At 34.5% G+C, this 144,179-nt stretch overlaps 6 protein-coding genes across 10 annotated transcripts in view; 2 read left to right on the top strand and 4 right to left on the bottom strand.

Annotated features, from left to right (window-relative positions):
* LOC138316899 (histidine-rich glycoprotein-like) overlaps positions 1-4,936 on the bottom strand; it is a 6,796-nt gene extending 1,860 nt beyond the window's left edge. The window contains exons 1-4 of one of the 2 annotated variants that reach the window (XM_069258545.1): positions 4,793-4,936; positions 2,360-2,506; positions 962-1,063; positions 166-312 (exon numbers count right to left, since the gene is read on the bottom strand). In XM_069258545.1, the coding sequence (XP_069114646.1) occupies positions 166-312; positions 962-1,063; positions 2,360-2,506; positions 4,793-4,838 (442 nt within the window). In that variant the 5' untranslated portion in view covers positions 4,839-4,936. The remainder of the gene's footprint in view (positions 1-165; positions 313-961; positions 1,064-2,359; positions 2,507-4,792) is intronic. The other variant, XM_069258546.1, reaches the window with a different exon arrangement.
* An 11,114-nt stretch (positions 4,937-16,050) lies between these two features.
* LOC138314617 (solute carrier family 28 member 3-like) lies at positions 16,051-42,106 on the bottom strand. Of its 2 annotated transcripts, none has more exons than XM_069255033.1 (12): positions 41,761-42,106; positions 31,681-31,762; positions 30,181-30,581; positions 26,194-26,338; positions 25,213-25,407; positions 24,490-24,651; positions 24,140-24,265; positions 23,853-23,983; positions 23,564-23,732; positions 22,684-22,947; positions 20,658-20,838; positions 16,051-18,560 (listed from the first exon to the last, which is right to left on the bottom strand). In XM_069255033.1, exons 2-12 carry the CDS (start codon positions 31,759-31,761, stop codon positions 18,538-18,540), a joined length of 1,878 nt encoding a protein of 625 aa, XP_069111134.1. In that variant the 5' UTR covers position 31,762; positions 41,761-42,106; the 3' UTR covers positions 16,051-18,537. The 2 variants fall into 2 exon arrangements, with proteins under 2 accessions (XP_069111134.1, XP_069111132.1); XM_069255031.1 differs by lacking the exon at positions 41,761-42,106 and adding an exon at positions 34,468-34,522.
* Positions 42,107-60,238: 18,132 nt separating this feature from the next.
* LOC138314616 (electroneutral sodium bicarbonate exchanger 1-like) lies at positions 60,239-93,041 on the top strand. 3 transcript variants are annotated; one of them, XM_069255030.1, is made up of 22 exons: positions 67,718-67,732; positions 70,570-70,680; positions 79,128-79,190; positions 82,284-82,358; positions 83,793-83,949; positions 84,051-84,211; positions 84,517-84,678; positions 84,876-85,012; positions 85,504-85,749; positions 85,888-86,034; positions 86,294-86,409; positions 86,771-86,945; positions 87,251-87,384; positions 87,861-88,401; positions 88,546-88,659; positions 88,945-89,109; positions 89,424-89,602; positions 89,878-89,950; positions 90,315-90,383; positions 90,816-90,992; positions 91,283-91,393; positions 91,664-93,041. In XM_069255030.1, exons 3-22 carry the CDS (start codon positions 79,163-79,165, stop codon positions 91,817-91,819), a joined length of 3,123 nt encoding a protein of 1,040 aa, XP_069111131.1. In that variant the 5' UTR covers positions 67,718-67,732; positions 70,570-70,680; positions 79,128-79,162; the 3' UTR covers positions 91,820-93,041. The 3 variants fall into 3 exon arrangements, with proteins under 3 accessions (XP_069111130.1, XP_069111131.1, XP_069111129.1); XM_069255029.1 differs by lacking the exons at positions 67,718-67,732; positions 70,570-70,680 and adding an exon at positions 60,239-60,360; XM_069255028.1 differs by lacking the exons at positions 67,718-67,732; positions 70,570-70,680 and adding an exon at positions 78,366-78,904.
* Positions 93,042-94,409: 1,368 nt separating this feature from the next.
* Positions 94,410-97,470, top strand: LOC138316466 (uncharacterized). Its single transcript, XM_069258160.1, has 2 exons — positions 94,410-94,503; positions 95,650-97,470. The coding sequence occupies exon 2, from the start codon at positions 95,674-95,676 to the stop codon at positions 97,468-97,470; it is 1,797 nt and encodes a 598-aa protein (XP_069114261.1). The 5' UTR covers positions 94,410-94,503; positions 95,650-95,673.
* Positions 97,471-103,433: 5,963 nt separating this feature from the next.
* Positions 103,434-120,661, bottom strand: LOC138314614 (neurogenic differentiation factor 1-like). Its single transcript, XM_069255027.1, has 2 exons — positions 120,509-120,661; positions 103,434-107,402 (listed from the first exon to the last, which is right to left on the bottom strand). The coding sequence occupies exon 2, from the start codon at positions 107,383-107,385 to the stop codon at positions 106,240-106,242; it is 1,146 nt and encodes a 381-aa protein (XP_069111128.1). The 5' UTR covers positions 107,386-107,402; positions 120,509-120,661; the 3' UTR covers positions 103,434-106,239.
* Positions 120,662-139,397: 18,736 nt separating this feature from the next.
* Positions 139,398-143,578, bottom strand: LOC138314613 (fascin-2-like). Its single transcript, XM_069255026.1, has 2 exons — positions 142,565-143,578; positions 139,398-140,303 (listed from the first exon to the last, which is right to left on the bottom strand). The coding sequence occupies exons 1-2, from the start codon at positions 143,447-143,449 to the stop codon at positions 139,689-139,691; spliced, it is 1,500 nt and encodes a 499-aa protein (XP_069111127.1). The 5' UTR covers positions 143,450-143,578; the 3' UTR covers positions 139,398-139,688.
* Between the last annotated feature and the right edge of the window lie 601 nt (positions 143,579-144,179).

The raw sequence follows: 144,179 nt of genomic DNA, 5'->3' as shown, positions 1-144,179 counted from the left end.
TCTTGGCGCTATATCCTGTATCGCCATTTAGAGTTTACCTTTTGATTTATCGTTAGGTGTTTGATTTAAACATCAGCGGAGACATTAAATCTATTACGGTCTTCCCTATTATCTGATGGTTATAAACCCATTAGCTGTTACCATGCTTTAAACGAAAATACTTACTAGAACACTGACATCCGGTATGATGATCACAATGGACAGTCTGTCCGTCCGGGCAGGTACAGTCATCACAAGGATTGGGATTATGATGACCCTCATTAGGATGATGGTGATGGCCCTCATTAACGTGATGTTGTCTCTTTTCTATGGCTGAAACACCAGTATTAATATAGCGTGATACGTCATTCACGAGCTTATGACATTTGTATAATTGTACTGTTACTACGATCTACAATACTGTATTTTGACATGACATTTGTTGTTCATTGGTAAATGTGTCTGATAAAGTATCAATTCATTTCTTACTATTTGTCTAAGGGTCGAATCTTGGTTTGGTCGTTTTCATGGATTCGAAGTAGTTCATGTTGAATTTGTTTCAAGAGAAACTCCATTGATCACCCCATGAAATCGACTAAAACAAGATTCAATTCTTATATGTCAATTCAACTGAAATCATAAAGGCTTACAATAGTACTGTTTGACTACTGATAGATTGACATCAAAGACTTACTGAGAAATTGACAGCCATAAAGGCTTACAGCAGTACTGTGAAACTGCTAATTGGATAACATCAAAGACTAACTGAGAAATTGACAGCCATAAAGGCTTACAGCAGTACTGTGAAACTGCAAATTGGATAACATCAAAGACTAACTGAGACATTGACAGCCATAAAGGCTAACATCAGTACTGTTATACTGCTGATAGATTAACATCAAACACTTACTGTGACAATGACAGCCATAAAAGCTAACATAAGTATTGTTTTACTGCTGATAGATTAACATCAAAGACTTACTGAGACATTGACAGCCGTGGTGGACGTCACAATGAGGTATTGTGCCGTGTGGACAGTGATGACACCCTTCCGTTACACAGTTATGATGCTCCGCCCTTTTACCTGGTCATGGAACAGTTTATCGAAATTTTAAGATCATTTATTTGATTATGCAAAGAACGATATTCAATCAACTCTTGCCTTAAAGAAAGCACATAAATTCTTCGCTCAGAATTTAATTTAAGATAATGACATAAAGATATTACCTCTTGGTTCAGTGTATCAATGGATGCTGTGATGTCCACTAATCGTGATATATTTACAAACGATCATGAATAGTCCTAAAGGCTTATCTAGTACTGTTATACTGCTAAACGATTAACATCAAAGACCTAAAGAGACATTGACAGCCATAAAGGCTTACATCAGTACTGTTAAACTGCTGATAGATTAGTATCAAAGACTTAAAGACACATTGACAGCCACAAAGGCTTACATCAGTACTGTTATACTGCTGATAGATTAGTATCAAAGACTTAAAGACACATTGACAGCCATAGAGGCTTACATCAGTACTGTTATACTGCTGATAGATTAGTATCAAAGACTTTAAGAGACATTGACAGCCACAAAGGCTTACATCAGTACTGTTATACTGCTGATAGATTAACATCAAAGACTTAAAGAGACATTGACAGCCATAAAGGCTTACATCAGTACTGTTATACTGCTGATAGATTAACATCAAAGACTTAAAGAGACATTGACAGCCACAAAGGCTTACATCAGTACTGTTATACTGCTGATAGATTAGTATCAAAGACTTACTGGGACATTGACAGGCACAAAGGCTAACATCAGTACTGTTATACTGCTGATAGATTAATATCAAAGACCTAAAGAGAAATTGACAGCCACAAAAACTGACATCAGTACTGGTATACTGCTGATAGATTAACATCAAAGACCTAAAGAGACATTGACAGCCATAGAGGCTTACATCAGTACTGTTATACTGCTGATAGATTAACATCAAAGACCTAAAGAGACATTGACAGCCACAAAGGCTTACATCAGTACTGTTTTACTGCTGATAGATTAGTATCAAAGACTTAAAGAGACATTGACAGCCATAAAGGCTTACATCAGTACTGTTATACTGCTGATAGATTAACATCAAAGACTTACTGACACATTTACAGCCAAGGTTAGCGTGACGACGACGACGTTGTCCATTGACTATGAATTTAACAATCTTGGCGCTATACCCTGTATCGACATTTAGAGTTTACCTTTTGATTTATCGTTAGGTGTTTAATTTAAACATCAGTGGAGACATTAAATCTATTACGGTCTTCCCTTTTATCTGATGGTCAGAAACCCATTAGCTGTTTTCATGCTTAATACGAAAATACTTACTAGAACACTGACATCCAGTATGATGATCACAATGGACAGTCTGTCCGTCCGGGCAGGTGCAGTCATCACAAGGATTGGGATTCTGATGGCCGTCATTAGGATGATGGTGATGGCCCTCATTAACGTGATGTTGTCTCTTTTCTATGGCTGAAACACCAGTATTAATATAGCGTGATACGGCATTCACGGGCTTATGACATCTGTATAATTGTACTGTTACTACGATCTACAATACTGTATTTTGACATGACATTTATTGTTCATTGGTAAATGTTTCTGATAAAGTATCAATTCATTTCTTACTATTTGTCTAAGGGTCGAATCTTGGTTTGGTCGTTTTCATGGATTCGAAGTAGTTCATGTTGAATTTGTTTCAAGAGAAACTCCATTGATCACCCCATGAAATCGACTAAAACAAGATTCAATTCTTATATGTCAATTCAACTGAAATCATAAAGGCTTACAATAGTACTGTTTGACTACTGATAGATTGACATCAAAGACTTACTGAGAAATTGACAGCCAATAATAGATCTGTATAAGTATACTGTTACCAAAATTAAAAATTAAAAGTTTTGCCAGTCTCTCTGGTGTTTTGCAAGTCTACAATGAGAGGCATCAGCAAAATAATCCACCGATAGACAATAACTATTAAAATAAATAAGGCAAATATCACAATATCATTTATAATTTTTAATTGATATCCATTGACTGTTACATAGTATTTTTATCCTCGCTTCATCGGCTTCATCAATTGCTTTCACGCGGACGTTCTGCTATTGCTTCGACAAACGTCACACATAGACATGACACAGTACCCCAGTGTTGCTCGACTTTAGCGATAAACCTGGGTCAGTAAAAGGATAAACTTCATTGCCTAGCCAAACCTGATGAACCTTATGTATATAATACATGTAGGCCTAATTGTTAGGCTTAAACCCATTCCGAAATCTTTAGTGATATTTACACTTTGTTAATCACACAGATGTAGTCCTATTCAAAGGTTTTGCCTGCTTAAAGTACATGTAGGGCTAAAATATTTTCTTGAGCGAACGCCACTGTTAAGCTATTCAAGTTCATGAGCAAATGAACAAGGATTTATCAAAATTCAAAAATTGAAATATTTAATATTGTACAAAAATCTGACTAACTTCCCTATACGTAATCAATACTTGTTATCATATATGTATGTTTAAGTACGAAATTATGTTTATAGTCGATTTAATGGGATGATGAATTTAGTTGCCTTTGTAGCAAAGTCCGAACGAACTTTTTTATTTTTCAAATACAAATATCTCAGATAATTATTGACATTTTCCCCGTAAAATATACTATATGAAGAATGCTGGAATTTTTCTTACACTGCATTACCATGTAGCAAGAATTGCGATCTGCATGAATGGCTAAGTGCTTGAGATCAATTTTGCCAATTTAATCAAATTCATAGACATGTAATCTTTAGAGTTTTTCATAGCTGCACTTTCAATGGACATTGTACTAGTGTGCATAATAGTGGTTTTAATAGCATAAGGCGACATCACACGCCTGGAATGAATTAACATGCTAATAAGATATTCTATACCTTCTCATGTGTCTAAATAAGCGCGTCGTCTTTTATTATAACTAATGTTTATATTCATTGGATACCATATAATTTGTACGAACACATTTTTTCGAAATAATTCCATTAATATAAGAAAAAAAATTGAATTGCTGTTAAGAGATTAGGATACAATGGTATCGTTATTAAAATATCGTCATCTATGGACTCACAGATATATTCACATGAAATGGTAAATTAGATGATAAATTAGTGCGTCTTTCTAACCCTCAACTTTGATCTAAACAGAACTGTTGCTCTACTGTAGTGGTTTCTGGTTGCCCTAACGGAGTTCTGACAAACCACAGATTTAATTGAAAGTAAATCGGATGGACCTTTTTTTTCATAAGCCTTAACCAGCCTCGTCAATCACACCCACGGGCAAATGAAGTGTTTTTCTGTTAATAGCACATTCTTAATTTGCTTATTGTGACAAATGCTAGCTATCGTGTTTCAACTCAGTGACCAACCACTATTTAGAAAGCAATATCCTAATTGTAATTTGTAATAATCTTCCTCTTAATAAACACAAATGTGTACAATATGTATATCCTAAAATTGTAAATGTCATGTGTTAAATATCATCGGCTTATGAAAGAAATTATGTTTGTTGACTTGTTTGTGAATCCGCGTACATTTTGCAAGCAAACTTTCTTTCATACCCCGATGAAATTATGAAATAGTGACATTAATACATAATTGTTTATTTACATATTAAAAATTGTAAAGGGGCAAAATAATATTAAATTTATAAAAAAAAATCTGTAAATGTGTATATCTTCCTTTTGCGATGCATCTACAAACGAACCTTTGTAAGAATTAGCAAAACTTACCCAGTACAACGCTGGTCATGAGACAGAGAAGTAAAAGTACTTTCATGTTGATATCCTGGATACTTACAATACTGGACTGCTGATGTGCCGATCGGTAGGCATTTTATAGACAGTGGACAGAAAAGTCATGACTGGCTTTAGATAAGATCGTGTTGCACTATTCGAGGGACAAACCCGTATACACGATTCGTTAATATTTACAGAGTGAAATGAGGACAAGGCCAAACACCTATAAATAACAATCTCACTTTTGAATCTTCTAAAATTATGATAAGAACATCGCCTAATATTCTATACTGCGATAAACTCCTTTATCTGGTGTATTAATAATCTTTTTTTTATATTATGCTTCCAGCAAGTACAATGTAGATTCATCAATATTGTCCTGATATATATAAGATGCCCTTATCATAATAAATCATAATGACATGATTGGAATAGTAGTGAGATTGCAAAGCGCGATATTGAAACACGTTTGCTTTCAAATCATAACTTCACTTCATAGCAAATTGTTCGTTCACAAAACGGAGCACCATAATACTTGATATGATATCCATTTCAACTCTATTGCTACAGTATAAGCTTAATTTGTCAATGTTAAACAGACCATCAACTTGATATCGATATGCTTGATTGACTTTAGAGGTTGTCTCATTAGAAAATAGAGAGTAAATACTGAGAAGGCTACTCTCCAATTTTTGTCTCATTGTTGAGCAGGAGACCAAGTTGTATTTCTTGTAATTTTCACCATCACAAACTCTCATAAAACATTCAATGTGTGAATAGGGATGTTTATATATGATTGTTCAGATCCATGAAAGCACCAAAATACTATTGACATAGCGGTAAATGTCGCATGAAATATTACACGTTTTGATAGAACCGCCACAGTCAACGCCATGTTTCAAACTTTCGGGTAATATCGGAAAACAAGTTGTATCACATAATCGACATCGGCGATACCTGTATAGATTGGAACCTCCTGAGCCATATCACGTGGTCAATATCGGCATTACCTTTACAGATCGTAATAGATCGGGCCAGTAAGGATTCTTCCGAGCTATCTTAAAATTGTGCACGTTAAAAATCAATATTTTACTTTAATTGTTTAATAACTTTGCGAATACGAACTTCGAAGTCGGTAAATATCGAAAGTTTAAAACTTACAAAGGCGCAGAAAAATATGTAGAACACTTTAAATACTTTTTTAAGCCAAAAATACAAAAGGTCACAGATCATACAACTTTAATGATATTTAAGTATTGGCCTCAACATTGGACATCACAGTTAATCCTGCCACAATAGAATCTGTAATATTTTCCAGCAACACTTTAACCATCCTGTTATACATTTTCGTTATAATTCCGATTAATAACAACTTTCACTTTGATCCTAAATATGGAATAGGCATTTTTTAAATTATATGATAAAGCATTTAAAAAGAATAAATATTTTGGCTTAATTATTCATAATGCATACTACAGCAATTGCCAAAATACATTATAAATGGAATAAGTCGAATTCATGAACGAAACCTTTCTGGAAAAAAATCCAAAATCTTCTGAAACAAACATTTCTGGAAAAAGCCCGCAAGGTTCTCTCGCCAAATATATTTTTGTCACCAAATAACCATGCTGGCATGCTTTTTTGTGGAAGTCGTGTATCATCCATCGGTTCTCAAATACACATCCGGTGGCTTCCAGATGTGGCATCTTCTGTTCACGTACATCCGCCGTAATGCGTCCGATTTCTTTGTCAATAACACTCTTACACTGGTTTTAATTCTAATGCAGGCTGTCGTTCTAAGCTTCCTCTACTACGTTCTTGATTACGACAGTGTATTTTGCGTTATGATTCTGCTATGTATTGTGATTATGTGTATGGGTATACAATTGTGTTCCATATAACACTAGAGCCTTACAAGCATATGTTTGTTGGATACAAATTACATAAAGTAGTAACCATTGGGTGAAGAAGTAATTCTCGATGTACTTATAGTTTGGTAAGGGCGTTAACTCGCGGGATAATTATGTCTCGGGACAGGATAAATGGAACGAAACTAAGTTACGTTCACATCTGCAATACTGAGCCTGAAACTATTACACACTTGTTATGGGAGTGTGAGGAAGTGCAAGGATTACTTGAAAGTTTTGACACATTATTACAAGCTCTCTTAATTCCTTTTTCTGTTAATAAAAAATCCTTTCTTTTTGGACTCTTGCATGAAAATTATCTCCATATTAATAGAGTGGACAATGAAATTATCATAATTATAAAGCAATACATTTACAGAATGACATGTTTACACAACTCATTAAGCATCATCGTTCTTATCAACACAATTAAAGACCATTATACAATTCAAAAATATATTTCAAATAGTAAAGATGAAAAAGTAGGACTTAAATTTAAAAATTAATGGAGAAAATGTTATAATTGCACTTTGTCACACATTTACTTTATTAAACTTTTTAAATCCATATTTATAATTTATTTATTTTATTTTATCCCCCTCCCCCTTTCCCTGCACAAAGCCGAAATTGCATTTTTTTAAAAAAGATTCTTATACAGTTATAATTGTTCCTCCGTCTCCATTCTACCTAGACTCTTTTAACTTTATTTTTCATTCTCCTTTTTCTTTCTTTATAACTCTATCACTCTTTTCTTTTTCTTCTAATCCTGTCTTTGATTCCTTAATATTCAGTGCAATATAATTTTCCCCTCATCTCCAAACTCAAACTTAATTTGTATCATTTTTTTTCTCCTTATGTACTAGACATTTAAGCTTCGTATTTGTATGTATGTGGATGTATATGCATGTGTCAAATATATGAATGTATGGTTTTTTAAGTAAGTATGTATGTGTTTGAGAGTCTATTGAGTGTATTTGTATATTTAATTGTACTGAATGAAAATCATGAATAAAAGGATAATTATAAAAAAAAGTTAGTTCACATCAAATATTGAAATTGGCTAGTCAATTTGAGAACTACACAATGAACTACATGTCAAGTTCGATAATGAGTTCTAACTTTAATTTCGAGTTATTCCCCTTTGTACATAAGTTGGAACTCGCTTTTGAAATATCGGTTTTAACAAAATATTTTGTTGTCATTGTCATAAAAAATAAGCTTTCATATCTAAATAAAATTTCAAAGGTGTACATGTACCTGATATATATTACACTTCATCGGGGTATGAAAGAAATTTTGTTTGCAAACTGTGTGATTTTAATTTTGTTCGGTATGATAAAATATTGAAGTGTGTCGAGATAAGTCTAAAATTGTCTCACGGGAAGAATTGTTTTCTTTCGGGTTTCGCCCTCGAGAAAAGAAATCTTTACTAGGAGACAGTTCTTGATTTTTGATTTATGATTTTAACAGTGTAGAAAAGTTGAATTTTTTTAAGCAAAATGCCGAACCTTATTAATTGGCTCAACAATTTTTATACCACATGTTTTTTTGTTTCAAATAAAATAAAGTTTAAACTGATCATGGGAGAAATATGTAAAACGCAAGGTAAATATACATTTGTAGGTACTTTCAAGCCTTAATTTGTACTTTTTAGAAAGAGTTATTTGTTTTCATTTGACATATGACACTATAATAAAATAAAACTTGAACTTGATTCTAGATGTATCCCTCCACAGAGGGTCATTATTTCATAATAGCTATTACAGAACCACAGAATAGTATTAGAAATGTATCAGGGACCTAACTTAGTTGTATATCAATTTAGGGCGACATTATAAAGTGATTTAACACAGTTATAAACAACTCCTGTTGGTTTTACACACCATATCATAGGCACAAATATTTCCCTGAATTTGGATCAGCTATTTAAAGGGAGGCTTACCAAATTAAAACACACAATCCCCATAATTTATCATCAGGTATGGGCAGACATTTATCGCTACTAAGTTTGAAAAAATACCTTCTTTTTTCGTTCCGTAAGGTCAATTTCGACTCATCGTAAGAGGCTTTCTCCTGAAAAACAGTAAAAGTGTCCAGAGATATTTACAACTAGCCCTCCTTAGGGTTGCCAGTGAGTGAAATGTGTGTGAAATGTGTGTAGAATAGCTAGGTGCCGACTATAAATTATCAAACAACAACAAAAGCTATCACGTCCCCGCATAGACAGGGTTATAAAACTTGATAAAATGGACCAAGAATCAAAAGATCATTCTTTGCCATTGGTGTATTTCTGGTTCTTGTGTATTTTTCTTTAAAATATTCAGAATTACCGAATGGTATCGTTTCCAATTATGTATTTTAAATTGATTGTTATCTAATTGGGCCTACACGTGCTATAATTATATTAACTAAAGGAGTGGAATGTTTTAAACATGTTAAAACTAAATATATTCGTGTAAATCTCTTAATAAAAGATTTTAATAAAACTGTCTATGTTTATGCCCAGATGGTAGCCCTAAGTAGAGCAAGGCCGTGACAACCTCATGCTCCGCCAAGACAGCAACACAACATTATTAATGAAATAAAAATGGTAGGCCGAGGTCACAACCGATATACGCCGACTGACACTTTCCCATTCCCTTTACTAGATATAGTTTAGTGGAAATCTACTGACCGAACTATGTTATTGGAAAGTTAAATTCCAAGACTGCTTGAATTGAAAATAAATCAATTTCAATCTGGGTATGTAAAAAGTTTTTGAGAAAAGTGTGTTATGAAATATTCGTATATTCTACAATGTATAGTAAGTTAAGTATACATGTATAAAGAGCATACGATTGAGGAGTAATATTACGTTGTGTGAGATAGCATTACAGAAGTCATTTAATGTCACCTGTTTATCTAAATAAGGTGACAATCCTTCATCATTTGTTTGGAGTCTGACAAAAATTACTCGATTTTTGTCGTTTACGGTATTTTGAGACCCTTTATGGTATCTCATTAAAGTTGTCTTTTTCTTGTTGTTTGCTTATACGGTTATCTCTATGTGTGTATTATTATAATTTATAGTCCAGCGGATTCGTGAAAAAATTGTGCACATTTTGATAAAAGCATGAAACTTGGCACAAATATACTTAAGCATATAGGAAACAAAATAAGGACCCGGGCCATCTCAGATTTTTTCTAAATATAGAAATGGCGGCCATTTTTTCAAGATGGCCGCCAATTTATTAGAAAAATCACTCTATCTCCTATATATGACTAATTTTTGTTGGACTCAGACATATTTAGTGGTATTTTTACTGAAGCATTTCAGCAATTTGAAATAGATCATAAAATAATGCTTTTAATCCCAACAAGTTGACTTATGGCAATATCTTTTGTAATTGAGAATATGTGTTGTACCTTGACACATTTGGTATCAATTTTACTAATGGACATACGCATTTATTTAAGTACATGGCAGTCTCTAATTGACATTTTCGACCCACTAGAAGGCCACCAGTTTATAAAAAAAAAATCTGAAACTATTATGTATATATCTATTAAAGGTTAATATCCTTCAAATATATATACTAAAGGTTAATATCCAAAACACTTAGGAAAAAATATTTGCAAAACTTCGGAAGTGAGATTTTCATGAATGATATGAATGATACACTTGTTCAATATATTATTAGATTTGTCATAGATAGTACCAACAAGGAATTTTTTTATCGAGTTTCGAGTAACCTTTTTCGTGTTTCAAACTCTCTGGAACACAATGCCACACACAACAACAGTTTAGTTGTTTTCATTTTGTACTGAAAATGGTACAACAACGAGGCAATGAAGCAAAAAGCAAATTAGTAGTTCGTGAAATGAAATAAATTAGATTTCCACTTGAATATATAATGTTGTTAACAATGATTTGATAAATTTATAATAAAGTAATACAAACAATATTCTGAATATTGTCAGAATTCGATATCATTTAACACGTAAACAAATTAAAATGTGCTCATTTTTTTCAGATCAATACCGTCAGATAACACGCTTTACTTCCGTATCTGTTATATCTACACACAGTATATTGCCACCAAATTTAACATTTGAAATGTTGGCAGTTACAATTTGTAGCGATATTGTTTGGGGATTTATTGGGTTAAAGGGTCAACCCATCCTTTAGTGTATTAGAATATTACTATAAATAGCGCATTGTATAAAACAATATGATAGTTACGGCAGAATGGTCACCAGCGTCCTAAACGGCCTCACCTTTAAAGTGGACATTGAAAGATAACTGCCCAACGCATGGTATTTGGATATTGTATAATACAACAACGCCATGACAGGTCTATTGCATCAATTAATCAGGAATTTGATTAAACTCGTTAATTTCATTAATACTCCATTAACAAAACTTGTGCATTACGTTTGCAAGTATATTCCGAATTGTTGTTATGCTAATTCCTACGAAGAATTTACGAAATTAATTAAATTGTGTATAATTATAGATTTTGTTTTAATGTACATGTATAGCATAATGGATTTTGATGACAATCAGATTGGTCGTAATTTTTTTTTCAATGGATCTACCTCATCTCACTGTCAACAAGATATGAATATATATGTATCTAATCTGATATTATCCCAACACCGAAATTGTGCATAGGCCACTGTGGTTCGAACTCGAATATACTGAGTGTCTAGACAGGCCCATCTTCTACAAATACGAGCGCATTTTTCGTTTATTCGAAACAACCGGTTTGACAGGTTTTTTTTCAGGTAAAAATCCTGATGGACTTGCCTATAATGGTTTTGCCAAGGCTCGTCTGAATACAATATAAAATCACCATATCCGTCTTTAATTCATAAAACGAACAACTAGGTGCAACCAGTCAAATCTTATAATCGAAAACAGGAACTATTTATGGTACGAATGTCAAATAAAATATTTACCATGTACAATTGTACAAAGTAGCTAGAATGCTAGGGCTCTTTCCAGAGAACATTATACAAGGCTAGTTTTAGAGACATACAGGAGGTCTCTGAAATATAGCTTATCATAGCATTAAACTCAATCGAAAACCTTTGAACTTGTATATATTGCAGCTGAGATTGTCTGATTTAAGCGTTGATTTTTAAAGTAGATTTTAATAGAAAATTTTAACAAAAATTACTATTTTGCCATTTTCACTCAAACTAACTTCAAACAAATTATTTTTTCAAATTATGCTGCCAAAGTAAATCAGTAAATTTGTGACCCGAATTTTGGTCCTATTCTTTCTGCAAATATAGCTGAATATCTTTTCATTATGCAAAATGAGAAAATAAGAATAGGACCAAAATGCCGGTCGGATCGCAAATTCACTCAGCAATTTTACTTTGACAGAGATAATTTACTTTGAAATTAAAAAGAAAAAAATGTGTTCTTGAGTCGTTCGCTAATCTTTAAATACTAGTCTGTTCGTTATCTTTTTAAGTTGTATGTGGAATAGGCCTAACATTTCATTCTTCAGTAATCTATTGAAAACCACCAGTTTTGATGCATTAAGCTGTGAAAATCATTTAAATGGACATACGTATGATGATTTATAAACACTAGTTACAATACAGAATTTGTGCACTGTATAATTCATGTTTTTTTACCTTATGTATTTTAGATGGGAACATTGCTTTAGAAATCACTTGCGAAATGAAATCGTAGACCAAAACTTGTCTTCTAATGTCTTACCGTATGTTCTCATTTCAATGCACTGTGTGATTTTCAGCCCTTGTTTGTGCTATTATTATTGGTGGTGAATAAAATATTTAAAGCTGTTCTTGATTCGAGAGTATGAAAATTACGGCAGTATAACTTTAATAACGAGGTACATATAAATTCAAACGAAACAATTTGGTGTCAGTGTTGTCTTTTGAAGTTAAATGAGATTACAATGTCCTTTAAGCCTCCATTGGTTTTCTATTGTAGCATCAAATTATGCGAAAAATTAATGTGAGCTCACGACATGATCACAATTGTAAATTATATGACTTACAATGTATACATATTTAATTCAACACCAAATGACGTAGTTATGTAATTAAATTTAACGTCCTATTAACAATGGTCAATTAAGGATGTATTCTTCTGAGGTTTCAGTACCGTTGAAGTCTCGTTTCGACTAGAAGTTATGAGATTTTCAAATACAATTTATCAATATCTGTAGCAAGTTGCCAGTTGCAAAATTTTGTAAAAAAAATGCAATTTCTATTCTAAGTAGATTTTTTTATACGGGAATTTTAAGAAATGACCCATTTGGCTGCATTTTTGAAATTGTGGTTTTTGTTTTGTTTTTAGTAGAGACACATTTTTACCATTTTTTACTTAAATTGATTTTATTTTACTCATCACCGCGCCAGCATTTTTGGCTGTATCGAGCTAATTTTTGCTGTAAATCATCACTTGTTTCGGGGTAATTAAAATATGTGAAATGATACACTTTTGTCACTTTATTTTTACATTTAATATTAATTTGAGCACTTTTATTTTTTACTCTAAAATATTGAAAAATAACAAATATTCAAATGGAGCAAAAAAGCAATTACACGGACCCCCAATTTGTCTGCCTGATTTAGAAAGAACAAATCTTTCCCTATCGATATGCAAAATATTGACAAAAGTTTAATACCAGAACTTTTTCTGTAAATGGTTAAAGGGACAATTCAGTTAGGCTAATTATTTTACATAAGCAAGAAGCAAAATATGGCATAAATGCATTGTTCTACATTTCTTATGAAACATATAACATAAAATATTGACAAATTCCACGTCATTGTTTAGTATTTTAATTAATATCGTTGAAATATCAAATCGTTGATCAATACGATTAAGCAGGTACAACATACATTGTAGACGCTGTACCTATACCCGAGCCAAAGTCACGCGTGTTAAACAAATAAACTTCATAACCACTGAAAAGGTGATAAAATAATTTTTAGGCAAGACAATTCACCTAATATGGTAAACACACTCCTCTCAGAGCGATTTGAGCAGTTCTAGACAAAAGTTGCCTTACTCTACGAGCAAGGGACAGGGTTCGGCATACAAGAAGTTCGACCACAATGTGTAATGGCGGACAGCGAGCGAGTTTGAACATCTACACACATGTCACAACTATGGGTTTTTCAGGCATATTACAGTAAAACCGACTAACCTAATTTCCATTAGAACTGGATTTTTCCCGATATATATACAAATTTTAATGTTCTCTTAGACTGAATTGTCCCTTTAAAATTGGCAAAATGGCTGAAAAATTGTGCTTTTTGTACCTTATGATTAAGGGGTTTCATATGTTGTTAGTCTGAGGAAAAATGTGAGGCCAAAAAAATCATTTCTGGTAATCTTTAATCTCTCGTGTATATGGTCATAACGGCAAAATTTCCATAAAACCCAACATTTTGTCAACTACATATGTACAAATGTAGGTATCTTTGAGTGACAATAGCTCAAAAACGAGCACACAGACATTATTTAGTTCTATTTTCTTCTATGGTATGAACTCCTATTTCCTATAATCTATATGAGAAAAAAAGTTTAATATGAGAAAATGTTGACTTCTCAGAGGAGTACATTCTTAAGAACAGGTTGCTGTGTGTACAATGTGTTGCCGTGTGTACAATGTGTTGTCGTGTGTACAATGTGTTGTCGTGTGTACAATGTGTTACGGTGTGTACAATGTGTTGTGGTATGTGCAATATGTTGTCGTGTGTACAATGTGTTGTCGTGTGTACAATGTGTTGTGGTATGTGCAATATGTTGTCGTGTGTACAATGTGTTGTCGTGTGTACAATGTGTTACGGTGTATACAATGTGTTGCCATGTGTACAATGTGTTGTCGTGTGTACAATGTGTTACGGTGTATACAATGTGTTGCCATGTGTACAATGTGTTGTGGTATATACAATGTGTTGTGGTATGTACAATATGTTGTCGTGTGTACAATGTGTTGTGGTATGTACAATGTGTTGTGGTATGTACAATGTATTGCGATGTGTACAATGTATTGCCGTGTGTACAATGTGTTGTCGTGTGTACAATGTGTTGTCGTGTGTACAATGTGTTGCCGTGTGTACAATGTGTTGCGGTATGTACAATGTGTTGCGGTATGTACAATGTGTTGCGGTATGTACAATATGTTGTGGTATGTACAATATGTTGTCGTGTGTTCGTGTGTACAATGTGTTGTCGTGTGTACAATGTGTTGTCGTGTGTACAATGTGTTGCCGTGTGTACAATGTGTTGCGGTATGTACAATGTGTTGCGGTATGTACAATGTGTTGCGGTATGTACAATGTGTTGCGGTATGTACAATGTGTTGCGGTATGTACAATATGTTGTGGTATGTACAATATGTTGTCGTGTGTACAATGTGTTGTGGTATGTACAATGTGTTGTGGTATGTACAATGTATTGCGATGTGTACAATGTATTGCCGTGTGTACAATGTGTTGTCGTGTGTACAATGTGTTGTCGTGTGTACAATGTGTTGCCGTGTGTACAATGTGTTGCGGTATGTACAATGTGTTGCGGTATGTACAATGTGTTGCGGTATGTACAATATGTTGTGGTATGTACAATATGTTGTCGTGTGTTCGTGTGTACAATGTGTTGTCGTGTGTACAATGTGTTGCCGTGTGTACAATGTGTTGCCGTGTGTACAATGTGTTGCGGTGTGTACAATGTGTTGCGGTGTGTACAATGTGTTGCGGTATGTACAATGTGTTGCGGTATGTACAATGTGTTGCGGTATGTACAATATGTTGTGGTATGTACAATATGTTGTCGTGTGTTCGTGTGTACAATGTGTTACGGAGTGTGAGTATTTGTATGTTTTGGGATGCTGCGGTATATTCGTGTTGTCTCCTTGCAGTAATGGAACACTAGCCCTTATTGTACTATATCACTTAAGTATATCAACGAAGACACCGAACAACACACCCCACCAGGTCACAGTAAACTGATAACGGGTGAACCAGTCGCCCCACTCCCTTGATTATGGCGCTAAGCGCTAAGCAGGAAAGACAATGTTGTGTCTTGACCAGGAGAAGCCATGACCTTTCTCAAAGTGACGAGCGCTCACATCGAGGGCAAAAGTGTCATCAGAGAACGGTAGGATGATAGTTCAGCAGAATAGATACTATCCTAAATTTAGTCTCCTTAAAGAACAAACAATAGGGACAGAAGTTAAAATTCTAACGTTCTACCTGAACATAGTGACAAGTTAGTTTTCTATCTAAGAACTTAAATTATGTACTCATTTTCCCCAATACAATTGTTCCCTCCCATGTGCATGTATCAAAAGAACGAAAAACATGTCCAAATATAGAAAAGTTTTTAATCGTATAAATTGTATAGAAAAATTATACATAAACCGCAACATACAAGTATACTAACGACGAGTCATAAATATCATTAATCCACTATATATTTATACAATGGACATCGATAGGTAACAAATTATCTAAAATTGCTTGTGATAAGAATTGACTTATAGATATGTTATCAACTCATAACGTAAACAAATACGGCATCGTTTGTAACGCTCTATCTGATTGGTTGAAACAACATTAACGACTCAAGGATTTCATAAAAAGAGTTCCTCAAAGCATTTATTTAATTTCAAGTGATTCGTTTGTATCATAAGGATTAGCTTGAATAGATTTTTTTTATTTATGGGGTTATAATACAGAAATCAAGTGTACTCGCATCATAAACAGCAAAATCAGAGTGTACTTTCATCACAAACTGCAAAATGAAGTGTAGTTTTATCATAAACTGCAAAATCAGAGTGTACTTTCATCATAAACTGCAAAATCAGAGTGTAGTTTTATCATAAACTGCAAAATCAGAGTGTACTTTCATCATAAACTGCAAAATCAGAGTGTAGTTTTATCATAAACTGCAAAATCAGAGTGTACTTTCATCATAAACCGCAAAATCAGAGTGTACTTTCATCATAAACCGCTTCGTGGTTCATCTGAAGTACATTCTGTAAAGCAAACAATCATATGACATCCAAATAATATAAAGCAATAGATTAGATAAAAGGTTATTATAAGTCTAAAATGAGTATCATATTATATATTTACATAAGATATGCAAATTAAGATAGATAAGTTCATAATGTACTAGTAAAATCAACATAAAACTGTAGTGACGCTTTACTTATTACATGTATATAGAGATTGAACAGTGTTTTGATTGCGTTAAAGGTGGTATGAACGCAATGGGATACAGACATATTCAATGTAGCAGCGCTACATGTAGAATATGTCTGTATCCCATTGCGTTCATACCACCTTTAACGCAATCAAAACACTGTTCAATCTATATATTTACATAAACAAATCTACTTTTGCGTAAAATTTAAAACGGTGATGGTTGCTAAGTTGGGTAACTACGGTAGTTTGGTTTGAAATACAACAATGACACTTTTCAATTATTTTCAACATATATTTTTTTCAAATTTGATAATATATCAATAATGTCCATTTCGAATAAAAATTGAGATAGCCAAGGCGGAACGACTACCGGTATGTATCGTTGTCGGGGTAGTGATGCGGTCCGAAGTGGAGCGAGCCGCCATATTTGATTTTCAACCGAGGAAAGTGACTGTGATATAGCCTATTGATGGTATGACCGTTGAGCTGCTGAATGTTTGTCATGTATGTATCGGTCTAGGAACGCGATTTAGACTTAATTCTTCATAGTCATGACTTTTATTTTATTGTACCGAGGATAGACAAGTGTTTGTGTGTGTAGGCCTATTTTGAATGCCAAAACGGGGCCATTTAAGCTGTTGATACTGTTTCGGATAGGCTACCTGTAATGGTTTTTTTCTGGAAACCTGTATATGATCTGTTAAGCTATTGTTCGCTTAGACGCTTCCAGAATTGTTCACCGACAATCAGATGTTCTGTATATTTAGGTGAGATGAGTGACCGTACACACATGTACATCTGACGTAACTATGGGATTCCCCGAACATTCCTGAGGAAAGCCCCCCGGTTGTAGTCCCGACCAGCGATTCATTTTGTAGTTTATTACCGTTACAATGCTTGAACACATGTTTTGTTTTGATGTCAAATACATATTTAATTGGATCTAATAAAAACCCTTTATTGTTATTTTAAAATCAACTTATGACGCAAAATCTTATCGAAGCGTGAACTAGAAGTAGTCCGAACCTGCACTGCGTTTGTATTCATACGTCATTACGTTTACGCTAATTTGAACGCAACTCCCCTCCCATTGACTATATAGGGGCATATGTAAATATATGTACATACTGTAGGTCACTCATTGTGAATAAATATATTGAATATAGTTTTGTTTAATCTATCAATGAAAATTAATATACGATGTTAATCAATAAATGACATTAACTCAATGGTATCAATTATTTTACACGCCATTTAAAAAAATAGATGCAGAACACTTGAAATGTACAAACAGTTCCTTTTTCATTGTAAAACTAATTTCGAAGGGCGATAACTCCAACGCGGCAGTTACTTGAATTGTTGACCTGCGACCTTTGGTCGTATAGCTGTCGGACAAAGGCCGAACCCATTACATTCCTGGTCAGTAGTTCTGTACACCGATTCCATGACCTAAATATCTATTGACCTTTGAGTGGTCAGCGGCTATATTATTTTAGAGCGAGTAAAAAGATTTTGCCCGAAGCATTTAGTCTGGTCAAGGATTTCTTTATGTTGAAATGTTCCAGAAGAGACCTTTTAGTTTAACAGTCGTCACGCACCAGCTGGTCCATTATGGCGTTGATTGGTCACATACACTGCGTCAAATCTTTAATACTCTTTGTACAGGAGTCCTGCAAAACACGTGTGTGGTAAGATCAAGTTAGACCTGTGAAACTATCTCCCCACAAAATTACATTTAGTTTCAACATCTGTGCTTTTTCGATTGTATTCATTTCTTTGTGAGATAGAGATTCGGTTGTTAATAATTACCAAACGGTCCCCCGTTCACAGCTAGAGACATATAATAATTAGCTATTTTTTATATTATTGCAGGGGTGGGTGGATTACGTAGTGAGAAAAAAAATCATCGACCTGCGTTAAGCAGCCATAGGATGTAGTGTTGTTGATAGTATAATACACATGTGTTGCATATGTTGAAATAGGAAGCTAGATATATAAGAAAGCTCATATATATGTTTCTGGTCGAAGCAACTTGACCATGAAAACCTCTAAAACAATGATTTACACATGGTAAAGGCGCGGGTTGATATTAATAGAGCTAAATTTAAATAGGTCACTAAGTTGACGGATCTACATGTGTGTACGTTCAATATTTATAGTAAATTTCACGTCTATATGTAATATACATGTATGTACTGCGTATTCAATTTATGACAATCGTTAACAAATATATTTTTTTCTTTTTTTTTTTTACTTTTTTGATTGGCAAATACCACTCAAGAATATAGACAACATTTTGTCCACGCTGTTTAAAAACATTTCGTTTAGAAAAAGAAAAAGAAATCATACATGCATACAGTACACGTCTATCGCATTACATCAAATACAATTTGTAGCTTTGTAAACCGTATTTAATAAATACCTTATTTCTATGTGTTCAAGATTTGTTAAAGTCTATGTTTTCAACCTTACGACATAGACCCGAGGGTACAGACGGTGTGTACAGTAAAACCCTTAACCGCGTGATATAACACCCACCGGTAATCTCATTATCCGGTAAGATGCGTCAACATTAATTACGTCATTGAATAACATATCTATCTTTAAATCACCACAAATAGTAACACACAAGGCTAATTTACCAATATTTGTTTTTAATGACCTACGACCGCCGATATTAAGTGTCATTGACCAGGGCGCCTATACAGGAGGTGTTAGAATTGTCTGGACGGACAGGGAACATAAGAGAAATCTAGGTCAGACAATAATTTGTACAAGGCATTACATGTACTTATTGAAGTCCAGACATAATAGTAAAGGACAATTAAGGTCATACAATTAAATCACTGAGGTGAAAAGTAAAATTCTAATGATAGAAAAATTTCCCCTTCCAGTTTATAGTACGTGTATAAATTGATGCACACATTTTACGATTACCTTGAAATGGCTCTATGTAGAAAGGATTGGAACGAATCGTATGTAACATGGATACATGTATATGCAACTGTTCATTAATGAATATCATAACTCACTGGCCAGTTCTCAATATTTATTTATCGAGTAGGTATGTTGTTATGCATCCCCTGTTAATGTTTGGAGTCTTTCATTTTTCTAGATTGATATCAAATTAACGTTGCTTCAGTTACACAGCTTAGTTGTATCTCAGATCATGTACAGTGTATCTCAGATCCAATGTATATCATATCCAGTGTATCTCAGATCGTGTACAATGTATCTCAGATCCAATGTATATCATATCCAGTGTATCTCAGATCGTGTACAATGTATCTCAGATCCAATGTATATCATATCCAGTGTATCTCCGATCCAGTGTATCTCAGATCTCTCCGATCCAGTGTATCTCCGATCTCTCCGATCCAGTGTATCTCCGATCCAGTGTATCTCAGATCTCTCCGATCCAGTGTATCTCAGATCCTGTGTATCTCGGATCCAGTGTATCTCAGATCCAGTGTATCTCAGATCCAGTGTTCCACCCCTTGGTGGCTACTACTAGTCCTTATATGACCCTAGCTATTGATTTAATCAACCAATCAATCAACTAATCACTTACAGGGTATTCAACTATAAACATATTTTAACTCAACAATTTACTATTAATGTGTCAATGTCCATTGTAAATTATTCTTTGTGAAAAATATTTTAAAACATGTATAAATAATACGACAAAAATACGCAAGATTTATCCATAATCTACATGTATATAAGATTTTATATTCAATTATTTGTATGTTCAGTTAATTACCTACCGGCGATACAGGCGGTAAGAAAACAGGCAACTGTCCCGGAAATCATGGCGCGAACTACCATCCGAGCAAAGTCCGTTTTGCGTGTAGGCGCCAGCGCCCCCATGGCGCCTAGTAGTATACCAATAGAACCGAAGTTGGAAAAGCCACACAACGCATACGTCGCTATCACTTCCGACTTGTCCTGCAAAATAATAGATACAATCATAAGTGAAAAAGATACAAAACAATATATATATGAAACTGTGTATGATAATCGTATGACGGTAACTTGACGCTAGAATTATACTAAAGTAGACACCGGATATGGATGTGGCGACTGTGATTGGTTGATTGGCTTAACCTCCTATTTAATAACAGGGTCATATAAGAATGGTCACCTATCTTTACAATGAGTTGCTGTGTGTGGATGTCTATGTTTTGGGAGGCTGCGGTATCTTATTTCGTGTCTTATTGTAATAATGGAGCCCTTGTTATAGTGCTAGATTTGTATAGCAATGACGCATGCCGCCGAGGACACCGACAAAGAAATAACCCTCTTAGGTACATTAAGCTAACAGTGGACGAACCAGTCGTCCCACACTCATAAACTATGGTGTTTCTCGCGGTTAGAGGAGAAAACCCAGTGTCTTCCTCACATAGAACGCTCAATTATAGAGGAATCTTACCCTTCCATTCCTTCCGAAATGAAAATCTCCCTTCTATACCTAAAGAGATGTACCCCTCCCTTTCATACATACCGAAATGTACCTCTCCCCTCCATACATACCGAGATATCCCTCTACCTTCCATACCTACCTATATGTCCCTTCCCTATTATACATATCGAGACGTCCTCTCCCTTTCATACCTACCGATATCTCCCCTCCCTATTATACATACCAAGATGTCCCTTTCTCACATAGCTAGCCATGTAAGAGAGAGTTGTCCCATGAAAGACAGCTATGTAAGATAAATGTATCTTACATAGCTGTGACGTCACAATTGCCGAACAATCAGATGACGTCATATCAGCCAAAGTTGACGTCATTTTTCTTCTATTTCGATTGATTTGCCGGATTTATTTACCATTTCATTTGTTTAATTTGCATTTCAAACCGTTTTATCTAAGATGTTTTCTTTATATTTATAATATAAACCAAACTTTGATGAGCTTTTTCGAATTGCGTTCTTATTTTTAAAATCGATCAATTATTTAAGAAGTTAAGATTTTGTCACAAAATGGCTGTCTCACCTTTTGTGCAAGTAACTCGACAAGCAATGTGAGAAAATAACTCTTTCATATGTAAATTATGTAGGATAGAACTATTCCATCCTCGGGTACAGAATTTTGGGTCAGAAACCTCGGCAAGCCTCGGTTCTGACCCAAAATTCTGTACCCTCGGGTGGAATAGTTCTATCCTACATATGTACATATGAAAGAGTCATATACTCCCTCCCATGCATATCGAGATGTCCCACGCTCTCCCATATCTACCGGATACCTATTCCTCCTCATACGTACCAAAATATCTTTCCCACTGTCAAAAATACCGATATTTCCCTCTTCCTATCATACCTACCGATATTTCCTCCTCCCATTCATACCTACCGATATGTATCGTTCCCTTTCATACACATCTACCGACATGTCCTTCTCCCTATCATACATGCCAAGATGTCCCCCTTTCTTTCATACATACCAAGATGTCCCCTCCCTCCAAAACCTACCGAGATGTCACCCTCCCTCCAAAATCTACCGAGATGCCCCCTCCCTTCCATACATACCGAGATGTGCCTCTCCCTCTCATACATACCGAGACGATCATTACTCTCCAATTCCTTCCGAGATACCCCCTTCCTTCCATATCTACCGAGATGTCCCTCCCTATCAAACCTACCGAGATGTCCCTCTCCTTATCAAACCTACCGAGATGTCCCTCTCCCTCTTATACATACAGAGGTAATCCCCTCCTTCTCATACATACCCCTATGTCCCTCTCCCTCCAATACCTACTGAGATGTTCCTTTTACTCCCATAGATACCTACCGAAATAACCCCTCCTGTTAACTCCTGTCCGGTCATGTTGAGAATGACGTTACCGTTGTCCCAGTACCAATGCGCCGTGTCGTTGTAGAAAGTGGTGTAATTAGCCAGAGCGTTGCCGTTACTTATGATTCCAGCCAGTTTCTGATAGGCGATGAACTCATTGGTAAACGTCTTAATGCCGATCAGTTCCGCAATCTTACGACAGTCCGGGACATCTGTCCCCATGAAGAAGGCGATCGGGAAAAAAACGTAGGAGCAAATAAACTACAAAAGATTTAAGATGATTTTGATGTTGAGTTTATATGGAAAAACACGTATATAATACATGTGTTAGTATGTTCTCTTTACATTGCACCAAAATAAACATAGATTCCAAATAAAGCTATACTGAGCACTTTTTTTAGATATGATAGCTTATCTTCCTAACTGACTTTCTTCTTCCTAAATTATACCTTGAAATGGCCACACGCCTGCAGTTGACCGCTCGCCCCAGTGGGGAAGGCGTCGGGTTCTGTTCCCTGGTCGCGATACAACATAGTCTATAAAAGTGTCAGTTTCTGCTCCTGCTTGGAGTTTAGCATTAAGGAATTGGGACGACTGGTTCGCCCAGTGTCGGTATAATGTGACCGGATGGAATGTGTTGCTTGATGTCTTCTGCAGCATGCGTTATTGATTTAGCACTATAAAAAGGCAATAGTTCCACTATACAAGAAGATACAACACGAATACCTTCTACTTCAAACTCACGGCACCACATACATGGAAGGCCGTTCATATATGACCCTGGTTGGTAATTTGACATTAATTCAATCAAACAAACCCAACGTTGATAAAGACTTTGTAAATCCCTCCAGATCTGTTCTATGATCAAACATACTACCTCTAGTGTAAATCCATCCACGCCTGCTCTTTGCCCACACCACACAAGAGTAGCGTTGACGAAGTTGAGGAGGGATAGGAAGGCGATGATGTTGACAGCGATGGCCGCTACAAGTTTTGTTGAGGCTGTGGCACCAGCTGTTGCAGCTTCAATTATGTTCCTTTCCTTCCTGAAATAAAGTCGCTCAGTATCGATCATAATAGGTTGTTTTTCGTGCTACCTACGAATTTCATTACCACCGACACCAATTTCAGATTATATATACATGTATATTTCTGCTTTTACTCACGGCTTTTCCATCTTGCTAAAGTCTCTGCTAGTTGATTTGCTCACTTCCGTCTCGGGATAGGCCAATTTCGAGATGGCGAGGGCAGCGGGAGCCGACATAACTGAAGCTGATATCAGATGGTTAGCAGGGACCTGCACGATTAAATTTATAAGTGAAAGGTTTGAAATTATAACGAAGTTTCTGACTATTTTTGTTTCCGTTTTTGTGTGCTTGTTTGTTTTTTGTTGCTGTTTAAATCAATCTTTTTTTCTCTGCTGATTCATTGAGATTTAATGAAATCAACCTACACCGAAGCTGACATAGGCACCAAGTACACTTCCCGCTATAGTGGCAAACCCTCCTGTCATGACGGCGTGAAGTTCCGACGACGTCATGTCCTTCAGGAAAGGGCTGATCATCAGAGGTGCTTCTGTCTACAGCAACAAATATAAATATACATCTGAGAGCAGCAATGTAGAGATGCTTCCTGAGGATGAACACTAATTTGTATATCTGATGAGTGGACGAATACAAAACATTTTACATCAGTGTCGATACATCACAGTTACTCACAATTACAGATGCAAAAATGTACATATCGTTCAAAAGAAAGGTAGAGAGGTACAGACGTATTGACTAGATTGAGCATTAAACTTACCATGCCAACAAATATGTTGCCCGCGGCGTTGAGAGATTCGGCAGGAGTAGTCCCCATACTAAACGCCAGCATACGACCTAATACTCGTACAATAAACTGCATAACGCCCAGGTAATAGAGGATACTGATTATGGTGTAGAAGAATATGACGATGGGTAGCACCTGTGTAGGGACGGTAAGTGGATGTAGAGGGTTATCGCTATGGGCAGCATACATGTATGATAACTAATATGTTGTAAAAAGGGATTATGTAGAAGGCTATCGTGATATCGATTGAGAGAAAAACATCGACAGCTGATAGTATAATAAAAGTGATTGTTTAATTAGTATAATCAAGGAAATATATCAACGAGATTCGCTATTTTCGTGGTTACAATGAAGTCATGCAAATAAAAAAAAACAATAACATCGTTTCAATCATCATCAAAACTATCTCCCATAGGCAAGCTGCGCATAGTTTACCTAAGACATTGTTCGTAAGCTCATTACTAAAAAACAATATGTTCATATAGTTATTGGTTATATTAACGTACACGTACGTAATACCGATATAGAGCGGTAATACATTTTGTATATACTAATTGCCAGTTTTGAACAGAAATTATACCATAGGCTAGTTTCCCTTTACAACTACCTATACATAAATAATAGCATAGAAATACAAATTAAACTTAAATAAAAGATATTAGCTTAATATTGTTAGTTTATGCTACAAGTACCTACCGTAAAAGCGAATATATTTGCGGCAATTAATGGGTCGGAGAACATGAAGATTGCTCCGGCGTCCGAGTGTTGGAGGAACTCTCCGACCCGGTCTCCTATATACTTGAAGATCTGGAATCCCCACTCCTGGCGGAGGATGATCAGGGCCAGTATATACTGGAGAGCAAATCCCCAGAATACGGTGTGCCATTTAACCTGTATCGTACAATAACACCAATATATTAGTATTTAAGTCGACGTCCTGTTTGAAAATTAAGACTTCGTTTCCATGTGATATCCGTCTTTATTTTATGAAGCAATATACATATAGTGTGTGTAATCAATTCTCTGGAAGAAACATCAATTATTATATCATTTTTTAGCTTAAGAAGATAGTAAGATAAGAAAGCATTCGCAAGTAGACAATACTTACCACACTTGATTCAATTTAAACCTAAGGAAACAGGACCAAAGTATTTCCCCCCAGTTGTTCTTTGCGGGATCTTTATTTTCATTATAAGTGTACTCGTATATTAGTGTTGTATATCCATAATATAAATAACATCTTCAAATTAATCCTTATAATCAAATTTACTATGGATAATCTCTTCAAAATTCAAAAATTATTTTGGGACTATTTTTTTCTATGTAGTAATTAGCCGTTACATCAGTCAATCAGAATTAATGTTCATTTTTTTCCTTTAATTGCTGATAACTAAAAGTTATCTTTAACAAAAATGATTACATACATGATAATGCTAAAAATGAATCAGTAAATGCTCATTATATATACAATGTAATACCACTAAGTAAAGGAAAACACACATAATGTTCGCCAGATTATAGATTTGATTTTAACATATTTTATTGTAATATTTTATATACAATGGGATCGGCTATCTTTTTACCTTTTCCCACCTCCTGGATTCATAGAGAGACAATAGATAATATGATAAGATGATGGCTTTCGATAATTCATTATTATCAAATACTTAATCTTACCTTTCCTGGACTTATGGAGAAAATAAAGAAGATGATAATGTAGATGGCTTGTCCTGCGACGGCGATGAGATTCTGTGGATGGTCGATAGCAACATCAACGATGATATAAACAGCAATTATAGCAAAGACAGCGATCTTTAGCAATCTGGTAAAACAATATTACAGATTATAAATAAAAACACTACATTTCCATTAATGTATATAGTTTTTTTTTTCTTCAAAATAAATGTTTATTTATAATAAGCATAACAACAAAATACACATCTGTCCTCTCACAGGAAGAGACTTATTCGTCGTTCGCACTTTCAATCACGCACATACCTTACGTTCATAAATGGTATTATGTAACCTTAAAGGCCCACTATCTTTCCGAAACGGCTTTTAATTTTTTAAATGGGAATGTAAAACAAGATCGATATTTTTGTAGAGACTTAAAAACTATTAACTTACCGTTAATACTACATTTATCATCAGCTTCTGAACGATTTGATTAAAATAAATAAAATGTTTATTTTCATAACGCGGGTCGTATGATGTTTCCCGCCTTCGTCCTAAATACCGCGCGGTAGTTGACTATCACTGCGCCAGACGGCAAAACAGCGAATTGACTCTCCACTGTTTTCATATATTTCGCAGGAAATCTTGCATATGTTTGGTGTCGTAACCTTATTTTAGGTCATCGGAATATATTTTCTGATGTTATTAATGTTTTTAAGAAACCTTTATATTTTGCTCCGGAAAGGTAATGGGCCTTTAAATGTAAGGGAGATAATAGACTAACCGGAAGTTCATAGTTTCACGTGGGCGTACATCTCCCACACGTGGCCGATAATACACGTGGAAATATTATCAGTGTTTGGATGGTCACACGTGTTTAGTCTCTTTACAATACTGCTATTTTTGGTAAGTACACATTTTTTTACATTTTTAATTGCTGTTGCTGAATCCATACTATCACAGGGACCTGGGAAGTACGTTTGCATTGCCGTGTAAACTTTTACAATGTAATGTGTAAACAACGACTCATTTCAGTTCCAGTGTCGGTCTCAAGCCTAACAAAAATCGGCCTAAAATATACTTAACCGACACTATAATAGGATCATAACATATAACGGATGCAACAGACTTCCAGGTCTCTTTGTATACAGTATACGTATGAATTCAAGTTATTTCAGCTTTTAAACAATTTTCATCTGATTATGTCATTGATAAAGCAATGATAGTTGCACATTATATGTCAGATCTTAGATAACAAAAATTAATGCAAACTACGTAAATAATTAGATAAATAATATAATTATTTTTCTAAATAATCAATGAGATGTATATGTCAAATATTAATTGAGTACGTTTTTGTGTACTTCTGTTTATACCTGTGTATATATATTAAGTAGCATGCACCAATATTATGTACATGTACCTGGTACCTTACAATTGTTGTGTACTAGGCCTATACCAAAAAAATAATATATTTTGTATATTTTGTATGCTGATTTGTTGTTATTATTACTTTTCAGTGTCCTAAGAGGAATATTATACATTGTGGATTTTATTAAAAGTGATTGTTTGAAATTTTCCATGGACCCGAAGAAATAATAGTAAAAAGAAGAGAAAAAACAAAAACAAAGCTGCTGAACACTTCAGAAGATAAATTTCTCTAGAGGACATGAACATTCTTTTTTTTTAATTGTGTGTCATTTTTTTTACATAATTAGTAATTAACTAATATGTTTATTTATCTTATTTTTTATTTTTTTTACACTTATTGTTGAAGGTGTTTGAGAAATTTAGTATAAAAGGTTAGATCTGCCATAAACATATTATAAATATCTAGACTCTTTTGTCTTTTTTCACTGACATAAAAATATTTATATATTGTGTACCCTGCTAATGCTAGCATAAAGTTAAATTGTTTCCGGTTTGTATCCAATAACCAAATATTTTAATTTTCTAATATTTATAATTATTCCTAATTTATGCATATTGATTGTTAGGGTATTCCAAAATGTTTCTACATGGGCGCACTCGATGAAAAAATGTAAGTTATCATCAATCTTATTACAATATGGACACAAGTCTGAATTTTCTATCCTCCATCTCTTCAGATTTTTTCTAGTTGTAATAATATTATGAATTAATTTCCATTTGAAGATTTTCAATGCATTATCATGCAAGTTTTTGAAGATGAATTTAAAATTTTCATGGAAATCTTTATTCCCAGCATGGAATTGATTTCTCCACTTTTCTATCAGACTTGGGTTTTCTATTTTAGATTTAATTAAGGTGTTATATATAAATTTATTAGTATACCCATTTAACATTTCAATTTCATTTTTATTTAATTCCACTGTTTCTAGTTCCAATTTCTCAACCCATGATTTTGGTATACAATCCAATTAGCTTTACTTATTAATTTTGAATAAATGGTGGCATCATTTAGTTTTCCAGCTTCATCACATAAATCTTTTATTGTTATTATACCACTGTCTATCCAATGTTTAAATATAACAAATTTACCCCCCCCCATGTGATGTTGGCATTACCCCATATTATTTCATTTTGAATGCTTGTAGGTACTTGTATATTATTTGTATTTATATTCTTAAATTTTACCCACGAGTCAAGAATATTTTTGTAAAAGGATGGAATTTCTTCTGTGTTTTGTATCATTCTTAGAGATTGTATTCGCATTCTGAAGATTAATAATTTCTTTCCAAATTTGTCAAAATGAAATTTTGGTATAACTGTCCAGTTTGAAGATTGACTTGTTGTATCCAAAAACCTGTTTATCCATGTTATTCTTAACATATCAATGTGTGTTTCAATAACTCTTATTTTCAAACCTCCTTCATCTAATTCATTTATCTTTACTTTTCTTTTTATTTTATCTGGTTTATCATCCCATAGATATCCATATAAAATTTTTTCTAAAGCCTTAACCTGTTCAGTCGTTATATGCTGCACTGTTGCTAGGAATGTTATTTTCGGTATTATCAATGCGTTTATTATAGTTGTTTTTCCAATTAATGTGAGTTTTCTTTTTTTCCAATTTTTTTATCAGGTAATTTATAGAGTTAATGGGTTTTTTTTCCAGTTAATCTGTTCCACTTCTCTTTTTTTAATACCAAATATCACGCCAAGAGACTTTATATTATGTCGTGTCATCTTTATCCCATAGACATCTTTTTATTTTTGTTTTTGCCTAACCAAAGACCTTCATATGTTTCTTTATTCAACTCAAGTCCAGAATGCATACCAAAGTATTCAATTTCTTTAATTGCATTGTTTATATCATTTGATTTTAAAAACAGTGTTGTATCATCTGCCAACTGTGAAATTTTCATTGCTTTTCCTTTTATTGTAACTCCTTTAATGTTGTTGTTATTTCTTATTTTAATTGCCATTATTTCAACTGATATTACAAAAATCAAACAACTTAATGGACAACCTTGTCTTATTCCTCGAGATATTTTGTATGAATCTGATATGAAGTTGTTGTTTGAAATACACCCATATATATCGTAATACAGTGTGCGAACCCAGGATATGAAAGATTCTCCAAAACTAAAATATTTTAGCGCATTAAGCATAAAATCCCATTCGATGGTATCGAAAGCTTTTTTAAAATCCAAAAATATGAATGTATGTAGTATAGTATATGGCTTACTATAAAAAGTCTGAATGCGTTACTCCATATCTGATAGACAGGATATGGCAAATGATGACAAACCGAATAAAATTGAAATAATATATGATAATATCTATAAACCTGTTCACCTGGTATCTGATTTCTTGGATAATGACATACATCACAATTAAACAAAGTGTTAACATAGGCATAACTAATGATATTGACTCACTATTTATCTTAGAAATGCAATCATGAATTCTTAAGGCGAACATTTTATTTATATATATATATTTTTAATATTTTGTCCACACTATTGGAGTTACTTCTTTTCCCTAGTGAACCCTAATATTACTTACAGCGAAAGTATCCTAATAACACGTTTTCCCTTTTTCGATGTAAGACATGGTTTCAACCTTTTCCACAGGTTTCGTCTTGGCTTCTTTGTCCATCCTAGGACCAACAGAGAGAAGGCCAGTAGAACCCCGAACACTGTACACACTAGAAGTCGTATGGAGCCCTCGTCACCGAACCGGTAGTACATACAGTATCCGAAGTAGGCGAAGTACAGACAGAGAATGAGGAGGAGTGCGGTCTTTTTGATCCAGTGTGCGTGTGTCGACAGACACCCAACTATCCTCTTTTGTATGTTATAGACACAGAGAGAACATCGATCTGTCGGGGGCTCATCATCAAAGTTTGGAGCATCATCCATTTCTCCTGGGTGGCCATTTTGTACCCTGACCGATACATCACTGATCTGGAGCAAAATCATACTTTGATGTATTTTACAATATCCATGTTTCAAAAGACTCATAGACACGTAGAACAATCGACGTTTCCTTTAGAGAGTGTTTGTGACAATTGTTAACATTTATCAAGTAAGAACTGTTTGCATTGATCATGTTGATAGTCAACAATACTTTTTTCGATTTAGCATAAATGTTTTACTAGAAACATGAAATAGAATAATAATGCAAGTATGAAATATACCGTTCAGGTGGCTATATTTGCGAGGATGATGTTATTGAGATTTCACGAAACATTAATATGGTCGTGGAAATTTGATCCGCGAAATATTGAGAATAGGCTGAAATATGTATACCCTTAAAGAAAGATCGCAAAAAGTGTAAACCACTTAATACTCATTGGCATGGGGGTGGGGGTCATCACACCATAGAGTATAATATAACATACTACATCGGGAATACGATAGTATTTCATGGACACATTTTTACATTGGTAAAATCACTACTTCGTGATGCCAAGATACCAATATTAAAAATGTGTACATATGTTTATAGAAAGGAACAAACTCCCACCTCATAACATACAGAGGAGCCCTTTCATTTATACTGGATTAGTAAATTTAGGATCTTATCTTTTCTCTTCTTCATAACTGACGTTATTCTTCCTAACGTCTTCCATGACACTGCCTCACTTGTGGCCTTTTGTTGAGCGTTCGTCCCTTTGAGGAAGGCTCTGAGTTCTGTCCCCTGGTCGAGACACACCAAAGTCCATAAAAGTGGTAGTCTTTGCTCCTGCTTAGCGCTCAGCATACCGGGAGTGGAACGACTGGTTTACCCGTTGTCTGTATAATGTGACCGGGTTGGTTGTGTTTCTTGGTGTCTTTGGCGTCATGCTTCAGTGATATAGCGCTATTGAAAGCGCAAGCGTCCACTATAAAAGACGACACGAATATACCGCAGTCTCCCAAAACACACACCTGAACATCATGCACGCAACATTCCGCATACATGGGATGTCGTCCTTACATGACCCAGACTGTTTATGCAAACAAACAAATGTACACAGTGGATTAGACACCCTACCTGGATTTTAAGATGTTGTGTACTCACCTCAGCCTGTTCCTCAGGGATATACCCCTTGTTTGTATGGTCGAGCTGACCCACATGGTAGGCTTTAAGTTCAACAGGCATACTGTACAACAGAAAACACAAGAATATAAAAAAATCCAAATGCTACACAATTTGTACAATATATACTCATATAATTAATAAAATACGAAAATTAGTACAACATATCTAGCTATATTTAGACATGATAATCTATGAACAACGTAGGTAATATGGTGAGCAAAATGGCAAATACTCTACTGTTAGGTTACACTTTGCAATCACCTTCTTTCAAAGCATGGTAGACTGTAGTATTATAAATACATTATATACATTAATTACGTAATAAGAAGTTTGACAGTAGTTAGGAAAAGCCCCATCGAATAGTCGTACTTCCACCATCATTGGTTAACACAACCAGTTAGAATCAAATAAGAATTGCTGCTTTTCTATTGTGTATCAAGATGCAGGACAGCAACACATACAACACATAATTAATAATTATGTCACGTGAATACGAAATAAAATATCATGTTTTAGAGACTTATTTTAGTAAAACTAATATAACTTAAACACTTATCACTGTCTTATCGATAAAAGACACATTATTTAATGTTTTTACATATGGACAAGAGACAAAGTATTTAGTGAGTAGTTTACTTGGAGATTATCGACAGGAGAAAAAGTATTTGGTTAAGCTTATATTATCGACAAAGAAGACACTTTTATGAAGGAAATAGTGCGTAACCATGAGTCAAAATGTTTGTGAACACTAGATTTCTGAAGACGCAATAAAATTGTATATCGAACTATTGTTTTAACATGTTACATGTATTTAAAAAAAGGGTACTATCAATTCAAAACTTATCGTATTCAGAGCGTATCAAGAAACTCGGGCTACCAAGTTTAGAATATAGAAGAAACAGGGCAGATGTGATTCAAGTCTACAAGATTTAAAACAAAATAGACATTCTGGATTAAACAACTATGTTCAGAGAACTAACTGGTATAGCAACTAGAGGACACTCGAAAAAACCTCTTCAAAAACCATTTAGGCTAAACTCAACCGAAAATTTCTTTAGTAATCGAGTAATTAGGACATGGAACTCGCTCTCAGAGGAAGTGGTTACATCACCAACGCTTAATTGCTTTAAATCCAGACTGAACAAACTGTGGGCCAACCACCCAACCAAATTTCGACCATCGTTCTACTAGTGAGTTAGTCAACTGAACTGTGTAGTGGTAGTATGAACTGTTAAACAACCACTAACATTTTAAATGGAGAGTTTTTTTAACACCCAATAGAGTCACCATGATGTACCGTATATGTACAAAATCAACATAACAGGAATTAACGAACGATTACCAAGTGTCAAATATAGACACTTTTTAACGCAACCGGAAGTTTTAAACAAATAGTACGCGCATGTATAGTAATATACCGGTTGAAGAAAGTATAAACGTACATCAAGCCCAGAAGCTTATCAACGATGTCATTTCAGCGATTCAGCGAAATCCAAATGTTAAACAAACGAATGATATCACTTTTGTTCCTGAATACTGACTAAGTACACTTTAACTGGCATTGTATTTTTGATAGATGGTGTTGACATCCCATCAAAATACCCAAGGTACACTGTGACTGTGTACGTGGGAAAGCCAAGAATACAATGAAAGTGTCATTGGCACAACCGCACATTTAACATACAGAGTAAATGTCTGTCCTGCAATCTTTCTTATAAAGTATTATAACTTACTTCTTTTTCTAATCGGTACAATGTATGTAAAAAGCTGCTTATTATTCTCAAAGAATGCTCCACCTGGATATCGATTTCCCCCATACTTAACAGGGTAACCCCGCGGTTACTAGGGAAAAGATAATTCTGTATTTTACCGGGATAGAGAAAAGACAGCTCACACGCGCTAGACAGCAACGTCATTAATATATGCGGCGACCATTTTAACGCACACCATTTCTCGTTAAAGGATTGGAGCATAAGAATCTTAAATGGGCTTGTCAGGGGGACAGGGATATCTCAACCCTCGTGAAAAATTTTGACTATCAACCCTCGGCAAGCCTCGGGTTGACCAACCTAAATCTTTCACTCGGGTTGAGATATCCCTGTCCACCTGACATAACTTGGCAAACATTTTGATTTGATATATTTTCTAAGGTAATACAGTTATTGAAAAGCATAAGGTTTGATAAATAAAACTAGGAAAGTAATTCCAATGGACAGACAAACATGGATGATGCCTTATAAACATGAGTAACAACACAAAATTTATACAGTGTTAAATTCTTGTTTCTGTGTCTTTTTATCTAAACATAGCAGCAAAAATGACAATATTACTATTACAATGTAAAAATGTGGAATGAAATATTAATTGTATACCACACCCTGACTTTGTCGTCTGACCATATATTCTCATGTCACTTCAATATAGATTTAATACTGCTGGAATTCATTTTCAACTCTTATTTCTATTCGTAAAATTAAAACCTATGCATTGAAAGTACTTTAATTCCCCCAAAATGCTGGTACCTTTAGTGATTAATAACATGAAAATCTCATCTTGATTCGTGGGTATGAAAAATACGGCACATATAACTTCATGGTAAGTCAAAATCAACTGTTACCATCCATTCTATTAAGACGATCAATGGTAATTTCTGCATTTTTAACATATATGTGGGAACTAATTAAAATCAGTGAATTAGTTAATACAATTTCAAAGTTAAAATATTTAGTTTTATATACTTAATTTTGTTACGTTCTTTCAACCTACCTTAGTTTATTGTTAAATCCACTCACTGTGGTCATCAAGAATAAAATGAAAAATAGTTATGAAGACAAAAAACAAATGTGAGTCGCACTACTTTAACAATAAATGCTTTTGCGAAATTATAAAATTATGCGTCATGCGTAATTTGTTTACTATCATTTTCAAATTTACGACAATTTTTTTAGGTGAATATGGTTAATGTATTGTCAGCTTAAGTACATAAAAATTATCACGTAGTCACGATCGCAAGTACATAATGCTATCGTGGCTTCTTGTTAAAATACATGCACTTAAGTTGACAATACATTAACCATCTATAAAATAGTCACAAACAAACGTCTATGTAAGCTCGGGAAAGGAAGCCTGTTACGTCACGTTGTTCCATAAATGTCACACTTCAGTGGACATATAGAACGCATTTTATCATCAACAAATCAAGGGCATGTTGACACCCTTTTATCATTCTATTTACAATCAAACAATATGAAGCACTATACTGCAAAGGTTGAGTTGTTTACTCAGAAAACCTCTTATGGTCCCATTACTGTTTTCATCACGTAAATATGAACATATATTATAACAAAATCGTATTAGTACTCGACCCTGTATATACTAACCAGGGGTAGTGTTATTTGTATGCCTATATATCACTTCTTTGGTGTACATGAGCGTAAGTAAGGTTGTAAAAAGCATGTATACGTAACATGTAAGATTAGGTTTTACTGTAGACTCGTAAATTATTGTGTAACTTGTAATTGTTTGGCAAAATTTACGACAAAAATATTCACGGAGTATAATTCACCACCGCCATTTCCATGTCAAGGTCAAAATGGTCTCGATGTGATAGCTTTTGTTAAGTCGAGTCAGACAAACGCTTCTTGTACTTGATGGAAACTCTGCCAAACATAATGATATGTAACAGAAATATACGAATGTATACATTTAGTCTTGTTTTAAAGTGAGACTAGGTTAAAAATGGGGAAGAGAATGAAAGAAAATCAAAAACGGTCAAACAAGTATACAACTAATTGTTGATAATGGAGAAATCTGCCTTAAAAGACATTATTGTCGACTTTGTGAGTAAGCTTAGTAACTAGGTTAATTCGGGATGCAATCAGCCTATGTTTTTAATTAAATTATAATTTTAGGAATCCTATATAGCCGATTTATGTATTAATTAATTATTTCTCAAACTCCCATGGGATTTGTTATATTATAGCTTTACTATAGTACCGAACTTGTTTTTTTCTGAAATGTACAATTGTTCACATATTTTATGAAAATACATACCTAGTGTTACCCGCAATGCATACACATTTTTATCGTATGTTCAAGTACACCTATAAATTGATACGTAGGCATACAAAATATCGCTAGTTTAAACACGGACTCATAAATTAAACTTGCAAAGGATAGCGCAACAAAACACACCTGAATGGTCTTTTCACAGCCAGGAATAAACTTGGTGGTACTTTATTAACGTTATGAGTTTTGGCCTGACGCTTACCACATAGAGCACAATGTATTTTTTCAATATAAAATACAGTTCATTACAGTATAACAACACAGGCCACTCACACTATACCGCACACCAGAACGTCAGACATGACCTTATCTTATAGATAGTCAAAGTAATGATACCGAAACCAAAACCTTAAAGATCAAATCAATTATATAATAACATCGATATTTCAAATTTAATTTATCGGTGTTATTGAAAACGGTAGTTTTTTTATGACATACAATGCATTTTAGATGAGTTTAAATATGCTTTTAATTCAAACATAGCATATACAAAATAAAATATACAAATGAAGAAACTTCGTCCATATTTCATTTTCCTTAATCTTTGATGGGTCTATTTTTTCTATGTTATTGATTTTGAATAGCCATTGTCATTTGAGAGCGTGGTACGTTTTGAAGTCCTGTATTCTTGATAACAATGACCGACTCACTGTCTCTACTTGGAAACTCGAATATGCAACTAGCTTCAGAATCCCAGCCATATGTTAAAATTTATGTTAGGTTTATATAATATTTCTAAATGACAACTTTATAGCAAGCTAAGGAGCAGAAGGAATCTATACCCATTGCTGTTCAGAATGTAACTCTGTCTAATATTTTTACCTTTTAAGTTGAGCCTTTTGTTAAATGATAATAATTCTGGCAGATGGAGTATAGTATACAACAAGGTCACTTCATACTTACTCTTGTAATTTAATAAAACTTATCGACTAAATAAATAATAAATATCATCAAATATATAGTTATAGTAACGTGTATTTCACGTACTGGTTAATTTCGGAATGTCCAAACAAAACGGTGCAGTATCTATTTCGTCATTATAGACATTATTATGCAAGATGCTCTTCTGTAGTTTAGTTAAATAGAGAAAGATTTAGGAAGTAAAGTTGAGTACATTTAGCTGCCCTGAATTCATGAAAGAATAAAAGCATTGCACGGGTTTACAGATCTCTGCTTGTTTTGTCATCCCAGAACAAACTATCCAAAGGTCAACGCGAGATGAACAGAAACTTGTGGAATATGACGGTGAGTTAATATAACTCATGTTGACCACACACGTTCACACTCCGTTTCCGATAACTACACACAGTACATGCCCTTAAAATTAATTGCATAGTCATGCACAGATTTTTGTGATGATGAAATTGTAAATGGTTTAAATTGAATACATTTACTTATAATGTAACTTGTAGTGAACTCTACAATAAAAGGGACAATTCAGTGAGGCTAATTCTGTTACATTACCAAGAAGCAAAATATGACTTAAATGTATTGTTCTACATTCCTTATGAAACATATAACAAGATATACTGACGAAATTCACGACTTTATTAATTATTTTGATTGATACCGTTGAAATTCTAAATCGTTGATCAATACGATGAAGCAGGTGTAACATTACGCTGTACCCATACCCGAGCCAGAGTCACGCATGTTAAACAAATGCAATACATAACCACTGATGAGTTTGTGAAATATTTTTTCAAGACAAGCACATGCATCTAATAAGGTAAACACACTACTGTAACAGCGATTTCAATAGTTCTAGACAAAAAACATCTTTCAACAATGACAAGGGCTAGGGTTCGGCATACAAGACACCCGACCACTCTGTGTAATGGTGGACAGTAAGCGAGTTTGAACATTTCACATTCATTTCACTAACTCGGATGTGACATTAGGGCATCCATTTTTAAACTAAGGAACTATTTACATAACAACTGGTTTCCACATTTGCTTTTTCTGACATATTACAATAAGACCAACTAATTTAATTTCTATTAGAACTGGTTTGTTTCCGAAATATGTGTAAATTTTAATATACTCTTAGACTGAATTGTCCCTTTAATTAATGATGCAATCAATCTATTTTTGTATGATGTCACCATGTCAATACTTGTAAACATTACTGAATTATTTTTGCTAATTAAACCTTTGTGATGTTTTTTCTCGTACAACTTTTTTGCAAAATACCATCTCAGAATTTGAAGATACATTTTTACAATGTACTTGTATCTCCATTATATCCACAACATCTAACAGACAAAAAGACTGGCGAACTGGTATATTGGATAACAAGATCTGTAGCACGTCTGTGTATATGTCAGTACATGTATGCCTTCAGTTATTGCATTATTTAATGTCTATGATATTGGGTCGTGTAAGTACCTTTTATCTTCGTTTAAGCTATGCATTATATCCTTGATTTCCTGAACTACATTATACTTTACCTGTCATCAAGCTGCAAATACACTAACTAAATAGAAATAAACAAACTACTGTCGAGTAATCTCGGGAAAGATGCGTGACGTCACACTTTTTATCGAAATGTCACACCTCAGTGGGCTCAAAGTTTGCACTTTATAATTAAGAATATGTTGACAGGATAGAGACCAGAGTTTGCACTTTAATCAGTGCATGACGTTTAGTAGAAAATAAAAAACACCTTTCGTCGAGATAACAAAAAATAGGTTTCTCATCGGGTTGAAATATGTGAAACTTATTTTTAGTATTTTGTTTGCAGACAAGAGATAAGCTATACTGCAGCTGTTTATAGTCATTGACTCGGTGCAAAGACGTTCTGGTCCAAAAGGTAAATGTCCCACTGTGGTCTTTACACACATATAAAAATGTATTATGGCGAAATGAGAGACGAATCGTGATAAGCCTGCAAAGTGACGTGTATAAAAACATTAACAACACTTCGTCTAAACAACGAAATCGACAATGTCAACAGCGATAAGTCTAAACAGCAATACTGACAAACGTCAACAACAATAAGTCTAAACAACGATACCGGAAAACGTCAACAGTGATAAGTCTAAACAACGACAACGGAAAACGTCAACAGTGATAAGTCTAATCAACGATACCGGAAAACGTCAACAGTAATAAGTCTAAACAACGACACCGGAAAACGTCAACAGTGATAAGTCTAAACAACGACAACGGAAAACGTCAACAGTGATAAGTCTAAACAACGACACCGGAAAACGTCAACAGTGATAAGTCTAAACAACGACACCGGAAAACGTCAACAGTGATAAGTCTAAACAACGACAACGGAAAACGCCAACAGTAATAAGTCTAATCAACGATACCGGAAAACGCCAACAGTAATAAGTCTAAACAACGACACCGGAAAACGCCAACAGTAATAAGTCTAAACAACGACACCGGAAAACGCCAACAGTAATAAGTCTAATCAACGATACCGGAAAACGCCAACAGTAATAAGTCTAAACAACGACAACGGAAAACGTCAACAGTAATAAGTCTAAACAACGACACCGGAAAACGTCAACAGTAATAAGTCTAAACAACGACACCGGAAAACGTCAACAGTAATAAGTCTAAACAACGACAACGGAAAACGTCAACAGTGATAAGTCTAATCAACGATACCGGAAAACGTCAACAGTGATAAGTCTAATCAACGATACCGGAAAACGTCAACAGTAATAAGTCTAAACAACGACACCGGAAAACGCCAACAGTGATAAGTCTAAACAACGACACCGGAAAAACGAAAAGTTTAAACAGCGATACCGAAAGTTAAACAATCAAAAGTCGAGTTAATAAAATTGAAATCTAAAAGTAAATTGGATCGGTGTTATTAAAATCGGTAATTTCTTATGACAAGTTTTTATAGGCTGCATAGCGATGAGTTTAAATATGCTTTTAATTCAAAAATGACTGAGCATATACACATGTACAAAAAGAAATTTACAAATGAACGAACTTCATCCATATTGCAATTTCCTTGATTATTACAGGAATATTTTTTTAAATTTTGGATAGGTCTTGTTTCTATTTTTGTTTATTTTATATAGTCATCGTGATGTAAGAGTGTGATATGTGTTGAAGTGGATTAAAAGTCGTATATCCTTGATAAAAACTACCGACGACTCACTGTCTCTATTTGGCAACTCAAACCTGTAACTCAGAGGTTGACCATATATATTACAATCCCATCCCTGTGCTCTAAATTACGTTAGATTTATATAATATTTCTAAATAGTAACCATGTTGCAAACTATATTTTCAGAAGGAACTAAAACTGTAGCTGATCAGCGTGTAACTGAGTTTGATAATGTCTAATCACTTTGTATTTTAACTTGAGCCGTTTGTTAAAACTGGATATCATTGTAACATATTGAGTATAGTGTACAACAATGCTACTTCATACTTACTCCTATAATACTTATCGACTTAATAAATAGTTAATATCTCCAAATCAATAGTTATATTGATTAGTATTCCATGTGCTGGTACTAATGTTTCGCCATATCGAAAAAAACCCAGAAACTTGTGGAATATGACTTTGAGTTAATATAACTCATATTGACCACTGACCTCCACATCCGTTTTCTATAAACACAGTACATGCACTTAAAATTGCAGAGTCATGCACAGCTTTTCGTGATGATGAAATTGTGAATCATTTGAATTGAATACATCTACATGAAGTATAAATGTACCGTGTAGTGAATTTAAGACATTTAGTTAATGATGCAATCAATATATGTATTGTTAGATGTCACCAGGTAAATATTTATGATTATGACTGAGTTATATTTGCTATTTAAACTTTTCTTTTGATTTTTCTTATCGAACGTTTTTGCAAAATACCATTACAGAATTTGTCGATATACTTTTACAATGTACTTTTATCTCCGTTTTTTCAACAATATTTCACAGAAAAAATAACAATGTGGCTGGCAAACTCGTAGATCAGTGATGTTATATTAGATAATAATATTTAAGATATGGCCCTGCTGAATAGCTCTCACCCACGCTGCGCCGTCCGTGCATTTATCAGCTGAGTTTGATCTTTGACATGTTCAGTAAAGAAACTCCTGAATAAAGGTTGTATGCACATTCACATAAAAATAAATATTTGCTTGAACTACTATACCTTAACACAAATCACAAAAGTATATTACAGCGCATTATGATGAATCTCATTGATTCGTTATAACAGAATTTCGCAAAATAGTTTCTTAAAGTGTTTCTGTGACAGATTACACATTATCGACAATTAATTGTGTACGTGTTTGATCGTATTTAATTTTCAATCATCCGACTTTCCTTTTGGCCCACCCCCCCATCATCATAACTTTGACAATGGTAATCAAAGTTTATTTACTGAGTAATATAACTTTTTCAAAAGGTACAGACGAAAACTACCGATAGCATCCAAGAACACTGACAAATTGCTGGTACATAGAACAAGTGACAAATGATCGTCTGCTTGTCTAGTGTTGACATACTTTAAGCCACGTACTTGTGTTGCACAAATGTAAATAGCACAAGGTTTAGAGAGAACCGGTTTAGATGGATGACATGTCAGTAATCGAAGGCGAAGTGTAAGATCCACAGTAGTGAATGGAAGAAAAATCTGTATAGGTCATCAAGTGTTTCTATCACAACGTTAGACTGGGCATTGGAGAAATACTTTATAATTATAACAATGTTAAAGATCGGCCATCACTCGTTAATGTTTCATTCTAAATAACGTATAACAAACTTGTCTCCTCAAATCTCACAATGATAACATCACTAGTTCGGAACACAGTATACGCCGATATCAACGACTCAATCCAATAGGAAAACAGGTCCGATTGGATTTAGCCGCCAGCAGTATAACTCGGCAGTAGTAATGTGTACACCTAGGTGTTCATACATCCATATACTGTATATATTGAAGATAAAGCGAGAATAATGATACTGCCGTAGGAGCTTTCATCGGATATATACACATATACATACCTGTAATGAAAGTTTGGATGTCTTCACGGCGATAAGTGTCCTTGTTCCTCGACACGGTCTGTCGATACTGCTGTATCTAACAAACGGTAGTTTGCACTAGATGTAGGAATGCGATTTACAATAACATTGACGGCACTTAGAGGTGTTCCAGGAATGAAGAGGAAGCTTTCTCTCTCACCTGTTTATTAAAGTGACGAAGTCCACTGTCAGGCCAAACCCATAACGTTAATAACGCGCCACTAAGTACATTCCTGGCCGTTAAACTTCATGCTTAATCTGTATACTTCATCAAGGTAGAGTCAACAATATGTATGCCGGATTCATGTTATGACTGAATGTATGCCGCGGGAAAGTTATGAACGATTATTCCTTCAAACTCTCTGTCGTTTATGTAATAAGACAGATAACTCTAAGTGAGTTTGTAGTGAAAGTTGAATGTTTGTCAAAACAAAGAGAGAATATAATAGATAAGCACCATCTATATATTACCTGGTGGTGGCAGTAGTGGTTACTAGACTCTCCTGACCAGTGCTCGAACAAACAACACGGATTTTGGCTTTTAAATGAAAAATACTAAAAAATAACTGAAGTTTGTATTATTCTATCTTAGGACAGACATATGGCGAATATTTTCAACAAGATTAGAATGAAGTTCACGTTTTTGTTTGTTTACGGCAGCGAGTCAAAGACCACTGTCAAAAGGGTGGAAATTGCGTAAGAAGGGACCAGTCCTCGAACTTCCCTAATCAAAAATAAAACTTTGTATTTCTGAAACGTTTTCTTCCTATTCTGATCTATTAAGACAACTGTTTCTCAAAGCATCAACAAAAATCATTTTCTAAATCCATAACCTATTCATATTTGACAAAAATTGAAGCTAATACACCGGAACTCATTGAATAACACGCATTTAAACGGGGCGGGAAGTGAACCAAAAGTAACAAAATCTTATTTTTTCGTTATTCATACCAAAAACATGTTGCAAGTGTGATTTTTCTTTAAGAAGGGAAATCTTGCTATCATTTTAACACATTTGAATATTTTACAATATTTCTAACTTTTCATGCGATGATGTTTATTTTGGCGATCGTCAATTTTGTGATTTGCCGCCAGACATCGTCTTCTCATAATGAAATTACGGAACTGGTAGGCAAACTTTCCTAATTGGCGGACGAAAAGTGCCAACATACACCATAATTATACGATGGCCGAAAACGGACTGACAAAATTGTGTTACTAGTAACACGTTTTCGTCAGCAAAATATGTACGACAAATTTTGTGTCGAAAACCTATTGTTATAATAGCAGTAGATTTGTTGTTGACGAAAACGTATTACTATAGCATGCTTATAATAATAGGTTTTTGACAAAAAATTGTACGCACATATTTTGCTGACAAAAATGTGTTACAAGTAACACAATTCTGTCAGTCCGTTTTCGGCTATCGTATAAATATCATGCACCATGATCAAAAGAATCGACTGATTTTAGGAATGAGAAGTGAAAAATAAAATAGGTGTTCGAGCACTTTCCTGTTCGAGCACTGGTCAGGTGAGTCTAGTTTAATGATAATAATATTTTAGCGTTTTTACATGACGCATTTCCCATAGAATTATGATTGTAGTGATCCATTTTCTTTATGTTGTAAGTATAGCATTTATGCTCGTATTCGACAATGTGTTAACATGTTCAATATAGTGCCGCTGTTGTCATCACGAGTGAAAAGAATATTGCTAATTATAGACGACAAAAACATTTTAAAAAATCAATTAAAGACGACTGTAATTTTGGAAAAGATATTTAAAATAAGACACAATACTACTGTATTTTGTTTTTCGTTTTTTCAACAGTTTCAAAAGGACATTAAAATAACAATAATTAGGATTAACCTGAAACAGTTTATTTAGAGGAGAAAAAATCAGAACTTAAATTTAATCTTTATTATTCTATATACATTGTACTTCCAAAATTCATTTTAGAATTGGTTTTCTATGAAATCATTGCTCCGTTATATAAGCCATTCAAAATAAACATTGACAATGGCGAAGCATTTTGTTTCCTTTATTGGATAATAAAGTACACTTTAAGCCAAAGAAAATGATCGTTATAAGCAAAAATAAATTATTACAATATAATGCGATCGTTTAAAAAAATTGCAAATTTGATCATTAACAAGCTACTTTGATAATGAGGTTACTAGTCGAATAATGTGCTAATATTTAATTCAAATGTATGCAAATGATACAAGTACTAGATTCCATAGGATTTAAACTGATCGTAAAACCGCCAATCAGTGTTTCTTCATTGCGGTATATAATCTATGTACCGGTTATACCAAAATTATTATTTTGCCACCTCATTAGAAAATCATAATCTTAAGACAAAGGTAAAAACTTACTTACTCTCGTTGCATAGAGGGAAACAATGCTGTCAGATTATCGATACGTTTTCGACTGATGGGAGAGATGGACAATTAAATCATCCAAAAGGATAGTTTGGTAAAAGTGATGCTTCTTCATTTTTTCTGATTGAGTACATATCCGTTATAATTTGTGTTTAAGAATAAGAAACATTTCTAAGGACTGGTACACTAATGCTCGTTAGTCTTTACGCTTAACGCAGTTCTCCATTGTTGTGCGTGTTTGTCGTGCTTGATACTCTGAATAGTTGTGTGGTAATATATTAGTATAGGAGGTCACAAAGATCGTTCTATTAGGTAACATGTTTTAGATATTGAAGTACAAAACCAATAGAACCAAGATAAAGGTGCAATGTATCAGAAATAATTTGAAGATATAATTTACTATATTCCATATCAGCGATATCAAATATAGCCATTCACTACATGTCTAAGTTGATCTGTCATTGTGTATTTTCGTTATATTACCGGAGGCACAGCAGTCAACTGAAAACCATGATTCAACCGAACCTCTGATACATTTAACTACGTTCTCTCTCAGGGTAACTGATCCCTAAACATGTATTTGTAATAATACGAGTGTATATCAGTGAACGGTATTTGTTAATTTATCTAATTATTCATATGATATAATAACATTCAATCAATGGTGTTTTTTTTCCACAATATCTCTTATATACCTGTACGTAGAGTACCTGGTGTTTTATTTTTTTTTTCGTAGTCGTCGTGTGTGTTATTTCGCTTTCTCTTCACGATGTTCCATAAATACATTACTTTAACTTTTTTGTAGAATACTACATGATAGGATCTACATTAAACACATTATTTTTCAAAGTAAATTATCCTGTCAAAGCAAAATTGCTGAGTTAATTTAGGACCCACATTTTAGTCCTTTTCCTAATGTGTTCTCATTTTGTATAATGAGAAGATATTCAGCAAAATTTGCAGCAAGGATATGACCAAATTTCGGGTCGGAAATTCATTCAGCAATCTTACTTTGACAGGATAATTTACTTAAGAAAAAAATGTGTTATAATATTTAAAAATCTGAGCAATAAACAACATTACACAGAAACGTTTTTAATTAGTCCGCTAAACCTGCCTATATCATTAGGCTTTTTTTATTTATTTTTTTTGCCTAATATAGAAATATACCGCTGACGTAGCGTATATATTTCACATTTCTAAGAGGTACCGCGAGCTGACTATATATTAGGCAAAAAAAAAAAATTAAAGTAAAAAGCCTAATAATATAGGCAGGTTTAGCGGACTAGTTTTTAATGTGAATGGTTATTCGCAGAAAAAAAGTAATTTTTTTAAACAATTTTAGTAATACAGAAATTTGTTAGCAAGCCGATGTATAATAGCTATTTATATATGTAAGCCAACAGAACGATATAAAACATTATGTAAATAATATTATGTTATGTAAATGTAGCTTGTTAAATCTGTATATCCCGCAGGAAATCCTGACACAGATACAACACAGTGTGACACTCTACTGTACTGTACCGCACATTATTACAGATGTCCATACTACACTTACATACCTAGGACGGGTGATCAACGCGTGAAAGGCGATGGGTATACATTAGAGTGCATCATTTTTTTAAAGTTTATAATAGGATTTAAATATTGAGACTATAATTAGATGCCTTACGGATTACCAAATGTAAGGGTGTGACTAAAAAACCTACCATGAAATGGATGTTTCAGTGACATAAACTATCTTCACTATAACACATTAATGTACATGCTTTGAATCTCAGCAACAGAAATAAACCTTAATTGCCAATCAGATGTATAATAAGATATTTAGCATATCTTTCATGAAGGGAAGCCGTGTCAAAGGTACGGGTCTGAATATTTCAAGTTAGAAACAAAAGCCAAACTAGAGAATGAAATAGTTATTCTCCTTGCCATGCATGTACACATTCCTTACTCGGAAAATTATGAACAGACCATATACAAATTTAAAAAAAGGGAAATGTCAAAAAAGAATTCCGGCTATAATATTTTGAATGTATTACGATTGTGCTGTCTGCAGTATATACAATAATTAAGCATAAATTAATGCTCCATTTTATATTAGGTATTCCATATGCTCTACTTACGCAATCTGAGCCGTTTTCACCCATTAACTGTGCGTTACTATCCATTTCTTACATAAGGCCATTTCTTCTTTTACGGTTATTCATAAATATTCATAAATTGAAAAAAAAATTATAAGAGAAAATTTAATCGTTCAAAATCGCAAAATGATTTATAGGACGTTAAAGCAAAAGTAAATTTTTACTATCCACATTTTGAGCACGAAAAAATAACTATTTCTGAACTTCTAAATGCTAAATGCATCTTTTCTGAAGAAGAAAAGTCCTATAAACGCAAACACTGTTGATTCGTATGTAAATATGCCTATGACAATCGCATGCTATCCATCAACTGGTAAAAAGACATCTGAATCAGAAACGTCAATGTTGTGGACGCCTTCAGCCTCAACAAACTGTACGTCGAATTTGTTTCAGTGGCATTATTAAACAGGAACCAATCAAGTCTGATAGTGAGGTTCACAGTGTTGTACGAGTTAACGGCATTTTTAGTTTATCATTTAGTGATGAAACAATAAAACTTTGACTCTGTTAAATATCAAATAGCCAAATACTATTAAACATAGCCATAGCACCACATACTGATTTTATCTTCTTCCGCTTTGGGGTGAAGCACAAAAACCAGAGGGGTATGATTCTTAAGTTTTGGAACGCGGGGCTTGTCGCTTACAATCTTATATTTTCCAATATAAGTGGTATTAATTCTCTGCACTTACTCAGCCAGAAATCGGTCATCAACTCCAGTGACGTTTTTCAGATCGGAGATTTTTTTGTGATTTCACTAAAACACCCTCCAAAGCTTGCTTTATGATTTGTGTAAATATTTTTATTTTTTATTTTTTTTTTGTAAAGTTACCAGCTATCCATTTTTGTAGTTGCATCTCCGCAGTTAAACGACGGGATTGTTTTATTGCGTATACGACATTGCAATAGCTAATGAACATTCGTAATTAACATGATGTCCAGCAGGATTTTCCGGTGACGTGCTAGTATATAGATACCATCATACAGCCGCAGGGTAAGGGGACGTAACCCGTACAGCTTTCTCAGTACATACCATGATTCACTATATAAACACGTAGATGTTCTGAAACTTATAGAATCCTTCTATTATTTGATATTTAATATGGTCTGACGACATTTTATCTTTATCAATTGTGTTCGTAAACGGAAGATTCTATTAATTGTTTTACTTATACCGTGTAACCTTGAATAGTTACATTGATATATTGATACTACTTTTACGCATAACACGCGACTTCGCGTCAATGAAAACGAATGTTCGACTATATTTTGTGTATGACTTTTCATTCTCAAAACATACTGATAATAATTTTTATATTTCAATTTGTATAACTCAGTGATATACTGATTAGGCCTTAATTTACTTGCTTTTGCTTATTTATTTTTTTTACAAATTCAGATGTAGTGAGTTGACTACATTTAATCCGTAACAATTAACCAAAATTCTACAAAATTTTACAAATTCAGATGTAGTGAGTTGACTACATTTAATCCGTAACAATTAACCCGTACAGCTTTCTCAGTACATACCATGATTCACTATATAAACACGTAGATGTTCTGAAACTTATAGAATCCTTTTATTATTTAATATTTAATATGCTCTGACGACATTCTATCTTTATCAATTTTTTGGTAAAGGGAAGATTCTATGAATTGTTTTACTTATACCGTGCAACCTTGAACAGTTACATTGAGATATTGATACTACTTTTACGCATAAGACGCGACTTCGCGTCATTGAAAACGAATGTCCGACTATATTTTGTGTATGACTTTTCATTCTCAGAACATATTGATAATAATTTTTATATTTCAATTTGTATAACTCAGTGATATACTGATTAGGCCTTAATTTACTTGCTTTTGCTTATTTATTTTTTTACAAATTCAGATGTAGTGAGTTGACTATATTTAATCACATAGTAGAGTTTGGTCAATGACTGTGCACGTTTTAAAAATTCCTCCGAAAACGTTCCTTGTGTAGGATGCACAAATGTTTCAGACTATGCTAACATAAGTTCAAACTTCTGATCATTAAGATACAAATGTATGAGTGACACATATGAAATTAAATTATATCCTTATAAACTCTAGGGGGAAGATCTATAGAGGCTATACTGGTGCCCAATAGTTTTAAGTTGTTGTTTTTATTTTCTTATTTCTAAATTTTCGTTGTGATGTCTAAGACAACCAACTAGTTTGAAATCGGTCGTGCAATGGTCAACTAATCACAAGTGTTATATTTAATTGGTCGGTCATTTCACGACTGATTTTATATATCAAAACATATGTGACAATAAATGATTTTTTTTTTATTAAATCATTGAATGTGTACTACTTTTGCTGCGATCCGAGGATATTCAATGCAAATTTACGGGTACTAGTTTAGATTTAAAATCGATCGTGCAAGGGCCAACTAATCACAAACATTCTACTGGTGAATTAAAATGGTCGGCCATGTCTCGATTGATGTATGTAACACCGTGTGAATAGTCTGTCTGATAGCACCCTATCACCAAACAACAGCCGGTAGGTATTTGTACTGCCTATCGCATGAAGTCTAAGCTTTGTGTATCTATACATTACAAATTATTTTGATTTAGGAACAGAAACCATTCAATGAACAGTTAAAGTGTATTAGATAATCCAGATTTCCCTTTAATCTACCGGGATAATATTGATAGAGTGTATCTATTCTCTGTTATTCTAAACCTTATCGATCGGAGTTACCTGTGTCTCTCATTGTTCGGCTGCCGATTATATCTCGGACCATGTCCAGGAACCGTAACTGACACCTTAAGCTGCTGGAAGTAGAAAAAATGAAAGAAAATTTTTAAATTGTATAATTTCATGACGAACCCTTTCTGAGTACAAAAAAAAATTATCAAAAAGTTACTTTTCATTCATGTAGGAAGTCAGGTTTCGAAAAGAAATATGTCTAATTCCTTATAAAACAAGCTCGACAATAGGATTTCTTTATTTTATATTCAACGGACTAACAAACTAATACAAATCGCAAGCATCCCTTTTCCATTTCTGCATTTAAGTATATCAATATTTCTTTACCATATACGATAACACATTGCTTCAGTACAAAAGTATATGAAGTGATAGCGAATATTATGATTAAAATGACATTATAATACTGTTGGCGCATGCTTTCTCTCGAATCAGTTATCTTACCTACTATAGGTTTATAATACATGTAACTTGTAGTGCGTTTTTATATGGCCAGTAATCACAAAGCATAGTTTGTCTGAACAGAAATAGTTTACTGATTTCAAAGATTATGCGTTAGAAGAGAACAAGTTACTAGTAATCAGTATTTTGTCCTGGAACATTTTTCAACAATTTATAGGGGTTTCATGTTCAGCGAGTCCCCACCTTTTTAAAGGGTTTAATGTTCAAACATATTACTATAATGTAAATTACTTAGAATGTAATTATTCGATTGTGGTTGTAACGAGCATTTTCATTGGCATAACAGTTTACTTCATCAATCCATACAAGAGAAAAGGGCGTCGCCATTTTTAATGCTGCTTCTGATTGGCTTTGACAACTGCGTAGTGATTTCATTGAAGAAATTGTCACAAAATGAATTTGGAATCATCTGTAGTAAATTGAGGTTCAAGGATCTATTTGAATAGGTTTTTTTATGTTATAGAGATATAACACAAAAATGTGCAATCTCAACATATGCCATGTAGCGGTTTATTTAAAGTACACTCAGATTTTTGTGTTATATCTCCATAACATGATTTTTTCCCAAATTAATTCTTAAATACAGAGAGAAATACGATAAAAAAACTTCAAAATATCATTGAAGTAATCAAAAATTTTCAAAAGTGAAAAAAGCAATCAATTAAATGTATTAAAATCAATTAAATGTCTCGCCACTGAGACTTGTGACCTGACATTTCTGTGTCGTATAAGTACATATTTACCGTCATAGTTGCTTAAATGCGCCATCCGTATTCATCTATGAGACCGATCCGGTCTCAGAGATATATAAATATTATAATGAATGTTTCCCATTAATGTATGTACCATCATTGGCTAACGCAATGAAGTATGATATTGTAAAATTTTACAATTATGACCAGGAAAAACCAAATTACTAATAGCATGCACAATCGAATATTCTTCCCATTGAATATACTGACACCTGGATGCTGCATAGTTCTCTTCTACATAAAACAAAATTGAAAAACGAAATTTCCATTTATCCAAGAAACGTATGTCTTTCTCATGACATTGAAAGTTATAGAAGAACACATGATATTGATATAATCAAAGAAGTTTTTGGACAGTTCCACAAGGAGAGTTCCTCGCAGTTAATTGTGCCTTTCTAAGGCAGAGCTGAAATAATGGAGGAAAGAGACGATGAACTAGCGTCTATCCATCCAGTGATTATAAGAATCAGACGGGCGAGTGACGGTAAGTATCATATATATTGTATTCTATATTTTTAATGACCAACTTTTGTCCCATGTTTATCACCAAAGTCGATTTGATATACACTAAGGAGATATATCCATGTCTACGTTCTTATATACTATGCTTGGTGCTGAAAATACCAATAGATCCAGGAAAGACATGAAGGTAGAAAATGTACATGTGTTCGGTCGTTGGATTTTTTTACTTAATAAATTATTCAACTACTGAGCCAAATGAATCTTAAAATATATAAATTGATATATAAATATAAAAAAACTTCTGAAGATATGTCTTCATATTCAAAAATATGATTTACATATCAAATTTATATTAATTTAAAAGTGTTACATAGTAAAAGGGACGCTATGGATATATACTTTACTAAACTCTGAATTTTCGTGTTATTTCTTCTTTAATTTAGTATAAATGAAGAAAAAATGACTTTAATTTTCACTAAGTGATTGACATTATTAATGTATTCTCATCTCCAATGTAATATCGCTAGGGTGGATAATGTTCACTTAGCAAATGAATGATAATATAATCAAAATCTAAAAGATGAAAGAAGATACATATGTAGATGATTAACATCTGCTTGAAGTCAATGAACTTTAACACTTTAATAATATTTTGAAATGATACAATGTAAAAAGCAAATTGATTTCAAGAATGGAAATTTACGCTTAAAGAAATGTGAATATTATGGTTATTAAGTGTATTTTCCTATGGGGCAACTATTGTTCTAGTTTTGGTTCAAAGTCTTTTCTGATTTTAGATATTACCTTGATATATGAATAAAGATATTTATAATTCATGAATATTTATATTCAATGATTATTCAGTATCTACAAGTATTCCCGTTTACGGCTTTATCCTCCCAAAGTATACCTTCTAATGGCTGAAAAAGAATACATATACATGTATTTTACTTCAGGACATGCTCACCGTCCGTCGTATTTGATTAATTTTCCCAGATCAAGATACAAATGATAGGTTGCTATTTGCTATTTACTAAATGGTGTATATATTTTATTGAATCGGTAATAGGCATGTTAAATTAGATTATTATTTTGATGATATTGATGCCAAATCAATTAATATGCTTTTTGGAATAAAAGTTATTGAAATAATATCTGTACAGTATACTGTAAATTTTAAACTATTATTATATAATTGTCAAGCATGCAGTCCCAGTTATCTAAATTTAAATAGGCTCATGAATTTTAAGATATACTTCGACCGGGAATACACAAAGAGACAGCTTCTAAACACTGTACATCAGACATTTGCATAAACCGGAGAAATTACCATCTACTTAGTCGTATTACCAAAGTTTATCGGTATGTAATATTGAAATAGATAGAAGAATTGCTAATTTTGACTATAAAGCTTATAAATTGAAGTATAGTCACTATCTAACCTCCTCCAGCGATACGCCAGGGACACACGAATCATCTTTCCTGACAATTTCAAATATAGTATATTTTTTATTATAGTAGTATAGTAGTGACTTTAATACAGTAGTGACTTTAGTCCCAAAACTGTAAGGTTTTAGGATATTAAAACTGTGCGAAACTGTTTAGTCGTTTGAATGAATCATTGTATTAATCTACCACCAGCTCATGAATGATGTCGTCTGAACCTTGATCAAGGTTCGATTGCGAAACAAGTCATACAACTTAAACAAATCACTTTCGATGGCCCAGATGAAAGCGTTTGAGGGGTCTTAGAGTTGGAGGAAACCGGAGTGCCCAGAGAAAACTCATACGATCGGGTAGGTGACCTTTCCATGTCAGTGCCGGGGATCAAACCCCGGCCGACTAGGTGAAAGGCGAGTGGCTTAATCACTATACCACCCGATCAAGGTTGATAACTTTATAATTATTCAACACTTGTCATTATTCCTTAACGCAATTAAAATGTTATGAAATGTGTGATTAAAAATGATTCTTTTAAGTCCAACACCTTTCGCTTGTCTGTAATATATCTTCTGTACATGCGTTGTGTGTGTTCAAATATGCCCTAAATAGTCAACGAAAGGGGAGTTCAAATCAGCGTGATCGCAATGTCTGTTCACCACAATACACTATATTTCAAAGGCAATAATAGTCACTTGGGTAATCTTGCTTGACGTTCTTCTACAGCTGATGGCATCATTTGAAAACAAATAATAATGAATATATATTTTAATAATTATATTCAAAAATCAAATTATATGAAAGTTACTACTACTTAACGACAAATTATGATTCATTAAAAGTATCAGATTTGTTATTTTGTTGTCCATAATAGTAGCTCTGTCAGGATGGTAACCGCCATCATACATCAGACATCTCGATGACGTCAGATATCAGCCGAGGTGTTCCTATTAGCCTTAGGGTATGACAGATTGCGCGCGCTTTGCTTTTGGCATGAGGTCGCGAGGAACCTTGAATCATGCTGCGGTGATGACGCTTCTTCCGAAGCTAATATTTCCCAATGATAGGAAGAGTAGTAGCAGAGGTGTAAGAGAAATATAAGGCTATTGAACAAGATAGCATCTGATCCCCTCAACTACAACCAGTAACGTTGAAGAGTAACGATTCATTGTTAGCAATTGTGGTTCAGCTTATCAAAAGCAGTTGACATTCAGAACCTGTAAGATTGGAGAAAACGTTAATCCTAACCATGGATTAAATCAAAGGGTCATGTGTATCATGTGTCAGAACATTCAGATTTTATGTTAACGCTCGATTTGTCAGACTCAATGGTTGTTATCAATGAAGCAATCGTCAAAGCTACAAAATCTACAAACGTCATATTTGGTGAAAATTGACGTCACAGTTTAAATTGTCCGATTGAATACCCCATTATAATACAGGAAGCTGGCCTCGAGCCAAGAGATGTATGTCTGGGTCGAGGATATTGACAAGGACACTGCTCTGTGTAGGATTTTAGACTGATAAGGTCATCGTTTATATATGATGACCCTAGCAACAATCCAGTCCAACAAATAAAGACAATTCCACACATCTCTCAAGGTTTTGAAAACAACAGAGCGAATACGCATCAGATGAAGCTCAATTCGAACTAAGCATTGTCTTAAGAGGGGACGATGAAGCTTTATCAGATGACCAGATAATATCCACACTACTTCTTACTAATGAAATTAGTATACAACGTATGATTCCAGATAGACCAGTGTGTAAAACTGCTAGGAAGGGAGTGACCACAGAGGTCCGTATGTGTACGAGTTTGAAATAATCCTATCGAAAAGCCGGTTACTTTCGCAGAGTGAATATTTTCTGCGGCTTCGTGGGACATTGCTATAGACGCGAAAGTTTGATCCCCAAACATAATGACATTGATGAATTATAAACCAATCTCGAAATTTAAGATCTCTTATCTGATCTCGTGTTTAGTCCAATCGCAATAAAAATGTATTCCGCGCAAATAGTCTGTTATACGGTAATTGGTAGATAAGGCAATAATAAAGGTATCTACTGTCCATATCAAATGAATTGAAGAAGCAGTTTAGAATGATCTTCATTTCTTCAAAGGTAGGTTTCTCCCAATGAAATACAAAGACTACAAAATGAAATTTATCCCATACATAGATATAATCTTCAGATCATTTTCAATGCATACAGCTAACAAAGTGAGTGGTTAGTTGCCTAGCTTGACCAGGAAAGTACTCCTCTAAAAATAGAGCGAAATCAAGCTTTACATCGAACATGACGTATTTTTCCAAAACGAGGCCGCATCAACAAAGAGATGAGTGCAACAAAATGTCAGATAAAATAAACCCAAACAACAATAAATCGAAGTGAGATTGATGACATACGCTCCCTAGCTTAGTAAAACAAACATATACACATGTATGTAGTTAGTCTGCCACTGCATGTCCACTGGCATGTGTTGAAAAACTCAAAACGTGCAACATGAGTCCAAACAGTATCCGGGCAAGTTCCTCTTGAGATGTGGCTTCTGTTTCTTCTATTGCTACAGGCTATCTCTGAATTCCATTCTCTCTAGAGATATACTAGGGTCCTACCGATTCAAGTATAATTTCCTCCTCTGTGTTGCCGATTCAGATACATTTTTTTTCACACGCATCCGTTTAGCCATTTTATTTACTTTTAGGATGCACAAGCGCATGCGCGAAACTTCGACAACACAATCCATCGCAGCTTCATTTACATACTATCCTGTAGTCTGACATCGTAATATATCAAGGACATCCTCCAATTCTGTATTCAAGACAAATTTGTTCAGTCTTATACGCATAAAGAAATTAAATTGAGGTATATTTATTATGGGTTTTTTTTTCATCTTTTCTTCGTTTGTCGGAATTTACAAAAAAATATTTATTTGGTTGGGCGAAACCTGCCTTTGATATTGACTTAAAAATCTAACATCAGATTGAAGTGACAGTAGTTTTCAAAGTTGCAAAAAATATTTTTAAATAATGGGATATTTCAATAAATTAAATGACATGATTTGTCACAATCGTGTGATGCCATCATCTTTGTTTTAAAATCGTATTTTTAACTGTAAAGAATCCTCTGTTTACAGGTGATTTCTACATGATTAACAAGTCACTATAGCTTTATATACAAACTGTCCCTGATTTGCCGGAGGTACCTACATATCACCACAGTTTACATTGACATTACCCAGGACACGCATGTTTAGGCTTCATTAACTCCGCGACACGTTCAGTTCGAATTTAGAAATTGATTATTTTCGCATTAAAAGTACTGTAAAATGAGGTAATATAAAGTTAAAAGTTAAGTGGGCATCGATCATATGCTGCTTTACAAGCAGTAAATCGTTTCAGGTTCCAACAGTTATGAATGTTAAATGACTTTAATCGTCAATATGTTTGCCATTAAGATTATAAGAATGATGTATATGTTAAGAGTATAGAGGGCGTGGAAAGGCAAATAACTTTTTGGACCTCCGCCAGTCACCTAGACAATGACTAATACTACACATAATATACATACCCATGGTTGGCTTTTCACTCGTCCTCACAGAGGGGGGTGTGTGTATCCTTTTATATACTTCGATGTGATGCTACCCAGTACGGGTACAAAGCGGCAAGCATCAAATTTGCAAAAAACATTAACGATACCCATCACTTAAACAACACCTAATGTTTAATCTGAAATCAATATTTCATTCCCTATAGAACATAGTGCCGTGTATTTCTATCAGGATGCAATTAATATTTTTAATATTTTATCTTGAAATAAAATAAGAAACTCAAATTTTTCAATGGTGTTAATGGTGTAAAGTCAGTAACTTTTGTAACTGAAAAAGAATAATAATTCGTCTGCTGCTGTTTTTGATAGAGAAACATACTATTCGTCAGCGATGGAGCATCGTTAATAGAATGGTCTATTTACATTACAGTCCTTATAGTGAACGTTTTTCCTGAAATCTATAAAGGCGTATTAGTACATGTAAATATTTGAAGGTCATTCTATGAACCACGCGTCAGTGTTGACTTACAAACATCCAGCCACCAAAAATACAACCTTTAAAAAAGATAGAGATGTATGAAATGATTTCAGTGCATTATCATTTCTCAATCGGGGAAGGAAAGTGCTCAGGGTTGTCTGACAGCGAATGGTGTAAGCGGCTGCCTGAGTTGTGCATTGCTACCATTGAAGTATAGCAACATGTATTTTATAAACCACAGAACACCCAAAAATCAAGGTAAAACATTTTCATATGAAATGATTAAGTTGTATTATGTCATTTTTGTGTATAATAGAAACTGATTAATGGATGCTATAAAACATTAAAATAGTGTACTTTACTTAATGTAGTACTCTCAACATTTTCCACCAAGTGATAAGTACAAATGATGAACACTGATGTAAAACAACGTTAATTCGGATAAACTTTTATGTATCAAACATCTTCTATTGAATTTCTGTTCAATGAAAGTTCTATTGACTGTTTGCCTTTGTACTTAGCCGTCTGACATATGTTTCAGTAAAGGAGTACCATTATAAACACTGTCTTGGAGATTCATTACAGACGATTTGTTGATATGTTTTTACTTTGCTTTCTATTATTAACATTACCACTGCATAAGTTATTCGTGACATAAATGAGGGAAAATTTTGACATGCTATTGTTCTTCAGTAATCTATTACATATTCCGGTTTGATAATTTAAGTTAAGAAAATCTTTTAAATGGACAGAGAGACATGTGTGATGCCTTCTAACCATTACTTTAACATGGTGAAATTCTTCATTTCTATGCCCTGCGTATGTATAGATGGAAACACACCTACAGAAATCACATTACAATTACTCATAATGCTAAAACAATATGATGTAAAATAGTAGACCAAAGCTTGGAGTAATGGTCTCATATCTCTACACTATAGATATAATATCATGATTTCGGTAGTACCAAAATCATTTTCAGCTTTTACTTGTAAAATTAAAACATATGCATTGTGATTGGTGTAACTCTCCAAATGTTAGTAACTCATGGGGCGAATGAAATATTTTCTTGATTCGAGAGTGAGAATACTACGGCACATATAACTTTTAAGATAATCTACCGCTGATAAATAGGTTTTTTTTAATAAAAAAAAACCAAGAGTAGACGAATTAGTATAGAAGCAGTTACAAAAGCTACTTAATTTACACCATTACCACCATTGAAAAGCTTGAGCTTCAAATTTTAAAAATATTTGAAATAATTAATTGCATTCCGCAGCACTATGTCCTATACGAAAAGAAGTACTGATTGCGGATGCACAAAAGATAAAATAAATCATTTTATATTATTTCTTTTGTGTTGATTAGACATATATACATGATTAAGTACCAATTATTGTTCAAATGATGAGTATCATTTATACTCTGTCGGCGGTGGAGCATCTTATGGACGTATCAGTTATTCAGTATCTATTTTAAGTATTATTTCATGGTTTTAGTACATGCAACATTACATCTCACATTGTGCAGCAATAATTGTAACACGCAAATAGTTATACTGCTGATTTACACACTGACTTGTTTGATTCATTAACGTCCTATTAACAGCCAGGGTCACCATCTAAGAACGGCCTCCCATGCATGCATTGTGTACTGTGTATGTAGTTTGCAGTGCGTGTTTGGGAGACTGCGGTATGTTCGTGTTGTGTATTCTTGTATAGTGGAATTGTTGCCCTTTTTATAGTGATATATCACTGAAAACATTGTGAAACATTGTATACAAATGTATCTTATTCGAAGTAACATAAAGTTAACATCTGTATGTATTCCATTAGTAAAATAATATCACTTAAACGCGTCAATGCATGCCTTGTTGGCTTCTATAAAAAATCCCAATAGTGTGCCAACATAGCACTTATGGACAGCATATTAACATTTTACCTAAAAATCAAGAATAAGCAGACCTACTTGAGAGGCCAATTGGTAGTTGGTATGCATTTGTTCCTAGTTATTGATTGATATCTTCCATGTACGTAATATGGATGGTATGTTTGCTTATCTATTCGTAACACTACTCTCTTCTATAGATTTGGTCCCAGTTACTGATTAATATATTCCATTTACGTAGTATGCTGTCATCAGTCTTAATGCACCTGTGAACGGGCTTCTGTTAAGGACTTAAGTTAATAACCAATACACTTCCAAACGACTGGCTTAGCTACACTATAAGGAGGTATTCAGAGTGTCCTAGGGAACAGCTGATGATTTGAAAGTAATATGTTTATATTTACATTACCACTGCACAATACCAATATGATATTTCTTGTTGATATCTTAAGTAGGATTTCATCTTAAAATGAATCACTGTCCTTACAGTCCATATCGAAAGGATACAGCTATGGTTAAGTAACTCACTTGTTGTGTCAGCGACATTACAATAATATAAATAGTGCACACTTCTGCTGCCTTATCGAGTACAGGTAAATGGGTTTCAATTATTTGCATGTGGTACGCCCTTGCTGTAAATTGTAAGACATCCTTCGTTAAATTTCTTGGATAGTTACGATTTGCTTACGTTGTAATATGTATTTTCCCGGTTTTTATTTTAATTTTGACTGCTTGATTTGCTTCTATTCTGCGATTTTTATTCTTGTCGTGGCATTCCTGTACTCAGATTTCGCACTTTGGTCTAATTTTGTTTTCATTGTTTTACTTTGTAGTTTTGGAGATTTCGCTTTTTAAGTTGTCGCATACCATTTTGTTTATGCTTTCACTTTGTTGTTAAAGTTATATGTGCCGTATTTTTCATACTCACGAATCAAGATAAGCTTTAATAGGTTATTCACCACCAAAATTTACCAACATTTTAAGAATTACAATACTTATATTGCATAGGTTTTAATTTTACAAGTACAAAAACGAGCTGAAAAGTTATCAACATTTTAATAATTACAATACTTACATTGCATAGGTTTTATTTTTACAAGTACGAAAATGAACTGAAATGTAAAATTACGTGTAAAGTGTAGTGACATGGACACATATTGTCAGGCCAAGCGTTGTCTACGATTGTATTACACATTTTTACAGTGTTATTACTATTTGTAAAGGGTAGTCTACAGATCTGTTTCCATATAAACAGAAAAAGCAAGAATTTTACAGTGCATGAATTTTGTGTTGTAACTTACGTTTAAATGACATTCTGCATGCTTATCGGTCAATTAAAATGATTTTCCTAGTATAATTCATCAAATTTTATGGTTTTAATATATTACTGAAGCAAAAATAACATAAATTTTTCGCCCAGCTATGGCACATATAACATTTATTTTGTTAGATTTAATATAAATAGAATTAAGTATTCTTTAAAATTTTCTTGAATCTAATTTTTAATGTTTTGATATTCTTTGTTTGCGCTTGAACAAAACATATTTACATGTTCTATGGTAAGCTTTTACGTTTCGGTGACGCGCCGATATCTTTGTATTTGGATGATGTATATATTTATGCGCGACACATTTCCTCACTAGATCATAATGCGTTTCATTTACCTTTACTAATAATTTACTAAATAAAACAAATTCAATACAAACCCCAATGACAGTAATGAAGGGAACTCAGAGCAATGACTATCCCTACAGCTGTAAAATATCGAAACGAAACCAGAACGATTATTTCTGAATAGTAACACCATGAATAGTCAAAACAATTTTGGACAAAATAAGCAATCCCTACGATTGGGTTGGCTATTTATCAATCACATGTTGAAAAACAAATGTGAATGCAATTGCACATTGTAGATAAACGGCAAACGTTGTCCACTGGTTCACCTGAACCTATGTAAGAGCATGTCCCCAAAGCAATATCCTCATGAATATCCTGATGATAGTGATACCTGTGTTCCGTTTATACATTCACCCCGAGGAACTGAAATTATGATGATTGGAGCAGAAGTTCATATCTACAATGATATGTTACTAGAGGGGTGTCTATATAAGGATGGCTGTTGCAATAGACCCACTCTTTTACGTCCAGACGCCGAGTTGGGCTCTACGGAAACTCGCTGATCGTCCTTTGATGCTTGGAGCTGGGTTCAAATCCCACACGACACTTAAGTCTGGAAATCTCACTGAACAATAGGATTCTGAAAGTGCCCCGTGTACGGTAAGAGTCAAGTACTAATTGTAGTCTGGTGCTTTTTTAAGCTATCTGCTAAATACAGATTTAATATGCTAATGCCAACACAACAAAAATATTTTTACATTAATCTCGAATATTATATTTGTGACTGGTTGAACAGTATGTCTTATCAAAAAATGATACAAAATATGTACATTAATGTCTTATAAAAAACAAATGATAAAAATAGAACATTATATAGAACAAATAACGACAAATAAATAAAATTTCATTCAAACTTTGCTTAAATGTTATCTACCAGAAGTATTATTGGCAAACATAAATATGAAAAAGTTAAAGATATATTAAATGAAGAATGAAATACGATACCCAAAATAAATAAAAAGTGGAAAGGTAAATTAATGATGATTTTTTTTAAATATATTAAACCGATTTCAGACTTCTGAACTATTCACAACATATTTTTCAATCCCTCAATTTTTCAATTGTACACTTAGTTATGGGACGAGATTAAGTACAATATATTTATTTTATTATTTTTTTATTTTTATTTTTTATTTATACTACACATAAAAAATTTTCATAAAGTTATAACAGTGATTAACAGTGATATATCCTTGTCTTACCTAAATCTAAAACGTTTAGTGTAATGCCGACATTGAATAAATTTAGACACCATGTTGTATGGATTGAGATCACGCAAGTGCATAATGTGAAGGATTTTTTTACGTGTATCTAATGACCTTGAAATGTTAAAAAGGAATGCAAATTGCACACCGCAATGTTTAAAATTCAGTGATGGCTGTCACAAATGCTACCGGTAAAAGGCGTGATACAGGTGTTAAACTTACACTATCTGAGGTATGGTTACGATTTAACACTAACAAACGATGGTGTATGTGGTAGACTATTAGAGGTCTCGCCGCCAGACGAATAAATACAGAAATTCAGTTATTAATCGTTGATTAGTGGACGCTATTGAATTTTATCAGATAAAACGTTTTGTTTGTGTTTAAGCCACTTGTGTAGCATAAGTTATTTATATTCACAAGCTGAAATAAAATCACTGAATATAAATAAAAAATAAATGGAATGGTATGTACCAATACAAAATTTGAAGGGAAAAAATCTTACAATTGAAACCAGTGTCTAGGTACGTGATTTTGATAAGAAAACATAATAAATATTTGCATAAATGTAGTAAACCCTGAAAGTTGTGTCAAACAAAATGTTTTTATATGTTATATGTGCCAGAAATGTTGCGAAATTTTTCGTCTGTGTTCTATCGAAAAGCGCATTGTTTGATGAATAAATTTGTGCAAATCTCCAAAGGCACCGACAGAAGTGACTTAAAGATTACTTATAATACTATCAACTTGTTACAAGAAATTGTAGATCACAACTTGGCCTCGTTGTCTGATCATATGTACTCATTTCACTGCACAGTAGACGTAAGTATTAGTATTTTTTTTTTTTGGCAATACTGTCAAAATTCATTTTGCGCTCTTATTTGTGTAAATAAAAACATATGCATTGTTAGAATTGTTATTGTCATAATGATAATAATCTTTGGGGGAAATGATTATGAAAAGCTCTTCTTGGTGCTAGTTTTAATCATTTTTAGATTTTAAGCCTGATATCCACTGTTGAGTATGCCTTTATTATGTTAATATACGTGAATTTTGGTGCACTTACGTTATGGTGTAATGTCGATTTGAGCAAGTTAGAAATCCTCTTTGCGTGATCAAAATAACGGCAATACTTACAAAATACTAAAATGTATTAAACGAAATTTTATTAACAAATGCTATGATTTAAGATTGTACATTATATATCTATATCTATAAAGGTAAGTAATAGGCTAATCCAAATATAAGAATGGGGTTTTGACCACACCACACCATAACTACCTTTCTACAATCTTTTTTCCCACACAAAAATGATATAAAACATCTCAATAAGACAATAAATCATCCCCACTAAAGAAGTTTGACCAATGCCCATTGTCTTTTAATCGAACTTATTGACCATCCAAGTTCAGATACCCTGAGCATCGTACTACCATAGGTTACGAGCTTGCTTGATTCTTTTCATTCACGTTTACGTTTTATGTGTAAACGTAAAGCATTATGTAAAACTGAATGTGTTTAAAACGGAGAAAACATAAATAGCTCACAGTAGTTTGATACAACATATAAGCCGAAATATCGTTTCAGAAGAAAAGTATTTCTGTTGTGCATATCAATTACAGATTTATTAATTTGATATGGTATGTAATATTGTATTTGAGGCAAAGTAAATGTTCTCAAATATCTGCTAACATATTACATATGTTCCTTTGTTAAAGTTTACTTAAGATGGTGTTGAAACATTTGTTTCAGACTGCATTTTAGCAAATATGTTAATATGATTTGGGGCATTATGTGGGGCCGTAGGTTTATTGGTTTACAAAGCCATCAATGGATTTAAACAAGATTAAGTAGAATATACAAGGGATTACAACAATAGGATGCCTAGGTGTTCTGGGGATTGACACAGGGGTGTAGATTCGTATCTAAAGCCATATTGGTTGCTAGAGGCTAATGTTTCACCAGATTTGTACGACACGCTACAGTAGGACAGGACCCTCAAGCCGTTATAGACAGGGTAAGCAAATATGTCCAGGACACAGCGACCAATCACAAGCCAATCACATGAAAATAAGTACATAGAAACTCTTAACTTGTCTTAAAAGACAATTGACAGGACCCAAATCTACTTTATACATAGGTCATAAGCTTATGATGAAACAAGCCATTACTAAGAGGGTTGCAACTAATAGATAAGTCGACATAACCTTATTTATCTTGTTATTCAATAATATTGATAAATTTATTTACTCAATACTGTTTAGAATTAATAATTTTGTCGAATAACCTTCGCTATTAGTTTTCATTTAATGAGATTTGGCGTTGATCATAGATTCACATAACTAGTGTTTTCGGTGGAAACTACGGTCACCCCTATGGATCGCCTGGGATTGTTCGTTAGAGTTTGTTTTTTCTAATGGTTCCATACATGACTTATTTTTGTTTATATTTTGATGGTTATCCTGTGATACCATTGTAATTAAGCTTTCTTTGTTAACTTACTAATTTGCTTTTCAAACCATTTGATGAATGAATTATTACTCGGGAAGGGGAGACAGTATTGTAAGTTAGCTGTGAAGTTGAAAGCAGTGCAATAATATCAGAAGTAATTAACGTTTGGTGCGGACGTGTCGCGGTCGTGGATGATGGCGCTATCTCTGTCTTATCTGAATAATAAACCATAACGCACGCTCGATTAACGCCTTAATTGACGGTAAAGCACGTGATATCATAACGTGTGCAAAGTATCTCATACCTCAAAGCCAATCTCTATTACCTGGGTCAAAGCGACTTCTATCGACATATTGTCTATCACCTTCAGGGACCATTTTTATCAGTTCTGGTACGTTATTCCTAAGGCAATAAAGTATTTGTTGTGAATTCTTAAGTGACGTTTTTACATACGTAATAATAAAATGTTTACCAAGTTAAATCCATGTAAACACAGTATTCGTTTTCAGTTAGTCTTTGGTAACCCTGTTACTTTCGTTTTTATTATTGAATTAACATATTTCACAAATGTTACGACCGTTTATTAAAATTACTGCGAGACCTCCGAAGCTGGAGATTATATCCTCCATCTACATGTTCATATTACGAATTAAAAAGTCATGCAGGCCATTTGCCTGGTACGTTTCGAAAATCGTTGCTTTATTATTCTTTCTCTGTTTTGTCAAATCGCTACAGACCAGCACATTCTTAAATAACTGTTCAGTGGGTATAAGCAAATATAAATCACAATATATAAATAAATACAGACAGTACATATAATTAAAACCCACCAAAAGAATATCCGGAGTTTACAATGTATTGTTTGTGTATTATGGTATTCGTATTAGTTGATAACTTCTGGTTTACAGGAAATAGAAAGTTGGGAAGAAAAGCTGTTCTGATTCATCACTTTCCCAATGCAGTACTTCATTGACTCGTGTGTTCTGTGATACAGTTAAATACAACGTTCTTAATCATTATTTTTTTATATTTATTTCAAACAAACTGAAGGCCACAATTTTAAGGGATATACTGCACTATAATATTTCAGTGTGGCAATATTTTTCGCAATCGGCACAAGGTTATTTTGTATATTGACTAACAAAAAATATTCCAATATGCCATGTGAATTCTTCTGAATGTTCAACATTCTTTATAGATGTTTTACCATATCAATGAACTAAGCATACATGTAAATGAGGTTCCTGGGACAATGAACTTTACAGATAGTAAATAGTTACACTATCGTAAAACGGAATTATATATCCGAACCCAGACAAAACCCTAATGTAAAATCTTTGCTCTATCAAACCACCCTAATAAACTAAACAAAAGATATGTACGCGATGGCCTTCGATCCAGACCATGATACTACGCTCATTAAACTGCCTCTCGACCTTTTTATGTAGGACAGTGGGCCAAGTCGCGAATACATAATTAGAGGTCTGACCTGTACTCCCTATTTGTCTCCCCCGGGGTCCGGAGTCACGGTGTGTGAATGGACATTGGTGACCGGGCTGGTTTAACAATGATCAGTTTGGTGGAAGAGTCCTAAGGCAACACAACGTATCATATCAAATATCTATGGTATAAAGCATCGTGTATATATTTAGTAAATACCTCGGTAGAAGCAAATAATCAGTATTTTTAATCAAAATTTTCTCCTGAAAAGTTCATTTGATAACCCAAATATAGTTTTGGTACCATAAATAGTTTTCTGGTAAGAGATTTATGGCTTCGATAAATTGAAGACTAGCATTGGCCCACTTACCAAACTCCTTAAGCGCTATTCCTCGTTATAAAGAATTATTTATCTGTATAGGGCACGTGATCTTAGAGAAATTTCTATCTTTAAATGCATATGGTGTGCAACATTCAAATATGCTTATAAAATGATTTGTATGTGGTCATGAAAAATTGATAAAACACACGTGTAAAATGCTCAGAACAACACCGCGAAGTCAAAGCATTAGCGCCCCAAGCTCCGACATGTGTCTGTTAAATTGTCACCTACTAGATCCCATCTACACTGGAAATAGTAAAATTGATCAAATTATTGTAAAGTTTAGCTCCATTGCTTAAAGCATTCATCTATTGTGGTCCCCATTATCAAGGATTAGGTTTGCCTGTCCTTTCGTAGATAAGAATATACCATGTACCTCGTACAAATTAACGACACACAATGATATTGGTGTGTTACGTTAGAGTCGACATCACTGAACTGGTGTATGGTCTCCTTATGAAAAAAAGATCCACAAAACCCTTTTGTACGTTAACATGATGTTTAGTGGTCGGAAGAATAAGCTTGGTTACTAACTATTTACTTATCAATGTTTATTTTGATGTTGACATGGATTCTGTACGTTCGTGTTATGAACGTTTGCAATGCCCTTGGAACTGAATAAATCTTGCAAAGGACAGCATATGCAATAAGAATTAATCAAAAGAATACAACAAATTAAACGTTTTTATTTTAGAATAAGATACCAAATGATACGATGTTGTATATGCTAAATTATAAATACAAACGTACATTGTAGTATCATATTCGCCCTATCAAAAACGAACAAAAACGAACTTCAACCCTATGGTGAAAATTTTCTGCAGATTTAAACGCTAGATAACAAAGATGTTTATGCTAATGGATATATAATGCATGAAAGTAATCACTGTCGAAAAAGCACTTGAAAGTAAATATATATCATAAAAACTTCAAAGTCAATCACATCAATGCAGTCTATAGACGCCACTGGTGATGATGCACGGACTGTCGCCAAGATGTGTTGAGAAAATCTGCGTAATAGGTGTCGTTAAGGTGCTCGCCTAGTGCCCTAGAAATGTTTTAAAAAGTTTAATTTAGAGGACAAAAAGGAAGGCGATGGGGTTTTAATGTAGGTAAAAAGATTACTGATGCAGCAGCAGTATATAAGTAACCATAACGGGAATAGTTATTCCTATCTTTGCGTCATCAGTTTTATCACATTTCCCTGACTCAAGCGTTTTCGGGCTTTTTTTTATTTAAACGATCATTAAAATGCAAATATACTGATGTTAAAGTGCATTGCACACATCAGAAACATTCAGAGTGTATTTAACATAGAGAAAGTCACGGCAATGCTAGATACAGACCACCTGAATCTAGAAGAATATGGAGCAGAATATTGTTTGTTTTCAATTCACTTTTTGATTAAAGACCAAAGATTTCACGAATTAACATGTGACACGCTTTCTCGAGTTAGTGACTTATTTGTTTAACTTCTTGAATTATATACGCCTTTGTCAAACCAAAAATCAATATGCCATGCTTCTCGTCTTGCAGCGCTCAATGGGTTTTGCACACACTGCAATCATGACGGAGTTTGTCTTCCACCTTAGATATATGTTAAATGAGGTGGAAACTCACTTAAACGTCGCACTGCTCAATGGTCTCTTTTTTAAATCACCAATCAAGAAAACCTACACAGACAATATTTCTTCGCGTGAATTTCACGTAAAAATTTTCATATGAATTTCACGTGAAATTCACATGATTTTGTTTCGCGTGAATTCACATGAAGAAATGTTTTCTGTGTAGATGTTGTTTGTATATGAGAGTAACCAATTCTCTGAAGTTTATGGCGCCAACTAAATTAACTCAAAGCGTATGTTATAAGTAAAATTTTATAGAGAAGTTACACAGTCACTTCAAATTATTTTACACCGAAGATTTTATGAGTATATAATCAACTAATAATCGTGAAATTCGGCACAACAAACTATATGCAATAAACATGTTATTAAATGATAAGCATAATATCTACCTTAAGACACATTACAAAACTACTCAATTTGGATATGTCCATTTTTATCAATGAAACAAAAAAATATAAAACAATCGTCATTAGTCTTTCAGGAAATATACTGAACGTCTGAACGCAATAATGTAACCCCACCTTAGCCAAAAACAACATAGTTTAAGAGAGGTTACATCAGTTCAGATATTTTAATTCTGTACAACGACGAAAATTATGTTGAATCGAAGTAAAATGACAGTTTCATTAAACAGGACGCGCTGATTATACAGCAGCAGGGCGCCTGTGTATTTGTAGACCAGGATTTAGGTGTCATCTAACGATGGGTATCCTGGTTGAAGCCCGGGTAAGATTCCCGGATATTGTTATGTTCTATATCTCATACAGAACGTCAACTATGAAAAGAGTGACAAAAGAATCTTAAAGACACATTAGGCGGATATAAGACTGCTGTCCGGGATCTAGGCAACTCATCCTAACTCGTTTGTATGTATTTACTTTATGTTGATGCGGATTTCTAGTAAAATTAAGAATTTAACCAACATATTAGACAAGTTCAGTTCTCGTCTCGAAATATTTCGAAAGACTATTTATATCGATAAATTGGTTAATGCTACAGATGAAACATTCTTCAACAGAAGTTTCTTATCTATAAGGGTTTCAAGGTACAATCGTTTCTTAGATTTGGAGAAACGATTGTACACACATTGTACATGTATTTGAAATCCATTGCGACAATAAAATTTTCATTTCTAAAATATTAAGTATATAATCAGAGATTATTTATCATAAATGTAAGATTAGATTTGTCTCTGGTGGATATTGGCAACTTACATTCCCTCAATACCTCCCACAGACGAGCGATAGCCTATAAGTTTGAGATTCCGAGTTCGATTATTATAGAAATATTCATACATGTACTTGTTTGTTGATCAAAAGACGGATGTTTCTGAATGGATCTAAAACTACAAAGGCTTACATTCGAAGGTATAATTTTTTTTTTTTTTTTTTTTTTGAATTCGAATAGGTATTTTTTTAATATTTCTCTGGTGAATTTTCATTTTATTTCCAATATAGTTTCAATCCACATGGTACAAGTAAATAAGATACCTGTGTCCTAATTTTGAAGTACAATACTCTTTGTATAATGCGATTACCGGTTGCTTAATCTATTAACTTTAAGGTTTCACTAAAGAAACCGACGACCATCATGAATTATATAATAACCAGATATATTGTACATGTTCTAGGTAGGTGTCTTTTAATTGGCTATTACCCTCAACCATTCATCCGTGCTCGGATTTATCGCGCCTGATCAAATGATCTAACACATGTAATTCACAAATCAACGTGTAAACAATTTGTATAGCTTTGTATATGTCCTAATAGGGTATAAATAGTGTCTGGGTCGGGCCGCCAACAATTCGTCACGTACACACTACCGATGTTAATGAGAGATGTCTGGAGATAGGGGAACTGCCATGCAGAACCACGGGACTATAACATAAGGACATGACACTGTCTATAATAAAGATAGCGAGCATTGGTATAGCAAAAGCGTGAATACCCTTTACTTATCATTGAGGAATCGTTTGAAGCATTGTGCCAACCATGAATAAAGATGCTTCATCGCCAACAATTCATAAAAAAAACATTTATCAATTGGGCAAAATTGAAGTTTAATTGTGTACATATATGTCTAATTAACATAAAATACATGAAAAAAAATCTTTGTTTTGTTCTCTGCGCAATCAGTAATTCATTCCTATAGGACATAGTGCCATGGATTTTTTTTAAGGGGGGGGGGTAATTATTTAAGATATTTTTATTGTGAATAATAATATATACGAGTTTCAAACTTTTCAGTGATGATAATAGTGTGGATTAGAGAACTATTTTAAATTAAGAAAAATATAAGTTGGCCTTCTTCCGTTGCTAACACGTAAAAACTGCAATTCGTCGGCGGTGTAGAATCTTAAACTGAAGTTGGCGAAGTTTGTTTTTGTTTTAAATTTTACAAGTTATTTCGGAAGTGTGTAATGCTTTTATTTTTCCTTTTCAAGGTTAGAGATTAAACGGTTATATGGAATTATTATTTTTTTCATTTACTTCTTAAAAACGTATTTCACTTCTTTTGGATAATTGTTTTCTTGTGATTTACTTAGAATGCCATTTTTCATTAAGAACAGCGAATATTAATTTCTCAAATTACATTAAAGTATCTATAAAGAAAGTGGTCGAACGGCGACTGTATGATCGAGTTCCGGAAAAAGCGAGGATTAACTTTCATGCACTTCTATTTGAGGTAACTTTTAATGAGTATAAAGACAAAGAATTCTACGTCCTTGTAAAGACATTCAGAATTGTAATATTAGTCTAAACAGATTAAACGTCTTTTTTTGTTTTGCAAACGGTATAGTATTATAAATATCAATATCCTTTTTTAAACTCATGTAATCGGCCACTAATCACCGACACTTTCATTCGAGTTTATTAAATGTATGCAATTTTGAAAATAAATTTGATGAATTAACAACATACATTAGAGTTTCTATAAACTATACAGTACCACATCCGCGAGAATGCTGTTTTAAATTACGGTTAACATTACTAATAGATTACTAAAATTACCTTTGACCTGTTTGTAATCGAGAGATAGTTCTACATAAGGACAATGCATATTTTTTTGTTTACTATTAAATAATGGAGAAATAATTAGCGAGATAGCCAACTTCTACACATGCTACCCGCGATGATTCCATCTATTTTCAGGTGGTAATATGTATTATTGCTGGAATATTTTCTGTTTGTACATGATAGGAGAATTACTTTGAATAACACGTATTTCAAATAAATGCTAGTTTTTCGTGTTTTCTTCATGTCTTTGAAGAGAATACCATAAGGTCTGGACAGTATAAGTGTTGCCTATTTTGACCCTGTAATTAGACGGACCGATATTCAATAGTTCTTTGGTACATACCTCTATGTAGTCCGGTAGAAATGGGAGCCAAGTACCTTCACGAGCGACATTAACAAGTACATTAAAGTCGCATCATGTGATAGGGGAGGTAACTCCTCTACTCGGTAATATAATTATCACGATTATTGACAGCACCGTCCGACCGTGACCTGTTTGACCAGCTCAACCGTATGTCGTTACGTCACTGGACGGTCCTTATCGAATAGATGAGAGGCGCCCACCCCCTTACGGCCGACCAACCTATCCAAGGTTGCCTGCCCTTGGCGATTTAGACATTTCAATGTGTTAATTCAAACATTACACAATTCTTGTTACTTAAATTACCTTGTTAAATCTAATTTAGTCAGTCTGGCCACGAGACGGACGAGACAACTCTTCTAAGTAGCCAACTCTAGTAGATAGTGTACTGTCGGCAGTGCGGCGTGGATATGATACAGGGATACACATTACAAATGTAAGTAATTATTTAAAATTTATAAGTTTATCATTTTTTGGCAAACTTTTTTTTTAAATTCTAAAGGACGCTGAAGAATTGTAAACTTCGTTTTAAACAGGTTAAAATATACTTGAACTTATTCAACATACTCCGTTTGAATTATGAAAAATCATTTTTCCCTATTTCATTACAACATTTTTATTTTACCACTGATATTTAAATTGATTTTAACTTGCCGTTAAGGTGCGCTACCTCTCATTGAGCGCACTTTAACTTATAAAATTAACGCAATACGTATTTCCTGCATTACGGCGATTTTTTTAACCTTTTAAGGAAACAGTCTCATCCGTCATCATATATACACATTCATTTTCAGAGAATACCGACCCTAAACTCTATTTTACGATGGTTTTTACCATTACTACGTCATCCTCGTGCATTGTTAATGAAAGGCTACGTATATATATGGACAAATATCAATTACTAGTTCGCTCTTATCAATTAAACGACATGCTTTTTAAGGAGTGGATAATAGATAGTAGAGTACCGAATGTCTTACAAACTTATTGTATTGGGACACATGTTTAACTTACAACCAGGAGTATTATGTATGTAATAATTGTGTTTATGCATTTGATGATAAATATGAATGTTATATAAGATATTGAACAAAAACAGTATTACAAAATGTATTTTAAAGAACGCAAAGCGGTTTCTGAAATTCATAACATTTGCACCTGCCCAAGTTAATCCGTATGCAAAGTAATCCAAACCTATTCATTGTTATTCTAAATGATATCGCTGCGCCATTGTATCGGCCAATCAGAGGCGATATTACAAGCGCTGACGTCATTATATGAATTCTGAAACAGTTTGAAATACTCGTTACAAACAAATGATGGAGCATCAGTAATCCTGACTTATATACGAACTTAAATGATTAGTATCAACATAAATGACACCTTAAAAGTTTCAGACATATTTATACATGATAAACTATGAACTGCAAACAAGTATAAGGAACTATAACAGTGAAATATTCCAACAAGCAAAATAAAGGATACAGTTAAAACCGTAAGACTGTTCGACCGACACATGATTATTGATAATTTTTATTTTTTATTCATTAATTCGTCGCTTTTTGAATTATACAAATTGTGTAATACAAGACGCGTGTGTCTAAAGTTAAAAACGAAATCCAAAATTTAGCGTGAATACACACTTACATCAAACCATAATTATCACGGGGTTTTAAACTTTTATCGATTTGAACAAATGTATTTATCGTCCAATAGTTGGAATAATCCAACTTTGTACAAAAAGATTATTTCACGAGATAATTTTTTTCATTTGAAAAATGGCGTTAAGGTTCGTGTGCATGTCGTATGCATTCATTGTTTTTATGTCCAGTAATCTGTTATCAGGCGATGTATCAACTGTGTTCTCTAGAAACAACTGTCATCTGGATTGTAAAATGTGTGAAATGTGTTGTCAAGGCTTTGAGCGAAGTGGCAGACGATTGTTTGGTTTGGTGAAAGTTTCCCTTGAAGACAAAACTAACTGATCGTAGACTGATAGCATTCTGTTACGGCATGACCATTGTGTATATACAATATGTAGTCTATGTTGAATTGTGAATTAACCGAATCCATTCACCCATTAAGGCATTGACATTTCACGTACTGTAGCCTTTACAATCTATGTATCATACATTTATAATTATGAATAACGCCACAACCATAGACAAAATCTAAACAAGTGTTACGCAGACTGTAAAAACATGGATAATAATACCAAGTCATTTAATTTGTTAAACAATAAGAATATAGATAAGAAAATATAAAAAACTAAATCAATTATTTAGCTGTAAACGCAGAAAAATACAATGTAGTAAAACATTAGAAAGCACCTTTATTCAATGTTTGTACATAACAAGAATACATATCTCCTTTCTCATTTATAATTAAATTCCATGTCGTTAGCATACAGTTTTAGAGTAACTCGACAGGTTAGCTATGAATACGTAACAAAAATAATGGCATATACTGAAGATGATTGTATTGTAAAAAATAAATAGAAAAAAATAGCGATAGTATACTTAACAGAACATAATGGAATTATTGAAAAAATATTCCATATTTGTCCTTTTTGTTATAATTACTGGTAAAACAATCTATGCACTGAAGATATGGTAAATATGCCTAAAAAACTCTAAATATCCATTGTATTTGTTTAATAAAGTTATTAAATAAAAATCAAAGTACGTAAATCGAAATTCTTTCTTTTGATAAAAAGGTTCACTATGCATACAAAGATAGCCGTTTAAACAATAAATCTCTCTCTATATAGCCTTAATGAGATATTTGATGAGAAAAAAAACCGGTGATACTTCCGAAGAGCGACCCTTCAATGATAAGATACTTCGATATCGCACCTTTAACGATAAATTGTAACATGATGATACCTCCCGATATCTCCCCCTTTTATTAAAAATTATAACCCGTTGATACCTTCCGAGATCACCCCTTTAATAATAAATTATAACCTGCATGATACCTCCCGAGATCGCCCCTTTAATAAGTTAATTGTTACCCGTTGTACCTTCCGAGATCACCCCTTTAATGATAAATTGTAACCTGATGATACCTTCCGAGATCGCCCCTTTAATGATTTAACTATAACTCGTGGGGATTCCTTCCGAAATCGGCCTTTGATAATAAACTGTTGCCTGACGATACGTCCCGAGATCGACCATTTAATTATAAACTGTAACCTGACGATACGTCCCGAGATCGCCCTCTTTAATTACAAATAATAACCCATTGATACCTTCCGCGATTGGCTTTTGAATGATTAATTGTAATCTGACAATACCTCCCGGAAAAAACCATTTCAATAATTTAGATGTAATCCGTTGATACTTACCGAGATCGCCCCTTTGATAATTTAACTATAACCCGTTGATAAACTGTAACCTTAGTAAACGTCCCGAGATTGCCCCTTTAATAATAAATTGTAATATGATGATACTTTTCAAGGTCTTCCCTGTAATCGTAAAAATTTTCTTCAGAAAAATCGCCCCTTTAACAAGTAGCCGACGTGGCGATATGCTACACCGCTATTTGATATGTTACCGGCGGTAATTTATTCAAATGCACATGTAATGTTTATGTATATATGTAATGACTAGCTATGGTTACGTAAAAATCGTCTGTTATTGGTCTATGTGCGTCATTAGATTAATTATATCTATATCTTGGATGGCATTATTTAGAATAATCAATGGCGTATCACTCAAGGAGGCTACATATCCTGCGAAAATGTCATAACATTAATGGTATGTACATGTAAAATATGAAATGCTCTTTATCCCCATGGTATTTTCTCTATACATCACCAATACTTATAAAAAATGCGTGACTCTTTCGACCTTAATATATAAAATTAATATAACATTAATATAAATGCAAAAATAAAACGAAAAAAAGTTATATGCCTATACATAATGATACAGCGTCCCCACGCTGGCCTTGACCCAGCTATTAACGAGAGTCGTGTGGTAACATTTAATACCTTCTGTGTAGATGATTTAGGTGCAGTTAGTACCTTGTACTAAATATCTACTTACACTATTCTGTAATGATGATGATTTCCTTATCACGTAAAATTCTGAACTCTACAAAAACTATAAATAGGCCAGCAGACAATGTTTTATTCCATTCTACCCCAACGTTGAATTTTTATTTCATTGAAGGACACATTTCGCATAATAAACCAACACCTCACCTACACTTGTCGTTAATGTCATAGTGTCTTCCCCATAAACTAACCGATAGGGGTCACTTACAACTATGTGTGGCTAGAATAGTATATTTCTCAATTTGAACTATATAGAATATCATCATGTTTTGACTTGGACTTCTACATATTTATTTCGATAATGTAAAGTGACCATGTTTTCCATACCATTGATCCCATCACCATAGTTCTCTTACTCCACCACCAAAGTTACCTGTATATATATAGTTCTCTCATCCCACCACCAATGTTACCTGTATAGATATAGTTCTCTCATCCCACCACCAATGTTACCTGTATAGATATAGTTCTCTCATCCCACCACCAATGTTACCTGTATAGATATAGTTCTCTCATCCCACCACCAATGTTACCTGTATAGATATAGTTCTCTCATCCCACCACCAATGTTACCTGTATAGATATAGTTGTCTCATCCCACCACCAATGTTACCTGTATAGATATAGTTGTCTCATCCCACCACCAATGTTACCTGTATAGATATAGTTCTCTCATCCCACCACCAATGTTACCTGTATAGATATAGTTCTCTCACCTCACCAAAATTTTACCTGTATAGATACAGTTCTCTCACCCCACCACCAATGTTACCTGTATAGATATAGTTATCTCATCCCACTACAAATGTTACCTGTATATATATAGTTCTCTCATCCCACCACCAATTTTACCTGTATAGATATAGAGTTCTCTCACCTCACCACCAATGTTACCTGTATAGATATAGTTCTCTCACCTCACCACCAATGTTACCTGTATAGATATAGTTCTCTCACCTCACCACCAATGTTACCTGTATAGATATAGATCTCTCACCTCACCACCAATTTTACCTGTATGGATATAGTTCTCTCATCCCACCATCAATGTTACCTGTATAGATATACTTCTCTCACCTCATCACCAATTTTACCTGTATGGATATAGTTCTCTCACCTCACCACCAATTTTACCTGTATAGATATAGTTCTCTCACCCCACCACCAATGTTACCTGTATAGATATAGTTCTCTCATCCCACCACCAATTTTACCTGTATGGATATAGTTCTCTCATCCCACCACCAATGTTACCTGTATAGATATAGTTCTCTCATCCCACCACCAATGTTACCTGTATAGATATAGTTCTCTCATCCCACCACCAATGTTACCTGTATAGATATAGTTCTCTCATCCCACCACCAATGTTACCTGTATAGATATAGTTCTCTCACCCCACCACCAATGTTACCTGTATAGATATAGTTCTCTCACCCCACCACCAATGTTACCTGTATAGATATAGTTCTCTCACCCCACCACCAATGTTACCTGTATAGATATAGTTCTCTCATCCCACCACCAATGTTACCTGTATAGATATAGTTCTCTCACCCCACCACCAATGTTACCTGTATAGATATAGTTCTCTCCCCCACCACCAATGTTACCTGTATAGATATAGTTCTCTCACCCCACCATCAATGTTACCTGTATAGATATAGTTCTCTCACCCCACCACCAATGTTACCTGTATGATATAGTTCTCTCACCCCACCATCAATGTTACCTGTATAGATATAGTTCTCTCACCCCACCACCAATGTTACCTGTATAGATATAGTTCTCTCACCCCACCACCAATGTTACCTGTATAGATATAGTTCTCTCACCCCACCACCAATGTTACCTGTATAGATATAGTTCTCTCACCCCACCACCAATGTTACCTGTATAGATATAGTTCTCTCATCCCACCACCAATGTTACCTGTATAGATATAGTTCTCTCACCCCACCACCAATGTTACCTGTATAGATATAGTTCTCTCATCCCACCACCAATGTTACCTATATGGATATAGTTCTCTCAGTGCAATCCGTTATATCACGTTGGCATGTAAATCAGATGGCGACTGGAGCACGCGCAGTCTATGTAAATACATTCTATTTTATTCGAATGTCTTTCCTCCCATGCATTAATCAATCTAACAGATAATAAATAGATGCATGCATAGAACAGAAACTAGAACGGCCCCAAGGATGTTCGTGAGAGAGGTAGATATGACATGTGATCGACAGTACTTGTGACAGTACAATGTTCTTTATTAACATTTCATAGATCGCAATCAAAAACATGTACATAAGTGTTATAAAACAAGTGGATGCTTGTTTTATTTTTTATTGACCTTATGTTTCGTTTCATACAAATAAATCTTTTACATAGTGGTTTAAATATGAGTGTACTGCTGTATGGAAAAAGTTGTAGAAATAATCACATTAGTTTTTTTTTTCAAAATAAATTATCGTGTCATTATACATAATGAGAAGATATTCAGTACAATTTGCAGCAAGAATAGAATCAAAATGTAGGTCGCACATTCACTCAGCAATTTTAATTTCACATGCCAATTTACTTTGAAAATAATGCGTTGAAAATAAATAAATAAATAAATAAAATGGATATGTTGGCTTATAAATATTATTTAAGTACATAGATATTTGAAGTAGAAGCGGGCAGTCAAAATTTAGATAACTTTTTCCTAATAAATTGGGCTGCCTAATATCATATCATGTTACGTCCTAAAACGGAATCTTTTTGTCTGTGATGAATGGACACCAGTTTCAACTGTTTTTCAATTAATTTTAATCTATTTTATTGTCCATAACGTTGATTGGTCGCACTATCAATGTAAAGGTTGTATTTACCAATAGGAACCATCTTGCTGTTAAAGGTGGCGTTTGGGGTCAGTGGACATACATTCCAGGATACAGATTTGGATCTTTTTATACACACATCTACCTTTTATATCTATCCTCTTAAAAGTTATTGTCTGTAAACAGCATTTTACAACTTTGACAGTTGTAGCAATCACTTGCAGACTACACGCAATGATCATGTGACCGTGACACCCCGACCTGCCTTTGGTTTATGTCGATGTTAGAAAGGTAATTAGCGGGGCTTGTTCCGTGCAGGCACATATATCATCCATGCAAGGGCAACGCATGGTTCACCGCAGTCGGGTTGTTTGAAGTTAGACAGGTATTAATTCTAAAACAAATAATTCGTTTCAGAAGTAAGTACATTATGACAATTAAGCAAATATTAATGATGTGTCAATATTTATTGTCGCATGCTCCTTATACAGCCAGCTACTGATGTTGTCACCGGTACTGACTAGTGCTACGTTTTTCTTATTTTCGTAGATGAGCAATTTCAACATTTCAAATCACTCACGTGCATGTAATGCATATGTATGATAAAGGCGACATCCTAATATGAGGCCGCTACGAAACGGCCATCAGCAAACGTAATGATTGGCTTACATAACGCTACAATCCACATCAATCAATGTCCATGTTTACAAAAAATACAAATTCAATAAGGACATGATGTAATCGTATTCTGTCTTATATAAAACAACAAAATTTACATAGACCTAAAGAAAGTGTGAACTACTGCCAGGTAATCCTATATAGCGCTGGGTCAGATATGGTGTGATCAAATCAATATCATCTGTGGGAGAGAGGAAGAAATCAATCTTACATGTTCTCGTTAAATCCCCTTTCAAATGTCTGCGTTATCAAAAGCGAATTATCTTAGCAAGTTCAGAAAGTTTGGAAATCCGCAAGTTTTTATCATGCAAAGTAACTGCAATACGTGAATGTAGAATCGGTTGTCATTAAGGTGTAGTCATGTAGATGTTTATACCTCACTGGCTCCCTCCTTTACAAGGTGTTGGTGACGTAATAACCATATTAGAACACTTCGTGTCCACAGTAACACTACTGGAGACACGCAACCAATGATGTCGCATCCTGTTTTTATATTTGCTCACTTGAAACAAAAAGAAAAAAATGCCGTCCATCATTTTGACTTTATTCTTATCGCATTTAAACCTAGTTATGATACTACAGTGAAGAAATAGTTAGGATTTCCTATCGTAGAATGAACTGCTTACCTTTAGTATTGAGTTGCCATTTGTTATTACGTCAATGGCGCCTCCATAAATTATTATTCAGGTCATAATATCGTTAAAAGATTCACGCATCTGGCACAACCACTACAATAAGATGTTATTTAATCGGAGCCAGAGGAATCAGGTTGACCGATGGGTTTGTCCTCAAAAGGTCAACTTTATGTGGGTGTTTCCAATACACCACGGGTGCATATACCTGTAAACATGCGCACATGATATGTGTACATACCTTGGCGTATATCAGGACATAGTGGTCAAAAGTTACTGATCGTTGGTGATTCAAATGATGATCAATCAGCGCGTGGACAACCTGTCAACACAGTATTCAGAGGATAGTCGGGTGGCCGTTTGATGCCTTGGTAGATTCCTAGTGACCAGCGCATCGTGGAAATTTTAACATTGAAATCATTTTTGGATTAAACCACTTTATAATTTGTTTTAAGTCATTAACAAAAATGCCGCGTAAGTATGAGAGATTTTAGTCGCAAATTCTGTTTTCATTAGCTAAGTAAATTGTTAATTATCAAAATGTTTTCTACATAGTAACTAAAATTTGATAATAATAGAGATATTTGATATTGTTTCGTTAGCTAAGTAAATTGCTAATTATCAAAATATTTTCTACATAGGTACTAAAGTTTGATAATAAGAGAGATATTTGATATTGTTTCGTTTTTGTTTTCAGATAGAACAGCTGCTCAGAAAATTGCACAGAAAACCATGGAGAACGGAAGCGGTTATGATCGAGGTACGTTAGTCTCACAAATACATCAGCTGTCTTACAGTCTTAAAACTATTTTATAGCTTATTCACAACAAATAAAACCTAATTACTGTTCATACAACATAACAAGAAAATGTCAACTGTGATGAAGAAAACCCGCACCTATTTGTATTTTTTTCAATGTGTTAATAGCTTCTATGTCTGTCACACAACTGTGGCGTATGCCTGGATCACGACAATGAATAAACTTCGGCTAATCTGCTATAAACTGTGATTACTAGATCAATACTTGGAATGTAACCTTCAGTTTTATTCTTTTTTGTTTAAAAATGACATATAAAATATATTATACATTATGGATTTGATACGTGGGTTTTTAAGCACGTGTGTCTCTTATGGAAATAACCAATATACATGTAGATACCTGAATGGTTGAAAAGTTCTCTTGTTTCATTTAAGAGCAACACTTGTATTAGAGAAAGAACATAACCATGATAACAGTATTAATATTTGCTATCCTTTAAAACTTGTTTGATAGGTTTGTTTGATAGGTTTAAATAAGATAAGTGTGAACGAGTCAACGTTACCACAAAATTGAGTAAATGATGAATTAGTAATTGGTAGTTTTTCATTTTTTTCTTTAGGGAAACCAGGTAATAATGTTAACAGTTAGCAAATTATTTGGAAACTATTATCTGCAACATTAACCAATCTGCCACGAATTTCACATATTCAATTTTATTTTTTGCTTTAAAGCTTTCGCTATTTATCCTAAATGTACATCGCCACACTTTATTATGCTTACCTGCTGATATCGGTTTTAAGATATTTACTTATTCCGAGTTTGATATATTATTCATGATATTTCTCACGAACAACGTCTACATTGATCACAAGTAATTGTCAGTAGCTTTTATATTATGCATTTTAGCTTTTTTTCGTGTTAGATTGTGCATTTTACTTCATGGATGGCATAACGGCCATTCTATCAACAGTATAATTTTTTAACTAACGATAATATTTTGGAAAAAATATTGTGAATTAAAGTGTTGATTAATTAGATTTGAATAAAACTAAAGTTGCGAAAACTATTTCATAAAACATGCCATAACTGTATCAAGGATAGTAAAAATTTTCAAAATAATAATAATAACAATTTCGTAAAGCATATTATGAAAGGCGTAAAGGACTGCTTGTACAATTTTATAATTCTAACTTAGTCAACAGACTTACATTACAGCATGTATACTGCCAATTGTTTTCTTTTTTATTGTCTCTAGTGTACAACTTACAATGTACCACATGTAACCTTTGATATCTCGCATGATGCATATCTGTCCCTCTGTGTGCAACTGTCAACACCGACAACAAAAACTATCAAATAATGATAAACAATACCGTCGCGGTCCATAAACCTATTATACAGCATTCAAACTAGTGTATAACAAGAGTCTTGGTAATTCTACATTATCTGTAAAATTTGGCTCAGTGGAAATTTATTAAAACTGTGTTGCAAAAGTGTTGCTGTATACGTAAACTATTTGGAGGTCTTGCGATTTAGAATTTCAACTTTTTGTCGTAACGAAAATGACATTGTTAATTTATAATTTGAATTTGTGGCTCTGAAAACTGCCCTTATACATTTTATATCTCCTATTCATATAACGAGATATTAAAGTGTCTTTTTATATTGAGATAATAACAAGACTAATTTTCTATTTGTATTATAAATTATTGACGGAAATGAAAATTGAATGATATTCTTTGAAAACATATTCAACCAAGAATGTATTATAGGTCCTGGTAGTCCTTTGTATAGACATTTACAGGATGAAATAGGGATTTAACCACAGTAAACCAACTATCTTTGGGATTAACGTTCGCAAATTAGCAGTCAAACTAAACTTTGCGAAATCTTGCCTCCGCCAATTAGTATCTGCATCAGTTTTATTGAAACGTATTTATAATTCAGTCACCTTATCCGCGAACGGTTATCTCCGCGAATCGAAATTTAAATGGAAATCACGAAATCTAGAAGCCGCGAATAAAGTTGGTTTACAGTAATCCCGAAACAACAGTGTGTTTCTTTTGTTGTACTGTGGGGGTAAAATTTACATAGAACCAGGATCCAATAAATAATGTGTGTAGATATCAGTGGCCGTAATTTGATTTTAAATAATCGTATGTCAAAATGAAAGATCCATCTTGACATTCCAGACCATTGTGTAACATCATTTACAACACACTGCTTTACTGCAAATAACAGGAACACGTACGCTTTAACAGTTAGCATATAGCAAATACCTAACCGCTTGAATATCATATCCTATCATCATAGTTTTGATGTACAAATTACATAACATGTGCTGTAGATATATCAATAGAGGTATCTCCACTAACTCATTATGGCGCTAATTTTGAGTGTCTCAAAAATACCAATATAACAATGTTACATATGAATCAATATAGGACGTCTGTCCTGCCCCGTGTCTTATTCAGAACATTTATTCTGTAATATTTAAATATGCCCGTGCACTGATGAGGTACATGTATTATAATGTACCTCTATATATACAGGTATGTTATTTTTTTGTTCAAGATGCATCAATATATTATGCATGTAAAAAGGAAACATTGACATAATCTATTACTGATACTGTATATTACAAATGTCAAAGTGAAGATATATAGAGATTGAACAGTGTTTTGATTGCGTTAAAGGTGGTATGAACGGAATGGGATACAGACATATTCAATGTAGCGCGTTAGCGCTACATGTAGAATATGTGGATAGAATATATGATAATGTGGATGTTGATATACGACCTGACTTCAATAATGTAAAGTGTAAGCCACGTGTGGGGGACTTAAAATGATGCAAATTTAAAGAAATGCTTGATTTTATCATATAACAAACCATCAACATCAATAAATAGATATAAACCAGTGATAGTGCATCATTGTCAGTAGGTTTTAGCACATCAACAGACCGTGAACATGTCAGCATTAAATATAATGAATTGTAATACATGAAGTAAAAAGTAGGTCACAATATTCTATGCTTTTTGCATAATTATAGATAACGTGTATAATTTACAGTTATCATTTTTTTCTATAGGACGCAGAGGTAGTACTTACATTCAAGTGCGCATGCCTAATCGCCCAGACAGGCCACATATAGACACGGAGGAAGGTGAGTACATGGGGTGATATGCAGAATGATAAATGTACAGGAGTTGCATTGTTACGATGACAACACTGATTGTGTATGTTTTCTCTCTCCTAAATCTAGGACTCGTACTCTGGTAATTGTTTATTTTCAGTCGTAGATTTCAGATATGCAAATAACGAAATGTTAAATTCCAAACATAAATTTCCTCTTTGCAATTTTACGGGCAAACTTTGATTTAGCTGTCTACGATGCCGTCAATAAGCTGCCATTTCCATGTGCTACTTTCACGCAAATATTTTTAACACTTCAAATCGTTACATGATTTATTTGATGCATTCTGAAAACCTGTTGAAAACGGGAATGTCTCTTGTCTAGAAACAAAGACAGTGCTATTTCTGATATGTTTTGTCTGTTAATACGGTAGAAGGTCATTATTGTGCTAACTATTTTTTTAATAATTATTTCTGAAATGTCATCATTATTTTGCTTGTCGATGATAATGGATTAGCGGGCTCAAACGATTTACCAAATAACAATTAACGATATTTCGATATTAACATATTTCCTACTTCTTAAGCACCAAATGTATTTCATCAATCACTTTTCACTTTCAATCCCTTTACTGTTTCTAATCTTTAAGTGGGTTTTTTTCCTGATCACTTAGCTATACCTTCTCGGGAACAAGATACTTCAGAGATTATAAGTCTAGAAGCTACTTTGTACAAAGCGGCAAAGGACCTTTGTTCTTCGCCCATATCTATATCAAAAGGCGAGGGCTTTTGTTTTAGACTTAATTGGACGCTTTCTATACTTATGAGATCATTTGATGACATGGCTAGATAGATGTGATAAAGAGGAGGGCTGTCACCATAAACTAAACTTAATGATACATTTGAAGTGTTGACACGTCCTACGGTAGCCGTGGTGTTGATAAACCTGACCCACCTGGTGACAGACTCACCGCGTGGTACTTAACATCAAAGTCAGTACACTTGTACGTACCTCTTGGAATCTCCACCCGGTTCAATAATCTTACACCTGTAAATTGAAAACATCCAATAGAACATGGTAAAACTTTCACTGATGAAATGTATGCAATGCGCATTATTCTGCAAGCTTGATCTATGATTTACTCAAAGTACAAACGGTTGTCCAATTTTATTTCAATCAAAAACTCTTATATTGATGATAACTGTTCTATTACTTGAACAATATTTCGACTAAGCATTATCGCTAGGTATTCTGAAAAGCGAAGAATAAACTATTCAAATGTAATATACAGCTACCTAATCATCCATACATATGCTTACAAAATATCTCTAAAAGTATATGTGGAACGACATTTTTGTTTGTTTGCTTCTTGAGATAAATCAATAGTTTGTAATAACAGATATTTTCCCCTTAACACCCTCATGAATCGTTATACCAGTCCTAAACAGCGTCTTGGCTTTACAGCGTCAGACAACTCCAAAGAGGACTACGATCCTTCTGATCGGATCCAGAACCTGCTGAACAACGTGAAGGATGAGGCCCACCGGACCCACAGCATCTTCAGTGAATTGGATATTCTCCGGAAGTACAATGACAGTTACGAATGGAGAGAAGCAGCAAGGTAACTAAGCAACCAGCTGCATTACTGAATATCATTTTTTCCTGGATTTTATCTTATTTTTCCATGAACAGTTTGTATTGAAACTTCGTTCTATATTTCAGATGGGTGAAGTACGAAGAGAATGTTGAGGAGGGAGGTAAACGATGGTCAAAGCCCCACGTGGCATCACTATCAATGAAGTCTCTATTTGAGCTGAGAGGGGCTATTGCGGAGGGAGCTGTTATACTGGATTTAGATTCCTACAGTATATCAGAAATCGTCGGTAAGTGAAGAAGATTCATACATATATAAAAAATATTGTAGAAATTTTAAACCAGCAAGAACACCGAGCACATCGAGCACAAATCTGAGATTCACACCACGTAAGGAGTCAGGTAGGAGTTCCTTCTGTACCAGCTTGAAGGCAGCATCAATACACATGGGTACATTAGATATAATAAAACATATGAAATTTTCACGTTGATACATATATTTAAAGATATAAATAAGAAGAACTACAGTTCAGTAATGTTTTTTTTTATCAATTGAGGATCATAAAATAATTAATTATGTTTTAATTTTCTGTAGATAACGTCCTTGACTGTTGGATAAATGCCGGACACTTGGACGCGAAAATGCGCGTGCATTTGAGGAATGTTTCTCTGAAGGAACACAAACATCGCCATACACGACGACCCAAGAATAGCCGCTCCGTGTCCAAAAACCTTGGAGAGATTGGCGACGATCCTGGTTTGTATCTTCATAAATGGGTTAAATACAGATTAATCATGATCTGGATAGGTTTTAGTTAAAAGTATGAAAGTAAATAAGAAACATATTTTAATTGCAAGATAAATCTCATTTAGTCGAATGAAATTGATTAACATAATAAAAATAATGCAAGGCAGTAAAAATGTAATGCGAATTTTAAAATAATGCTATTTCAGAGTATGGAGGCAGTTCTGCCTATCTGAACAGCGGAGCAAGCTTCGCCAGTATAGACAGTGTCAGTGGAATCCCGACCTCTAACAGTGCTAACGATATCCAGAACGAGGCTGATAACCCCTCCTCATCAAACTACAAGGTATTCTAGCATTTATAAACGAAAATGTATTATTCGAGATACTGGGATATATCGAAATTCCACTTTTTATTGAAGACAACTTAATTTCGCTTTTTCATATCTGAGAAAGATTTAACGATGTTTTGATTTCATGTGTTTATCTGGAATCAAAGTCTCGACAAATAGTTTTCCCAATTTCTATTAGAACGCGAATTGCGCGTTCGTGCATTTACACGTATATATTGCTTCTTGTTATTCATTCAAACCATTGTTATTCAAATGTAATATTCATAACCGAATATAACAAGGTGTGGTTTGTATTGAGAACATATCACTCTAATGTATCATTCAATAAAAATGTAAAAGGTGGTATTTTCACACTATTGATTGATATAAATAATCAATACCGGATATTTGTATTTTTTATGCTTCAATAAGACGGGTACGCGTATGGCGGCTATGTACTTATATAAATGTATTTTAATTTTAAATTCGTTTTGTTTTTGTTCCAGCCAAACATCAACTTCATGCGTAAGATTCCAAAAGATGCAGAGGTTGCAAGCGTGATGGTTGGAGAAGTCGATGACCTGGAGGAGCGTATTGTCGCTTTTGTGCGACTCAAGGAACCAAGGAATCTTGGCGACCTTGTCGAGGTCGCCAAACCTGTTCGCTTCCTCTTCTTCTGTTTCGGACCCAAGGGCAGCGAAACGGAATGTATGGAGATCGGGCGATGTATCTCCACCATGCTTGTCGATGACGTAAGTTGTATCTATGACGTCATTACAATTATAGTAAACCAGTTATAAATTATAGATACTTGTTTGCATAGGTAAGATATTTTTAGTTAAGCTATAATCGTAGACCTTTGCATTGACATTGTAATGTCTTTCTTGTAGATTTTCCGCGAGGTTGCGTATAAAAGCCGGGACGATGAAGACTTTAAGGCGGGAATTGATGAGTTTATGAACCAAGTAACTGTACTACCACCTGGCGAGTGGGATCCGAAGATCAGGATCGAACCGCCAAGTAAAGTTCCTTCGCAGGTCAGTGACATTTATATATGCAAATTTGTAACACCATTTTTACTTTAGTATCTGGCTTTTACATACAAACATATAAATTTGCAAATAACGGGTGCTACAATACGTTGATTTTGCGAGGGGTTGTATCCTTAAAGAGTTAACAATTGCATCGAATTGACATTCAATATTATAGGTACTGAACATTTTAACCCATAACTGTAGGTATTTATCAGTATCATTACATTCTCGTATTTAAGTTATGCATGCTTTAACTTAACAGGAGTTCCGACGTGCGTCCGTCCACAATGTAGCAAGTGGTGGTCTGGATCAGAAAAGTGAGTCATCAGAGGATGACCACGGTGGACATGATGATCCAGCTCTGGAACTCTCCAAAATGTAAGTTTCTACAGATGCAAATACATAATCTCATTTAGTATTTTCTGTATTTCATATGGTGTACTAAGTTTTCATGGACCTATACAGAGTTTTGCTATGAATTTGTTTACATATTGTTCTGTTTAATAAACAGTATCTTGTAAACTTTTGATTATAGATCGCATTTTAATAAGCAAGACATGCAATATATATTTTACTTGTACTCGTGTTAATCTAGTTAAGCGTACAATAAAATAGAAGTGTCGAGGTACATTCTCAATGTCACTTTTACTTCATAAGCAGCATAACTGTAATATCCATGCTATATAACATGGGTCTCTGCTATTATACATCCCTGATATTTGCTGGATTTGTACTTCAGACCTTTTAAGGGTTTGGTGGACGATATAAAGAGGAAGATTCCATGGTACTGGAGCGATTACAAGGACGCAATACACATACAGTGTTTGGCTTCATTTGTCTATGTGTTTCTGGGGACACTCACACCAAACGTTACATTCGGAGGTCTTTTGGGAGAAGCCACGGACCAGTATATGGTAGGTTACAGATGCCTGTTTGTTTAAGGAGTAAAACATATCACGAAAAGTAAACTAGAAAACTGGGATCAATCAACGTCTTGATTCTCTCTTGTACAGGATAAACGACTTGGCATTCGATCTTAACAACACAAAAAGTTAGTTTAATCTGTGGGATAAGTTAAATCGGGCTATAAATGTCATGCTGCCGGTTCATTGGTTAAATATGTTATTGAATTCAAATTATACTGGTAGTCTCTGACTAAATGTCCTGGTGATCAGGGTATACTTATAAATGTTAAAGTCATTACTTTGTACTCCGATAGGGCGTGATGGAGTGTATATTTGCTGCTGCTGTGACGGGAATCTTGTTTGCTCTTTTCGGAGGCCAACCCCTAAACATTCTCGGAAGTACGGGGCCCATGTTGGTTCTGGAGTCCATCATATATAACCTATGCAAGTACGTAACCTGTCTCTTACATCTCTACCAACATCGTATCTAATAGCTATGCTTTTCATATGTGAAGTTGCCTTTAACAAACCAAATATCTGAATAATTAATCGTAGGTGTCTGTTAAACATTAATATTAATGAATAATATGAATACAAGTCTTTATGATCAAATATACCTTGGAAAAACCAGTACATATCATTGTATTTCGTTATGGTGATTTATTATGAAATCCTAACTCTAAATTATTGCATTCCAACAAATGGTGGTACCGTTTACTTTCAATATTGTCTGATCTTAAGTCGTGTAATAAAGATTTTTCATGAAGAAGTTATCACAGTTTGAAGTCGGGATATGTTTTTGGAAACACCCTGCATAAGGACAAGGCTTTAAATATGATATTGAATGATACAAAATTTCTGTTCTTGTCTCATGTTTAATATTGAAGTTGTTGATCATTGTAGCATATTGTTTCTGGGTTACAGGGACAACGACTGGGAATTCATGCCGGTTCGATTCTGGGTGGGAATGTGGACTGTGTTTATTATTATGGTAATTGTGACCTTTAACCTCAGTGCTTGGGTAAAGTACATAACTCGATTCACTGAAGACAGTTTCGCTACACTTATTGCGATCATCTTCATAGTAGAGGCGTTCAAAAAAGTGGGGGACATTGGCAAGGAGAACCCGGTTAACCTGAATCCCCATGCCCCCCTCCCAACCGATTGTACATGTATACCACGTAACTGTACAGGGTTCTTGGACGCAAATACTACAGCAACAAACATTACGACAACAACTTTGGGGTACACTTGTGATGACGTAGCAAATTTTACCGACTCGATGTGGGGAACCATGTCCGTTGCTGCATGTGAGTCCTATGGAGGAACCCCCGTGGGAGCCGGATGTAACCCACCTCACTATGTAGCTGACGTGTTCTTCTTCTCTATTCTTCTGTTCATCGGCACCTTCAGCACTGCAGTCGCACTTGTGGAGTTCAAGAGTAGTACGCTGTTCCCTTCAGTGGTAAGATCCGATTTAATAATTCCTGTAACCGCATGCATAATCACCCAACTTTCTCCAGTCACATTGTATAACTGCATATTCCATGATATTAAAACACATCAATGAAGAAAAAGAAAGAAATGTACATAATTGGGTGTGTTACAGGTCCGACAGAGAATCAGCGACTTCGCCGTACTCATCGCTATCATTATAATGGTACTGCTCGACTACTTCATCGGTCTGGATACACCTAAACTAACCGTCCCCGACGAGTTCAAGGTAATTTCATTTCACAAATGTTCAAAAAATGCAATTGAATTCCCTACTTATAGACTAAATGAGGGTTGTGAGCGTATTGCTCCCGACTGTATTAGTTTAACATTTCAACAGCATACTTTTCGTTTTGAAATTATTCAGTAAATCTGACTATTTCTGCTTTGATGAGATTCAAAGTCAGAAATCATGATGAGAAAATATTATGACCATAACGTTTCAAATGTTTTGAATTATTAGTCGTCACTATTTCACTGCATGTGAGTTAATATGTCAATATTTCTTTTAAAGCCGACTAAACCCGGACGAGGCTGGGTGGTGAACCCATTCAGTGAGAGAAACCCGTGGTGGCTGTATATTGCTACCGTCGTCCCTGCTATCCTCTCCACCATCCTCATCTTCCTCGATCAACAGATCACCGCCGTAATTGTAAACCGAAAGGAAAACAAACTGAAGGTATAGCATATAATTAATAATACGCCTAACGTTAGAGATGAGTATATACCAAAACAGGCTTGTTTTAAATCAAGGTCAATTTTTGAAATACCTTGATATTTGGCGTTCAAAACATCATTACACAACCTAAGAAACATAAAGTAACATTGCACATTTACAATTGAATATTATGAATAAACTTAATCTTATAAATATATTTTAATTCAAAATGTTTTATTATTTCATTCCTTATTCTTTATGCATGATATACCAAATGAAAATCACATGTTATACTTGATAAAAGCATGACAACATAAATTATTTCCACTCAACAGAAAGGCGTTGGTTACCATCTGGACATGTTCATCGTCGCCATTGTTGTTGGTATCCATTCCGTGCTCGGACTGCCCTGGTATGTCGCTGCCACAGTCTCTGCTCTCGCTCACATCAACAGTCTTAAGAAGGAATCCGAATGTACCGCCCCAGGAGAAAAACCTACTTTCCTCGGTATCAGGTAAACGATGGCAAAGTACTCAGTGTATGATATCATTATTTCCTGTGCATAGTATTGATTGACGTCATCATTTTCGGCATATAATTGGCGTGATACCTTCCGGTGTATCTAAGACTAACTTAACTATGATCTACTTTTATAATTATACATTTATTGTTATCACCAGATTAAAATCGTCATTCCTCGTGTCAGTTTAAGTGCTGGTACCTAAGAGCTATCGTAAAGTCGGTTTACTCCATATCATTTACCTATAAAAATTATTCTGTGTGCTACAGGGAACAGAGAGTGACCGCCCTGTTTATCGGTATCCTCAGTGGCCTGGCTGTACTCATCACACCCGTCCTCAAGGTAATATAAGAGTTACTTCGCTTTATACATCTGATATTCAGCGTGGCATAAGAAATCATGTAAAGAAGGATAATGCTAATTTGTGCATAAATTTATTTATTTTTGTTGTATAATACTAAATGGTTTTTTTTATAACTTTTTAATCATTTTTCTATCATTTCTATATTATCTGTAAATAATGCTTCAATTATATGTATGGTTACATAATATCATATTTTTTTTTTCATTCTATGTGGCTTATGCTTAATATTCGTGCATAATTTACTGCCATTTTGTGCAAGGTATTTATTTTGTATATATACTGTTACATTCTAATTATTATGATGGTATAATATCTGTATGAATTATATACTTTTATCCACAGATGATCCCTATGCCTGTGCTGTACGGTGTTTTCTTGTACATGGGTTTCTCTGCTCTCAGAGGAATGCAGGTAATCCATTAGTCCGATAAGGATTATATAACATGCAGTAAGTCATGTGAAACCAGAGACATATGTATGCCTACCAGAGTGAAACAATTCTTGAAAGATTTAATTGATAACACTGGGTATTGGTTTCGATTGTAAAGTATGGAATCTCATATTGTGTTAACGAAAGCGAAAAAAATGTTGACCGATTTATGTATATTTTGTAATGAAGCATTTTATATACTGATGAAGTCTTTTACTTTCCACTAATGACTTTCTTGGTTTTCAAATAATCAATTATAAACATTTCAGAAACCGTGTGTGTGTGTGTGTTCCGCTTGAAAACTATGAACATTTCATTCTTTCGGCTATTTTCCGTATTAAATATGAATGTCTCGTTACCTTTATTTCAAATCTTGAATCTTTCAAAGTAACACGAGCGTTTCTTTGTTTCAGTTCGTCGACCGACTGTTCCTGTTCTTCCAGCCCGTGAAGTACCAGCCAGACCTACCCTACATCCGTCACGTACCACTCTGGAGGATCCATATGTTTACTATCATCCAAATTCTGTGTCTTGTTGTTCTCTGGATTGTCAAGACCATCAAAGCTATCTCAATTGGTTTCCCTCTCTTGGTAAGTCATTAATCTATCTTAAATCACACACATTTGTACTAAGTATTTAAACGTCAAACTCTAAAAGGAACATTATAAAATGCTCGATCTTTGTAGATAGAAGCATTGAACATACGTATACCACAAAACCATGAAATCTACATTATAAGCAATATGCTTTTTATTTTGGATGAAAACAATATTTACGCTATCTGACGTATTCAATATGCTGTGTTTCGAGTGAAAAGTATTATATGTCAAATGACAACCAAGTATGAAAATATAGTTTATCAATGCATGTTTTCGTATAGGTGTTGGCGACTGGAGTTGTCCGTAAGCTGATGGAATGCGTCTACACACAAAATGAACTGCGTTACATTGACGATCTTCTCCCCGGCGCCAAAGACAAGGGCAAGGACAAGGTAATGGCATTGTCTTCTTTATTCAAAATCAAATTATCAGAACATATACCGCATTGTTTATACACCACCACTGATGTCAAATTCATTTAAAAAAATCATTTTTGATTCCATAATCAAACAGGAGATCAGATCCGAACCCGTAATTAAATTTTCCAGGGGATTTTGATGATTGTTGTAATTAGTCATTAATTTAATATATACGTATTTTCATTCAATTAGTGTTTGTATTCATACACATTGATTTTAATCTAGAATTCTTTTTATTTTCAGGAAAAACACTCTGTGCCTTACAAATCATTCGATGCTAACTCAGGGAAAAACGGTGTGAAAAATGGCGATTCCTTATCCAAGCCTTCCTTCTTCCTATCAGAGGAGTGTGAACTTAACAAACGACCCGAGAGCAATTCCAAGAACACCAAACTTTAATTCGCGTCCAGATATCCATCATATTAAAGATATTTCAGTGACGTTATGTCGAGTGACATTATAGCACCTTTGTGTTAATATAGCCAATCAGGTACCACCCGTTAGACACGTGATTTATTTCTTCAGTTAGTGCCAGTAGCATTTATTTGTCTATATACGGTTACACAAAACCCCGCGACGAATCCTATTTGTGAACATCCCATCAGAACACATATTTCGTTTGCATGATAGAGCTACGTGAAGTATAACTACAATGCATCAGTTTATGGTGCTGGGAAGTGGAATCCCAATTACAGACTAGACGCATTAATTTTATAATATATTAAAATATAAATAAAAACAATAGTGGTGGACATTACCCCGCTATTGTCTGCAATTGTCAAACTTTATAAATATGTGTTTATTGATTTAAAGATTCATCCACTAGATAAATATAGTCCAATTAACCTCCATGTGAATTCAGTACTTTTTGTAGCGACATGACCTGTGATAGCTTGATTTTGTATAGGGGAGGCTTTTTAAATGTAATCTCATTTAGTGTTCTTTTCGTTTTGTATGACATTCTATACGAAATCCAACCCAAATCTTGCCGTTCTATGCGTGAATAGTATAAATATCCCTTAATATTTTCTCAGCTTCAAGTAATTTGGTTACTTACTGCTGATTTTATTACGTATCTTATTCTATTTTTTTATTTTTAAACTTATGCTAACTGTATTTTCGTCTTGAGGAAGCACTAATCTGTATTTTTTATAGAGTTTAAGATAATTCTTAGATGCTTATTGGGTAACGAATCGATACAAAATGTAATAGATAAACATAATTCGATTAATTTCGAAAGTGTTTTAAAAGTGCTTAAAATGAATGTGCTTTAATAAGAAATTATCGAAACTTTAATTTTTTCTCTTTGAATATTGGTTTTGACAAAAAATGGCAATTTCGTAGAGTTCTAGATTTAAGCGAACAACGGAACGAAACCATACCATGGTTTTGTTCAAAAGAAACAAAATGTATATACTGTACATTTTTTTTTTATCTTTTTAATGTGATTTTTCTGCCGAACATCTATATGTTCTATTCTTCTTTAGTGCATATAATACTTTTATATTATGAATTCTTTTATACATATCACTGCTATACAGTGAAATATTAAATTGCATTCAAATATTATGTATGTACCAATACAAGAAAAACAATAAATGAGAAATTATTGAAATATTAATATTTTGTTTGTGATTTATTTGCAGGTCAACTTTCGTTAACACGTTTGGTTCTAATCCTGCCATACTTTTGATTTCAATTAGAAATTGTTTTTAGATAAAATATTAATTTGTCTTTATGTGTGTCGGGTAGGATTATTTTTTTTCATAAATAAACGTATTTATCGGAATATGATGATTACACAACTGTACATTTCCGAACTCAAACTCCTCAATTCACTTATGATGGAAATCTGGCACCTATTGATATATTTGTTTATATCTTTTTGGAAAAAAAAACAGGATCTGGGAACAACGAAATGTAGATATAGATTAGATAACGGTTTTTTCAAATTTAAAGATATTTTTTTAAAATTTCTATTTCTAGTTATAATATATATGATATTCAGTCTTAGCTTTATTTACATATTTACAAAAGTCGAATGATACTAGTGCAGACTCTACCCACAAGCTAATTCAAGTTTTAGCACAAAGTTTAGATTGATTATTTTAATGAACAATGAACAAATTCAAAATTCAGTAGACGAAACTTTAATGTTAATTAAAAAATACTAATATGACAGGAGATTTAATTGTTTCGTCAAAGTTTTTATTGAGTTCAAAACATTGAATATTTTTTATGACAATTAAGTATTAGCTTGAATATTTATTTAACGTCATGGAGACACGACAAAATATTCGACACCAAATAAATCTCGAAACTGTCAATGACGAGACGACTCTTAAAATTCAGTGTTATAACTCGATCAAGAACATACAATTCTACTAATTAAAATTTAATCCTTCTAATTCAATATACTCATAATAAAATCAGTCAGTCTGAGAAACGACGAAACACTGGTTACAATCCAGATTTGATTTCTGGTAATAACATATATCCTCTCAATAACCTTACTTAACAAACCGCCTTCTTGATATTGAACATGAGGTTATGTGTGGGGCCACTTGTATCTTATAATTTGATCATTTGACTTACAAAGGTAAACTATAGTCTGTAAACATATCGGCTATAGCCGAACTATTACTTAACATTTACTACATATCAAATAGAGGACAAATATTAATCTATCAACATCAATAACTATTCTTATCCCCATTGCTGCTCTGTGTATGTGTGTGGATTCGATTAGACACAAAGCATAAGGGAGATAACCTATACAGACTGTTACACAAGGACTCGTTTTAATAAAAAAAACACAAAATTTTGAAGTGGAGGATCTTAGTTCCAAGATTAATCCCGATACATAATTTAATATCGACTTATTTTGGTAGATTGAGTTCTTTTTTGGTAGCATATGGGTTATATTAAGGATTTATTTGATTAAAATGTACTTTATGAGAGGCGTGATTGGGGAATCCCCAGACTGGAATTTCCTATAACCGACAGTTTGTTTATAAATGGTGTACAAACTCTATGTAAAGTGTCAGATATAAGCACTCAATGTGTCGCCTTCTCTAGATTAAGTGAGTATAATGTTTGGCTTTGGTTGATCGATGTAAACATTGCAAATGATCAGGTCAATGATGTATCCCTATATTTGGTTATTTTATCATTTTTGAATGATGCAACCTCGATATTCAATTGAATGAATTTTTAAAATTCACGAGTCTGAATTTTAGTATCAAGTCACATGTCACTGTGTTACTGTGTTTAGACAGTTGTTAGTTATATAACGTGCATGTAGGTCGTTGGTTTTCTTTTTATACTCTGGCATTACAATACCCTAAATTAAAACATCTTTTCTATACATGTTTATACAAATACAATTATATCTGTTAATACACAATGGTATCTGATCATATCTATTAATAGCAATATACTTAAAAGCCAAACTATAGAGGATTGGATATTGAGATACTAGTAATTATTTTTTGTATCAGTACTGTTTTGGTTGTGGTTATTAAGATATATGTTATTCCCTTTTACATCATCAACACGGGGGTTATCAGTAAACTTGATCTATTTTAGCCGTAATATTTAGTCTGAAGTCTTGTCGGCTGTCTAGGGTTATTAATAGTCTATACCTAGACACCCGGCATCTAAAATTAAGTCTCTTAAAAAATTAACAACAGTTTTATACAAACATTGATCCATATAAATATGGTCACTTATACTTACTCTTTTGTATTCTGAAATATTGAAATTGAAAATTAACAAAAATTAAATGGAGGATTAAATGGAGGGGGATGTAAGCACACGGACCACGGAAATCTCTCATAACTAAACATTAAGGGGTGGGGGTAGCATAAGTTGCTATTCTGAGAAAAAGTAGGAATATTGTTAAACATCTTTTTAAAGAAGACAACAGTACAATAACGTCCGTAAACATAACTTACCAAAACAACCCATCAAGAATTTTTTTTTCGTCGTGCATATGGCCAAAACGGCAAAATGCCCGTAAAATCCTATCGTATGTTTGGTACAAGGAAAATGTGACTTCTTATCAGAGGTGTACTTCCTATTAAATAATTTTCATTCCTTGTAAAATATTGTAGAGGAAGCAGCCATTAGTTTAGACAGGCCACATATCTAAATAAAACAGTGTTTTACATTTCATAGTAAACACATATTATGCCTGTTTTCCATCTATGTTTTTTTTTCCTTTACAGGTAATCAGTGATCTGAAATCAGAAATGGCTATCACAAAAAAGAAATGCTTTGATATCGTTTTACGAATCCTTTTGTCAACGCCACTCCATTGGATGAATGTGTTCTTTTTTATGAGTGATAACAATTTCATAAGGAATAATGATTTATTCACTTGCATGATCTTCATCAGTATTTTGACAATATTTCAAGAAAACATAACGGAATATACGACTCGAGTGTGTAACTTTTGTAAGAAACATGGTATAAAGAGAGTATTGGTACTGATAATTGCTATGATAGTGATATCTGTTGGTCTACTGTGGCTGGTCAGTACATGTATGGCGGGATTTGCTCATGGTTTAGATAGATTTCGAACTCTATACGATGATCCATTTAAAGGAACGTTCTCTATCAACAGACCAAAATATATCCAAGACATGCCGCATAAAGGATTGTGTTCAGAAACACATTTCACATATTATGATCTGAACCACTCAATACTGGAAAAGGAATGTATGCAAACAGACAGTATCACTTCTTATGTGACAAGAAAAACGTATAAAGTTATGAAATTCGAAGACATCAAACTTCCATGTGACCTTCCATTGTTTACGGTTGACAATGATTTATTTGTGTGGACGTTTGGAAATAATTTGAACCGCTCAGTCTACAAAACATATTCATGGATGTCAGATTCATCTTTACATTTAGGCAATGGATTTAAGTACGGTACGTACACATGCTGGCTGCAGACAATAACTCCTTATACAGATTATCTCAGTGTGGTCAGACAGGAACTTACAAGTATCACCCTGGAGCCGTTTCCTGTACTGTTATCAACAGTTTATGCACCAATTGGGTCTTTGATCGAACTAAGTTACCCACGAATTCACATGGATGTGGATATACACAATGCACATTTATCGTTCAATCATGACTTTCATAACAGTGGTAACCCATCCATAGATTCAAATAGTCTTTCTTTATTAGGGTGTACTCCCTCCACGTATATAGTAAGTGTTTTAATTTATGGCAGTAAGTTTGAAAGTGGTCACCCTTGTTATAGAGGTCCATACAGGTGGACACGCCAAACAAGTTACACTGGATATACAGCCGCGCTTGTGTCTAGTATAGCCCCAAATAGTTATGGACTGAGATCACTACAAATCACCAGACACGAATACAACGTAGATAAAGGCGAAACCGAATCCGTTTTGTACGAGACTGGTATGTTCTTTCTCATCAAACCAACTTCACTGTTTAATGCTTTATTCCTGGGAGGTTGGTACGACATTAACAGAGAATCCAGTACTATAGAGGTCAATGATAATGACATCAGAACGGTGAAACTGATGACATCTGACGACGTGTATGATCGTGTGACAGAATCGGCTATATTAGTGTCGATATTACGCACTCTTTTTGAGCTATATGTCTGCATACAACTGTTGAAATGCTGGTATCTACGATGTGTAGCGCATTTCTTAACAAAATATTTGTTACTACCTTTTAAAAGACTAATTTTAAAAGAAAAGCCATGTTTTGAACAAATTCGCAGGAAAAAGCATGATGTTATGATATTATGTTCGGATGGAGCTTTGGACATTTCTACTGCAGAGTGTGTCGCGAACGTCCTTGAAGCCTCGGAACTTAAAACCTGTCTGGTACACAGAGACTTGAATCATCTAGGAAATAAATATAAAACCACTGTGTACCATGATGCAATGAAGGATGATGCAATGAAGGAGAGCTCTAACATTGTTATCATTTTCTCTGAATCTATGCTTCAGGACCAGTTTCTACTTAACTTCGCTGTCCACGAATTCGTTCGCAGTTTGTGAGTAAAAAGACGCTGTGTATGAGAGACATCGTGGTACTGGAAATTGATTGTGACTCGCGAAAGGAAATTGAGATCGCTATTCCAAACGTTCAGGTTATCGAGGGGTCATTCCAAAGCAACAAACATAAAACCAAGCTAAGGTATGAAATAATGTACTGGACATTTCATTCTTGCAGACTTCCGTTATGCCCAAGATTGAAATTGGCCTTAAAACTATTTTATTCATATTTAAAAATAATACTTATGGATTTGTTTTTATAATCCGTACGTCCTTTTGTTCTGCAACTATTCGGTTTCCTATAACTTGATCTAACCGACGTACGCTGGTTTCACAGCGCCACAATATCAGATAGCTATACTTGTATAAAGCTCTAGCTTGAGTATAACACCAAGTAGATAACACATAAAATGCATACCACATAAAGAGAACTTTTACGTTTTATTGTGCGTTTTACTGCAATTGGGAATACCCATACTTCGATGAATGCACAAAAAAAACATGTTCACGATGTCTTATTTCTATCATAGAACGACTTGTTTCCATCGCAGTTAAATCGAAACGAGAAAAATGCTCAATTGTACAGATAAATATATGAAGAAACGAAGATAACAAAACAATCTTTTTTTATATGGCGGCCTAAAGAATGACAAATGGGCAAAAGAAGACCAATCCTAAATTATTTGGATCTGTCGTTCCTTAAACCGTCCATGCGATGGCTTTAGTTATATCATAAATACTTTGACGATCTGAGTCGGATTAGATGATGGCAAAAATCGTGCCAATTTCGGGAACGATTAGTGCCAGCATAAAGCATGGTCTTTGTCTAGATGTGGTTGTATGTATTTGTCTTTATTTACTTGTATCTATTGTTGTTTACCTTTATAAAATTATATCACTGAACAATTTGAATTATCCCCCTTTGCTCATGAGAATTGTATGTTAGTTGTATTGAGGCGTTCTTGATCTTAGTTCTGAATGTTATTTATTTTCTTTTTTTAGGTTCCATAAGACATAATTGTGGATATTTAAAAATGCTTTGAAATATTCCTCATTTTAATCTTGTAATCTTTTAATTGCATTAATTGGATTTTGGTGGGTAAAATAAGACCTACCGAGATAACACCATTTTGTAACTTTTACTCTCCCTATAACATTTTTCTTATAAGTGAGGTATCAAGTTAAATGTCTTTTAAAAAAGACCTACATGGAGTATCCCTTCTGAATTTAGTCACAAACGTTGTGTTAGAAGAAACAGAACTGCTTTCAGTCCACTTTGATATCAATTTTTTATCGTTTTGCAAAGGCACGTTATTATATAATATTTACAATTGCCACTGCCGTCATGTTTAACCGTGTACAACAGCCATTCAACTGACAGCTTCATCCGCCCTTTTTTCTATGACATCACAAAAATAATTCTTATATTTCAGTTATTTTATTCATGTCAAATAGTAATAACATATCCAAAAAATTAAATCTGTTTAATTGTATGTCTCCGATTGTCTCGTATATGTGTTATTTGTAAACATTGACACGTGATTTTGTGGAATGTAAAAGGAAGTCCGTCAATGTTTACATGTATTTATACGCATCGAATCGGAACACGTTCTGCACTCAAGTTATTGGGAAATAAACAGATCTGCCCCAACATAAATTATATGTATGTAGTTTATCGATACAGAAACAGTGCCGTGGTAATATATGTTTTGCTTAATTAACATGATAACATAATGGCACCATATCAAAAATCTGCAACAAGAGAATACTACTTATTTTTAATTGTTTGTTGCATGGTATCTATCTTTGTATTCATAGTAATATAGAGTTGTTCCTACTCTTACCATATATATGTTTGTTTAAAGATGCTTCACCGCTGACAAATGGTATTTTATCACTATCAAAAACAGGAGGAGAGGATTTAGTATTTTTCTTCAGTTAAAAAATTTACTTACTTTACACCATTACCACCGTTAAAAAGTTTGAGCTTCTAATTTTGATTCAAGTTAAAAATATGAAAAATAATTAATTGCATCCCGAAAAAATTCTGTGGCACTATATCCTATATGGAATGAAGTACTGATTGCGCATGCACCAAATGCGAAATAAATTATTTTATATTATTTTTTGTTTTAATTAGGCATATATATACACGATTAAACACCAATTATTGTTCAAATGAAGAATATCATTTATGCTCTGTCGGCGGTGGAACATCTTTAACCTTTGAATGACAGTAACGAGCATTCCATGTGATACAGTACCAATTTAAGGTCACGTGCCATTCATATTCTTCCCTATTATTATGGCATATAGCATCAAAATTCATTACACTTAATATACCACTACATGTTTTCATCAAATAAAGTTGAACGTATTGACTTTAAACTTAAAAATAAACTTGAACTGTTTACCTGAAACACGATTTGTCAGTCTAGTTAATAAACAGGCAATACGTATTATAATCAAGTATCTATAGTACCGGTTTAATTTATACGAAACAATATAACTGTTGTCCAAGGTGTACGCTGTTTGTTATTCCAAGATGAATTGCGACCAATCAGAATATGCTTTAATCTTCATTTCGTTAACTACGTCATAATCATTGGAAAAGTACTTTATATAAGCTTTAATTTTGGTTTCTTATTCCAAGTATTCTTTGGGTTTTTTTTCATTAATTAACGTCTTATTAACAGCCAGGGTGATGTAAGGACGGCCTCCGATTTATGCGTGTATGTGTGTAGCGTGTGTGAAGTGTGAGGTGCGTTTTTTGGAGACTGCGGTATGCTCGTGTTGTGTCTTCTTGTATAGTGGAACTGTTGCCCTTTCATAGTGCTATGTCACTGAAGCATGCTGCCGAAGACACCTAGCAACACACCCCATCCGGTCACATTATACTGGCAACGGACGAACCAGTCGTCCTACTCCCTGTATGCTGAGCGCTTAAAGCAGGAGCAGAAATTACCACTTTTATAGACGTTGATGTGTCTCGGCTAGGGAACAGCATCCAGAGCCTACCTCACAAGGGAGAGCGCTCAACCAAAGGCCAAAAGTGAGGCAATGTCAAGGGAGACTTTAGGAAGAATAAAGTCAGTTAGGAATATGTGAAAAGATAAGATCCTAAATTTAGTCGCCTTTTACGATCATGCAAGCAGGTACAATTCTAACGCCCTATGCTACATGTAATGTTTTATATGTACATATATCGATGTATAAACAAATTCTGTTTAAAGTAGCATTAGACAGACTTCCATATAATGCACATAAAAATATATATTTTTATATGTATGATTTTTTAACTATGTTAACTTTTTAAAAGATGTTTGCAATCATTTTATTTCAGGAACTATTGCTGTTCTTACATAATGATATGAGACCATTTTATATGTGGATATGAATGATAGTGACATTTTACCCGAAGGTTATAACATGTTGTAAAACCCGAGACGTTTTATGATCCTGAGGGTAGAATGTACCTATCCATAATATGCATATATGGAAGAGTTTTTTTCTCTTATGCTTCAACGTTTTGAACTAGAAAACCTACAACAGGTATTTCAGTCTAGAAGTCACAAAGTCAAGGTAGTCACATGGTGTTCTCGGCAACAACATTGCAGTGTCAACTTACTTCGCTTCGTTTAAAAAGTGGGACCCATTTTGGTTATGTTCAATATATATTAGTTTTTTATCAAAAGTTTACGATTCGGTACCGTCCATCTTCATTTCTATATAGTCTTATTTATTATGATTTAAAACTTTTCTAAGCCACGATAAAAATCCGGCAAATATGAACTTTGATATATTCAGACATTTAAAAAAAATTCTGGAGAAAAACGTTCTAAAATATCGTGTCTGCAGGTTGATTCCATATACGATAACATAGAACGATATCTTAAGGCAAATCCCACTGTTTCCTTGTAAACAGTAAAACCGGTCTAGTTTTAAAGTGATGTACAAATTTTACCGAAAAACCCCCCAGTAATTTTGTTGACACTTCGACGTCATAGGTTATATTGCATGAGTAGTCATGTAACACAGTCTCAAACGAACCATTTAAACCAGTGCTACACCCGTAAATATGAGTGTAAAGAATATGTAACAGAGTTGCGTGTCTGTAACAATACGTGCGGTCCCATCTACACGTTCAAGTAAAGAAATGTAAACCAGTTACGAAGCAAATGTTAAAATTCCATTTACTGTTTTAAGATTTTTATAAAGGTTACAGGTTGATAAGATAAAAATAATAATGTTTTGTGAAAGTTAAGTAGTATTTGTATTGCATAACTTCATGAAAGATTTTTTTCTGTGTGGTATTCGTGTTTTCTGGTTAAAACAACATTCTGTACACTTATTATGTATTGGATAATGAATTGTAGACACCATTACACAAGAATGGTTTTATGTTTCGAGATTTTCTCAGATGTTGATATAGCAAAAAACGTTGGGGGTCTCAAGTAAGGTCACATAAGACAGGGAGTCGCTACATACAGGGGGTCGCTCAGACAGTCTCGACTGTATAGAATATGTTTATGTCTGATCTACCATACAAGGTTGTTTGATAAAATATACACATTGTATATCACAAGTGATAACATATTTGCTTTGATCCGGTTTTGTGTGAGTGTCCCTGTTTTAACAGATTTAGTAACTCGGGTAATACAGAATGAAGGACACGGTATGTATATAATAGAAATACTACCTACATTAGAGGGTGACAGTGCCTAGTGTCACCACGAGGATATTGCAGTCATTCGAGTTACGACGTCTTGGTAGATGTAGTATTGTTTTGCAGTTTACCTCTCACCGAGTTGATGATCTTACTAGTATTAAAAATTATTTTTGTTGTATTAAGTTAGTACACTGTATAAAGATTCTGTAATAAAATCGTGAGTGAACTGGTGTGTCTCTTGTCATTATTATTTCATTGTTGGGAATGCTAGGAACATTCATGATGTGTTGCACTTATTTCACCTTGACCGATGGACCATTCATCATCATGCGCAGTTTGCAGGTTTGTTTTAAAGTACAGGATAAAATGGACAAACTATTGAAGGAAATAGAGGTCTAATTAATGTAGGAAATGAGAAGAACTTTACAAGTCAGAATAAACAATTATAATAGGTTAATAGTAAATAACACTGCATAAACTGTTTATTGAATGTCCCAATAACATCAGCGTATAACTAAGAGAAAAACACCCGATTCATGAAATAAATGTCAGATAAAATAATATTTAGGTTCATTCAAAAATAAGTGTCCAGCTTTGTTTATAATTCACATACAAATTCGTCATACTTTAAGAAGATGAGGAGAAAGATATCTTTTGTTAAAAAAAACCACAATTTTTAGTTAAGGGTAGTATAAAATATAGCAAGATCAGTAAAACATTTCCCTTTGGGTTTGAATAAAGTTAGCTACTTTGCATATTTGCTGGTCGACCTTGATAAATCATACCCATATCTATTTTTCTCTCTTTTTAATGACATTTTAACCTACCATGTCGGTGCACTAATTCAATATGTTAACATGACGACCTGAGTCAGAGTTTGATCCAAAGGACGCTTTTTCTTATTTCGTGCTGCATGGGAGTGTAGACTTACAAATAATGTTGGCTAAAACCACTGTGTACTCCAGTCTCTACTGGCAGGTTACCAATTCTAACCATCGCATTTTGATTAAAGGCGAATGTTCGTGAATATAACACATCTTTTCATAGTAGCCGCTACTAGACATGTTTCCGCAAAAAAATGGCTTGAAAACTCGCCTGTAATTTACCAATACACTTGCGATGGCGAGAATTGGTCGCTGGTCAGTTAATTTGTATTTGCTTATGTAGGTATAAAATTGACGGATTATTAATTCCCAGCATTGGATATTGTGAAGTGATGTTTATTCAATGTACTATAATATAACCATGTGTATTGATAATCATAACGAAATATTAGTAAACAAAACATCAAAACATATGTTTATGCGACAGTTAGTTTATTCAAAACATTTATAACATTCTATATATGTACATAATATAATTGCATTTCGACAATTGCCATATCAAAATTATTTGACTAGAATAACTTGTAAAAGTACAAGAATAAGTGGTGCTTGGTTAACACCTTTCGTATAGGCACATGTGATTGTAATCATTTAGACACTTTACCTAGTGATTCTATTGTTTTTCTCTCTATCAACCATCGGGCATTTCAATGCTTGATCTATGTAAAACCAACGTCTAGGCCTCTTGATATGTTTCTATTCTGAAACAACAGTTTACCAATTAATTGTCCGTATGAATCTTAAATAATGATTTACGAAACCAGCATATGTGCAATTTATATCTTAGTACAAGGATATGGTGAGGATTAAAAAAAAACACCTCCGTAGACTTTACATGTAGTTATATTCATAACTTATAATTTCTGCAGTACTGGTTTGCACTTAATTGGTCTTTGACCTGTAGTCCAAGGCCACAACACCTTATTCATGTTTGATAGAAAATTATGATGTTTGAAATTAGTATGTGATGCTTTCTGTAAAGGGAAAATGTATTGTTTTCTACATGGAATATTGAATAAAATATTTTCTGAAAAAAGGGTCACAAAACCTACTTCGCAGGTGGGACATAGACGAAAGTAATCAGTAATTATCAGACTGTGTTTATTGGTTTGTAAGTGTTATATTGAATAGAATGCATAGATATTAGTATTGTTTGTTTGATTAATTAAGGTCCTGTTAACAGCCAGGGTCATGTAAGGACGGCCTAAGTGTCTTGTGTGTGCGAGGTAAGGCCAAAACCAATTTTCATTAAAGTCTGAGATAGTTGTTCTGGAGATATGCGGAAAAACTGATAGCACCGTTGAAGTACCATCGATATAGTTATGGCATAACATAAAACTTTTGTCTTGTTTAGCACGATTCATTTGTACAAGTCGGTGAATAAAATACCAAGAAACAATTCCTAATACTAATATAGCCTGTTAAGTGGTCGACATTGAATTTTTAGTACGAGTCTTTATTACCTGTTTTGCTGCACGATTAAAAATAATGCCAAGTGAAAAATAAAGAGTAAGCCGTTTGGGTGTGAGCTAGATGAGTCGAGAATAAAATTATTGCATAACACTTGTGACATACAATACTATGATATAATCTTACAATGGTGACATTTATTATTTCAACGTAAACTGATAACGGCGGTAATTATCTTCCCTAACAAGATGCTGTCCTAATTTCTTTGATAGCACAAATGGTTCATAACAAACACCTTCTTTAAATGCCATGATATTTGAAGTTACAAATATAAATTTACATTCATTCATGATCAGCGTAGTAATAGTAACCGGTATTTTGGTTTGATAATGACGTGGAAAATACACAATAGATGATCAGCAGTGTTATCTACCATGAATAATTCAGAAAACTATTTCAGAGTCTGTCTAAGTGGGCCAATTCACGTCGTTACTGAAATATAATCTTAAAAGGGGATTTAGGGATGTACAATAGTTATTCAGTACTTACTTCCTTGTTGAATCCATAGTGCACATTTAATGTAATACACATCCTTAAATCAATATCACCGGACACGATAAATGATATGTCCTACTAACACTAACTATTTCTGATAAAAGTATTAGACTAAATCTTCAGTGGGATTACCCATCAGTACCACCCAACCGTGTCCAAAAGAGGATGACTAATTGATGATTAGTATTGTGAAATTTAATGATATTAATGTAGAAACAAATGTTTCCCAGACAATATTTCATGTTTAACATAGTTTTAAAAGATTCATAAGGCAGGGCATTATAAACATACAATAAACTTCTAGTAATTTATTAATTAGCTTACTGCTACAGTGTGTCTACACACAGGTACACTTAACATACATCAAATATACGTTTATATTATATTGCTACATGTAAAATCATTATTCAAATATAAATATTTTTTTATATTAAAACATTAATTAATAGAAAGAGGCACATGGTTCATTAAAAGACAGTCAGCTACCAGGGCAATCATTTATGGATGGATTTTGATATGAAATGCTCATTTTGTAAAATATAAACTATTCACACAAATGATTTGATATTCAATACGATGAAATAGATTAAAAATACATATTGCATATGGATACATATTTCATAAAGCACTTATGTTCGTAATTAAATTCTGCTATGTCAATGTATAATTAATTCTATAAACAATCCAACTAATTAAGAATATTGAAGAGAATCAATTGTTTATGACATGAAAATTGTCTGTGAGAATGACTAGAACTATCACGTGACAGAAGGCACGTGCGAAACACTTGTCTCGAGAACTGGAAGTCAGCAGTAAACATGGTGATTCATGTTTCACTATCAATATTTAAATACGCACGCGCTCATTAGCGAGATGATCGGGAAGGTGACCAGAACATGGGAATATATCTGAGCCAATATTTTGTCCAATCAAAACTTCTCCCGTGTCGTGTAATTACATCCGGGTATCACCAGCTCACGAGACGAACTCGTTCCAGCTGTATGCTGAACAATAAACACGTCAAAGTTAACACGCAAATCTAAGAATCATGAATCATTTCCTTTTATGTTAGATCATTGTTACTATATACATTGGTGTATTTATTTCCTCTGATAAAGGATTGCCAATTTTACCCACAATGATTTCTAAGACAACGAATCGAATGTTGATTTTAAACCTATGCATGCTAACGTTATATGTATGACATCAACTGTATTGAGAAAATGTAAATGAACTTTGCGTAATGACGACACATCATCCGGTCACGTCAAATAAATTCGCTGTTGTGTTTATCATGGAGAGATCTGTATCTACATGGGAGTCGGATTGGAACTCGACTAGGTCGTCCAATAACGTGTATGAACTACAGTCCGGAACACTGGGCAAGGGTCCAGCCATGGTATTAGTACTCCCCCCGTACATCCCTGGTGCCAAACCATTACACTGATAATCAACAGAATTGTCACAACGAAGAAAATTGGACGACGTCATAGCTTCAATCTGGAGGGAAGAATTAGCTGTTTGGGCCTGTAAAGGGCTGTTGTTCCGTGGTGCCATGTAGGAGAGAGGCTGGGCGGAAGCATGGATAGGCGACATATTGTTTTGACAGGAAGTGATGGGTTGTCGAGATATGGGGACAGAATGACCCGGCATGGGTGTGCTGTTGACAGGCTGGCTGTAATTGTTCGTTATCTGCTGCATTTGGTAAGGCGTCGAATAAGGCACAGAGGAACTCCCTGTTGAGCAGAGGTCGTACGAATTATTAAAGTAAAACTGATAAGGTTTGGAGAAGGAGGACTCGGGCAGCAGTGTTCGTGGATTAAGGTGAAGACCTCCAGCGACCAGATTCATAGTATTCTGCGACAATCCTTTAGATAGAGCTTTAGCAAACGACACACTGTCTGGTTTCATTCCAGATTTCAAAATTTCGGCCAATGCATATATATAATTACGAGCAAGTCGTAAGGTCTCTATCTTTGACAGTTTTTGTGTTTTGGAGTAACAAGGCACGTGTTCGCGAAGTTCATCCAGCGCGTCATTAAGACCATGCATGCGATTTCTCTCACGTGTATTCGCCTTCACTCGGCGAATTCGAAGTTTCACTACGCGAGCTTTTGTCATTTGCTTCTTTTTAGGCCCACGTTTCTTTGGAACCTTCGGTTCTTGCTCCGCTTTATCTTTTCCTGATTTTTGGTCCTTTGTTGACGACATGCTATCGTCTGAACCTTTTTGCTCCGAGTCACATTCGTCGCTCATTTCATCGAATTCAGATATCTCTTCTTCACCCAGTTCACTTCCGGTCCCATCTAACCTCATGACGTCAGTTCCTGTGCTACTAGCAGTTGCGAAATCGTCCAGGCTCAGGTCACTGTGTTCCTCGTCAGTTAGTCTGATCGGCATCTTATCGTTGATGTGATCTGTAATAGTAAATATATATATAAATTGCTATTGATAACAAATTTATTGGTGTTATTTTGTGCTTTCTTTCGGATTTATACGCATAAATCGTCTTATCGTTAAAACAAATCTGAAAAGAACTTTGAAAAAAAATCGCAGTTCAGTTGTTATCATTTCTTTATAAGTTTTTATTTATTTATTTTTATATCTGTATTCTTGACATTCTGAGTAAATCTATCTTAGGATTGTAACAGATAATATATCACCATATTTGAGTGGTTTTATTTTCAAAATTCACCACAAAAAATGTAATCATGTAATTGTAACCGCTCTAATAGGGTTTTTATAGTTAAATGATGCTAAAAACATGTTTCATCATTAACATACCGTTATTGCCTCAATCTAAACATGGTTTTACGTTGTGCGGTACTTAGCCATTGTTTACAATAACCCTCCCTTTATGTACAATGCTTTTTATCGCTATTAATCAATAATCACTTTCCTCTCACGATTTACAGATTAGCCTAGTGTTTTGTCAGCTTTATCAGCTAATCTTGACAAACACAAATGCCTGCATTTAGGCTATTGTGCTCACATAATGAGTTCATCATGTTCACATAATGATATATATTGGTATAGTGATGTAATTGTGATATTGAACGTGTCGATATTTGCACGTTCTTATTTTCTCTGTTTTTAAAATTTTGATTTATTTATAATGGTATGCTAACTAGCCATAGTTTGCGGGACCGTTCTACACTGTAACACTTCTAAGTAGGTCGGTGGATTTTTCCATAACTCTCTGGTATCTATACAAATCCGAGTGTTCGATGACGTGCCGTACAAATGGCCAGCGATTGATATATGAAAAGTTTTAGGTTGTCTTATATTGATTTTAACCCGCCTAATGGCATTACGACAGTTTCCGATTCGGAAGCACTAAGTCTCATTTACACAAAGTGATAAAAAGCATCAATAAAATGCATGATAATAGAGCTGATAGCGAGCTCGCCACGCCGATAGCAGGTCTAATTGATTAAACTTAAATCCGCAAAACTAATATTCAGTTTATCTAACAGAGTAGGAGTTAGTTATATCGAGGCACGGCAATGTAAGGTGTATGTCGCTCACAGTTTCTCCAACACCGGGAGACGAATTGTAATACATGTACCTTCTCCGTATATAACAACAGGTAAATGGCTGCCCCTTATAACCATTAACAACGCTAAGCTGTTGAGATACTACTAGGCTACAGTAATATGTTCTTTATTACAACATCAGCTACAAAATGTTGATTATCCATGAAATATTAACAAGCTTCTGATACACAAGTTTATGATACAAATGTAATTAATCTCATTATTATTAAATCAAATACATTTCTAATTTCAAACGTGGACTGTTTATATCAGTCCTCGACTATCATTTCTCCATAGCAACATTAACAATATGCTTTTATGTTCCTCTCATCCTTCAAAACGATATAAATACAATAAATCATCTGCCGAGTTAGCTAATTATTAACTATTTTCAATAAAATCGTGGTTACATTATAGTTTCGTTACCTATGTGATTTTCAGAATAACACTACATGTGTATAATGCATTCTATCACCCAAAGCAATGAACTCTATAGCTTGAACGAATGTCAGCCCTCGGGTACTATTGCTTGGAGTTAGTATTTTTTTTATATCTAACCAGACTCTCATACACTTATTGACCGAAAAATCATTAATTACGTTGTTCCGTTACAGATTTTATATAAAAATGCACCAGCTCCACACATTAATCACATTTATTTTTTTCTGAGTGATTTCCCTCTAGTCATCATATCTCAATTGTCTCGGTGCCGTCAGCGTAAGAAGGTAGTACCCAATGAAATCAAACGTCCATTTATTACGGCTCCATAAGGTGTAAGATAGCGGGCTAGATTTACAGCGTTCTCCTTTGTAGTCGCGACTCAGCCATCTGGCCATATTTGTGAACAAATGTGCTGTCGGAACATGCGCAGTCAGTGTTGGAATCACCGTCATCCTGTCCCGGTTATTTTACGTTTCGCTCCATTGAACACGGAGAAGACCATCGTGTTGGGTGTATCAATGCCACAACAGCTCAAGTTTACAAGCGTAGTTTTTGTCTGATAAAATCCGTCACAAAAAGCAATTTTTATTTCTTAGCAATATTCATCCAGATATGTATATTTCTGACACAATATGACCATGTACAATGTTGTGTTCAGTTAAAATTACTAACATGTACAGAAAATTGTTAAATTTAGTAATTTACCAAAAGCAAGTTAACGTATTGTTTGTTGTTTTTTATCATTTGTCGAATTATGTCTTTACACTAACTTAAAATTTAACAATATTGCTATTTTAATAGAAAGGGATATTAACATGTATGGTTAAATTATTACAAGATATTTATAAGTTATATCAATGGGAGGAGTGAATGATTATTTAATTATCATTTGATGACAAAGACGGGGAATTCATAAATGTATTCAAAAGTACTCTTAATCCTATGCATTAAAAACAAGAGATAGACAAAGCTACGCAGCGTTTCAACTGCAGTGTACATTTAGGTGATCCGTTTCTACTACAATACTATAAAATATTATTTCATTGTGAACTTAATCGTTTTGTGTCATTTCCTGGTGGCTGTTACTGAAAAAAAACCAACATCCAAACAACGTTATTTTTTGTCAATCATGGCAATAGGTCCAAAAAGTTATGAACTTATGTTGGACATCAAAAAAATTATAAATCCATAATTTATAAGCTTTTGATAATGACACATCGTTGTTGTATATAGCTTAAACGCATTTTTGTTCATTACTTTCAATTCAATACAATCGGTAAATGTAGCAAAATAATAAATACCATAGAATCAATTGTTGATTATTTAATGTTTATTACCTTCTATTCAATGCAATCGATGAGTGTTGTAAAATGATGAATACCACAGAATCAATCGTAGATTATTTGATTAAAGATCTAACTCAGACGATCGAAGCAGTCTGTAAAACTTGGTCGATCAAAATATACACTGAGCAAAGTGAATATTTAATTCCTGACCAAAGTCCATGACTGTTTGTTTGTGTACACGTAAAATTGTAGAATTAGATGCTAACGCGTTTACATGCTTATTATTAATCAGTTCTTATTATATTTTGTGTCCCTGTATATAAATATTTTGACGATGAATATCTCCTGAACCGCTGGTAATGTGTAAAATGTTGTGTACTCAAGCAAATATAAATAAAAATATGAAAATACTTCGAATGAGTTATAAGATATAGGGCCCTATTTGTAAAGTAAACTGCAGTTGACGTTTGTAGACATAAGTTCAATAGGAATTCAACCAATTTCTTCCGGTTTCCCGTCCTTATCTAATTGATAGACATTTATTGAATACATCCGACGTTCCTGGTAAAATAAAACTCGGATTTGTGTGTTTGGTGTCGGATACTTCCGGAACCGCTGACAAAAGGACTTTTAGGTTTGTGTATTTGGTGCTGAGATTTGCTTCCCGTGTTTTGATAACAAAGTCATTTAAGCATCTTCCAATAATTACCGGCTAATAGAAAATAACACCCCAAAATACACTTCCCTTTCCCGCCTTGATCGCCAACTAAATTAGATTACATATTTGCTTCAATTTATACTCAAGGCACGCGACAGGCACGCGACAACCTTCCCTGTGGTGTCACGTGCCATTTGACAAGGGGGATGTATCCGCAACACATTTCACGCTTCGGCGCAGTTTGATCGACATGTTTAACTTTAAGACCAGAAACGAAATGGCACAGTGTAAAAGATTGGCGAATTAGCTCTATAGTAGGTGAGTGATGCTAGATGTTGATGAAAAAAAAAGACGGAAGGGAAAAAGGTATATTTTCCACCAGCACCTCTATGCATACAAAATAAAATGTTAATTGTAACAAGCTTTTCCATTGTCTTATTATATCATATGTCATCAGCCCATAATGTAAACATTGGTCGCCGTTTATAACGTCGCACTTCATTGTTTGCACAGCAACACAAAACTTTCTAAGAGAAAAGAGTCCACCAATAAAGTTATAATAAAAAAGATTAAATAATAAGGATTCACTTGAATAAATATTCATGTTATCCGGAGACATATTTTTGTGTTTTATCTAACATAAAATATATATACATGTCCATTCAAGTTAATTATAACATTATCAAAATAACTATTCTAAGTGGTCTAAATTGATTCCGACTCTAAAGAACCCGTACAGCTCTTCTAATGTCATTTTCTTTCCCACAAATTTTAATTTCAAACCTCATGCTTAAAAATAATTTCCCAAAAGTTGGACGATTTTTTTCTTTTTCTCTCTCTCTTCTATTTCAAATACATGAATTGTATATAAATAATGTCTTTTTTATGGTCTAAGTTCAAAAAATGAATGAATGACTAACACAATACCACAGTCCATATTTTACTGTATGCCGTTTAACGGTTCTTGGGCTTTTAAAGATACCCGACACCGCGGAATTCGACGCTGGGACAATTGTATACGTCCAGAAATTGGTTTTATTACATTTCCAAGCAAATGACATTTTTTTGTGTTATCCTAAACGATTGGTCACGTGATGAATTTATCGCTCTGTTAATCATTAACTTTGCTGTGGGCCGTCATATCAATTCTACGCATACATTATTAAATAGATTTAGAGAATTAATACAATTACTTATCATGATGAATGGGAAATAGTTTCTCTGCAAATTAGCATTTTCATTCCAAAGTATACATGTAGCTGCACATAATTTACGCATTGGTTATTTGATGAGAATATTTTTTCCAAAAGGAAAACTTATGCAAATTGAATTTCGTCTTGAGCTTTAAGATCGTTAAACATTGTATTTCGCTGTGGTATAACTGTATTTTAACCACTATATATAAGAACGCTTTGTCTTTTGTTTTTTTTAGAAAATGTACTTTCAGAATATAGACTATAAAAATTGTTGTCATGAGCACATGGTACATAATGACTAGGGGTTAACATCATCCCTATCAGTCCCTTCCATAATATTTTTGTTTCGTTTTTTTATCTAAAATCTCTCCATGGGGTTGTATTATTAAGTCACATTGTACCGCAGCTGAAATACAACTTAGTCCATCGAAAAGTATGCTGCTTAAAAGCACACGGATAAAGTTATTATATCCAATATGTCCAGTCACACGTAATCTCAGAAAGTGTATATCTACCAAATCCAGGGGAGTGTGGACGGTTTTATTTTTGTCTGTGACTGTGTACTCCTGATACACTGTTTATTCAATATCCAAAAAAAGGATATCCTCTTCTCCAAAGGGAGATATTTTCCCCGACGCTCGGGGCTGTCTATTCCCACGGTGCTGCCGTTCAATCGCTCGTGCTAGTGACAAGTTCCATCAACTAATAATGCACGCGCACATCAGCTCGCGCAACACATAAAACAACTAGCTGCATATAGCATTTAATTTCAGACGGGTGTATTTTTAAATGCTAATTAGAAAACTCTGATAGTCCAAATTTGCCTACGGCCTCAGTGGAACAATAACACAAATGGCAAGACAATCTTATATCAATTGATATGATTAAATTAGTTTGTTCTCATTCCCCTTACACAAGCTACAGTCGATGACAATCTAATTCTACTCGTGCCGGCTTCGGTGCCCGTCTTCGTTTTCTAAATTAAACGTGACTCCCACCGCGCGTGAAATTACGTCACATGATTTGCTGTAAACGAGGCTCCAGACTTTTGAGCCATCTGTTCATTTTTTCTCCGGCTAAATATAACGGTACCCAGGAGTGAGAGCCAATCTATCAATGTAGCATTTACCACCCAGACAGACATCGACGTAACACACGCCATTTCAGATCAATAAAGTTATTAATCCATTGTCTATGATATCTACCATTGAAAAAATAATGAAGCAACTTGTCCCGACGTCCGGTACTACAGAGTACCACATCAATGTCACCACTCTGCATCCGATCACAGGTATCTCTGCTAATTAATTCGTCAACCTTACTCCTGATATCCCCACACTGGTGTACAGATATGTACAGGTGAATCAGCTTCAGTATCGCCTCTTCAATCAGCTATATACTTTGATTAAACTTATAAAATATTTACAAATGATCTTCGAACAGCGACCTGCCATGTTTGTGTCCCTGTGACTGGGTATGAAACAGGCGATTTTGTGATACAGACACAGTAACTAATTATTAGGGAGACAATTATAGCCCCACATCAAACTTTAACCATGATCACAGGTCCATAATGCCTGTGCCCGATTCCCATGAGGACGCGGGTCGAAGTCTAGGCTGTTCTCAGGGGGCCTGTACTTTAATGGGGGCCGGACATGGGTCACATAACACCCTATACCATGTCATCATCTTTATTTCGTGGGGAAATCGATGTACAGTTAATAATTTACAAGTAGGCAGGTAAGGTACACTTGTTTATGGCGGACTGACTTTAAGATGGTATGGATGACAGTTGTCTATTATGTCTTCGTTATGTTAAAAACACAAAATATTAGTTTCTCTTCCAATCAAGCTTCTACACAGTGCAGTATAGGAACATACGAACACGTTGTTTTCAGTCGATAATACTGTAAAATGATTAGTGATTTTAAACCCTAGTTTCTTTCAAATTGACCCATCATTTTATTTTAGTTATGCGCGATACAAAAAAAACCAGGAATTTGAAAATACACTAATACATGTTTTACAGTGATAATCTACTCACAATTAAAAGTGGTGCTCAAAAGGTTTTCTATAAGTGTTTTTTTCTCTTGCTTGACGCTCAGAATACAGGGAGCTGGACGACTGGTTTGCACGTTGTCAGTATAATGTGACCGGATGGTGTTTTCGGCGGCTTGGTGTTTTCGGCGGCATGCCTCAGCGATTTAGTACTATATAAAGGACAAGAGTTCTACTATACAAGAAGACGCAACACGAATATACCGCAGTCTCCCAAAACACGCACCGCACACTATATACATGCTACACACCGCACATACATTGGAGGCCGCCCTACATAATTTAATCAAACAAACACACAAACTCAAACAAAACTTACACGATTTGAATTGTTCTCATATTGTCAAGACAGAACACAACACAATGCGTGGTTGTAAAAGGCGACTGAATACAGGATCTTCTTCCTAAATGATGCAGTACATGCATGCTAACGTTTCTCTTGACACCGCCGCAGTTTTGACCTTCATGATCAGTTAATCAACAGCATTCGCCATGATCTTGTATGAGGAATACCACAGCCTCTCAAAACATGAAGCATGTGTATGTATACATGCAAATTGCATATCAGGGGAGGCCTTCATTATAATAATCAATAATTGAACTTTGATCTCTGTTTGGTTAAAATTGCGATTTTTTCCATTATTCGGCAAAAAAATACATGCAGATATTTATGTATATATATATTTTTTTCATTTCCCCGTGCAAAGCCATTTCGACACTCTTATCTTCAGACGGAGAAATATCCCTGACGACATTGGGATCCTTTATACTTGGTGTATTGTATTAACATCTTAACCTCCTATTAACTAGAGGGATATAAGAATACATTTATGTACACACTGTGTATGGATGTCTGTGTTTTGGGAGGCTGTGGTGTATGGATGTCTGTGTTTTGGGAGGCTGTGGTGTATGGATGTCTGTGTTTTGGGAGGCTGTGGTGTATGGATGTCTGTGTTTTGGGAGGCTGTGGTGTATGGATGTCTGTGTTTTGGGAGGCTGCAGTATTTTCGTGGTGTGTCTCCTTTTCACAGTTTGGTGCGGTTTGGTTTATTAAATTAGCGTCCTATTAACAGCCAGTGTCATGTAAGGACGGCCTCCCATGTATTTGTTGTGTACCGTATATGTAGTGTGTGGTGCGTGATTCGGGAGACTGCAGTATATTCCTTTTATGGCCTCTTGTATAGTAGAACTGTTCCGCCTTTATCATAGTTCTACATCAATGAAGCATGCCACCGAAGGCACCATGCAAAACACCTCACACGGTCACATTATACTGACAACGGACTAACCAATCATCCCACTTCGGTATGCTGAGCGCTAAGCAGAATCAGAAATTACCTCTTTTAAAGACTTTGGTGTGGAACTCTTACCTTTTTATGGTGCTATTAAAATGTACCTCTCATAAAAGTGTCGCCGAAGACACCGAATAAGCACACGTCCCCCAGACATATGAACAAACCAGTCGTCACAGTCCCTTTATGCTGAACACTAAACAAGAGCAGAAACTAGCACATTTATAGACTATGGGGTGTCTCGAAGGGGTCAGAATCGAACCAATAGGTAGCAGACCAGAGAAGAACAGCCTGGCCCCGGTCTATATTTTCATTAAGTGGGGAGCCCCCGGTTTGAGCCATGCATAAAACATTATTAAAAATCAAATATATTCTGAAATCGGTACATCCAATATGGAGGGTTTGATTTCAGTTTCAATTTTTTCAAAAATGCGTTAAAGATTACAATTCTGGGCTCCTCCGGAAGTGCGTCTTGACCGGAAATGCTAACTTTACTTGAAGGAAAATCCATGGCGCGGGTTTAGGAAAAATAATGAAAAATCCACACAATCGACCTATGAAATAAATTAGCTTATTTTGCCATTGTGATAGAAGTGCTCAATTTAAAGCAGGTCTGAAGAAAAAAATTGAGTACAATTTTCTGCAATTTTAGGCCAAAAATCTTGATATTTTGCAATTTTTCAGGTATTTTTTTGTTGTTACTATGGTATTCACATTATATATATACTTTTGTACAGGTATTTTTTACAGTTAAATGACTATATCTATATTTCTAAGGTATGTGCCTTATTTTCATAGATTTTCCAAATCTACTGTTTTCTGCACCATAGACTATCTCACAGGAACGAGCACTCAACCGAAGGCCAAAAGTGAGGCGGTGTCAAAGCAGAGGTTAGGAAAAAGAAAGTCATTAAGGAAGAAGAGAAAAGAAAATGAGTCGCCTTTTACGATCAGCAGGTACAATTCTAACGCCCGTTGTCAGTATAATTTGACCGGATGGGGTGTGTTCCTTTGTGTCTTGCTTCAGTGATATACATTGTAGAACTATAGAAAGGGCAACAGTTCTACTATACAAGAAGATACAACGCGAATACACCACAGTCTCCGAAAACACTTTTCATAAACTACATGCACGCAACACGCCGCATACTTGGGAGGCCGTCTAATGAAATAAACAAACTCTCGTTACGCTGAGTGCTACACAGAAACTACCACTTTTATAGACTTTGGTGTGTCTCGGCCATGGGACAAAACAGAAACCCAAACGTGGGGACGTGTAAAGGGAGACGTTAGGAAGAAAAAAGGTTAGTTGGGGAGAAGAGAAAAGATAATATCCTAAATTTAGTCGCCTTTTACGATCATGCAATAGGGGCAGCAGGTACGATTCTAACGCTGAACCTGTAGGGTAGACGCACAACCTGATTTATACATGTAGATATGTATAAAATATTCTTATGGAGAACTTTACTTATCAGTCATCTAAGGACCTTAAATTATCAATATCATCTTCGGTGATGTGATGCCGTTATCAATGATTTTTACGCAATGACCCATTAAAAACCATTTTATCTATTGGAGACATTGAGGTACAATGTAATAGAACTTTACAGTTATTCAATTATAGAAATTATGTGGAAAATGCCCTATACATGTGTACATGTATGGTGTCACCAAATAACACGAATGCGTTAGGCCTACTTTGCTGACTTCTAGCACGTGAACGGCACGTGCCTTTTAAGTTTCACACGACTGGACATCTGGTGCATGTCCGCAGTAACATGGTCAAGTGGCCGACTATGTGTAATTCTCGATCTGTCCATGATAGAGCATCAAGACAACTTTTATACCTTCCGGAATGGGAACTATATGGATGCGACATACATTGAACATGACAGATCTTAATGATTTAGAGAGAAGATATTTAAAATTGCAATTTCAGAAAGAAATGCAGTATATAGAGTATGCTCAGTACATGCAACCCGTGAGTACTGAAGAATATCAACTACATTGTATATAGCATTTTGCCCAGTACCAAACAACACCAAATTAAAAGCATTTACTTTAAGTCAATTTGCACTACATAAAAACGCGTGTTCAAACCATGAGAGGGGTTGTCTTTTTGTCTTAATTGGACATGTTTATTTGTCCTAAGATCACTGGCAAATCGCATTAATATTTGTCATGGTTCTTTTTCAAAAGTATGAAAGTCGTCACTGTTGGTCGAAAAAAACTAATGAAGCGACACTTCAAACGTAGCTGGACACTTGAGCGTCATTATCGTCCAGATAACAAGGAACCACAGGACTGCCTCGCACTTGATCGTCAGACCGAATTCCGGATACTTGATTTTACGCCTCTGATTTCAATATTAGTCTTGACCACAGGGAGACTATAAAGGCCGGACCGGACACTGGTACGCATGGCCAAGCGTATGATTAGGGATCGCACCTGCCGCTAATATCGACACTTGATCAAGTGGTCATTGTGAACTTGAATGACCATCAACTGGACACCGCTAAGACAGTGACGGGAAGAATCCCCTTTATTGTCTGTTTGTTCTGGAAACTCTATAATTTAGCTATGTTTATTCCGGATTTTTATTGAAACTTGACAGATAAATGTCCCCGTAAATCATAATAATACACCGGCTCAGCACGCACAATTAACACGGCCTCAGCCTCACGCGTGCCCTGTACTGATCACCGTGATACGGGTCCAGTAAGGCCAGACAGAGCTGTAACGTATCGAGTAGCTTATCGCCTCATATCTACTATAATCCATCTGTACACAAATTACACACAGTTTACATCAATTTCCGATTTGTGTATAAATAAACTCAACCGATAAAAGATAAAAATGACACCCTTTAGTGACAGTGATGACGTCACGAAACAAGCAAAGTCACAAAATACTATTTCTATCATATTTTAGGCAGCATTTTAAAAAGAAACAAACAAAAAAGAAAAAAACCATATATATGATAAACTTGGGAAATAAAATTAACACTTTAAAGTTTATGGGGGTACGTTGTTTGACAATTTGCTTGTTGCAAATTTCTGACAATACGATATGGCAACGTTTCGTTGTCGCGAAAAGTCGTTTATATTGACAGTTTTATTCTTAAAAATAGCCATACTTGATGGATTTCTTAACAAATGAAAACAGTCTAGAAGTGTTTTTTTTCTTTTTTAATTTAAACATACCTTGTGTGCTTCTACAAAGATTGATGTTTTCGTGTTCAAAATTTTGAAAATAAAAATGTACACATTATCGTAAATTTATTTTTGATGTACAAGTGTATAGTTAATTATTTTAAAGAAATACATAATTTACCTCAAATAGCACAGATGCACGTTAGAATATGTTGGTCCTGCTTTTCTCGCGATATGACAACTTTAAACATGAACTGTTTTATATCGGCACACATCCCGTAATGGTGTCTTTTAGATATTCGCCGACCTAGATTGAGTTTTATGATTTATATGTACAGGAAACTTGCGCTTTAATTTTTTCATTTATACTCATTTGTATTTTCTATCCATATGTGTAATACAGGTACGATCGCTAAGCCGAGTACACTTGATGTTGTCACCATGTTTACACAATCTTTTTATTATAACTATTATATTTTCGCGGGCGCACAAAGCTAAAGCGAATGTGGAAAGCGTCGATTTATATACATCGCCAGTTTATGAAGCGATGAACAATTTTAAAATTAAGAGTACACGAGGCTTACAATTAAGAAATCGCTGTTTGCCTCTGAATTGCGCATGTTGAAATGTGAGCTGGAAGTGCGTCATTATATGATTTTCCTACATTTGTCTACGTTGTAGCGTACTATTATTGTCCATGTCATTATTTTAGAATGACAACCAACACACTATATATATTGTACTTTTAAACAATAAACTATTTAGATTGTGTTTTATGTATTGCCGATATTGATGACATAGTTTTTCGCACAAACATTATGCTAGAATTCACTTTCTATAGAAACTGTTGTTCTCGTTTTGGAATCTTTAAAACTGGTATATTAGGCTATGAGGTTAAGATAAGAAAACAGTTTTATATCAACAATCTTAGATGGTGCAGCAAATAAAAGATGCCTTTTTACCACGATGCAGTTTGTCACTAATATTCCTGACTAACAAGATTACAAGCGCAATAGTCTATATGGTAAGACTCTAACTATTTTCCTCATGAGTTTATATCAAGTCGTCACATGAGAAATAAAATTTTTTTTTTTTTTTTATTTCAATAATTTAATATCAACTTCTATTACGTCACATTTAATGAGAAAACACATAGCTGACAATTTTTTTTTATAAGGACAGTATTTAGTTTTTATGTATGCAAATATTAAAATATGATATTGTAGAATAAAAAAAAAATGACCGCGTATTAAATAGATATACAAAACACAGCTATTTAATTGTTGCGGTAAAATATAATTAAACAAAGTGAATTCGTACATACGTTAAACCGTTCCGTGGTACAACTTCTGAAGTTACACACTACCATCTTAATACGTGAAATGTGGAAGGAATCTTTATTTTAGTATTCATAATTAAATTCAGCGCGAAAGCTCATGAAAGAATTTAACCTTAGCATTTCAATGTACTTAAAATAGTGTTGCACAATTACTTCAAACAATATAACATTTATACAAGAAAGAAAATTGTATAGAGTTCATACTATTCAATATTTAATGAAATATAGGAAGACATCGTGAGGTTTCACTTTTTAGTGTACATTTTTGCATTTCACTTCTAGAACACTATGGTCGACACGAGTATTCATTAAAACAGATTTATAAAACAGTTTTCTAAAAAAAAAAGATTTCAGCTGAAAATATTGGGAAAAATCAACAAACACATCAAAAAATGTAATGTTAATATTAAAATGGGGGGTAACACTTCATGTATAATTAGTGAACCGACACAAATTTCGAAAAAGTATTTTCGACAAGCAGTAAAACCTTTTTTTTTTTCAAAATTATAAAAATTGAAAGAAGTAGAAATTACAAAAGAAAAGTAAATAAATATTAATACATTACCTCCGTTGGCCTCTGTCAGACAATACCTCCGTGTATGGCGATGTCCGCCCCAGACTCCCGTACTTGAGTCACCGAGTCTATTTTTTCCATGCAAAATAATTTCTCCCTGGAGAATTTGACGTTCGGAAGATTTTTACACTCTCTTTGACTCACACGCAGAAGAGTTCCAACTTCCGTTTGATCCCATATGTCACTTTTAGCACGTTTATATCACTCCGCGGACGGGACTAATTATTATGCAAATATACATATCACTTGGTGAATGGGATTCTGGGGCCGGAGTTGGGCTACCACATCTGTCGTGGTACTGTTCGTGGTGACGTACCCGCCCCGTAGTCCTGATTGGATGGCTACTCTAGCGAGCAGAATGGTCATGATTTGCTAAATAATCGTTAATTATGCTATAGTCTTGGGTCGCCGCGGATCGTTTCATGCTTTTGTTTGACGAGTAACCCCTAGGATCATGAAGGATCAGAAACCCCTCACCCTTAAAGGTGTACCGTTATAGGGCCACATGGCCTGCTATTTGTTTAACGGGTTCTGGATAATGTGCATAATTAAAACCGTTGGCCATTTGTTAGTTATAAAGATACTACAAAGAAATAATGTGGTAACTAGACAAAAGGTCAGGTTGTAGTATTCTTGTAACCTGAACTGGACTGCTTTGATTAGACGGCCACTGAAAATCACAAAAGTTCATAAATTTATAATAAAGTGGGACAAATACATAATGTAGTACTAATGTAACCGTACTAAGGAAAAATATAATAAAGAAGTGACACTGTTACAACTGTTTCTCTCTTCACATTGTATATTTTTATAATCACATTGATGACTTGTTTATAATTTATTATTTAGATTTTAATTAAAGCACTTAGAGAAGCAATGTTGTGTTAGTAGTGTTTAGCAGTATAAAAAAAACTTATAGTCGGTTATCTTCAGTAATACTCAATAAGCAAATATTATGATATTCAAATTTATTATATTTTGGTGTTATGTTCTAGACACCAGATCGCCTGTTAGAAAGGTATAAATTTCACACTGACATATTTTTGCGTTAAATAATTGTGACAAATCGATTATACGATATAAAACTTGTGCGCAATTTAATTGATATACAGGTGTAACATTTAAAGGACTGGTGTATTTTGGTTATTGCATTGTACTACACTGTACATATATGTAGTTCCCTGGGTTGACCAATTAGACAAAGAGGATTTTGTTAGTTTTTATTTACTATATTGCAATGTTTTTACGGTACCATGGTAAGTACATAAACAGAAGTATTAATTAACACTGAAAACTTAGTATTCATAGAGATTCTCAGAAAAGCTTAATGAGATATCAAAGTAAAATAATAATAACAGAAAACTAAATATTGCGAATCTGTCGGAAATCTATTTTTAAACACAGATGTATCTCGTAAACAAAATCTCGTTTGAAGTTAATTTTGCAAATGGTCACTCAATTCAAATTGTAGAGAGTCTTTCTGATTACGAAATATCTGTTAACTAGATTACGTATGTAGATCACTTCTTTATTCACGTGCTTCAAATTGGCAATAAATACTTAAATAAACATAAACTCAATCTCTGATCACGGACAAAAAGTGCGTCAAAAGCTGCGATGTTAGTTACCAAGCTATTTATGATATTATCAATAAGGGAACAAAAGCAAACACTTGTTTTCCAGCCCTTGTCAATTTCGGTATCACCTAAAGTGGCACGTGCCGAAGTGTTGTTTCCTTGGTAACAGCCACGCCATTGCGCAGTTACGACTAATATTAAAGTGCCTCTGATAGACGGGCATGGCGCTTCCGTATCAAGTGCAGCCTAGTTCACCTATCAAACGATATGAAGATATCAGAATCCTATCGCATATTACATACATGTATCAATATCTGACAGAGTAGAACAAAATGAATGTCCTGACTGATCTAAAGCTTATTGTCCGAATACGCGTGTCGGTGGACTCCGGGAGTTGGACCGGGCGGTGTCCGGCCGAGGTTCTCGTGGGAAGCGAGTCGTAATTACACCATAAATATATTTTGCGGGGGAATGGGAGCAACAAACACGAACGAGATTAGCCAGAAAATAAATTAATATAAAACTGACACAATGCCTGAACGACCTTTCCATTCGGGAACCGGCATAAGTTGCACGTTGTAAGTTTATATTTACTGAAATATCGATTTTCGAAAGAAAACAATTACTTGAAAGTATTGTATAGACAATGAATGCAGACAAGCCCAGTATGAATTAATTATTATAATGAAATATGTATATAAAAATATGCCCGTATGTTGAAGTTGAGTCGGGTATCTTGTAGTTAGGAAATATTGAAGTAAATAAATACAATATTTCTCATATGAACTACATACATGTATATAACCTGATAAAAAGATTTTATACTAGACTTATAGCCACCATCGATATATACACTAGATAGCTTACATACTTAGTCGTTGTCACTCCAATGATTGATTCTTAGAATTAGTTAGTATCCTAAATTTGTGAAGAAACAATCTTAAGATTAACCATTTGTCCGCAGACTGAGTGTTGATATTATTATTTTGTTATTTCAAAAAGAGAAATGAGAATTTGAAAGTGGTACTATACATGTACTATACATAAAGGAAACTCCGGTAATTTGTACAGGTGAGATTAGCCACAGTGGCTACTTGTGGTCACTCTCGGTCCAGCTCCTCGTGAAATCTTATCTCAAAATCGTTAGGTAAATATCCTAGAGTGGACATTTAGGGTGTCAGATTTTGACATTAAATGGTCAAATGTGGTCATTCACAGCCATGTTTACCGTGTCCGGTTTTACAACTAGATTGTCCCGCTGCACTTCACTATAATCCAACGGACATTTACGACATAGTCGCGTGCGAGTCACGTGACAGAAATACCGGTCCTGTTTTTACACTCCTCTAAAGACACGCGTGACTTTAGAATTCAACAATACCTAAATCGGAGAGAACAAAATCCTCTTTCATTTGTCTATATAAGTGCATTTCGTTTCACAAGTTTATTGCTGCAATTGATCAATTCGCAATATTGACTTTCCAATTAAGCGCGTGTTTCATTTTTGATGACTGTCAATTTACAAAATATATTACCCTGTTTCGTACGGTGGGAATGAAACTGAAGCTAACGTGGTTCGTTTAATCTGGATAATGTGTCCTGTAAATCTACGTTATAAGATTAAAACCTGCCGACCACGTGATGTTTGCACAATGTAGTTTTCCCGCCATTACACGTGCACTGCTCAGGAAAACGCACATTTAAAAGGGGATTAACACAATTAATTGTCCCTCATTATTTATGATTTTCGATTTCAGTAATGATGTCTAATTATTTAAGTGTTTTAAAGCGTGCATTATAATCAAAATTATTTCAAAAATACACAATGTTTCTGTTCAGCGAAAGGTGTGACATTCATATGCGACTACATCTAGCAATATTCACAACGTAATTTATAATTACTGTTCACGATACACGGACAACAATGGGTAAATTATTTAGTGACTATATTTGCTATTTAGGCAGGACTAGCGTTTTAACACGCTTAATTCATATGAAATAAGTACAAGCAACGTCAAAAAAATAATTAAGGGGTTACATGTAAAACGATTCTCTGTGGGACATGCGCAGTCAAATCTAAAATTCGCTAGTTTTAGACTTTCTCAATTCGATTACAAACGTTATAATTATGTGCTAGATACTTGGAGCGTTGTTTGAAATGATTAACTTAAATTTTACTATACTAGTTATAGTTAGCTTAGTACTATTGGTATGCATTGTCGATGTTGTATTTGTTCGTGACAGTGATTTGAAATATATTATGTCTTCGATTATTGCACTGTATGTGGAATATATATCTTGGTGAACAAGCCAAAATACCTATCCTTAAGGGCGAACTATCTTAAAGATGCTCCACCGCCGACAGAGCATAAATGATGTTAATCATTTGAACAATAATTGGTGTTTAATCATGTATATATATGCCTAATTTACACAAAAAAATAATATAAAATAATCTATTTCGCCTTTGGTGCATGCGCAATCAATACTTCATTCCATATAGGATATAGTGTCACGGAATTTTTTCGGGATGCAATTAATTATTTTTCATATTTTTAACTTGAAGGAAAATCAGAAGCTCAAACTGTTCAATGGGGGTAATAGTGTAAAGTAAGTAACTTTTGTAACTAGAGCAAAATACTTAATCGTCTGCTCCTGTTTTTTAAAGTGAAAATCTTTAAGAATCAGATATGAGTGAAAACAGCATTGAGTTGATCCTTAACGGATGTCAAGGTATTAGTGACACTTTCGGTTCGTATCCTAGCCGACAATGCTCCATATCGGCGATAATATATCACTTATCAATATGAAGAGAAAAATAAACAATGCACATGCGTATATGCTCAGGTTGTGCTCGGTCACGTGTTTCTAACGAGCAATGGATTAGACCAAATTATCACCGCAATTCTCTCAATATTCTCTAGTGACAAAATGGCGGAGATTAATGATGATAAATGAAGTGTTGAGGTAGACAGGGATAGAAAGATGATGTGGGACCCTGTCACTGTATGCTTTTCCCGTGTACCCTGTGTTGTTACAGTCGTTTATCAAGCTCAGTGGAGTGGTCAGGTCGCCGTCCATGTCACCAGTGTTTACACACCTCTCTCGGCCGATAATTTAGGAACTAACAAAACTCAGTTAACGATCACAACCTGCGCATTTTAAAAGAGCGTAAATGTCGAGATAATCCTGATAAACATGTTTTCTAGTTTATTGTTAAACAAGCACGCGAACGTCACGTGCCAGTTAATACGTCAAGGTCATCAGTTTGTCCCTCCGAATCCTGTTTTTTTCTTATATAGCATAATGGTTTAAAGAAGGAATCCAATCAAATTCAAATTATTGACAATTAGCCTATGTGAAATATAAAACATTTATGAAACACCAATACTGTATAAACTATTCAAGGATTATTTTCATTAATTCATCTGTATCTTTTGTTTAAATGAAAATATTTCTTTATAATTTTGATTGAGAAGTGTAACGCTTACAGACAAAATTCCAACTATCATATGCAAATTATATTTCTTTCAGAGAGTAATTTATAGCTGTTCATTTTGAAATGTTTAAATAATATCGGCAGGTGCCATTCTGCACAGATAACAAACGCCTGGTGTAATGGCCAAACAACCTTAAGATTACCAAGGTTTGCCAGAAATACATTTGAACGAATTTGTCTTATTTCTGAATTAATAAGACAAAAACGTTATAGGTCTAATCTGTTTTGAGTTTTCTTTTGTCAATGTCTTCTTCATAGCGTAAATATAGCATTCTTTACATTAAATAGTTCCGTTGAAGTTTTGATGAGAAGTATCCATCTGGTATGAATTGTTCAATGAAAACAAAAGTTTACATTTTTGATACCAATGTCCATTTAAATAACGCAAATTGAATTTTAATAGATCATATGGCCAATAAAATACATTCAGTATTGTCTATGGTGAATATAACAAGATTTGACATTGCATCATTTTTCCAAAAATACTAGAAACATTTTGTACTTATGTATTTTCCCCTGAACTGACCAGAAGAAGCCACGAGATGAAAGCAATAATAAGAATGAATTTGCCATGTACCTTTGTGTGACTTCTTAAGTTCCCTGTAGTGTTGAAGATACACCATCCCATGTTATTTAAGTACAATACAGCAGTTAGACACACCATCCCATGTTATTTAAGTACAATACAGCAGTTAGACACACCATCCCATGTTATTTAAGTACAATACAGCAGTTAGACACACCATCCCATGTTATTTAAGTACAATACAGCAGTTAGACACACCATCCCATGTTATTTAAGTACAATACAGCAGTTAGACACACCATCCCATGTTATTTAAGTACAATACAGCAGTTAGACACACCATCCCATGTTATTTAAGTACAATACAGCAGTTAGACACACCATCCCATGTTATTTAAGTACAATACAGCAGTTAGACACACCATCCCATGTTATTTAAGTACAATACAGCAGTTAGACACACCATCCCATGTTATTTAAGTACAATACAGCAGTTAGACACACCATCCCATGTTATTTAAGTACAATACAGCAGTTAGACACACCATCCCATGTTATTTAAGTACAATACAGCAGTTAGACACACCATCCCATGTTATTTAAGTACAATACAACAGTTAGACACACCATCCCATGTTATTTAAGTACAATACAGCAGTTAGACACACCATCCCATGTTATTTAAGTACAATACAGCAGTTAGACACACCATCCCATGTTATTTAAGTACAATACAACAGTTAGACACACCATCCCATGTTATTTAAGTACAATACAGCAGTTAGACACACCATCCCATGTTATTTAAGTACAATACAGCAGTTAGACACACCATCCCATGTTATTTAAGTACAATACAGCAGTTAGACACACCATCCCATGTTATTTAAGTACAATACAGCAGTTAGACACACCATCCCATGTTATTTAAGTACAATACAGCAGTTAGACACACCATCCCATGTTATTTAAGTTATTAGTACACACATCCATGTTATTTAAGTACAATACAGCAGTTAGACACACCATCCCATGTTATTTAAGTACAATACAGCAGTTAGACACACCATCCCATGTTATTTAAGTACAATACAGCAGTTAGACACACCATCCCATGTTATTTAAGTACAATACAGCAGTTAGACACACCATCCCATGTTATTTAAGTACAATACAGCAGTTAGACACACCATCCCATGTTATTTAAGTACAATACAGCAGTTAGACACACCATCCCATGTTATTTAAGTACAAGTTAACACACATACAAACAGCAGTTAGACACACCATCCCATGTTATTTAAGTACAATACAGCAGTTAGACACACCATCCCATGTTATTTAAGTACAATACAGCAGTTAGACACACCATCCCATGTTATTTAAGTACAATACAGCAGTTAGACACACCATCCCATGTTATTTAAGTACAATACAGCAGTTAGACACACCATCCCATGTTATTTAAGTACAATACAGCAGTTAGACACACCATCCATGTTATTTAAGTACAATACAGCAGTTAGACACACATCCCATGTTATTTAAGTACAATACAGCAGTTAGACACACCATCCCATGTTATTTAAGTACTATACAGCAGTTAGACACACCATCCCATGTTATTTAAGTACAATACAGCAGTTAGACACACCATCCCATGTTATTTAAGTACAATACAGCAGTTAGACACACCATCCCATGTTATTTAAGTACTATACAGCAGTTAGACACACCATCCCATGTTATTTAAGTACAATACAGCAGTTAGACACACCATCCCATGTTATTTAAGTACAATACAGCAGTTAGACACACCATCCCATGTTATTTAAGTACAATACAGCAGTTAGACACACCATCCCATGTTATTTAAGTACAATACAGCAGTTAGACACACCATCCCATGTTATTTAAGTACAATACAGCAGTTAGACACACCATCCCATGTTATTTAAGTACAATACAGCAGTTAGACACACCATCCCATGTTATTTAAGTACAATACAGCAGTTAGACACACCATCCCATGTTATTTAAGTACAATACAGCAGTTAGACACACCATCCCATGTTATTTAAGTACAATACAGCAGTTAGACACACCATCCCATGTTATTTAAGTACAATACAGCAGTTAGACACACCATCCACCCATGTTATTTAAGTACAATACAGCAGTTTAGACACACCATCCCATGTTATTTAAGTACAATACAGCAGTTAGACACACCATCCCATGTTATTTAAGTACAATACAGCAGTTAGACACACCATCCCATGTTATTTAAGTACAATACAGCAGTTAGACACACCATCCCATGTTATTTAAGTACAATACAGCAGTTAGACACACCATCCCATGTTATTTAAGTACAATACAGCAGTTAGACACACCATCCCATGTTATTTAAGTACAATACAGCAGTTAGACACACCATCCCATGTTATTTAAGTACAATACAGCAGTTAGACACACCATCCCATGTTATTTAAGTACAATACAGCAGTTAGACACACCATCCCATGTTATTTAAGTACAATACAGCAGTTAGACACACCATCCCATGTTATTTAAGTACAATACAGCAGTTAGACACACCATCCCATGTTATTTAAGTACAATACAGCAGTTAGACACACCATCCCATGTTATTTAAGTACAATACAGCAGTTAGACACACCATCCCATGTTATTTAAGTACAATACAGCAGTTAGACACACCATCCCATGTTATTTAAGTACAATACAGCAGTTAGACACACCATCCCATGTTATTTAAAGTACAATACAGCAGTTAGACACACCATCCCATGTTATTTAAGTACAATACAGCAGTTAGACACACCATCCCATGTTATTTAAGTACAATACAGCAGTTAGACACACCATCCCATGTTATTTAAGTACAATACAGCAGTTAGACACACCATCCCATGTTATTTAAGTACAATACAGCAGTTAGACACACCATCCCATGTTATTTAAGTACAATACAGCAGTTAGACACACCATCCCATGTTATTTAAGTACAATACAGCAGTTAGACACACCATCCCATGTTATTTAAGTACAATACAGCAGTTAGACACACCATCCCATGTTATTTAAGTACAATACAGCAGTTAGACACACCATCCCATGTTATTTAAGTACAATACAGCAGTTAGACACACCATCCCATGTTATTTAAGTACAATACAGCAGTTAGACACACCATCCCATGTTATTTAAGTACAATACAGCAGTTAGACACACCATCCCATGTTATTTAAGTACAATACAGCAGTTAGACACACCATCCCATGTTATTTAAGTACAATACAGCAGTTAGACACACCATCCCATGTTATTTAAGTACAATACAGCAGTTAGACACACCATCCCATGTTATTTAAGTACAATACAGCAGTTAGACACACCACATCCCATGTTATTTAAGTACAATACAGCAGTTAGACACACCATCCCATGTTATTTTAAGTACAATACAGCAGTTAGACACACCATCCCATGTTATTTAAGTACAATACAGCAGTTAGACACACACATCCCATGTTATTTAAGTACAATACAGCAGTTAGACACACCATCCCATGTTATTTAAGTACACAGCAGTTAGACACACCATCCATGTTATTTAAGTACAATACAGCAGTTAGACACACCATCCCATGTTATTTAAGTACAATACAGCAGTTAGACACACCATCCCATGTTATTTAAGTACAATACAGCAGTTAGACACACCATCCCATGTTATTTAAGTACAATACAGCAGTTAGACACACCATCCCATGTTATTTAAGTACAATACAGCAGTTAGACACACCATCCCATGTTATTTAAGTACAATACAGCAGTTAGACACACCATCCCATGTTATTTAAGTACAATACAGCAGTTAGACACACCATCCCATGTTATTTAAGTACAATACAGCAGTTAGACACAACCATCCCATGTTATTTAAGTACAATACAGCAGTTAGACACACCATCCCATGTTATTTAAGTACAATACAGCAGTTAGACACACCATCCCATGTTATTTAAGTACAATACAGCAGTTAGACACACATCCCATGTTATTTAAGTACAATACAGCAGTTAGACACACCATCCCATGTTATTTAAGTACAATACAGCAGTTAGACACACCATCCCATGTTATTAGTACAATACAGCAGTTAGACACACCATAATTAGTACAATACAGCAGTTAGACACACCATCCCATGTTATTTAAGTACAATACAGCAGTTAGACACATCATCCCATGTTATTTAAGTACAATACAGCAGTTAGACACACCATCCCATGTTATTTAAGTACAATACAGCAGTTAGACACACCATCCTCCCATGTTATTTAAGTACAATACAGCAGTTAGACACACCATCCCATGTTATTTAAGTACAATACAGCAGTTAGACACACCATCCCATGTTATTTAAGTACAATACAGCAGTTAGACACACCATCCCATGTTATTTAAGTACAATACAGCAGTTAGACACACCATCCCATGTTATTTAAGTACAATACAGCAGTTAGACACACCATCCCATGTTATTTAAGTACAATACAGCAGTTAGACACACCATCCCATGTTATTTAAGTACAATACAGCAGTTAGACACACCATCCCATGTTATTTAAGTACAATACAGCAGTTAGACACACCATCCCATGTTATTTAAGTACAATACAGCAGTTAGACACACCATCCCATGTTATTTAAGTACAATACAGCAGTTAGACACACCATCCCATGTTATTTAAGTACAATACAGCAGTTAGACACACCATCCCATGTTATTTAAGTACAATACAGCAGTTAGACACACCATCCCATGTTATTTAAGTACAATACAGCAGTTAGACACACCATCCCATGTTATTTAAGTACAATACAGCAGTTAGACACACCATCCCATGTTATTTAAGTACAATACAGCAGTTAGACACACCATCCATGTTATTTAAGTACAATACAGCAGTTAGACACACCATCCCATGTTATTTAAGTACAATACAGCAGTTAGACACACCATCCCATGTTATTTAAGTACTATACAGCAGTTAGACACACCATCCCATGTTATTTAAGTACAATACAGCAGTTAGACACACCATCCCATGTTATTTAAGTACAATACAGCAGTTAGACACACCATCCCATGTTATTTAAGTACAATACAGCAGTTAGACACACATCCCATGTTATTTAAGTACAATACAGCAGTTAGACACAACATCCCATGTTATTTAAGTACAATACAAGCAGTTAGACACACATCCCATGTTATTTAAGTACAATACAGCAGTTAGACACACCATCCCATGTTATTTAAGTACAATACAGCAGTTAGACACACCATCCCATGTTATTTAAGTACAATACACACAGTTTAGACACACCATCCCATGTTATTTAAGTACAATACAGCAGTTAGACACACCATCCCATGTTATTTAAGTACAATACAGCAGTTTAGACACACACCATCCCATGTTATTTAAGTACAATACAATCATTTAGACACACATCCCACTGTTATTTAAGTACAATACAGCAGTTAGACACACCATCCCATGTTATTTAAGTACAATACAGCAGTTAGACACACCATCCCATGTTATTTAAGTACAATACAGCAGTTAGACACACCATCCCATGTTATTTAAGTACAATACAGCAGTTAGACACACCATCCCCATGTTATTTAAGTACAATACAGCAGTTAGACACACCATCCCATGTTATTTAAGTACAATACAGCAGTTAGACACACCATCCCATGTTATTTAAGTACAATACAGCAGTTAGACACACCATCCCATGTTATTTAAGTACAATACAGCAGTTAGACACACCATCCCATGTTATTTAAGTACAATACAGCAGTTAGACACACCATCCCATGTTATTTAAGTACAATACAGCAGTTAGACACACCATCCCATTTAAGTACATACACAGTAGCCACATGTTTTTACAGTACAATACAGCAGTTAGACACACACCATCCCATGTTATTTAAGTACAATACAGCAGTTAGACACACCATCCCATGTTATTTAAGTACAATACAGCAGTTAGACACACCATCCCATGTTATTTAAGTACAATACAGCAGTTAGACACACCATCCCATGTTATTTAAGTACAATACAGCAGTTAGACACACCATCCCATGTTATTTAAGTACAATACAGCAGTTAGACACACCATCCCCATGTTATTTAAGTACAATACAGCAGTTAGACACACCATCCCATGTTATTTAAGTACAATACAGCAGTTAGACACACCATCCCATGTTATTTAAGTACAATACAACAGTTAGACACACCATCCCATGTTATTTAAGTACAATACAGCAGTTAGACACACCATCCCATGTTATTTAAGTACAATACAGCAGTTAGACACACCATCCCATGTTATTTAAGTACAATACAGCAGTTAGACACACCATCCCATGTTATTTAAGTACAATACAGCAGTTAGACACACCATCCCATGTTATTTAAGTACAATACAGCAGTTAGACACACCATCCCATGTTATTTAAGTACAATACAGCAGTTAGACACACACCATCCCATGTTATTTAAGTACAATACAGCAGTTAGACACACCATCCCATGTTATTTAAGTACAATACAGCAGTTAGACACACCATCCCATGTTATTTAAGTACAATACAGCAGTTTAGACACACCATCCCATGTTATTTAAGTACAATACAGCAGTTAGACACACCATCCCATGTTATTTAAGTACAATACAGCAGTTAGACACACCATCCCATGTTATTTAAGTACAATACAGCAGTTAGACACACCATCCCATGTTATTTAAGTACAATACAGCAGTTAGACACACCATCCCATGTTATTTAAGTACAATACAGCAGTTAGACACACCATCCCATGTTATTTAAGTACAATACAGCAGTTAGACACACCATCCCATGTTATTTAAGTACAATACAGCAGTTAGACACACCATCCCATGTTATTTAAGTACAATACAGCAGTTAGACACACCATCCCATGTTATTTAAGTACAATACAGCAGTTAGACACACCATCCCATGTTATTTAAGTACAATACAACAGTTAGACACACCATCCCATGTTATTTAAGTACAACGCATTACACCAAAAGTACAGCAGTTAGACACACCATCCCATGTTATTTAAGTACAATACAGCAGTTAGACACACCATCCCATGTTATTTAAGTACAATACAGCAGTTAGACACACCATCCCATGTTATTTAAGTACAATACAACAGTTAGACACACCATCCCATGTTATTTAAGTACAATACAGCAGTTAGACACACCATCCCATGTTATTTAAGTACAATACAACAGTTAGACACACCATCCCATGTTATTTAAGTACAATACAGCAGTTAGACACACCATCCCATGTTATTTAAGTACAATACAGCAGTTAGACACACCATCCCATGTTATTTAAGTACAATACAGCAGTTAGACACACCATCCCATGTTATTTAAGTAAGTTAGACAATCCACAATACAGCAGTTAGACACACCATCCCATGTTATTTAAGTACAATACAGCAGTTAGACACATCATCCCATGTTATTTAAGTACAATACAGCAGTTAGACACACCATCCCATGTTATTTAAGTACAATACAGCAGTTAGACACACCATCCCATGTTATTTAAGTACAATACAGCAGTTAGACACACATCCTGTTTTTAAGTACAATACAGCAGTTAGACACACCATCCCATGTTATTTAAGTACAATACAGCAGTTAGACACACCATCCCATGTTATTTAAGTACAATACAGCAGTTAGACACACCATCCCATGTTATTTAAGTACAATACAGCAGTTAGACACACCATCCCATGTTATTTAAGTACAATACAGCAGTTAGACACACCATCCCATGTTATTTAAGTACAATACAGCAGTTAGACACACCATCCCATGTTATTTAAGTACAATACAGCAGTTAGACACACCATCCCATGTTATTTAAGTACAATTTAGACACACCATCCATGTATTTAATACAATACAGCAGTTAGACACACCATCCCATGTTATTTAAGTACAATACAGCAGTTAGACACACCATCCCATGTTATTTAAGTACAATACAGCAGTTAGACACACCATCCCATGTTATTTAAGTACAATACAGCAGTTAGACACACCATCCACATGTTATTTAAGTACAATACAACTACAACAGTTAGACACACCATCCCATGTTATTTAAGAACAATACAGCAGTTAGACACACCATCCCAGGTTATTTAAGTACAATACAGCAGTTAGACACATCATCCCATGTTATTTAAGTACAATACAGCAGTTAGACACACCATCCCATGTTATTTAAGTACAATACAACAGTTAGACACACCATCCCATGTTATTTAAGTACAATACAGCAGTTAGACACACCATCCCATGTTATTTAAGTACAATACAGCAGTTAGACACACCATCCCATGTTATTTAAGTACAATACAGCAGTTAGACACATCATCCCATGTTATTTAAGTACAATACAGCAGTTAGACACACCATCCCATGTTATTTAAGTACAATACAGCAGTTAGACACACCATCCCATGTTATTTAAGTACAATACAGCAGTTAGACACACCATCCCATGTTATTTAAGTACAATACAGCAGTTAGACACACCATCCCATGTTATTTAAGTACAATACAGCAGTTAGACACACCATCCCATGTTATTTAAGTACAATACAGCAGTTAGACACACCATCCCATGTTATTTAAGTACAATACAGCAGTTAGACACACCATCCCATGTTATTTAAGTACAATACAGCAGTTAGACACACCATCCCATGTTATTTAAGTACAATACAGCAGTTAGACACACCATCCCATGTTATTTAAGTACAATACAGCAGTTAGACACATCATCCCATGTTATTTAAGTACAATACAGCAGTTAGACACACCATCCCATGTTATTTATAAGTACAATACAGCAGTTAGACACACCATCCCATGTTATTTAAGTACAATACAGCAGTTAGACACACCATCCCATGTTATTTAAGTACAATACAGCAGTTAGACACACCATCCCATGTTATTTAAGTACAATACAGCAGTTAGACACACACCATCCCATGTTATTTAAGTACAATACAGCAGTTAGACACACCATCCCATGTTATTTAAGTACAAATACAGCAGTTAGACACACCATCCCATGTTATTTAAGTACAATACAGCAGTTAGACACACCATCCCATGTTATTTAAGTACAATACAGCAGTTAGACACACACCATCCCATGTTATTTAAGTACAATACAGCAGTTAGACACACCATCCCATGTTATTTAAGTACAATACAGCAGTTAGACACACCATCCCATGTTATTTAAGTACAATACAGCAGTTAGACACACCATCCCATGTTATTTAAGTACAATACAGCAGTTAGACACACCATCCCATGTTATTTAAGTACAATACAGCAGTTAGACACACCATCCCATGTTATTTAAGTACAATACAGCAGTTAGACACACCATCCCATGTTATTTAAGTACAATACAGCAGTTAGACACACCATCCCATGTTATTTAAGTACAATACAGCAGTTAGACACACCATCCCATGTTATTTAAGTACAATACAGCAGTTAGACACACCATCCCATGTTATTTAAGTACAATACAGCAGTTAGACACATCCATCCCATGTTATTTAAGTACAATACAGCAGTTAGACACACCATCCCATGTTATTTAAGTACAATACAGCAGTTAGACACACCATCCCATGTTATTTAAGTACAATACAGCAGTTAGACACACCATCCCATGTTATTTAAGTACAATACAGCAGTTAGACACACCATCCCATGTTATTTAAGTACAATACAGCAGTTAGACACACCATCCCATGTTATTTAAGTACAATACAGCAGTTAGACACACCATCCCATGTTATTTAAGTACAATACAGCAGTTAGACACACCATCCCATGTTATTTAAGTACAATACAGCAGTTAGACACACCATCCCATGTTATTTAAGTACAATACAGCAGTTAGACACACCATCCCATGTTATTTAAGTACAATACAGCAGTTAGACACACACATCCCATGTTATTTAAGTACAATACAGCAGTTAGACACACCATCCCATGTTATTTAAGTACAATACAGCAGTTAGACACACCATCCCATGTTATTTAAGTACAATACAGCAGTTAGACACACCATCCCATGTTATTTAAGTACAATACAGCATTAGACACAATCCTACAGCAGTTAGACACACCATCCCATGTTATTTAAGTACAATACAGCAGTTAGACACACCATCCCATGTTATTTAAGTACAATACAGCAGTTAGACACACCATCCCATGTTATTTAAGTACAATACAGCAGTTAGACACACCATCCCATGTTATTTAAGTACAATACAGCAGTTAGACACACCATCCCATGTTATTTAAGTACAATACAGCAGTTAGACACACCATCCCATGTTATTTAAGTACAATACAGCAGTTAGACACACCATCCCATGTTATTTAAGTACAATAGCAGTTAGACACACATCCCATGTTATTTAAGTACAATACAGCAGTTAGACACACCATCCCATGTTATTTAAGTACAATACAGCAGTTAGACACACTATCCCATGTTATTTAAGTACAATACAGCAGTTAGACACACCATCCCATGTTATTTAAGTACAATACAGCAGTTAGACACACCATCCCATGTTATTTAAGTACAATACAGCAGTTAGACACATCATCCCATGTTATTTAAGTACAATACAGCAGTTAGTACAACACGTTTGCACTTAGTTGTAGGTGATGACATCCTAAAGGTTTCATCCCAACATCATACAAAATGTATTTTTGTTCTTCCTTTTTTTGTGCGTGTGGGTGTGTGTGTGTGTGTGTTTTGTGCGTGTGGGTGTGTGTGTGTGTGTGTGACGGGGATATATGACCAATTCATAATATTACTATCTTCGCGCGTCACCAGGAGGAATGCTAAAAACCTATTCAAAACATTCAAGTACCATCACAAAAAATTAATGTCATTTAATGCTTTACTTCATCATGGTAACTACTTCCGTCATTGTACCTAAATACAATAGGCAGGCTTTTATTCCCAATTTTTATGTTAATCTTCAATTATTGACACACAGTAAAAGACATGTATAAAAAGACGATAGACGTTAGGGCGTATTGTCTGTTAAACACACTCGGGATATCCATGTCACCAATTATGATGCATGTATCAATTTTATTTGATTCTAATGAGTATATCAATTAGATGTTATGTGCTGAAAACGTTCAATTTGGCATTATCCGCCCTTGGTCGACTCCTTGCCTTATATGATTTTCTTTTCACGGAGAAAAGAAGCAAACCCTACTTCATGTTGCTTCATTGTATGTATGTTATGCTAAATAGCACATTTTTCCTTTAATATTAAGATTGTTATACAGCTTAGAATTCCATTTTACCAGATTCTACAAAGTCCTTTGTAAAAGGCGTTAGAATTTCTGCTATTGTAGTAGTTAATTAATGGCTTCTATGACAACATAAATTACTATAAGTTACTCATATTCTTTACATTTGATGATATGTTATTTTACATCAATAGACATGCAATCTGTTTTCTACTAAAAAAGTATTATTACTTAAAGAAAAAGTTTACCTACATTTATATTTATTGTTGATGTTAATGAAATGGCTTTAGAATCAGAAATATTCTTATTTTTCCCTTATGTATCAGTATCATTATATACAATGTATTCACACTGAAAAATTACATTAAGAAGATCTGCAGTATTAAACCACTGCCGACAAAGTAATGTTTGCATGTTATACATTTAGTATATGGTATTTCAATGATAAAACGATTTGTAGATATTTTATCATTGACATTTTCTTTCTTTTGAAATTCATTAGATTACAATTTACAAAATTATACAAAAAAATGGTTAATGTGTTTGCTATGCATAACACTGGGTCTTTGTTAATCACATCTCCTTGTGAGTGACTTATCATATGGTTTACACTTTATCAAAGTTCTCTGACTGCTGCCTGTGTAGGGAGAATAGCTATTGTCACACAACGGTGTCAACTGTCCATTGCCCGGCGCCACGACAAGTCCAATATCACTGATAGTCACCACTTCTCTCCTTCTCATAAGAGCTGTTTGGTGCGTGCTAAGTGCAATCGCTGATCTTTTGACACTTTGCTTATCTCCGTCCAAAGTCAATATGTTATATTGATTTTGATTGGTCGATAAGCTTGAGTTAAATGCCTATTTGTCGGAGTTTGTAAAAGTTGCATTTGCTTTGCAACAGTGCTAACTCTAATGTAAATCTAGTGTGTTACATGTTTATAAGACAGACTTACAAAGTCAGTAAGACATTCGATTGCACTCAACACAAAAGGGAATTTTATGTGTTCGTCTACGTTCTTTTTTATTGAAACACTCCTCCGCCATGTTGGTATTGGTTAGGGTTTGGTGGAAGTGTTAAAATATTATTAATATTGTTGTATTTGAATTTGCAATGATTGTCTTTGATTTGTGCCCCGGTATAGGATTACATAATGTTGTTGTAGGTACGATTACATACTGTATGGAATAACAGGCCTTATAGAACGGTACGATTGTGTCAAAAGTAGTTTGTTAATCATTTATTAGCAACGGCTGCTAGAGACTAAAACAGTCAACATGCTTAAATAAATACATGTACATGTACGTGTTTTATTAATTTTATCCAGCTTTCAGAAACATACCCATGACCGTTTTACGCACACACTTTTCTGGAATTTTATGCACACTACGTCTTTTATTTAATTCAGAAAATATGGAAATAAACATACAAACATACAATTATGATATTGTAATTAGAGTCCTTTAACACTGTAAGGGAGATTGCGTTATCTCGTCGGAAGGTAGTGGCACGCGCGAGTTGTATTTGTACAGGACGTCAGCTGTTCTGGTTGGATAACTGAGTTCAAAAGAGGGATGCTTACCTAGTAATACGTGAGACCGGAGTGTGGTCAGTGACGATATAGTGACCACTTTAAGTGGCACTTGGCGTCCCAGATTTGTTTACAAGTTGAACATAAGTATGAAAGGAATGTCTTTAACGTCAGAAAAGGTGGTAATACAGACTACCCCGAAGATTGATTGGTCGCCAAAGAAAAAGCCAAAACGAATATAATGCCAGTTGCTATTTTATTTTAAGAGTAAAAACAGTTTATTCTTTCGTCACCTGTGATAGCAGCACCATACAAATTAAAAAAAAAATGTTCATATGATACAAGTTTATTTCATGGCAATACATGGGAAAGATAGCTTTACATTGCAGAATTATTGCAAATTGTCATTCAGAATATGTAGACAGAAGCGAGTTCCAGAGGTGGTAATCATATGAAAGCCAGACATAATTAATTATATCCTACAAGGTAATAATTTTATGAACATTGCAAATAATGAAGCTGAAACAGATCATTTAAAACCGTAGAATACAGCTCTTTCTTTGTTCCGGAGAGTTGGCGGCGAATCCACCACTTTTCTCCCCATTTAAGTATTTATCGTTTGGAGCCCGGATAGCCATCTCGGAATTACCGTTAAATTCAAAAATAAAGGGACTGGGTGTGGTTCCGTCCGCCTGTACAGAATCGTCCGGGCCAAGTGTCCAATACTTGCCATTTTCTCCCTTAACAAAATACGCACCACCGGGTCCCTGCTCTAACCGAAGGACGTCATAAACAGACTTATTGCACGCATACTGTGATGACCTTGATCCGGAAGTAATCATGGACAAGTAGCCGCTTTCTCCTTTCAACACCAGAACTGGTCTGTTTACTACTCGTATGACGAAGTTTTCCTTTTCACTGATGACGTCACTGGTGGCGATCAAGGCTCCTGTTCCACGTTGGAGTAAATACTTTTTATTGTTGGCTTTTATAACAGCTTTCCCATCCTTCTGCCACATGAGGTCGAATTGACTGTTCTCGTCCGCCAATTTGGCGTCGGCTACGATGGATCCCTTGTCATCTACTCTCCAATATTTACCATCGACGGTGTAGATGGACCACTTCTTGGCTTTCTTAATGTATTCCATCTGTAATTATGAAAGAGAAATGAGACGAAATAATCACATCGGTACGGATCATCAACACATCAACCTAACGGCTTTAAGAACTGTTAAAACTATTTGGTCTGCATTAGAAGAGTATAAACGTTTCGTATTTATGTTGTTTGAATGTATCTTGAACATATCAACATTTTACATAGGATTGAGCTTCAATACATTGTAAATTAAAACATCAATGCTAACAGATACAATAAAACCCCATGTAAGCTTCATCGCACTCTATGAATACATTTAAACCGTAGCTTTTAAAAAGTGAAGTGTCTCGTTAATTCAATACCTTGTAATGAAATAGAAGCAAATTCCATGGTTTTCGTAGTAACTAAAATGGTCATTAAAATGTCAAATTTTCATAAATATGGGTTTGGTGATCAAGACTAACTTCATGCATGAAGTTATGATATTAGAGATTTTTACAACGTTATAATTTTACAAAACTGTATCTGGATGCATGTTTCTGTTCAAATAAGCATCCCGTTGGAAAGGATATTGCCGAAGAAGCCCAGCATGGTAACAAGTCCGGCTTGTCACATTGAACGGTCAATATAAGTATGTATATGTGTGCTGAGGGTTAAGTAAAATAACAACTATATTTGCCGTTACCCTGAACTAACGAGCTAGAACTAAACGTCTACCAGAACCTTCCAAGCGTCAGACCTTTACCAAAACTGAGAGGCGTCAATGGTGAAAGCAAAAGGGACGATCAAAAAGAGAATTAAGTAGTTCATTATCCAATGAATGCAATATGTATAAACAGTACGATGTTGATGACCTATGACTACAAGTAGAATTATGCTAGGTTTAGTAATTGAACTCTAAGAAAGAATCCAGTATAGGAAAAATTGGTAACGAATTCCTAGACCAAGAACACTACAGAGAATAGGTATTCAAAGAATAGGAAAGAGATCGGATAGAAATACAAAAGGAACGTGAACCACTTCAGAGACAAATTGAAGATCTGCAATGGAAGTCTGTGGAAAATAACCTCATCTTTACGGGACTATTAGGGAAACAGCCTGGGGACACCGAAGCCAAACTAAGGAAGTTTCTATTCGAACAATTGGGTGTTAACTGGCATACACAATAATGGTAATGTTCATCGCTTCCGAAATCAAATACCGGGTAGAAGAAGACCAAAAAGAAGCATGGTTCCTGTACAACAAAGACAGACAGGCAGTTAAAAAGTGTGCCTTTAATCTTAGAAACACAAATCTTCTGGTCAATTACCAAAGAGAATGGAAGCTCTACTACCGATATTTGACAGTGCAGATATAAATACCGATGCAGAACTGATTTCCTAGTTACATTGAATGAGTATTAATATGCAATACTTGCATGGAACGTATTTGTAAAATAATCAAATCAAAAGGTTGCCATGATATCTGGGAAAAGTTTACTTCAGATAGGAAAGTACTTGGCTTGGTCAACATGTACTATTTGGCAGATAAATACTGATTGAGACGGCTTCCTAGTTATGTGTATTAATATTCCATACTTGGAAGATACCGGTAGAACAATCAAATCATAAGGTTACCATGATATCGGGGAAGCGTTTATTTTTATATCTTAGTAGAAAATAATTGGACCAAGTCGATTGTTAACGGCATGATAAAGTACGCATGTTATATATCATTTCAGTTAAGTAAAGTGTCCCGGCTTAAATTTTACTCGTCGTCACAAGTACTGTTGGTTTTCCCTCTATAGATCTCTTATATTGTATAAATATATTTACTTTTTTTCCACTGAATTTTCCTGATCTCATCTATTGATGGAATTCAACCAAATTTGGCATACTTACAGTATAGAGAAATGTCTATAATTTCAGCTCATAATATTTGCATAATTATCCGTTACCTACTTTTTGAGAAAACAGCGTTTTATTAGTAAGCAAAACAAAGAAGGGGAGGAATAACGTTATAAAAATTAAGTGGTGCACCAATATAATATTATTTTGAAAACGATGCATCAGAAAATTTTGCAGGTATTATTCATGAGCTAACAGTGTAGACAATTTTCTGTAAGTATGTGAAATTCGATGAAAAATTCAAAGAAAAAAACATAAATACATAAAAGAATATTTAGGGAAAAAAACAACAGTAACGAATACTGGCCGAACATTGTTCCATTCCTGGAATATACATGTATCATTAATCAGTAAGTGTATATCGGTATATAATACAATGTATCACTTTTACTCCTACATTATAAGTGGGGAAAAACTTCATTTTTACCTGGAATATCTCTGTACTTTCGGCGTCTGTCTGTGAAGCCATTACTTCGAGTCCCTGGCGGATCGACGCTTGTTTACCATTACTGGATACAATGGTGACTTGAAGATGGCTCTCCAAGAGAAAGAAGAGTTCGTCGCGACTCACCACTTTGTTCCTGGTTTTAAGGACCCCCGATTCGCCATACGCCGTGAGGTATTTCCCCTCGCAGTCTTTGAATGCCAACCCTGCCAAACCGGAGTCGGCACTGAGCTTTAACTCTAAAGAAAATTTAGTGTTCTTACCGTGCTCGTTTGTTAAATGCCCCGTGTGTGTAAGATAACGGGAGTCTGCTGTTTTAAATGCATATTTTCCACATTTAAACTCTAATGTGACGAGAGCTTCCGGTCCCCACGGGGTCAACTGAGTACATCTCAGTTCATCGTTGTCCAGTTTTACATACCGCTTTCGGTTAAAGTTGAATAGAGTTATTTGTGGATGCATCGCCATCGGGACATACCAGAGAGACATTTCCTCGTCTGACGCTGTCTTAGCTAGACACTGGATGTCCTCGTCTGTCCCGGCAAGGAAGTAACCATACTTGGTGTGCTTGAAGCTCCACCTTCCGGTCCCATCACACGCATAAACGACCACAAATTTCTCATCCTCTCCACGGCTCTCACTGGAACAAACGACATTTCCAAACTTATCTGCTGATAGATAACGTCCAAGGGGACTCCGAATGTATACAGACTCGTCTTTGTTTAGTTCAAGAACCCAGGTTTGTTTCCCTTTGAGGGAAGTTCCGGATACATTGACCTTGTTGCCGTAGGACTCTGCCGTGAGGAACTTTTCTACTGGGTTCTGCAGTCCAACTTTCCATTCCAGTCGTTTTTCCGAACCCCCCATTAATGTTTATCAAAATGATAACCTTACTTACTTCTTTTTAAATGAATCCACGCTAGATCTAATACAAGTTATGTATATTGTCAGATTAGCAACGCGATTCTCTCAGCTTTATTATGACGTAACAAAACCTTATCGCTATGCAATTGATGACGTCACAATCAGCTTCCATGTATGACGTCACAGTCCCAAATTGGCCTCTATGAAAAGAGACGGCAAAAAGTGCGTATTTTTGTTATCATTTCAAATAGACAATCGTTGATAAACAGATTTAATTTTAAATCGGCGGGGTTAACACGCGTACACACTATTTAAGGCATTTTAAACATGGTACATGTATATGTAAATCACCTACCAAATACATTTGTGGGTGTGTGTTTTTAAGGCAATTGTTGAAAGGGAGGATAGCATTTCAGTGGTTAATTGTTTGTATAAATACAATGTATATTGCAATATCATAGATAGGTTTATGTCTCCAATGTGCCACTAGAAATTTCGAAAATAAAACGATCTTGGGATCATAATACAGTCAATGTTCAGCTAATGTCATATGAAATGTGTCAACTTATTGGTATAGATTACCTATCTAAACCTCCTCTGTGGTCACGGCTTTTAATAATGATACGGGTACTTCCTAAATTGAATTTTGCTATCTGCGGAGAAGTCAGACTCGATTTTATCTCACCGATACCGACATTCTCCTTCTATGCTAGGTGTGCGTAGAGAGGTTCCG

The sequence above is a fragment of the Argopecten irradians genome, chromosome 2 (genome assembly GCF_041381155.1).
Source record: "Argopecten irradians isolate NY chromosome 2, Ai_NY, whole genome shotgun sequence".
Taxonomy (NCBI): domain Eukaryota; kingdom Metazoa; phylum Mollusca; class Bivalvia; order Pectinida; family Pectinidae; genus Argopecten; species Argopecten irradians.
Note: the sequence above shows the minus strand (reverse complement) of the source record. Positions and strands in the feature narration are given on the sequence as shown.

Bases quoted from the DNA above. Each gene is read 5' to 3' on its own strand.
- LOC138314617 (XM_069255031.1), bottom strand. From the start codon at position 34,502: ATGACCACAGTGAGTGGATTTAACAATAAACTAAG. The intron at 24,652-25,212 runs GTAGGTACTTGT...GTCCCTACACAG, and splicing joins CAAATATATTCGCTTTTACG to GTGCTACCCATCGTCATATT. The intron at 20,839-22,683 runs GTAGGTATCTAT...ATTATTTTGCAG, and splicing joins TAACAGGAGGGGTTATTTCG to GACAAGTCGGAAGTGATAGC.
- LOC138314616 (XM_069255028.1), top strand. The intron at 84,212-84,516 runs GTAAGTGAAGAA...AATTTTCTGTAG, and splicing joins CAGTATATCAGAAATCGTCG to ATAACGTCCTTGACTGTTGG. The intron at 85,750-85,887 runs GTAAGTTGTATC...TCTTTCTTGTAG, and splicing joins CCACCATGCTTGTCGATGAC to ATTTTCCGCGAGGTTGCGTA.
- LOC138316466 (XM_069258160.1), top strand. From the start codon at position 95,674: ATGGCTATCACAAAAAAGAAATGCTTTGATATCGTTTTACGAATCCTT.
- LOC138314614 (XM_069255027.1), bottom strand. From the start codon at position 107,385: ATGCCGATCAGACTAACTGACGAGGAACACAGTGACCTGAGCCTGGAC.
- LOC138314613 (XM_069255026.1), bottom strand. From the start codon at position 143,449: ATGGGGGGTTCGGAAAAACGACTGGAATGGAAAGTTGGACTGCAGAAC. The intron at 140,304-142,564 runs GTAAAAATGAAG...TCATAATTACAG, and splicing joins AAAGTACAGAGATATTCCAG to ATGGAATACATTAAGAAAGC.